Here is a 140,966-nt window from a genome sequence, read left to right as displayed (position 1 = left end):
ATATGGCAAAAAACTGGGAATGACCCCAAACCTCTCTCAGTGAGAGAATGATAGGGTCACACAACGAAATACTACATAGCAGTGAGACTGAATGAACTACATGTCAGTGAATCAGAGAAACATATAAATGAGGCCAGGCCAGGTGGTCATCCCTCTAATCCCAACATTTTGGAGGCCCAGGTAGGAGGATTGCTTGAGGCCAGGAGTTTGAGACCAGCCTGGGCAATATAGTGAAACCTCATCTCTCAAAAAAAAAAAAAAAAATAGCCACGCACGGTAGCATGTACCTGTACTGTAGTCTCAGCTACTTGGGAAGCTGAGGTGGGAGGATCAGTTGAGCCCAGGAATTTGAAGTTGCAGTGAACTATGATTGTGCCACTGTATTTCAGCCTGAGTGACAGAGTGAGACCCTGTTCCAAGAAAAAGCAAAAAAAAAAAAAAAAAAAAGGCAGCCAGGCACAGAGCCTCATGCCTGTAATCCCAGCACTTTGGGAGGCTAAGGCAGGAGGATGGCTTGAGGCCAAGAGTTGAAGACCAGCCTGGGCAATATATTGAGAACTTGTCTCTAGTAAAAACTAAAAAATTAGCCGGGCATGGTGGTGTGCACCTCCCAGTTACTCAGGAGGCTAAGGTGGGAGGATCGCTTGAGCCCAGGAGTTTGAGGTTGCAAAAAGCTATGATTGTGCCACTGCACTCCAGCCTGGGCAACAGACTGAGACCCTGTATCACACACACACACACACACACACACACACACACACACACACACACAAAGGAAGTTCAAGAAAAGCACCAGCTGGGCGTGGTGGCTCGCACCTGTCATCCCAGCACTTTGGGAGGCCGAGGCGGGTGGATCACCTGAGGTCAGGAGTTCAAGACCAGCCTAACTAATATGGTGAAAATACAAACAAACAACAAAAAATTAGCCGTGCATGGTGGTGTGTGCCTGTAGTCCCAACTACTCGGGAGGCTGAGACAGGAGAATTGCTTGAACCCGGGAGGCTGAGAATGCAGTGAGCCAAGATCGTGCCATTGCACTCCAGCCTGGGTGATAGAGCGAGATTCTGTCTTAAAAAAAAAAAAAAAAAGAAAAGAAAAGAAAAGAGAAAAGCACATCACAGTAGAAGACTGTATTCAAACCATTTATATGAAGCTCAAAAATGAAGCAAAGTTAGGAAAAATGTAGGGATCCATGGGTAGTGAAAGTTAGGTTGGTGGGCTTTCCTGGGTATTTTATGCATCATAAATTAACTTTTATGTATGTAGCTTTTACATACATTACATATATTAATTTGCATGTATTCAATATTATGTAATACATTAAAAACAATGTTTGCAATGCTAAAAATATATTGTTGAAGATTCTATGTGAAAGCTATACTGTAGTTGTGGCTTTTTATAACCCTTTCAAGCCCTCTGGGCAGTAGCAGTCCACCCCTTATTGCCCTCAGTGGACTTCACCTTCTAGGGACTCAGAATTTTTTTTTTTTTTTTTGAGACGGCGTTTCGCTCTTTTTGCCCAGGCTGGAGTGCAGTGGTGTGATCTCAGCTCACTGCAAGCTCTGCCTCCCAGGTTCAAGCGATTCTCCTGCCTCAGCCTCCCAAGTAGCTGGGATTACAGGAGCCTGCCACCACGCCCAGCTAAATTTTTGTATTTTTAGTAGAGACAGGGTTTCACCATGTTGGCCAGGATGGTCTCGATCTCTTGACTTGTGATCCGCCTCGCCTCGGTCTCCCAAAGTGCTGGGATTACATGTGTGAGGCCCAGCTGGGACTCAGATTTTGCTGAGGACCAGGAGAGTACTGTGTGCTGTGTCCTGGCCTTGCAGCAGTGAATGTGTCTCCTGTCTCTCAAGGGCAGGTCTCTGGGATGCCTGATTGTGTCTTCCTCGCCGGTGCCTGACTGCTGCAGCCTCCTCGAATGTTTATCAAACACAGGACTTGCCCACCGTGGGAGCAAGTAAGGCCACAGGTGTCTCAGGAAGCTGCCCAAACTCGCCTGGCTGCACGGTGACAATTCAACCAGCTTTCTTACCCAAGGTCCAGGGCTCTGTTGGTGACCAGAGAAAACCTTAGATGACCGGCTGCCATGATGGCCTTATATCTGTCCCTTTTCTGCCAGCCTCGAGATAGAGGGTGCCAGGGAGGAGGACTCTGGCTGCAGGTGTTAAAGTGAGAGGGAAGTGTGAAGGGTATCGGTATAGCTAGACAGGGCCCAATGCCAGGCAAAGCTCTCTCTGCCCCTTTGATGTCTATGTCTCTGTCCCTGGACTGTGGCCAGCAGCCAGTGTGGACTCCAACCTCACCAGCTTTAGGGGTGTTATCTGCCTGGGAGTCACTGATCCTTACTCCCTCCTCTGACAGCCACCTTGGATGGGGTGAAAGGAAGGACAGCCTGCCAAGTATGAGATAAAAACGCCTCATAAACAAGAAGGGATTTGCAGGCCAGGCAGAGAGAGCCTTGTGCTGCTTCTGAGTCCCAGGAGCATGGGCGAGGAGGTGAGGTCAGGCACTCAGCAGCTGCTGGTCCTTTCTGAAATCTTTGGCCAGATTTATTGCTACTGCTTGCTAATAAATGGTTATGCATTTGGTTCGAAGGACCAAGTGTGCTTACATGAAAACTGGCTGTGTTCCCTGACCTCTGTTTCCTTAGCTGGTTGGACTAATTTGATTGATTGGTTAATAAATGAGTCCAAGGTGGTTGGGCTAATTTTTATCTTAGATTCTATGACTCTATAACTGCTACTCAAAAAAAGTGCACTGTTCCTTTAATCTTTAATCTCATTTTTCTTGAGTAGTAGAATACACCCAATTTTTTTCGAGGGGTAGAGAATGCATTTTTTTTTTTTAGCCTTCCAGTTTGGTCCCTAGAGTAAACACAGCATTGCTGTAGTGGAAGTAGGGTACCGGAGGGAGCATGGAACAGGGAACCAGAAGCCCTGGTTCCTACCCCAGCTGTGCATCTGGGCCAGTCTCCTGATTCCTCTGTGCCTCAGTTACCAACTGTACAACGGACATTCTGCCATGAATAATACCCTGCGATTTGGAAACCAAACCCTGCGATTTGGAAACGTGTGCACTTGGGTGCCTCGCATTCATTCCTTACGGCATCCATTCATTCACACATTCATCCAGTACTCAGCAGACTCCTGCCATGGGCCAGGCAACGTCCCGGGCACTGGAATGTAACAGAGAACAAAGCAGGGTGCCTATTCCTGTGGTGCTTGGAGTCTCGAGGGGAAGAGAGACACAGAATTGGTAATTACATGGCAGCGTGTGGGTGACGTAGTGCAGAATGAGGGCCTAGTGCAGCTGAGCGACCGGAAACGATGTTTAGGCCGAGACCTGGAATAGGAGGAGTTGTCGTGGGGATGATGTAGGAAGAACGAGTGTGAGGAGGAGAGCGAGGGGAGCTGAGGGGAGGGCTCCACACCTTCTAAGGAGTGGGGAGAGATGAGGCCTCCGAGGACAGAAGGGCCCTGCAGGCCATGCTGAGGAGCTCGGACTTCATCCTGTGGATGGTGGCAGGCCCTTGAAGGGTTTTCTAATCCAGGGAGTGGGGCGGTTGGATCGTGGCTTCAGAAGGCTCTCCCAGGCAGCTGGATGGTGAGGACCAGGTTGGGGAGGCCACCAGGAGACTGCTGCCCTAATCCAGGCAGAGGTGACGGTAGCCTGGGCCACTTCATGATTATCACTGCGGCCTCTCGTGGCTTCCTCAGACTAGAACGAAGCCCCCTTCTTCAGTGGCTATGGGCTCACCGAGTGTCTTCTCCCTTCTCCAGAGGTGGTGAGAGGTGTGCTGACCAGTCTTCCAGGAGACAGTGTGACTCTGACCTGCCCAGGAGTAGAGCCGGAAGACAATGCCACTGTTCACTGGGTGCTCAGGAAGCCGGCTGCAGGCTCCCACCCCAGCAGATGGGCTGGCATGGGAAGGAGGCTGCTGCTGAGGTCGGTGCAGCTCCATGACTCTGGAAACTATTCATGCTACCGGGCCGGCCGCCCAGCTGGGACTGTGCACTTGCTGGTGGATGGTGAGTTGTGCCTCAGAGCTCCCGGAGATAGTTCCCGTAAGAAATGAGGCTCTGTGCATTCCAGACAGTCCCTGTCTGAGCCTTCAAACTCCCCCCATTTCCTTGGCGCAAGAATTTTGGGGAAGGCCCACCAACGTCTGCCATCCAGATGCCAGCAAAGACTGCTGCTGGGTGGGAGTGGGAGTGTCTGACTGGTGGGGAACATTGGCTTTGGGAGTTAGGACTTCTGGTGAACTGGTGAATAGCCTGGGGCCTGGAGTCAGGCAGCCTGGGTTTGAATCGTGCTCCTTCACATACAGCTTAACTTCTCCGCCCTTCAGTTTCATCTTTGGCAAAATAAGGTTAATTTTATTACCTTACCTTAGAGTTGTTGCAAAGGGGGTGTATGTGAATTTGCGTATGTGTGTGTGTATGTGTGTATATCACACACGTATGCTGCTAAAAAGTCTGCATAGCACATCCTAAGCTCTCAAATTAGCTATTCTTATTTTTTTAGAATTAGCAAGTTCTTAGCTCCCTCATACCTAGATAGACTTCCTGGAACCAGTGCCCTATGTGCCGAGCCCTATGCCAAGGCACTTTCTTCTTTGTATCTCTTGTACTCCTTCAGCAGCCTTGTCAGGGAAAGCAGGCTTATCATCATTTCCATCATCATTACATTATCATCAGTTTATTTTATACATGAGGAAACTGAAGAGCGGCTAGGACTTGCCCAAGGCCGCACAGCCAGGTCTGTGTGACTCCAAAGCCCTTTTTTTCGATCATCCTCTCTCCTCTTCAGACAAGTTGGCCCTGAGGTTCTTCCCTTCCCCTCTCCCGGATCCGTGTCCCAGACTGACAGGAGGACTTTGGTGTCCTTTAATTTCCCAGCTGCTATTCCATTCATGTGTGGCTGAATGTGGCCAGGGTCCTGACTGGCTCCAGGGCTAGGGCTGAGGGGCCTAGCCACGTGCTCCCCTCAAGGGAGGCTGCCCTGCCTGCGAGGTCAGGTGCGCCCCAGGATCCCCGCCCGCCCGCTCACACCTGCAATGCTTTCCTTTCAGTTCCCCCTGAGGAGCCCCAGCTCTCCTGCTTCCGGAAGAGCCCCCTCAGCAATGTTGTTTGTGAGTGGGGTCCTCGGAGCACCCCATCCCTGACGACCAAGGCTGTGCTGTTGGTGAGGAAGTTGTAAGTATCTTGGGCTGAGCTGTGTGCATGTTGGCTCCCTCCTTCCTGAGGCCCCCCAGAGAGGGGCTTGTTCCCGTGATTTCAAAACGTTATCATTAGGAATTAATTCCTTCAGGCTGAGGAAGAGGAGATGAGAGGGAACTGAGATTTACATTTGACTGCCCCCCTGAGCTAGGCACTGTGCTTGTGCTTGGAACCTTGTCCTATTCACTTGAGCTTGGTTATCACAACAGCTATGGGAAGTGGGCGTTATTTTCCTCACTTAACAGATGGAGAGACTGAGGCCCAGAGACTGATTAACAGGTTTGGGTCACTTAGCTAGTAAGTGGCTCTGCTGGGAATTCAATCCCAGGCTGTCTGATTTCATTCAAAGTCCGAAGATTATGGGCGTTGCTCTGAAAAACATGCAAATGTCCCTGGGAGGGGGTAGCACAGTCAGACCATTATCAGTGTCTGGGCCCTTGTGGGCATATCAGGCTATTTCCATGATAAAGGCACGAGAGAGAAAGCGGTGATGGGCGGGGGAGAGGGAGCTTGGGGCCGTGGGGCGAGAAGTCACGCCTGCCTGGGGGCCCTGCATCATCACCGGAAGACGGCTTAATGTGGGAAGGCCTGGGATGGGTTCAGGCATGGATGTAGAGGAGATGGAAGATGCTGAAAACAAATCTGCCTCTGCAGTTTTGCCGGTCTCCATCCCAGAGCCACAGTCTCCCCAGTCCAGAGGTTTACAGTTGAGCTGTCAGTCATCAGAATACAGGGCAAGGAGGACACATTCCAAGACCCCTAGTGGATGCCTGAAATCGCAAATGATGCTGAACCCTATATATACTATGTTTTTCTATAGATATGTACTTATGATAGTTTAATTTATAAATCAGGTGCAGTAAGAGGTTAACAATAACTAAAAATAGCATAGAACAATGATAACAATATACTGTAATAACAGTTATGTGAATGTGGTCTCTCTGTTTCTCAAAATGTCTTATTACTGTACTCACCCTTCTTATGATGATGTGAGGTTGTGAAATGCCTGCATGATGGGATGAAGTGAGGTGAATGATGTAGGCATTGTGACTCAGTGTTAGGCTACTAGGACTTTCTGACCATGTGTTAGAAGGAGGATCACCTGTTTTGGGTGACTCTGGGTCACCGAGCCATGATGATGGCGTTGGATGTCAGGACGAGTGATGGGCAGCATTTACAGCGCAGGAGTGCTGAACAAAGTGATGATTCACGTCCTGGGTGGGACGGCGTGAAATCTCATCACACTTCTCAGAACAGTGGGCAGTTTAAAATTTCTGAAGTGCTTTTTTCTGGAATTTTCCATTTAATATTTTTGGACCACAGTTGACCACAGGTAGCCGAAATCTTGGAAAGCAAAACCTCGGATAAGGCAGGACTACTGTATCAGAAAGCCAGAGCAGTGACTTCAACAGGGTGGTTCAGCTCCCACTTGGGTCTGTTTCCATAGAGTTACTGGGCCGCCTGGCAGTCATATTTTTGTTCTGTCCTCTATGATGAAAAGTGCAGATTACCCATCTGTGAATGATGCAGCTGCCATTAGCACTGTCAGCTCATGCCCCAAGCCTGGATAGCTTCACAGCCCAGCGAAGGATACGCCTTGTTTGTACCTCAAAGGCTTGTACCATAGATAGGATTAGGCAGGATAGAGACGGTGGCTGGCAGCTTCCCAGGCCAGCCTGTGGAAAGGTCTGTCATTTCTGACACCTCAACTGAAATACTTTTTTTTTTTTTTTGAGATGGAGTTTCGCTCTGTCGCCCAGGCTGCAGTGCAGTGGCAGGATCTCGGCCCACTGCAATCTCCGCCTCCTGGGCTCAAGTGATTCTCCTGCCTCAGCCTCCCGAGTAGCTGGGATTACAGGCTCACGCCACCACGCCCGGCTAATCTTTGTATTTTTAGTAGAGATGAGGTTTCACCATGTTAGCCGGGCTGGTCTCGAACTCCTGACCTAGGGTGATCCACCTGTCTCGGCCTCCCAAAGTGCTGGGATTACAGGCGTGAGCCACCGTGCCCGGCTTGACTGGAATACTTTCCATGTTGACAGCGGGAGTGGGAGAGAGTACAGTGCTCGTCCTTCTCCTCAGCAGCCTCGTGCCTTTGCTTCCAGCTGCTTTGAAGAGTCAGCATGGCCACTGGGCACCTTTGAAGTGAGGAAAGAGCAGGGGAAGTGGCTTCGAGAGCCTCAGGGGCCCCAGCCCCCCACTGAGGCCCCACCCAGACCTCAGGCCACTGCAGGGCCTGGGAGAGACAGGTCCCTGGAAAGGGATTACTGGGAGCTCTGCTTTTTCTCTTGTGTGTCTACTTTCACACCCCTGCCCAACTGCAGCACTGCTCCCTCCTTCTTCCACAGGCATGGGTGAGCTCAGCCTCTGCCTTGGACCAGGCGCGATGCTGGGGCAGTGGGAGGAAGCAGGCCAACAAGACTGAGCCCCAGCCCTCTGACCCCACCTAGGCACACACGTGAAGCAGTCGGTGACCCTGCCTTCCTGGCTGGGTGGAAGCCTGGGTGGTGTTGGGGGAAGGAGGAAAGGGGCTTTAACTCAGCCTGGAAAGGTTGGGTTTGTCTCATGTGCTGGACTCAGCAGGAGCCCAGGGTTCGAACCCAAGTCAGAGGTGGCAGACTCGTCACCCCAGCCGAAGGGTGAGTGGTTGACGTGGCCTCACATGCCCACATGTGTGTCATAAGAGGGTGAAGCCCCAGGTTTCCAGGCCAGGTGGGATGGTGGCTGACTCACCTGGAATGTCTTCAGTCACCCAGAATTCTTTTCTGGACTCACCTGCCAGAACCCCTCTAGCACTTTTTGTGTCTCTGGAGTGGCATTTCTGCTGGGTGTCTAGTCATCTGAGGACAGATCTTTTTTGTTAGTGCCTCGAAGGCAGGGTGGGGTCTCTCTTGATTCATTTCTACATCCCCTACAGTGCCAAGAACACAGGCCCAGTGGGAGACCAGAGCTGGCCAGCCGACCAATGCCTGAGTGACTAGCTGAGCCCTCCAGCCTAGCTCCCCTCACCCCTCGTGCCAGGCGCTAGGCTACATGTTTTTATATATTTATAAATCCAGCTAGTTTCCTCATCTCTAGATTTTACATTTATTGCTCACTTTTTTTTTTTTTTTTTTTTGAGATGGAGTCTCTGTCGCCCAGGCTGGAGTGCAGTGGCACAATCTCTGCTCACTTCAACCTCTGCCTCCTGGGTTCAAGTGATTCTTCTGCTTCAGCCTCCTGAGTAACTGGGACTACAGGCATGCGCCACCACGCCAGGCTAATTTTTTTTTTTTTTTTAATATTTTTAGTAGAGACGGTTTCACCATATTGGCTAAGCTGGTCTCGAACTCCTGACCTCATGATCTGCCCGCGTTGCCCTCCCAAAGTGCTGGAATTACAGGCGTGAGCCACTGCGCCCGGCCTTATTTCTCAGTCTTTTTTTTTTTTTTTTTTTTGAGACAGAGTCTTGCTCTGTCGCCCAGACTGGAGTGCAGTGGCACGATCTTGGCTCACTGCAAGCTCTGCCTCCTGGGTTCATGCCATTCTCCTGCCTCAGCCTCCGGAGTAGCTGGGACTACAGGCGCCTGCCACCACGCCCGGCTAATTTTTTTGTATTTTTAGTAGAGACGGGGTTTCACCATGTTAGCCAGGATGGTCTCGATCTCCTGACCTCATGATCCACCCGCCTTGGCCTCCCAAAGTGCTGGGATTACAGGCATGAGCCACCACGCCCGGCCTTTATTTCTGTCTTAACAGAACCAGCCAGGTGTGATGGCTCATGCCTGTAATCCCAGCACTTTGGGAGGCTGAGGCGGGCAGATCACCTGAGGTCAGCAGTTCGAGACCAGCCTGGGCAACATGGTGAAACCCCCATCTCTATTAAAAATACAAAAATTTGCTGGGCACGCTCGGGAGGCTGAGGCAGGAGAATCTCTTGAACCTGGGAGGGAGGCGGAGGTTGCAGTTAGCCGAGATTGCGCCATTGCACTCCAGCCTGGACGACACAGTGAGACTCTATCACAAAACAAAACAAAACAAAACAAAAACTTAACCCCTACTAGGTAAGTAGTATTAATATTCCTATTTTCAAATGAGAAAAGGAGACTTAGAGGTACAGGGCTCATAAGTCTGGAGCTGGGATTCAAACCCCGGGATTCCACTTCCCCCTTCTCTCCCCTCTTGAGTCTGTGCGAAACTGACAGGCGAGCCCTGCCCTTGTTTTGTGTCTAACAGTCAGAACAGTCCGGCCGAAGACTTCCAGGAGCCGTGCCAGTATTCCCAGGAGTCCCAGAAGTTCTCCTGCCAGTTGGCAGTCCCGGAGGGAGACAGCTCTTTCTACATAGTGTCCATGTGCGTCGCCAGTAGTGTCGGGAGCAAGTTCAGCAAAACTCAAACTTTTCAGGGTTGTGGAATCTGTACGTAAGCTCTTCCCCCTCCCCAGCAGTTTCCTTCTCTTTTGATTTAATACTCCTTATCGACTTCTCAGAGTGGCAGGGAAGGGGTGGTTGAGGGGTTTGGTGAGTTGGTGCCTTTTGGGCGTTGCTTGCTGGGAGGTGTGGCAATGATAAAGCAGGCCCTTGTGGAGCTGTGCATGGGGAGTGAACAGGGCTGGGTGGGGCCCTGCCTGCTGGGATCTCAGCCTAGATGGGCTTCTCTACACTATATTTGCTGCTGCATAGGAGCCATGCTCCCTTTTCCCACAGTGCAGCCTGATCCGCCTGCCAACATCACAGTCACTGCCGTGGTCAGAAACCCCCGCTGGCTCAGTGTCACCTGGCAAGACCCCCACTCCTGGAACTCATCTTTCTACAGACTACGGTTTGAGCTCAGATATCGGGCTGAACGGTCAAAGACATTCACAACATGGATGGTAAATTTATGTTTTACTTCTGGTCAGAGAGGTGCCCCTAGATGCTTAGGCGTAGTAGAAAGGGTACTAGAAGCCAGGCGTGGTGGCTCACGCCTGTAATCCCAGCCCTTTGGGAGGCCAAGGTGGGCGGATCACTTGAGGTCAGGAGTTCGAGACCATCTTGGCCAACATGGTGAAATACCGTCTCTACTAAAATTACAAAAAATTAGCTGGGTGTGGTGGCGCACGCCTGTATCCCCTTGAACCCGGGAGGTGGAGGTTGTGGTGAGCAGATATCACACCACTGCACTCCAGCCTGGGCGACAGAATTAGACTCCATGTCAAAAAAAAAAAAAAACATCGAAAGGGTACTAAAAAGAAAACCATAGGCTCTAGTTCCTGCTTCACAATTGGCTACCTTCGTTGCTTTGGATAAATGTTTTAAGCTTTCTGAGCCTTGGTGGTATATCATTTATTAAATGAAAAGGATAATGCCAGGCCAGTCTCCTCTTCCCAGGCTTGTCTGTGAGGAGAGCAATGTGGGAAGAGATCTGGGCTGTGGACATGCCAAGGGTTGTGGCTTGCAGGATTCTATAGTGCATGGGTGGGGCAGGGACTTTCTGCTTCAGCTTCCGTGGGCCCTGAGGGCAACCCCCTCTCTAGCAGAGCCTCTGGGGTGGTGGGAGCCTCTAGAGGCCTCTCCCAGCTGAAGCACAGGGATGGCCAAGGCACCAACCCACTGGGGTGCTGCCTGCCGAGCACCATCCTGGACCCCTCCCCAGAGTCACTGTGCCCCCGCCCTCAGGTCAAGGACCTCCAGCATCACTGTGTCATCTACGACGCCTGGAGCGGCCTGAGGCACGTAGTGCAGCTTCGTGCCCAGGAGGAGTTCGGGCAAGGCGAGTGGAGCGAGTGGAGCCCGGAGGCCATGGGCACGCCTTGGACAGGTACTGCGGTGGGCACTGAGGAAGGAAGGGATGTTTCGACTGTCACTGCATCAGGTATCCATTGCTATGTGACAAGTCACCTCAAAACTAGTGGCTTAGGCCAGGTGTGGTAGCTCACACCTGTAATCCCAGCACTTTGGGAGGCCGAGGCGGGTGGATTGCCTGAGGTAAGCCTGGCCAACATGGTGAAACCCCGTCTCTACGAAAAATACAAAAAATTAGCTGAACATGGTGGCAGGTGCCTGTAATTCCAGCTACTCAGGAGGCTGAGGCAGGAGAATCTCTTGAACCCAGGAGGCAGAGGTTGCAGTGAGCCGAAATTGTGCCATTGCACTCCAGCCTGGGCGACAAGAACGAAACTCCATCTCAAAACAAACGACTAGTGGCTTAAGAATGACAATCATTTATCTGCTTGAAATTTCAAAAATACAGTCAGTTAGGCAGCTCTTCTGCTGGTCTTGCCTTAATCAGGAATGCAGCTGCCATCAGATTGGGATGGTCTGAGGTGGCCTCGGTCACATGCCTGACGATGGTGCTGGCTGGTGGCCGAGGCCCTGGGTTCTCCCTGTGGCTTCTCATCCTCAGCTGCCAGCCCAGACTCAGGGCAGGCGGGTAGGGATCCCACCACAGCTGGAGGGATGCACTGCAGAGAAGTTAGCCGTATTTAGTCTAGGGCTTTTTATTTTTTTCAAATGTTAAAGGTAGTAATAATTGCCATTTGGGGATTGTTGAAATTAGAGCATGAAAAATTCCAGAAAAATATGAAGAATAATTGTCACCAGTATTTTTACTCCCTAGAGAAAACCAGTGAGAACATGTTGGTATGCTGCTTTCCTTTTTCTAGGTATATATATGTGTGTGTGTATATATATAAATGTAATATTCCCCATGTTGTCAATTACTTTTGGAAACTTATTATTTAGTAACTGCCTGATTAATATATATATTTTAAAACTCCATGGAAATTTGTTGTTGTTTTCTTTGTTTGTTTTGAGACGGAGTCTCGCTCTGTCGCCCAGGCTGGGGTGCAGTGGCATGATCTCGGCTCACTGCAAGCTCCGCCTTCCAGGTTCATGCCATTCTCCTGCCTCAGCCTGTCGAGCAGCCGGGACTACAGACACCCGCCACCACGCCCAGCTAATTTTTTCTATTTTTTAGTAGAGACGGGGTTTCACTGTGTTAGCCAGGATGGTCTCAATCTCCTGACCTTGTGATCCGCCCGCATCAGCCTCCCAAAGTGCTGGGATTATAGGCATGAACCACTGTGCCCGGTCGGAAATTTTTTTAAACTTAAATTTTTTTTTTTTGGAGACAGGGTTTCTCCTCGTTACCCAGGATGGAGTACAGCAGTGCAATCACAGCTCACTGCAACTTCTGCCTCCTGGGTTCAAGCAATCCTCCCGCCTCAGCCTCCTAAGTAGCTGGGACCACAGGCATGTGCCACAATGCTAATTTTTAAAAAATGTTTTGTAGAGACAGGGTTTCACCATGTTGCCCAGGCTGGTCTTGAACTCCTGGCCTCAAGCGATCCACCAGCCTCAGACTCCCAAAGTGCTGGGATTACTGGTGTGAGCCACTGCACCTGACTAAACTTTAAATTTCTTTTTTTTTTTTTTAGATGGAGTCTCACTCTGTCGCCCAGGCTGGAGTGCAGTGGCACGATCTTGGCTCACTGCAAGCTCTGCCTCTTGGGTTCATGCCATTCTCCTGCCTCAGCCTCCTGAGTAGCTGGGACTACAGGTGCACACCACCAAGCCCGGTTAATTTTTTTTTTTTTTAGTAGAGACGGGGTTTCACTGTGTTGGCCAGGCTGGTCTTGAACTCCCGACCTTGTGATCCACCCGCCTCGCCCTCCCAAAATCCTGGGATTACAGGCGTGAGCCACCATGCCTGGCCTAAACTTTTAAAATTTTAATCAAATTAATACATGCACGAGGCAAAGAAGTAATAAACAGCTTATAACACTGAGCAGTGGTCCCTTGTCCCATGCCTTCCATTTCTAGTCCTGCTTTCTAAGGAAGCTGCTTGACTCTTTCTGTTTCTAGTTCCTCTGTTCATGCCCTCCTTACCTCTAAACAACAAGCTTATATGGCTTTTTTTTTCCTGATAAAACCACTTGAGACATTATCTATCAACACCCTGCTATGAGAGGTTAGAATTTAGCAGACCTAGAATGCAGGAATCTCCCTGACGGCAACCCAGAGAGTGGTCAGCCAGCCTCTGCTTAAATGCTTCCAGAGACAGAGAGCTTACTACCCCTTGTAGCAATCTGTTTTATTGTTCCCAGCGTTTTTGTTGTAGAATGGCTTCATGGCCCACTTTGGGGTCAAATGTTTCTAGCCCTGTGGCGTAGCTGAACCAAATTAATCATTCTTAAATACTTGGCAGTTAGGAAAAAAAAAAAAAGAATAAGATACCCATTTATTTGAGTAAGTATGGATAAAAAGGAAAAGGTAGAATTGACATCAGTCCCATCCCTACCCCTGCCACTTTCTCCCAGCCCTGGCCCCAGGGAGAGAAGGCTTTTATCTATGGGCTGCACTTTCTTCCCCTAGATTGGATGGTGTGGGGTGATGACTCTTCCTCCTGGCTGGCTTTGTACTGTGGGGTCCTTGTTCCTTGTCTTTCCTGTCCTGGGGAGAGCCGGAGGAGTATTCTGGGGCTTAGAGTGTAATCCTAGTTGGATGCAATAATATCAAGTGCAGGCTTCCGTCTTTGTTGGCACTTTCCCCGTTCATCAAGGACAGGAGGCAGCTTTCTATTGGGCCCTCTCTTCAAAAGGTTTTTTCCTGCTCAGACCTGGACAAGGAGTGGGGTCTAACTACTATATCTTACTTAGGGAGACCATTTTAATAAATCAGTGCATCCTTCACGGTAGATTGTATTGACCTGTCCATGGTTTTCTTTGATTAGTGTATACTTTGAGCCAAACACACTCATTTATCTGAATGCTGAGCATCACTATGGCTTTGGGGGCCTTTTTAAGGGGGGAAAAATCAGCTCTAACATCGTGCAGAGGAATAGGAATTCCAAATATAGGCTGACCACTATTTTACCTTTTATTCCAACCACTTAGTTCAGATAGTCACAAGCAGCTTAAAGCTTGTGACAAGCAGCTTAAAAGCGATCTTGTTTTTTTATAAAGTTTCTTCTTCTAAAAATTTTCAAATTGTAAAATGTACATAAGATTTACCATTTATATTATTATTATTATTATTTTTTGAGACGGAGTCTCGCTCTGTCGCCCAGGCTACAGTGCAGTGGCGTGATGTCAGCCCAATGCAACCTCTGCCTCCTGGGTTCAAGCAATTCTCCTATCTCAGCCTCCCGAGTAGCTGGGACTACAGGTGCCCGCCCCTATGCCTGGCTAATTTTTGTATTTTTAGTGGAGATGGGGTTTTACCATATTGGTCAGGCTGGTCTTGAACCCCTGACCTCAGGTGATTCACCCACCTCAGCCTCCCAAAGTGCTGGGATTACAGGCGTGAGCCACTGTGCCCTGCCCATTTATATTATTTTTAAGTGCACAGCTCTGTGGCATTAAGTATTGTTGTGCAACCATCACCACTTTACTTCTCCAGGACTTTTTTCATCTTGTAAAACTGAAACTCAGAATCTGTTAAACAGTAACTCTCCTTTCACCCACTCCTTTCCCCAGCTCGTGGCAACCACCAGTCTACTTGCTTTTTCTATGAGTTTGACTACTCTAGTACTGCATTTGCTTGCTTGCTTGCGTGCCTGCCTACCTGCCTACCTGCCTGCCTTCCTTTGTCTCTTTCTTTCTCTCTCTCTTTTTTTTTTTTTGAGACGGAGTCTTACTCTGTCACCCACCCAGGGCTGGAGTGCACTGTCATGACCTTGGCTCACTGCAACCTCTGCCTCCCGGGTTCAAGCAGTTCTCCTGCCTCAGCCTCCTGAGTAGCTGGGATTACAGGCGCCTGCCACCACACCTGGCTAATTTTTGTATTTTTAGTAGAGACGGGGTTTCACCATGTTGGCCAGGCCAGTCTTGAGCTCCTGACCTCAGGTGATCTGTCCACCTTGGTCTCCCAAAATGCTGCGATTACAGGCATGAGCCACTGCGCCTGGCCCTCTGTCCTTCTTTCTTTCTTTCTTTTCTTTTCTTTTTCTTTTTTTTTTTGTTTTTGTTTTTGTTTTTTTACGGAGTCTGTCACCCAGGCTGGGGTGCAGTGGCGCATGATCATGCTCACTGCAGCCTTGACCTCCTGGGCTCAAGCAGTCCTCCCACCTCAGTCTCCCAAGTAGCTGGGACTACAGGTGTGCACCACCATGCCTGGCTAATTTTTGTATTTTTTGTAGAGACAAGGTTTCACCATGTTGCCCAGGCTGCACTCTAGGTACTTCAAATAAGTGGAATCAGAGAGTATTTGTCCTTTGGTGACTGACTTATTTCACTTAGCATAATGTCCTCAAGGTTTATTCATGTGGTATAACATGTCCTTTTTAAGGCTGAATAATATTCCATTGTGTAGAAATACCACATTTTGTTGATTCATTCATTTGTCAGGGGACACTGCGTTTGCTTCCCCATTTTGGTTGTTGTACATAATGCTGCTATGAACACGGGTGTAAAATATCTGTTTAGATTCCTGCTTTCAGTTCTTTTGTGTATATACTCAGAATTATAATTGTGGCATCATATGGTAATTCTATTTTTAAATTTTCATGGAAATGCTGTGCCGTTTTCCACAGTGGCTGCACCATTTTACACTTACACCAGAGTGTGTAAGGGTTCCAGTTTCTCCACATCCTTGCCAACACTTGTTATTTTTCATTTTGCTGCAATAGTCCTCCTTATGGATGTGAAGTATTATCTCACTGTGGTTTTGATTTGCATTTCCCGAATGATTAATGTCTTTTTTTTTTTTTTTGTGACAGAGTCTCACCCTGTCACCCAGTCTGGAGTGCAGTGGGGCGATCTTGGCTCACTGCAACCTCCACCTCCTGGGGTTCAAGTGATTCTCGTGCCTCAGCCTCCCGAGTAGTTGAGATTGGCATGCACCACCACACCCAGCTAATTTTTGTATTTTTAGCAGAGATGTTGGCGAGGCTGCTCTCAAACTCCTGACCTCAAGTGATCTGCCCATGTATGCCTCCCAAAGTACTGGGTTTACAGGCGTGAGCCACCACACCCAGGCTGAGCATCTTTTCATGTGCTTCTTGGCCATTCATTTATCTTTTGAGAAATATCTATTCAAATAGAAAATTCTTTCTTATGTGAACCTAACTCTGGCCTCACTGGCCCTTGCTCTGTTCTCAGGGATAACCGATGACAAATTTCCTAGTCTGCTCTCTCTGAATTCTTTTGGAGTTCCAAGACCTGCATCTGCTTGGGCTCCTCTTCCCAGGCTGTTACATGAGATGGTCTGTGAATTCTTCACCTTTCTGGCCCCCTTCCCCTGAATCTGGTGTCATTTGTGGATGTCCCTCTTTAAGTTGCTGACACTCTCCTTCTATTGGAAGATGGTGTGGTGGGGGCTGTCTGGCCAGCACTGGGTACGGTCTCCACTTTCCAGCCTCAGGTGGGTGTGCTTCTTTGGCATAGACACAGCTTCTGTGGAAGCTCAGACAGAACAGTTGGTTTCTTCTCACATAAGGAGCGGAAGACTTTGAGCCCTCCACCCTATACATGTGTGGTTTGAGGCAGGGGAAGTCTTCAAAACCCAGTGGTGAATATATCCAAGAAAGAAACCTGCTGTTTCCCTCTCTGCTGAGGGCAGAGCAAGAGGAACTTGGATGATTCTGACGCAAGAGGGGGATTCAGGTTGGAAATTGGCGGGCAGTTCTGAAAAATAAGAGGAAGGTTAGAACACTAGGTGAGGTGTGTGTTATGGACCACGGTTGTTTGGCTGTTAGGGACGCATCAGTGTACTAAACACTGTATCACCGTGTGGGGTGAGCTTACCCACCCCAAGGACCTTCAGCTCTCAAGGCCCAGACAGACAGGATGCACCTGTCTCCCAGCCTAGGTGTGGGAGTGCTGGCCTTTGGGAGACGCAGAGGTCCTGGCAAGCACCTGGGAGTCAGGTTGTATGACATTGGTAAAGTTAGTTCAGCTCTCAGAGCCTCAGTCTTGTCATCTGTAAAGTAGGGATGATGGCACCAATCTTGTTCCTTTCAGAGAGTTTTTGTGAGTCTGATGAAAAAACATTCTTTAGAAATGCTAAAGCATACTGCATTTGTAAGGGGATCAGCAATTACAGGGCAATGCTGGTTCTTGGGAGGAGAGTGGGACCAGGGGCATCCCAGAATCACTATCCTGGATGCCATCGTGAACTCACTGCATTGGAATCTGGAGGAGGAAGTAGAGTGGGTGGTTTGAGAAAGCTTTCCTGGTGGTTTTAGTATGTGCTTGAGGGGGTTGGAGGAGGGCACGTGCCCCACCGTAATATATCTAATATGTAATAGATGGTGTTCACAGTGTGATAAGGCCGTGTTCTGTTGGGGCAGTTCAGAGATAAGCAGGAAAAGCTTCATGGAGGAGGTGACAATTGAATTGTGTCTTGAAGGATGTGCAGGAGGGTCCCAGACAGAAAGTGGGGATTGTAGGCAGAGTACAAAGGCATGGAGCTGCGAGCAAGGGGAGTGTGGCAGGGAGCTGCTTGGTGAGGCTGACACGTGTATGTGGGTGGTGGTCTGAGTGGGACAGGTGGAGGCCAGCCTTGGTGGGCCCCTGTAGGAGTGGAAGTGGAATGCCATAGAGGGGGCTTTGGAGCCTGGACTTTAGCAGGTGCTGCCCACTTGAGGCTGGGGCCTGGCCCCCACACAGACTGTAGCCCAGGACAGCCTTTTGTATGAAGTTGGGGGTCTCAGGGTCACTCTGTCTTAGCCCTGCTTTGGCCAGCAAGGCCAGGTCACGTCTGTCAGCACCTGCAGCACCGGCTCATGGAAATTGTGCAGAGCAGGAAAAACAGGCTGGTACCTGTGGACAGGGTGCGTGGTCGGCGGCTTTCTCTCAAGCGGGAGTTCTGAATTTATCCTCTCCTGATGGGAGTTCTCCCTGTCACATCAACATTGAGTCTGGGGGAATCACGAAATCATTTTCTTCTTTTTTTTTTTTTTTTTTTCAGAGACGGGATCTCATTCTGTTGCCCAAGCGGGAGTGCAGTGGCATAATCATAGCTCACTCCAGCCTTGAACTCCTGCCTTAGCCTCTGAGTAGCTAGGACTATAGGCATGCATCACGATGCCCGGCTAATTTTTTAAAAAATATTTTACAGAGATGAGGTCACCCTATGTTGCACAGGCCTTGAGTGATCCTCCTGCCTCAGCCTCCCAAAGCTCTGGGATTTATAGCCATGAGCCACTGTGCCAGGCTGGAGCCCCTTTTCAAAGAGGGCGTGGGGCAAAATGCCTGGGAAAAGCCCATTAGGTATAAGGGGGTTATTCCTTGCTCCTCACAAATAATCCCTTTAACTCCCTCTCCTATTCCCCAAGAATGGGAATCACACCTGTTGGACGAGGTGATACCAAAGGTTTGCATTTGCACATGAGGGCGTGCCCTGAAGCCAGGACTGGGCGGTCAGTGCCTCTGGCTACATATTACCTTCTCAAACTCTTTGGCCGTCCAGGCTGGGCGCGGTGGCTCACGCTTGTAATCCCAGCACTTTGGGAGGCCGAGGCGGGCGGATCACGAGGTCAGGAGATCGAGACCACGGTGAAACCCCGTCTCTACTAAAAATACAAAAAATTAGCCGGGCGTGGTGGCGGGTGCCTGTAGTCCCAGCTACTCGGAGAGGCTGAGGCAGGAGAATGGCGTGAACCCGGGAGGCAGAGCTTGCAGTGAGCCGAGATTGCGCCACTGCACTCCAGCCTGGGCGACAGAGCAAGACTCCGTCTCAAAAACAAAACAAAACTCGTTGGCCGTCCATTCTGGAGGAGTTTGTTTTGTTCCTCTCTGCAGCACTCCCAAGTGGGACATTCTGGGGTTAAAGAGCCTTGGTTACACATTTCTGGAGAGATTTTGCCCTGTTCACTTATCCATGTGGCATCCCCGAATTCCCTCTCTGCCCTGTTTTCTGCAGCTTTCTGGAACATTCCACTGGGGGAACCGCCCACTTCCACTGCATCACCTGCCACTTTGTGCAGAGCACTGGCTCTGGAGTCAGGCAGCATTGGGTCTAGTTGCTGCCCTTGCCCTTGACTAGCACGACCCTGGAGAAGTACCTCACTGAGACTCAGTTTGCTTATTTGTCAAGTGGGAATAATAATGCCTGCCTCAAAAAACCCAAACCCCAGCCTTGCTGGGTTGTGAGGCTTCAGCGAGGTGAGAAGCAATTAGCACAGAGCCTGGCACATGACAAGGGTGCAATAAATGCCAGCATGACTGCCTTTCACCCGTGTCTCCTGCCAAGCCTGTCTCTTGAGCTTTGGATTCATGTCTTCAACTTGGCCCAGACTTCTGGCCAGATCCTCCCTCCTGTGCCAGGTGCTCAGCATGACCCAAACCAAACATATCACACCCCTCACAGATCTCCCTGCCCTGCTTGTCCAGGGGACACCCCACCCACCCAGCTACCCAGCCAGGAGCTTGCACATCACGCCAAATGTCTCTGCCTTGGTTTGGGTTCTTGCCACATCTCAGTAGCATCTAGCAGTCAGCCATTCTGTTGCACTCCATTCTTTGTGCCCCTCTCCACGACCCTCCTCCTGCACCCTCCCCTTGCCTACCTGCCTGACATCCCTGTGCACAACTGGGCAATTCCTAAACGTTGGGATTTCACGGGTCTGTAAAATTTCAAAAACAATTCTGGGGACCAATTAAAGTTGCTAGCTTTTTTTTTTTTTGAAACGGAGTTTCGCTCTTGTTGCCTAGGCTGGAGCGCAATGGCATGATCTCTGGGTTCAAGCGCGATTCCCTTGCATCAGCCTCCCAAGTAGCTGGGATTACAGGCATGCGCCATCATGCCCGGCTAATTTTGTATTTTTAGTAGAGACGGGGTTTCTCCATGTTGGTCAGGCTGGTCTTAACTCTTGACCTCAGGTGATCCACCCACCTCGGCCTCCCAAAGTGCTGGGATTACAGGCATGAGCCACCGTGCCCGGCTATTTGCCAGCTTTTAATTTTGCTAGGTAAGGACATAAAATGTAACAAGTAAGTGATAAATAGCTATTAGCATTTACCATCACCATAATTTCATAAAAGAAAGGATGCTTGGTCAGGTATGGTGGCTCAGACCTATAATCCCAGCACTTTACGAAGTTGACGGGGGAGGATTGCCTGAGCCCAGGACATAGAGACCAGCCTAAGGAGACCCTGTCTTTACAAAAAAAAAGTTAAAAAAAAATTAGTCGGGCATAGCAGTGCATACCTGTAGTCCTAGCTAAGTGGGAGGCTGAGGTGGAAGGATCACCTGAGCCCAGCAGTTGGAGGCTGCAATGAGCTATGATTGCACTACTGCACTCCATCCTGGGCAACAGATCGAGACCCTGTCTTAACAACAAAAAGACTGCCTTAACTGCCCCCCACACCCGCCCCCCCGAAATGAGGAAGGGTGAAACCTCAAAATGAGGGGCGCTTTTGGCACCCAGACACTGTGGAGATGTACACACAGCCTTTTCTCTACTTGTCTCCACTAGGCTTCTCTCCACAGACCATCCCGGCTGGCATTTGGGACCCAGCTGGAGGTGAGTCATTTCTCCTCAGGAGGCTCCTCAGTGAGGTTTATTTATTTGTTTCTACATGAATAGAGGAGCAGTGATGAGCTGTCTGTTGGGTGGTTTAAAGGCTGCGAGGAAAGGTGTGAAGTAGGGTCCCTTTGCTCAGCATGGAGGAGCTGCCTGGCACTGCTGAGCCTGTGGGTCCCACGGTCTCTCCTCCCCTCTTCCTGTGGCTTTTGTGGTTCATTCCCAATTTAACCCCAGAAACCTGAGCCGCCAGAGGTTACTGGGCATTCTCTGGGCCATAGGCTGTGTTGGGGGTCAGGACTGAGGGTAGAAACTTTCTTCCTGAAGCATCTGTCTTGAGTATAGTATGGGGAGCCTTTAAAAAACCCTAATGACAGCTGGGCGCGGAGGCTCACACCTGTAATCCCAGCACTTTGGGAGGCTGAGGCGGGCGGATCACCAGGTCAGGAGATCGAGACCATCCTGGCTAACACGGTGAAACCCCATCTCTACTAAAAATACAAAAAATTAGCCGGGTTCGGTGGCGGGCGCCTGTAGTCCCAGCTACTCGGGAGGCTGAGGCAGGAGAATGGCTCGAACCCAGGAGGCGGAGCTTGCAGTGAGCTGAGATCGCGCCACTGCACTCCAGCCCGTGCGACAGAGCGAGACTTGGTCTCAAAAAAAAAAAAGCCCTAATGACTGAGTCCCATTTCCATGGTTCTGAGGCAACAAGCAAGGTGGAGCCTTCAAGGCTCCAGACAAAGCTGACTCTGGCTGGGTTTGGAAAACTGCTGAACTGCATGAGCATCCATGGGCAGCCATATTTTCTATTTAGGGCTGCCCCATCTTCTTCTTGTTTTCTTCTTCTTCTTTTTTTTAGAGACGAGGTCTCACTATGTTACCCAGGCTGGTCTCAAACTCCTGGCCTCATGGGATTCTCCAGCCTCAGTCTCCCAAAGTGCTGGGATTACAGGTGTGAGTCCAGCCTGCCCCCGTCTTCTTTGTCTTCTGATTTTAGCTTTCATTCTAGCGCCTCCATGCCCTCAGGTCATCCTTTAGATACCCTGGGCTATGAGTGTGTAACTGTTCTCTGCTGGGCTGGGAAGAACACAAAGGAATAAGAAACTGGGTCCCTCCCATGAATTCTAGGTTCAATTCAGGTCGCACTTGCTGTGCGGCCTTGAACAAGTCGCTTTCCCTCTCTGGGCCTCTGTTTCCCCTCTGTACAATGGGAAGAGTGGATGCATTCTTATACCTCCTCTATTGCTGCTGGTGTGTGGTTTCCCCCTTACTGGTGACGGCATACTCCAGGAATTCTGGAAACCCTCCCCGACGCAGAAGCAGGGTCACCCTCTCCCCACCTCCTTGCTAGTCCTTCTTACTCCTGGCCCAGCGAGGCTTGTGATTTTTGTGTAAACCATTCTGTGGAATTTTAGAATTCTTGATGGAAAAATGATGAGCTGACAAGAAAATATTTTGAAATCCAGAGCATTCCACTCACTGCCTGTTACGGTTAAGGCCCAGGCTTTCGCTTGGATACTTAGCCTCCTCTTGCCTTGGGGTTTCCGCAGAAACACTGTTCCCGTGGAGGGGGAGGGAGCCGTGAGGGTGCCTGGTCCACATCCCTGCTGCTGCAATGTGTACTAAACCCATACAGGCAGATGAATGTTTGTTTGTTATATATTTTTTATTGCAAAAAGGTGTATAGAAGGAAATTGAAATAGTGCTTATCTCTGGTGATGTGTATCTTTCCATTTTCTTCTTTCTGTGTGCAAATATATAGTATTATGATATATACTGTATTACATGATAAATAATCATAAAAATATATTTCTATAGAAAGTTTGAATCAAAATACATAGAATTTTTCTTGTCTTGCATTCTTCATACAGCATTATGTCATGTCTTCAATGTTTTTCTAAAATATTTTTGGCCAGACATGGTGGCACACGCCCGTAGTCCCAGATACTTGGGAAGCTGAGATGGGAGGATCACTGAAGCCCAGAAGTTAAAGCTACAGTGAGCCATCGTCATGCCACTGCACTCTAGCCTGGTGACGGAGCGAGACCCTGTCTAAAAAAATATATAATAATTGGCCAGGCACTGTAGCTCATGCCTGTAATCCTAGCACTTTGGGAGGCCAAAGCAGATAGATCACCTGAGGTCAGGAATTCGAGACCAGCCTGGCCAATATGGTGAAACCCTGTCTCTACTAAAAATACAAAAATTAGCTGGGTGTGGTGGCGGGCACCTATAATCCCAACTACTTGGGAGGCTGAGGCAGAAGAATCGCTTGAACCCAGTGGGTGGAGGTTGCAGTGAGCCGAGATTGTGCCACTTCACTCCAGCCTGGGCAAAAGAGTGAAACTCCATCTCGAAAAAAAAAAAAAATATATATATATATATATAAAAATAAATTTTAAAAGTTTCTGCATTATGTAGTTATGTCATAATTTCTATAGCTAGTCCCTTATGGTTGGATATTTGGTTATTTCCAGCAAGCTGTTTTTGTTTTTGTTTTTTTTGAGATGGAGTTTCACTCTTGTTGCCCATGCTGGAGTGCAATGGCATGATCTCGGCTCACTGCAACCTCTGCCTCCCGGGTTCAAATGATTCTCCTGCCTCAGCCTCCTGAGTAGCTGGGATTACAGGCATGCGCCAGCACACCCGGCTAATTTTGTATTTTTAGTAGAGACGGGGTTTCTCCATGTTGGTCAGGCTGGTCTCGAACTCCCAACCTCAGGTGATCTGCCCAGCCTCCCAAAGTGCTGGGATGACAGGTGTGAGCCACCGCACCCAGCCCATGCTGTTCTTTTAAATAACATTGAGATGAACTTTTTTTTTCTGATGCTGAAGCCCCTGAGACAGGACTCCAGGGCCCATGAATCACTAATAACGAGCCTTTCTTCTGTCTGCAGAATCCAGGAGTCCTCCAGCTGAGAACGAGGTGTCCGCCCCCACGCAGGTGAGCTCCTGTTCTTGTAAAAGGGTCAGGGCTGCAGCACCTCGTGGTTAGGAGTGTGGGCTGATGCCAGACCGAATTTGGCTTAAATCCCAGCTCTGTCACTTAGTAGAAATGTGGTTGTGGTGAGTTACCTGCGCTTTTCAAGCCTCTGTGAAAGGGAATCATAGAAATTATCTTGTCCCAGGACTGTAAGGAGTGGAGCAGCGCTGGCCTGGCATGCAGAACTGCTCTGCGTCTAGCGGCTGCTATTTCATCTCTGAGCTTTTTGGACACCGCTAACGGCTTAGCTTGAGATTGGATTCTGTTTATCTGTGTCCTTCCCCTGTGGACTCCTGGTGTCATAATTTGCTGGGAAGAGGATTACCTCTGAAGCTGCTTAACAAATTCCTTGAGTAATCCAATTTCCTATCCAACTGTATCTCCTCCTGTGGCCCTTAATTCCCTAAATGCTAAGCTGGGAGGCATAGCCACTTCTGGAGCTGTGCAGCACAGGGAAGGAGCCTGGGGCTCTTGACCCTTATCTGTGTTCCATGTAGGAACAGCTGCAGGTGAAGCCCATACCCATGGGGCTAGAGTGCTCCCAACACGGGTTCTGGGGAAACTGACACCGACTGAGGACTGGCCACATCCTGCTAAACTGTGAGCCTTGCATTTGCTGTTTCATTGGCTCCTTATGTTAACATTACAAGGGAGTGCTTGTAAGGGCTTCTTAACACGGGTTAAGAAGTCTGAGGCCAGGGCTCACACCTGTAATCCCAGCACTTTGGGAGGCCAAGGCAGGCAGATCACCTGAGGTTGGGAGTTCAAGACCAGCCTGACCAACATGGAGAAACCCTGTCTCTACTGAAAATACAAAATTAGCCGGGTGTGGTGGTGCATGCCTGTAATCCCAGCTATTTGATAGGCTGAGGCAGGAAAATCGCTTGAACCTGGGAGGCGGAGGTTGCAGTGAGCTGAGATCATGCCATTGCACTCCAGCTTGGGTGACAAGAGTGAAACTCCATTTCACAAAAAAAACAAAAAAATAAAAAGTCTGTCCAAGGTGACATAGCTCGTAAGTGGTGGAACCAGGATTCCAGTCACGGTAGTACCTGCATCCTTGCATCGGACCTGTAAGGACAACAGCTGCTTCAGTGTATCCACTGAGCATCTTCTCTGTGCAGGGTGCCGTGCCCTTAAGCTTTTGGTGGAGAGGCAGGTGGAAAGAAAGCCCCACCTTTAGCAGGCATGGTGTGGATAGAAAAAATGCAAATAATAGTATTATTGATTTTTCCACTGTTATGAATGAAATGGAGAAAGGAATGCTTTGGGTGAATCAGGGAGGGCTCTGAGGAGGAGGTAACTCCTGAACTGGTTCTGAATGATGGTGCAATCTGCAGAAACAGGCTGATGGTGAGGAATGTCTCTTTTAGGCACTTACTACTAATAAAGATGACGATAATATTCTCTTCAGAGATTCTGCAAATGCGACAAGCCTCCCAGGTAAGGACTGGGTATTTTCATATTCCCAGGGTCTGAGGAACAGAAGATTTGTCTCTGCAGAAAGTTCTTTCTTATTTGGACATGTCGTCGGAGGATCAATCACAGATCAATCGCAGAAATGTTTTTTTGTTTTTTTTTGTTGTTGTTGGAGACAGAGTCTTGCTCGGTTGCCCAGGCTGGAGTGCCGTGGCACAATCTCGGCTCACCACAACCTCCGTCTCCCAAGTTCAAGCGATTCTCCTGCCTCAGCCTCCCAGGTAGTTGGGATTACAGGCGCATGCCACCATGCCCAGCTAATTTTTGTATTTTTAGTAGAGACAGGGTTTCACTCTGTTGGCCAGTCTGGTCTTGAATTCCTGACGTTGTGATCCACCCACCTCAGCCTCCCAAAGTGCTGAGATTACAGGCATGAGCCACTGTGCCTGGCCAGAAATGTTCTTTTATTACTTTATGTGTTGAACTTTGATATTGTTAGCTAAGATATAATGAGGAGATCGTAAAAAAAGTGGGACAAATCAGTGAGATATTTCACAATTGGCCCACAATACAAATGAATGTGCTGCAAACAAGATTATTGGAGTCTGAAATGGAATACCTGTTGAGGGAAATCTTTATTTTGGGAGCCCTTGATTTCAATGCTTTTAATTCCCTATCCCTGCAAGACCAGGAAAGCTTACCAGTATTCGAATCAAGAAAGATCACAAGTCCTGTGTTTGACTAGGTATGTGGGACTTACGGAATCCAGACTCCAGAGGTTCAGTAGTTGAGCGGCTCCAGCTGATGACTCTTGGGCTTTGTGAGGCAGTCCTTGCCCTCATTCCCCATCCCTAGGTGGATTCCTGCCTGCACCTGATGCTGGCTGCCTCTGCTACAACAGCCCAGGTGCAAAGCCCTACCATGGTGCAGTGCACCTGTGGAGGACCTGCTAAATACCTGGGGCTGAGCTCTGCACGGTTGGGGACTCCGAGAGGATTAGAGCCATCCCTGTTCTCAAGGAGGCTACAGTCCAGGCTCTGACAAAGAGTAAACTGGTAGCTGTGACAAAGACCAGAATGTGAGATGGGCCAAAAGGGAGGCACAGATAAAGCAAAGTGGAATTTAGAGATTGAGAGAGTGTATCAAGCTGAGCAGTCACAGAAAGCTCATGGAGGCGGTGCCATTTGAAATGGGCTTTGAATGGTATGGGTGGGATGCAAGAGGCTGGGTGTTCAAAGGTTGCTGTGGGCCTGGCGCAGTGGCTTACGCTACTGTAATCCCAGCACTTTGGGAGGCCGAGGCAGGAGAATCACCTGAGGTCAGGAGTTCAAGACTAGCCTGGCCAACATGATGAAACCCCATCTCTACTAAAAATGCAAAAATTAGCCGGGCGTGATGGCAGGTGCCTATAATCCCAGCTACTTGGGAGGCTGAGGCAAGAGAATCGCTTGAACCCGGGAGGCGGAGGTTGCAGTGAGCTGAGATCCAGCCACTGCACTCTAGCCTGGGCCACAGAGTGAGACTCCATGTAAAAAAAACAAAACAACAACAACAACAAAAACAAAAGCTGCTATGGAGGAGGAGACCCTCCAGTCCTCTTCGTCCACCCTCACTGATGATTTTTTTTTTTTTTTGAGACAGAGTCTCGTCAAGCGATTCTCCTGCCTCAGTCTCCCGAGTAGCTGAGATTACAGGCATGCGCCACCACGCCTGGCTAATTTTGTATTTTTAGTAGAAATGGGGTTTCTCCATGTTAGTCAGGCTGGACTCGAACTCCCGACCTCAGGTGATCTGCCTGCCTCGGTCTCCCAAAGTGCTGGGATTACAGGTGTGAGCCACCGTGCCCGCCAGCATTCTCAAATTTAACATGTCTAAAAGAGAACACCTGACGCCTCCCCACCTCTTCAACCCAGATCTGTTCTTCTCCATCTTCCCTATCTCAGTAACTGGTACCGCATTTGCTCAGGTGCGGGGGATCGGGCACGTTTCCTCCCTACTCCTCATCCTGTGTCCAGTCCCTCAGCAAGCGTTGTGCTTGCGCTTTGAGACATATCTAGGAGTTGACCACTCCTCACCATCTCCAGTGCCAACACCCAGTCCAGCCCCTGCCACCTCTCATCCAGCAGGGCTTCCTGGGCTGCCAACTGGTCTACCAACTTCTAGTCTTAACCCCTAACCAACTCTTTTCCAAGCAGCACTTAGAGTATCCCTTAAAACACAAATCCAAGCTCTCTCTGGCTCAGTACCATCTCCACCAGAGTAAAAGTCAAAGTCTTGACAAAGTCCCCAGTTTCTACGGGGAGTCCCCGTGAAGCCATGTGGTCCCCTATCTTTAGACGTTGCCTCCCCATTCTCCCTTTCCTCGCTCTGCCCCAGCCACACTGCCCTCCTTGCTCCTCCACACTGCTCTACCTCAGGGCCTTTGCACTTGCTGTGTGCTCTGCCTGGACAGGCTTCCTCTGACATCCACTTGGCCAGCTCCTTCCTATCACTCAAGTCTCTGCTCACATGCACCCTTCTCCGGGAGGCTTTTCCAGATAATTTTTTAAAAAAACATTTGTTTGGCCGGGCGCGGTGGCTCACGCCTGTAATCCCAGCACTTTGGGAGCTGAGGCGGGCGGATCACGAGGTCAGGAGATTGAGACCATCCTGGCTAACACGGTGAAACCCCATCTTTACTAAAACTACAAAAAATTAGCCGAGTGTGGTGGCGGATGCCTGTAGTCCCAGCTCCTCAGGAGGCTGAGGTAGGAGAATAATGTGAACCTGAGAGGTGGAGGTTGCGGTGAGCGCCATTGAGCGACTCCGTCTCAAAAAAAAAAATTCATTTGTCTGTCTCCCTTGATTGGATGTAAGATCCATTTAGACACATGATAGGCACTCAAAGAATATTTGTTGGATGAAAGAAGGAACAAATATATGGCCGGGTGCCGTGGCTCATGCCTGTAATCCCAGCACTTTGGGAGGCCGAGGTGGGCGGATCACCTAAGGTAAGGAGTTGGAGACCAGCTTGGGCAACATGGCAAAACCTCATCTCTACAAAAAATACAAAAATTAGCCGGGCGTGGTGGCGTGTGCCTGTTGTCCCAGGTACTTGGGAGGCTGAGGTAGGAGAATTGCTTGAACCCGGGAGGCGGAGGCTGCAGTGAGCGGAGATCACACCACTGTACTCCAGCCTGGGTGACAAGAGCGAGACTCCATTTCAAAAAAAAGAAGGAACAAATATAAAAGATGATGAAATATTAATAAATGAGCAAGCCAAGCATACTGCTTTCATTACACAGTTGCATCTCTCAAGAGACATGGGACATGCTCAGAGAAACTTGTCTTTGCAGCCAGTGCCCACTCACCAGTCTGGGCTCGCTGCACTGCCTGACTCCAGTAGGCATCTGAAGTGATGGCTGGCAGGCAGCCTCTTCATCAGCAGTGGATTGCATTTTGGGTAGAAGAGCCTGAATGCTGGGTCCATACAATTATGACTGCATTCCCAGCAGAAGGAGATGGTTTTGTTTAGATGTGCCCTCTGTCCAGTCCAGGGACTCTGGCAGTGGTAGGAAGATCCTTTCTGTGGGAAGACGTGGCTGCTTGCAAAGCTAGATTGTTCTTTCCTTCATTCAAAGAAATATTTTGGGGATCCTACTTTGTATTCGGCACTGTGTAAGCAGCTGGCAGTGTTACAGTGAAAAAAACACATGTGGTCCCTGCCTTCAGGGAACTCAGTCTAGAGGTGGAAATGGAGAAATACTGGGAGGGGCACTTGGTCAGCTTGGAGTGGGGTCAATTCTCAAAGAAGTGACATCACCTCATCTGAGATCCAAAGGCCAAGTAAGGACTAGACAGCAAAAGGGTGCAGCAAAGGTAGAGAAAGCAGACAGGAGAGAAGAGGGAACGTGTGTGGAGAGCCCTGGAGGAAAAAGATCATGGCTTGTTGGAGAACTGAATGAAGTTCATATGGCTGGGGCTTGAGTACCAAATGCAGGGCCAGGCAAGAGATGACACCCCCATGGAGAAAACTGCTTCCAAATACTTGATTTAAAGCATCCAGTCCTCTCTGACATTGTCCTCAAAGGAACTGCCATCAAGGAGGTCCCCAAAGCCTTCCGTTTATTGTATCCTATTTGTGCCTTGTGGGGGCAGGTGGAATGCCACCAGAAAAGCCACTCTGAAAGTGAGTAGGAGTCCGTGGCTAGCCACAGGCGCTCAGAAACCCTGAGCCTGAGGTGTCTCTCTTGCCAAGTGGTGGAATCCTGGAATCTAGAGTGGGCTTTGTTAAGAAACAAACAAACAAGGCGGGGCGCGGTGGCTCACGCTTGTAATCCCAGCACTCTGGGAGGCTGAGGCGGGCGGATCACAAGGTCAGGAGATCGAGACCATGGTGAAACCCCGTCTCTACTAAAAATACAAAAAAAAATTAGCCGGGCGTGGTGGCGGGCGCCCGTAGTCCCAGCTACTCGGAGAGGCTGAGGCAGGAGAATGGCATGAACCCGGGAGGCGGAGCTTGCAGTGAGCTGAGATTGCGCCACTGCACTCCAGCCTGGGCGACAGAGCGAGACTCCGTCTCAAAAAAAAAAAAAAAAAAGAAACAAACAAAAAAAACAGTTAAGCTTGTCAAATGGCCTGTTGGTTGGCAGAGCTGTTTCATTTCTGGGAGGGGGGTTGGAGGGGAAGGTTCCTTTGAGGCTTTTGACAGCACCAGCTACGTGGTTTTCTTCTCCTCCTCCTGTTCCTTTTTCTCCATATTCTCCTCTTTCTCTTCTATCTTCATTTTTTTTTTTAACCTAGTGCAAGATTCTTCTTCGGTACCACTGCCCACATTCCTGGTTGCTGGAGGGAGCCTGGCCTTTGGAACGCTCCTCTGCATTGCCATTGTTCTGAGGTGAGATGGGTCCTGGGGGATGGCCCTGTGGTGTTCTCATATTTCTTATCTAGCTTTCCTTGCCCATTCTGAAATTTACAGTGCATTTATTCATTCATTTATCCATTCATCAAATGAATGCACACACCACAACACACACAGCAGCTACTATTATGCCAAGCCCTGTTTTAGGTGCTGCAGGAGACAATGCTGGGCAGGACAGATACAGTCTCAGGAAGAAGCCAGACACGAAGAGGTAATCACTGCTGTGGTAAGAGCTACAAAAGGCATGCCATGGTGTGGAGAACTGACCTGGCATTAAGGAGGAAGAGGAATTGGTCTGAGAAAGAAGAGCGTTCTTCTTTTGAGTCAGCATCTCACTCTGTCACCCAGGCTGGAGTGCTGTGGTGCAATCTCGCCTCACAGGACAACCTCTGCCTCCTAGGTTCAAGTGATCCTCCCACCTCAGCCTCTGGAATAGCTGGGACTGCAGGTGCACACCACCCTGCCTAGCTAATTTTTCTATTTTTTGTAGAGATGAGGTTTCATGTTGCCCAGGCTGGTCTCAAACTCCCAGGCTCAAGTGATCCACCTACCTTGGCCTCCCAACGTGTTGGGATTACAGGTGTGAGCTACCACGCCCAGCCCAAAGAGGGTTCTTAGGAGAGAAGCCCAGGATGTAATATGGTTGACAGTGTGTTCATGCACATGTCTGTGGCAGGGGGGCAGCACGGTTGGGGCAATATGAGGTGGGAAGAGTGGAGAGGTAGGCTGGCACCAGGTCATAAAAGGCCTTGAAAGAGGTGGGAGGATTTTAGGCCTTCTCTTAAGGCTAATGAGTATCTGTTGGAGTTTTTTTTCATTTTCTTTTTCTTTCTTTTTTTTTTTTTTTTTTTTGAGATGGAGTCTTGCTCTGTCGCCTAGGCTGGAGTGCAGTGGCGTGATCTCAGCTCACTGCAACCTCCACCTCCTGGGTTCACAACATTCTCCTGCCTCAGCTTCCCGAGTAGCTGGGACCGCAGGCGCCCGCCACCACGCCTGGCTAATATTTTGTATTTTTAGTAGAGACAGGGTTTCACCGTGTCAGCCAGGATGGTCTCGATCTCCTGACCTTGTGATCCGCCCGCCTTGGCCTCCCAAAGTGCTAGGATTACAGGCGTGAGCCACCGTGCCCAGCCTGTTGGAGTTTTAAGAAGAACCTGGGCCAGGCGCTGTGGCTCACGCCTGTAATTCCATCACTTTGGGAGGCCGAGGCAGGTGGATCACCTGAGGTCAGGAGTTCGAGACCAGCCTGGCCAAAATGATAAACCCCTGTCTCTACTAAAAATATAAAAATTTGCTGGGCATGGTAGTGCGTGCCTGTAATCCCAGCTACTCGGGAGACTGAGGCAGGAGAATCACTTGAACCCGGGAAGCGGAGGTTGCAGTGAGCCGAGACTGCGCCACTGCAATCCAGCCTGGGTGACAGAATGAGACTCATCTCAAACAAAGAAAACCAAAAAGTCACTCTCAATGCAGTTTGGAGACTGGATGGGGTGAGTGAAAATGGTTGCAGTAGCCCAGGGTCTGGGCAAGAGGTAATAATAAACTGTTTTAGGATGGTGGCAATGGGTTGGAGAGCCATGAATAGATTTTTTTTTTTTTTTGAGATGGAGTTTTGCTTTTGTTGCCCAGACTGGAGTGCAGTGGTGCAATCTCAGCTCACTGCAACCTCAGCCTCCTGGGTTCAAGCAATTCTTGTGCCTCAGCCTCCTGAGTAGCTGGGCTTGCAGGTGAATGTCACTATGCCTGGCTAATTTTTTGTATTTTCAGCAGAAATGGGATTTCGTCATGTTGGCGAGGCTGGTCTTGATCTCCTGACCTCAGGTGATCCACCTGCCTCCACCTCCCAAAGTGCTGGGATTACAGGCGTGAGCCACTGCACCTGGCCTCAAGATATATTTTAGAGGTAGAATTGACAAGGCTTGACAACAGATTAGATGAGAAGGATGAAGGAGAGGGAGGAGTCCAGGATGATCCTCCCGTGTGTGGCTTCAGCAGTTCGGCAGATGGTACTGTCATTCACTAAGACTGGAAACACCTGAGGATAGACAAGTCTCAGTGAAAAGTGGTGATTCCGCTTTGGGACCCACTGAGTTTGAGATGCCCCAAGAACCTCAAGTGGACATGCTTGGCAGACAACACAGATCGTCACCAGCATGTAGATGGCAATAAGAGTCATTGGGTGGGGGTTGGGGATAGGGCTGAACCCTGTGGGGATCCAAGGTGAAAAGTTCTGTAGAGAAGGAAGTGCTGGGAAAGAGGCTGAGAGGAACCATGAGATTCTGGTGTTGTAAGAACCAGAGGGAGGGAGTGTGCATTAGACACTGAAGAAACACAGTAGGTGCTGGAATTACAATATGAATATGACCTTTCCGCCCTTCCGAGAACCACATACTCAAATGATGAAAATACCATGTGAAGGTATTCATGGTACCTCACGCCTGTAATCCCAACACTTTGGGAGGCCAAGGCGTGTGGATCACCTCATGTCAGGAGTTCAAGACCAGCCTGACCAATATGGTGAAACTCCGTCTCTACTAAAAACACAAAAATTAGCTGGGCATAGTGGCACATGCCTGTAATCTCAGTTACTCAGGAAGCTGAGGCAGGAGAATCACTTGAACCCAGAAGGCAGAGGTTGCGGTGAGCCAAGATTGTGCCAGTGCACTCCAGCCTGGGCTACAGAGCAAGACTCCGTCTCAAAAAAAAAAAAAAAAAAAAAAAAAAAAAATGAAAAGAAAAAAGAAAGTAACATTTGAGAAGCACCACGCAGTTAAATCCAAGGCGCCCACGCAGGACCTCCTTAGGAATATTCCATGTATCAATCCAGGAACTTAAAGGTCACCTTTAAATGCTCTGCCCTAGTGTTCTTTTCCAGCCATGGTTAGGAAATACTCATTCAGGCTGAATTGCACCCTGGCTGCTGTCTCATCATGCCCATTTCATCCCAATCATCTTCGTTCCATTTGGTCATTGGTTTTGTCATTCATTTCCAAGTTTGCAGAAAAGTCAGCCAACAGTGCCTTCAATGAACAAGCAATAATGAAATTTTTCGGTATTCACAATTTTACTGCAGGAACTGGCTGCTTTTCATAAGCTGAAACCCTAAAAGAAGTCAGGCTGGGTCTTCTGGGCAGCAGTTAATCGTGCTGATCTACAAGTGGAGGAGACATTGCACTCTGTCCTTCTTTCTACTTGTAGAGAGCTTTCTACACATTAGCTCATCAGACCCTGCCAGTAGCCCTGATCTAGCTTGACTATCGAGTGTGGTGTGGGTTGAAAGATTAGCAAGATGACTACTCAAATTGGGTTCAGGGTTGTTTTCACTTTTCTTTTTCTTTTTTTCTTTTTTTTTTTTTTTTTGAGACGGAGTCTTGTTTTGTCGCCCAGGCTGGAGTGCAGTGGCGCAATCTCGGCTCACTGCAACCTCTGCCTCCCGGGTTCACGCCATTCTCCTGCCTCAGCCTCCCGAGTAGGTGGGACTACAGGCACCCGCCACCACGCCTGGCTAATTTTTTGTATTTTTTTTGGTAGAGACAGGGTTTCACTGTGTTAGCCAGGATGGGCTCGATCTCCTGGCCTCGTGATCCACGTGCCTTGGCCTCCCAAAGTGCTGGGATTACAGGCGTGAGCCACCGTGCCCGGCCTTCACTTTGCTTTTTCAATGAAGTAGAGAACAAGCCGTCTAAAGGGTGTGTGGAAGATGAGATTCTTAATGAGTGGAGGTAGCTCCTTGGAGGACACAAAGCCTGTTATATTTTTTGGCCAGTGAGGGGCCATGTCAGCATCCACGGGTCTACCTCCTGCCTACCAAAGGATTCCTTGCCTCACCCTAGGTATATCCTGCTGTGTTCTGGCTCTGTGTCTACATTAGGGCTTCAACAGACTTTTCTCATAACCCACCACAGGCCCTATAGAGTAGAGTAGATATGATGTCCATTTGACAGGGGAGGAAACTGAAGCTAAAAGAGATGGTGTGATAACAGCTAGTAAGAATAGGCCGGGCGCGGTGGCTCACGCCTGTAATCCCAGCACTTTGGGAGGCCAAGGCGAGTGGATCACCTGAGGTCAGGCTTTCGAGACCAGCCTGGCCAATGTAGAGAAACCCTGTCTCTACTAAAAATAGAAAAATTAGCTGGGCATGGTGCTGTGCACCTGTAATCCCAGCTACTTGGGAGGCTGAGGTAGGAGAATCGCTTGAACCCAGGAGGCACAGGTTGCAGTGAGCCGAGATCGCGCCACTGGCACTCCAGCCTGGGCAACAGAAGGAGACTCCATCTCAAAAAAAAAAAAAAGATGAAGAAGAAAAAGAAGGCCAAGAATCAAACCAAAAACTCCTGCTATTTCTATAGGGCCTTAGGGGTCATCTAGTCAAACTCTTTCATTTTATAAATGAGGAAACAGCCCCCAAAGGTAAAATGACTTGCCCAAGGACAAGCAAGAGCCAGGAGTGGAACACACGCCCTGAGAGTCCCTGCCTATGGTCCCTGCCTGCTATTGGCTAAGAGCTGGGCCCAGCTGGTCCCATCGGCCCACCACTGGCCCTTAACATGCAGCACCATCTTGGTGTGTTGTAACGGCTAATACAGGAGTATTAGGTTGGTAACAGACCTGGTTTGCTATTCTGCTGATGATGCTTGGACACTGGCTGGTTGCTCAACAACCAGAGTCCCTGCAGGCACAGACAGGGCCAGTGCCCTGTGCTGAGAACATGCCAGGAATTTATTTCCTAGCCTAGTGAGTTTCCATTTTCTTCTGTATAAGGCAAATTTGTTTGGAAAGAGGCCAATTATTTCAAGTGATGAAGAAGCCTTCTTTTCCCCAAATCCCCTCTGTCTAGCAAAGAGTATAAACTTAGAAATACCGTGGGGCTCTCGGCTGCCAAAATGGCTGAACTATGGTTACCGTGGGATGGCCACATTTACAGTAGGTGAAGGTTGACTTCATCCTGCCAGTCTGTATTATATTTTTTTGTATGGCCCTAAATATTTTTCCAGCAATATCAGTGAATTTTTTCTTTGTTTTTTATTACTCATTCTTTTTTTCTGAATCATAGATGATTTTTTAAAATTTAAATATGCTATCGAAAAGGCTTGCCATCTTACAGGGGCCAATTCCTCCCACCCTATTCCCTGTCCCCCACTGATTCTCTGTATTTTAGGTTATCAGGCACTGGGAAAATAGAATTCTCCTAGTAGAGAATTATTTTTCTGCATATTTATCTAGAATGAACTTACATCATTAAGTGAGGACTTCCTATGTGTATGCCTATGACTTAAACATCATTTTGTTTTGAATGTAGTGTATCATTCCGGTATTTTAAAATCAGAGCTTCTGCTACCTCCACAGCTGGGGGACGGGCAGAGGGCCTTTCATGGTGTTCTGGGCCATGGAGGTGGCTGGGTGCAGTGGGCACTGTCTGTGGCCTTTGGGGTAAAAGGGGTGGCACCTTGGTTTCTACATATCTTTCTAAAAAAGAGTGAGAGTTTTGAGCATTTTAAAAAACTTCTTTTAGCTACAGAATCTTTTCTTTAAACAAAACCTTTTGAAGCCCAAATATGTAAAATAGATAAAAGGTGGAGGTCAAGGTGCAAAAGGAGGCAGCAGAGAGCTCATCTGCTTCTTCTTTCTGCTCGCCCCGTGTCCTCTCCAGCCCCCAGGCCCTGCTCACACCCATCCAGGCCAGCTCTGGACACCCTCAGGTTGGCTGGTTTCAAAGTCCTCTTTGAGTTCAGTGATTTTCAGAAAAGAATTCATACTCTCCTTAGAATATTTCAAAAGGAAAGCTCACCTTTCTTTGCTACCCATTCAGTTACTTTGAAAAAAAACTGAGGACACAGATTGCTTCCATATTAGGTCAATAGGGACTTAAAAAATACATACATACACACATACATATGTATGTGATATGTGATTATTACCGGAGATTTGCTAAACAATGACAAATGGAAAAAAATATATGTCATCCAAAGAGAACCACTGTTAATTTTCAAAATGTAAATGTAACTGAAGTCTAACAAACATACAGAAAAGTTCCCACATCATGTGTACAGCGCCATGAAGTGTACACACCCATGTCATTATAATTATAATCAGATGCACGTGGCAAGTCAAGATGCCAAGACACCAGGTTGCAGCAGAGAAAGAGGTTTAATCAGAGGGTCATCTAAGGAGGAGATGGGAGGAAACCTCTGTAGGGTCTAGCCGTACGGAGCTTAGCAAGTGTTCTCCCTGTGTGCGGAGATGAGAGATTGTAATAAATAAAGACATAAGACAAAGAGATGAAGAGAAAGCACCTGGGCCTGGGGGACCACTACTATCAAGATGCGGAGACCGGTAGTGGCCTCGAATGTCTGGGCTCGCTGATATTTACTGCATACAAGACAAGGGGGCAGGGTAAGGAGGGTAAATCTTCTAAGTGATTGACAAGGTGAAGCAAGTCATGTGATTACAGGATAGGCGGCCCTTCCCTTTTAGGTAGCTGAAGCAGAGAGAAGGCAGCATATGTCAGCGTTTTCTTCTCTGCACTTATAAGAAAGATCAAAGACTTTTCAGACTTTCACTATTTCTTCTACCGCTATCTACTATGCACTTCAAAGAGGAAGCAGGAGTGCGGGAGGAGCATGAAAGTGGACAAGGAACGTGACCATTGAAGCACAGCACCGCAGGGAGGGGTTTAGGCTTCCGGATGACTGCAGGCAGGCCTAGATAACATCCAGCCTCCCACAAGAAGCTGGTGGAGGACAGTGTTCCCTGACTCCTCCAAGGAAAGGAGACTCCCTTTCGTGGTCTGCTAAGTAACAGGTGCCTTCCCAGACACTGGCGTTGCCGCTTGACCAAGGAGCCCTCAAGCGGCCCTTATGCGGGCGTGACAGAGGGCTCACCTCTTGCCTTCTAGGTCACTTCTCACAATGTCCCTTCAGCACCTGACCCTATACCCGCCGGTTATTCCTAGGTTATATTAGTAATGCAACAAAGAGTAATATTAAAAGCTAATGATTAATAATGTTTAGAATAATGATTGATAATTGTTCATGATCATCTCTATATCTAATTTGTATTATGACTATTCTTATTCTAACTATTTTATGTATTATACTGAAACAGTTTGTGCCTTCAGTCTTGCCTTGGCACCTAGGTAATCCTCCGCCCACACCTCAAATCCATCTCCCCAAGGAATTTGGGGCTAGGGTTGTAAAAATGTTGGACTGGGCCAAAGTGTGGGGATGGTTGACTGGTTGCAGGGTGTAGGGTGAGGTCCTGGGACAAGGAGATGAAGAAGCTGTCTTCTCATGCCAATCCCATTCCTCTGTGAGGGTCTTCAAACTGGTTGCTGGAATTCGGGGTCTGTAAAACATCTTAAGTGATCCTTAAACAAAAGTCTTAGGATGCTAGTGTCAGAAGTCATATCTACAGAAACAACAGGGATGCAGATGGTCAGTGTCTAGGGCTACGTGACTTTTTGCCATAAGGAAATGGGCCAAAGTGCAGCCTGATTACTGCTTCATTATAACTATTAATATATTTCTGTCCAGAACCCAGCATGCAATTTTTGTCAACCCTGTGGAGATGGTTTCACAATCAACACCCAGATCAAGAACACTTAATATTTAGACAAATTTCCTGAGTCTTTTTCCTCTGCCTAGTTTCTTGTTTGTTTTTACACAGCCATGATTATTCTGTATCCTCAGCTCTGCATCCTGCCTTTCACACTTAGCACTATAACCTAGGCATTCTTTCCCATTAGTACAAATTCTTTGTAAATCTCACTTTTTTTTTTTTTTTTTGAGACGGAGTTTCACTCTTATTGCCCAGGCTGGAATGCAATGGTGCGATCCCAGCTCACTGCAGCCTCCGCCTCCTGGGTTCAAGCAGTTCTCCTGCCTCAGTCTCCTGAGTAGCTGGGATTACAGGCGCCTGCTACCATGCCCGGCTAATTTTTGTATTTTTTAATAGAGACAGGGTTTCACAATGTTGGTCAGGCTGGTCTCGAACTCCTGACCTCGTTATCTGCCCGCCTCGGCCTCCCAAAGTGCTGGGATTACAGGCGTGAGCCACCGTGCCTGGCCATAAATCTCACTTTCATTAGCTGTAGTATTAGGTGGATATACCAATTTCTCTTAATCAACCTCCTATTACTCCTAATTGGTGGCACCCAAACATTACCAATTATTTGGGTGTTATTTTGCTTTTATTTTATTTATTTATTTAGACATATCACTCTGTCGCCCAGGCTGGAGTGCAGTGGCACGATCTCAGCACACTGCAACCTCTGCTTCCTGGGTTCAAGCAATTCTCCAGCCTCAGCCTCCCAAGTAGCTGGGATTACAGGCATGCACCACGACACCTGGCTAATTCTTTTTTAGTAGAGATAGGGTTTTGCCACATTGGCCAGGCTGGTCTTGAACTCCTGACCTCAAGTGATCCACCCACCTCGGCCTCCCAAAGTGCTGGGATTACAGGCGTGAGCCACCACACCTGGCCTTATTTTGCTTTTATAAAAAACACTGTGTTGAACATCTTTGTGCATAAAGGTTTTTTTTTTTTATAGCTATGTTCTTTCTTTTCCCAGAAGTAGAATTCCTGGGTCAGAGAGTCTGAATTCTTTGAAATCCAAAGTGTAATGACTCTCTCCTCAGTCCTTTCCTACAGGAGAACTCCATTCAATGACTCAGCATAGCTCCAGTCAGCAGCCTGCTGGGCTCTCTTCCTGTGTGGTGTCCACATGGTGAAGCCCTAAATAACATTCTGCAGATTGTTTATTCCATTTGGATACTAAGCTAAAAGCCAGTGGCAGATTTGGAGCCAACTATTAATTATTTATCATAACAAGGACAGGAATAACCTGTCGATATAAAAAGAAACCCAAGGAAAATCCCCAAATCTTGTTTTTGACATTGGTTTCCCCTCCTCTTTCCCAGCCCTTCCTGGAGTAACTGATCTTCCATGGAACTGAGGGAGGCCACCTTGTTCCCACTTTGGGGTTAGTAGGCATGTCAGTCACAAAGTGGGAAGCAAGAGGGAGGGGCTGAGGCTTGGGGCACTGGCCACCCTGGCACAGTTGAAGGGCCCCTTCAGGAAGGGGACGTGACTGTGCTTTTGAAGATCCATGTCACCATTTCATCTTTCTTTGAGCTGTCAAGTGACTTTTCTCAGTTACTGAGCCCTGGCTTTGGGCCCAGAGTGGAGCACTGTGAACGAAGCTGTGATCAGAGAGATGTCTATCTCCTTCCTGTGTAGCATTGACTTTCCTGTCAGATGAGTCAAATTGTGGCCAGTGGTGCCCACAGTTGAGTCTGTGGGAACTCACCAGCATGGTGGGAGTGGACCCAGAGGCACAGGGAGAACTGGGGAGGTCGGCAACATTAGGAGCAAGAGGAACAGGAGGGCAGTTGAGGGAGCAGTGGGACCCTTTTCCTGCTATTACATGGCGGTTGCAAATTATCTGCCTCCTGCCAGCCTTACTTTGACTGAGAGGCCCATTTTCTTTCCCTACTAAAATAATACTTTCTTTTTCTTTTCTTTTCTTTTTTTTGAGACAGAGTTTCGCTCTTGTTGCCCAGGCTGAAGTGCAATGGCACGATCTCGGCTCACTGCAACCTCTGCCTCCCGGGCTCAAGCGATTCTCCTGCCTCAGCCTCCCAAGTAGCTGGGATTACAGGTGCCTGCCACTAAGCCTGGCTAATTTTTGTATTTTTAGTAGAGACGGGGTTTCACCACGTTGGCCAGGCTGGTCTTGAACTCCTGACCTCAGTTGATCTGCCCACCTCGGCCTCCCAATGTGTGGGGATTACAGGCGTGAGCCACCGCGCCCGGCCTATTTTTCTCTTTTTCAAGTAAATGGATTTGGGACTGATGGTGTGTACCTAATGAACAGCCTCTGGAATGGGACAATTAAGGGACTGTTAAGTGACTTTTTAGTGCCTCAGTTTCCTCACTTGTAAACTGGACCAATAATACACATCTATTTCCTTGGGAGTGTTTTGGAAACTCACCAACTCTTCAGAGTATGGTGAACTCCCTGGTGATAAAAACAGTCGGGTCGAGTGTGCCGGCTCATACCTGTAATCCTAGCACTTTGGGAGGCTGAGGCGGGTGGATCGCTTGAGCCCAGGAATTCAAGACCAGCCTGAGCAACATGGCAAAACCCTGTCTCTATGAGAAATACAAAAATCAGCCAGATGTAGTGGCACACACCTGTAGCCCCAGCTGCTCAGGAGGCTGAGGTGGGAGAATCACCTGAGCCCAAGGAGGTTGAGGCTGCCGTGGGCTGAGATTGCACCACTGCACTCCAGCCTGGGTAACAGGGCAAGACCCTGTCTCAAAACAAACAAATGAACAGAAAACGAAAAGACAGCTGATAGTTATTGCTCCTTTGAGCTGAAACCTGGGAGTGCCAGGCCACCAGGGCAGCCAGCTGTTGGTGTTTTCCACTGTGGGCTTGTCACAGGGGAAGCTAAACATCTGTGTGGTTTGTCTTTGTGTGTTTGTGTGAAGGTTCAAGAAGACGTGGAAGCTGCGGGCTCTGAAGGAAGGCAAGACAAGCATGCACCCGCCGTACTCTTTGGGGCAGCTGGTCCCAGAGAGGCCTCGACCCACCCCAGTGCTTGTTCCTCTCATCTCCCCACCGGTGTCCCCCAGCAGCCTGGGGTCTGACAATACCTCGAGCCACAACCGACCAGATGCCAGGGACCCACGGAGCCCTTATGACATCAGCAATACAGACTACTTCTTCCCCAGATAGCTGGCTGGGTGGCACCAGCAGCCTGGACGCTGTGGATGACAGAACACAAACGGGCTCAGCAAAAGATGCTACTCACTGCCATGCCAGCTTATCTCAGGGGTGTGCGGCCTTTGGCTTCACGGAAGAGCCTTGTAGAAGGTTCTACGCCAGGGGAAAATCAGCCTGCTCCAGCTGTTCAGCTGGTTGAGGTTTCAAACCTCCCTTTCCAAATGCCCAGCTTAAAGGGGTTAGAGTGAACTTGGGCCACTGTGAAGAGAACCGTATCAAGACTCTTTGGACACTCACACGGACACTCAAAAGCTGGGCAGGTTGGTGGGGGCCTCAGTGTGGAGAAGCTGCTGGCAGCCCATCCCGCAACACCTCTGCACAAGCTGCACCCTCAGGCAGGTGGGATGGATTTCCAGCCAAAGCCTCCTCCAGCCGCCATGCTCCTGGCCCACTGCATTGTTTCATCTTCCAGCTCAAACTCTTAAAACCCAAGTGCCTTTGCAAATTCTGTTTTTCTAAGGCTGGAGACGGCTTTTACTTAAACTGCCAAGGCTGGGGGAAGAAGCTCTCTCCTCCCTTTCTTCCCCACAGTTGAAAAACAGCTGAGGGTGAGTGGGTGAATAATACAGTATCTCAGGGCCTGGTCGTTTTCAACAGAATTATAATTAGTTCCTCATTAGCATTTTGCTAAATGTGAATGATGATCCTAGGCATTTGCTGAATACACAGGCAACTGCATTGGCTTTGGGTTGCAGGACCTCAGGTGAGAAGCACAGGAAGGAGAGGAGAGGGGCACAGGGTCTCTACCATCCCCTGTAGAGTGGGAGCTGAGCGGGGGATCACAGCCTCTGAAAACCAATGTTCTCTTTTCTCCACCTCCCACAAAGGAGAGCTAGCAGCAGGGAGGGCTTCTGCCATTGCTGAGATCAAAACTGTTTTACTGCAGCTTTGTTTGTTGTCAGCCGAACCTGGGTAACTAGGGATGATAATATTAAGGAAGACAATGTGAAAAGAAAAATGAGCCTGGCAAGAATGCATTTAAACTTGGTTTTTAAAAAACTGCTGACTGTTTTCTCTCAAGAGGGTGGAATATCCAATATTCGCTGTGTCAGCATAGAAGTAACTTACTTAGGTGTGGGGGAAGCACCATAACTTTGTTTAGCCCAAAACCAAGTCAAGTGAAAAAGGAGGAAGAGAAAAAATATTTTTCCTGCCAGGCATGGTGGCTCACGCCTGTAACCCCAGCACTTCGGGAGGTCGAGGCGGGAGGATCACTTGAGTCCAGGAGTTTGAGATCAGCCTGGGCAATGTGGTAAAACCCCATCTCTACAAAAAGCATAAACATTAGCCAAGTGTGGTAGAGTGCGCCTGAAGTCCCAGATACTTGGGGGGCTGAGGTGGGAGGATCTCTTGAGCCTGGGAGGTCAAGGCTGCAGTGAGCCGAGATTGCACCACTGCACTCCAGCCTGGTTGACAGAGCAAGTGAGACCCTGTCTCAAAAAAAAAAAAAAGAAAAGAAAAGAAAAAATGTTTTCCCTATTAGAGAAGAGATTGTGGTTTCATTCATTCTGTATTTTGTTTTTGTCTTAAAAAGTGGAAAAATAGCCTGCCTCTTCTCTACTCGAGGGAAAAACCAGCATGTGACTACTCCCCCAGGCGGTTATGGAGAGGGTGTCCGGTCCTTGTCCCAGTGCTGAGAAGGAAGCCTCCCACGACTACCCGGCAGGGTCCTAGAAATTCCCCACCCTGAAAGCCCTGAGCTTTCTGTTATCAAAGAGGAGGTTTTAAAAAAATCCCATTTAAAAAAAATCCCTTACCTCAGTGCCTTCCTCTTTTTATTTAGTTCCTTGAGTTGATTAAGCTCTGCAAGAATTGAAGCAGGACTAAATGTCTACTTGTAACACCGTGATTAACCACTTCAGCTGACTTTTCTGTCTGAGCTTTGAAAATTCAGTGGTGTTAGTGGTTACCCAGTTAGCTCTCAAGTTATCAGGGTATTCCAGAGTGGGGATATGATTTAAATCAGCCGTGTAACCATGGACCCAAAATTTACCAGACCACAAAACTTTTCTAATAGTCTACCCTCTTAGAAAAACCACCACCATCACCAGACAGGTGCGAAAGGATGAAAGTGACCATGTTTTGTTTATGGTGTTCCAGGTTTAAGCTGTTAATGTCTTCAGTAAGCCGTGACTTTCATTGCTGGGCTTGTCTGTAGATTTTAGACCCTATTGCTGCTTGAGGCAACTCATCTTAGGTTGGCAAAAAGGCAGGATGGCCAGGCACGGTGGCTCACGCCTGTAATCCTAGCACTTTGGGAGGCCGAGGTGGGAGGATTGGTTGAGCTCAGGAGTTTGAGACCAACCTGGGTAACATAGTGAGACACCATCTCTATTATAAACAATAACATTTAAGAAAAAAAAAGGCAGGCAGGCGGTTATGGTGGTTCCCTCCCATCCCGCCACATAAAGTTTCTGAGACTTGAGAACAGCAAAAATGCTGTTAAAGGGAAATAATTAAGAATGAGAATCTGCAGCAAGGGTGATTCTGTGCCCACAGTTCTTCAATTCTTTATACCGTTTTACCCACATGTGGTGTTACCAAAGCCGGGCAGAACCATGCTAGCGGAAGATGTGAAATCCAGATAGCTCATTATTGCCAAGAGCTAGGCAGCTTTGATCTCCAAATTGTTACTGCTTTCATTTTTATTGTAATGGAACTGCTTTTTTTGTTTTGTTTTTTTGTTTCTGTATTGAAGAGGGTTATTTTCCCTTTATTTTTCATAAGCTAATGTAAATGAAGAAAAAATGTCTTCTCTGGGCTGTAGGCCTGGCTCAGTGTACACAGGTATACATCCTAAGCTCTCTCTGTTCGCTAATCTGTGTGACTGAACATGTGTCTCAATCCACGGGGCATCTCTACCTGTGTTTCTGCAGCATCCCCACTGCCTTGAGTCCCCAGCAGTGCTGTTATTTGCCTAACACCTGTAGCCATCTGCCACGCAGCCAGACATGAAACGCTGGGACAGAGACCATTTAGGTTAAATACGACAGCTTATCCTGCTGGGTGGGGAAAGTAAAAAATATGCTTGTTCAAGGCCTAAAGTAAAATGATGAATAATGTTTGTAGCATTAATGAAATATTTTCAAGAAATGTGTCCGGGGGTAGCACTGGCTATGTTGACGAGGCCTTTGGTAACTCAGAGAGCTCTTGGCCCTGATGGAGACTTGCCCTTGCACTTTCTTTATCAGGCTCTGAACTCACACGGAGCCTCTGGCATTTCCCTGCTGTCTTGGGAGAAAGGAAACTGGCTGCCGCGGCAGGTTGTGGAATCTGCTGCTGGAACCAGGCTGGAAGCCCACCTGGTAGTGAACAGGGCCCAGCGGGGCAGGCTGGGAGTGTTGTGGTCTATGGGTTTGTTTCCTGGAGAATGTTCAGGAATGTCTTCCCGGCTGCTTTGGTGCTGAGCTCTATTATCTCACAGCACGTCCTGAAGGCTAACCCAGGTGGGGAGGATGCTGACACAAGCTCCAGGTGGAGTTGGTGGTCTTAATTTGGAGATGCAGGGGCAACCCGTGACCGTTTGAGGCAAGAGCCCTGCACCCGGCTGTCCCGTGCAGCCGTGGGCAGGGGCTGCACATGGAGGGGCAGGCAGGTCAGTTCAGGGTCTGTGCCAGGCCCTCCTCAGTGCCCTGTGAAGGCCTCCTGTCCTCCGTGCGGCTGGGCACCAGCACCAGGGAGTTTCTATGGCAACCTTAGTGCTTATTAAGGAACATTGTCAGTTTTATGAACATATGCTCAAATGAAATTCTACTTTAGGAGGAAAGGATTGGAACAGCATGTCGCAAGGCTGTTAATTAACAGAGAGACCTTATTGGATGGAGATCACATCTGTTAAATAGAATACCTCAACTCTACGTTGTTTTCTTGGAGATAAATAATAGTTTCAAGTTTTCGTTTGTTTGTTTTACCTAATTACCTGAAAGCAAATACCAAAGGCTGATGTCTGTATATGGGGCAAAGGGTCAGTACATTTTTCAGTGTTTTTTTTCTTTTTACCAGCTATTTTGCATTTAAAGTGAACATTGTAAATGTTTGGAATAAATACTTTAAAAAAATACCCTTGAAATGTAATTATTGCTTTGGGCACCTGGGTCATCTAAAAAAAAAAGGCTTGCATGATTCATGAGGAGAAAGGAGTGAGGAAGGGTGGGCAATTAAGTAGAACCATTTTTGGGGGGTATCCCCTTAATGCAGGATTAAAGGACCGCTCAAAAGTAGGTAAGTTCAAGGAAGAGGCAGCAATTTCTCAGAAGGCTTTAATTATGAAAGTATTTCCCACACGAGTCCTGGGATTTCTGGAAGGGGTGTGCGGGATTTTGCCACGCTTACATCACATTACCAGGTGGTGGACAGGTGGGGAAGGAAAAGGAAGGGCCATTATTTGTCAGAAGACTGTTTATTGGACCTGGGAGGGGGTGTAACACTATCACAAAGGCCACCCTGAACTCTTGATCATCAGATAGACCGAATCCATCCCCTACTGAAAAGGATCTTAGGTAGGAAAAACTTGGGACACAGCCATCCACATCTTCCAAACAGAGGAAAAGCCATCATGCGGACTCTGTGGGTGAGAGCTGCTGTGTAAACAGCTCAGGGATGTGGAGGAGAGAACTGCAGGGAAGCCTGGAAATTATGTAACTCCACTCAAAGCCGGAGTGAGAGGCGCCGCCTCTGGGCCCCCACCTGGGCAGTCAGAGGAAAGCCCCAGGACAGGTGATGGCGGCCGCCATCTCCTTCAGGACACCATGCTCTCCTCTTTGAGGCTAGTCCTTGTCTGCAGAAAGTGACACAGGGACCAGATGTCACCCAGGAGGCCAGGCTGCATGGGCCGTGGAGGGGGCACAGGAGTGGGCACTGGAGCCAGGACGTGGAGGGAGCTGCCTCCCTTTCTTCATAGCATCTCCCAGAAGAACTTGGGAGAGCAGCTGGTGATTTCTGTAGAGGACGGCAAGGAACATGCAGTTATTGGAACAGCCTCCTAAGAAAGCATTTTTCTTATTTGCTGAGGCACAGGGCAACCAAACCTTTCTGCATATCTGTGAGAATTACAGGGCAGGGGCAGGAAACAGTGTTTGCCATCCTCCAGTAGCAGAGGTGTGCTGGCGAGATGAAATGCCTTCAAGGCCAGGTGCGGTGGCTCACTCCTGTAATCCTAGCACTTTGGGAGGCCAAGGTGAGTGGATCACTTGAGGTCAGGAGTTCGAGACCAGCCTGGCCAACATGGCGAAACCCCGTCTCTACTAAAAATACAAAAAGTAGCTGGACGTGGTGGCAGGCACCTGTAATCCCAGCTATTCTGGAGGCTGAGGCAGAAAGAAGAATTGCTTGAACCTGGGAGACAGAGATTGCAGTGAGATGAGATCGTGCCATTGCACTCCAGCCTGGCAACAGAGCCGGACTCTGTCTCAAAAAAAAAAAAAAAACTTGCCCAGCATGGTGGCAGGCACCTGTAATTCCAGCTACTAGGGAGGCTGAGGCAGGAGGATTGCTTGAACCTAGGAGGCGGAGGTTTCAGTGAGCTGAGATCACACCACTGCACTCCAGCCTGGGTGACAGAGTGAGTGAGACTCCGTCTCAAAAAAAAGAAAGCAAAAAAATAAAAGAAAGGTTCAAATGCAGCACTGCTGTGTACAAGGACTGGGGCGAGAGCTCAGAGCAACTCCTTAGGCAGAGTGGTGAGCCCGCAGGCCACAGAGTGAGGGGCCTGTTGCATCACCTTTCAAACACTACCCAATCTCTAATGTCTTTATGGAAGTTCCCATCTTCTGCAGGTGTGTGTCACTTAAAAAACAAAACAGGCCAGGCGCAGTGGCTCATTCCTGTAATCCCAGCACTTTGAGATGCCGAGGTGGGAGGATTGCTCAAGGCCATAAGTTCAAGACCAGTCTGGTGCACATAGCATGACTCTATCTCTAAATAAGAAAAAATAAAAATGAGAAAAGAGGAAATACATTTCCCTATACCTACAAAAAAGAAAAAAAAAAAAAGCCAGGTGTGGTGGCACCTGCCTGTAGTCCCAGCTACTCAAGAGGCTGAGGCGGGAGGATTGCTTGAGCCCAGAGTTCAAGGTTATAGTGAGCCATAATTGTGCTACTGTGCTCCACCCTGGGTGACCTTGTCTCAAAAAAAGAAAGAAACAAGCAAACAAAACAACACCAGTTCAGCCATGTCTTATTTCATACCCAGTTTTTGATGACAATCCACAACTTGAATAAAGTTTTTCAGTACTCTGTGTGTGTGTGTGTGTGTGTGTAAGCATTCACACTATAGGTGTATGCATTATTCAATTAAGGGTGTTCTTTATTCTAACTTCAAATTGCTTAATAAAGCTGCCCAATGTCCTGAAAAAAAAAATAGCTCACTGCATCATGGGAAGCTGCATTTTGATATGTTAGTATGATTTTTTAAAGAATGAAATGTATCACGAAGCCAGGTACAGTGGCTCACTCCTGTAATCCCAGCACTTTGGGAGGCCAAGGTGGGTGGATCACTTGAGGTCAGGAGTTCAAGACCAGCCTGGCCAACATGGTGAAACCCCATCTCTACTCAAAATACAAAAATTAGCTGGGCGTGGTGGCAGGCGCCTGTAGTCCCAGCTACTCAGGAGGCTGCCTGTAGTCCCAGCTACTCAGGAGGCTGAGGCATGAGAATCGCTTGAACCTGGGAGGTAGAGGTTGCAGTGAGCGCTCTGTCTCAAAAAAAAAAATTATCAGAAGGGCAACTTTATTCTATTTTGGTTTTTAAATTTGTATGCTGCTCTATAAGAGTTTTTAAATGATGGAGACAGGTACGGTGTGGTAGGGTCTGTTACCAGAGATAGATGAAGAGAGAAGTAAAAAGCAGAGGAAGCCAGCACCTGCATGCACCACTCACGCAGGCAGCACGTTTTCCTGCAGAACATAAATGCACCTCGGCGTGCAATGCGGCCAGCTTGTTAGAACCCCATTCCTGGCTTCACCCTCAGGGATTCCAGTTCAATAGTTCTGAGCTGGGCCCCCAGAAAGTTATATAAGCTGCCCAGATGGTTCTGATGAAGGTGGTGATCCATCCTGAGAGTGGCTGGACCGTGAATTCCACAATGAGGTGGATGCTGGGGGTTCCTCATACTTCTGGACCTGGTGGGCTTCAGTGGATCCCTTCTGTGGGTGGGCCTGTGCATCAGAAGGAGGCCAGGTGCCAACCTTCGACCCGGGCAATCACAGTAGCATGAGTATAAGTTCCACAGGTGATGCTGCTGTACAGCCAGCTTTGAAGATCTCTGTGCTGGGGACCGCAGGGCTAGAGGTAAGATTCACAGCAACATGTTTCAGTGGGTATTAATTAGGAAACAAAAATCTATGGCAGCAAAGCAGTACACCACTGGCCTTGATGGTTACCTAGAAGTTCACAGGCCCTTTGTGGTTAGAGATATCTACTAAAATTACCTAATAATAATGGCTACTGGCTGGGCACAGTGGCTCAAACCTGTAATTCCAGCATTTTGGGAGGCCAAGGCAGGGGGATGGCTTGAGGCCAGGAGTTCAAGACCAGCCTGGGCAACATAGTGAGACCCATCTCTACAAAATAATTTTTTTTTTTTTTTGAGATGGAGTTTTGCTGTTGTTGCCAAGGCTGGAGTGCAATGGCACAATCTCGGCTCACCGCAACCTCTGCCTCCCGGGTTCAAGCGATTCTCCTGCCTCAGCCTCCCGAGTAGCTGGGATTACAGGCATGTACCACCACGCTCGGCTAATTTTTTGTATTTTTGGTAGAGACGGGGTTTCTCCATGTTGGTCAGGCTGGTCTCAAACTCCCGACCTTAGGTGATCCGCCCGTCTCAGCCTCCCAAAGTGCTGGGATTACAGGTGTGAGCCACTGTGCCCGGCTCTACAAAATAATTTTTAAAAAACCAATTAACCGAGCATGGTGGTGCATGCCTGTAGTCCCAGCTACTTGGGAGGTTGAAGCAGGAGAATCCCTTTAGCCCAGGAGTTGGAGGCTGCAGTGAGCTGTAATAGTACCACTGTACTCCAGCCTGGGCAACAGGTTGAGACACTGTGTGTCGGGGGGGCAGGGGTGGAAGGGGAAGAGAGAAAAAAAATAATGGCAGCTGGGCGCTGTGGCTCATGCTTGTAATCCCAGCACTTTGGGAGGCTGAAGTGGATGGATTGCTTGAGCCCAGGAGTTTGAGACCAGCCTGGCCAACATGGCAAAACCCTGTCTCTACTAAAAATACAAAAAAACTAGCTGGGCATGCTGGCATGTGCCTGTAGTTGTAGCTCCTCAGGAGGCTGAGGTGGGAAGATCACCTGAGTGTGAGGCTGCAGTGGGCTGTGATCACACCACTGCCCTCCAGCCTGGGTGATGAGTGAGACCCTGCCTCAAAAAATAAAAAAGTAAATAATGGCTACCATTTACTGCCTCTCTACTGCGTGCTTTATAAACAGGATATTCTTCCTTAATGTGGCTGCAATGTAAGTATTCTCACCTGTTTACAGATGAGGCAACTGAAGCTTATATTGAAGATGGTGGTCCAAGATGCCCACGCTAGTTAAGAGGCTGAACTAGACTCCAAACCTGTGCCTGCTGGACTGGAAGGCTGGTGCTCTTTGCTTTGGGGGCTCCGGCCCCCAACCACTGGTGACCACCTCATGGGCTTCTCTTACCAAGCCCTTTCTCAGGCCAGGTGCCCTCACCCTGTGTGGGGTGGGTCCTGACCCACTCGCCCCGGGAGGAGATGGACCTGGTATCCTCATGTGGTTTGTCACATTTATCAGTGTGAGCTGGGGCTGGAGGCTGATCCATGGGAGTCTGAGCACACATACAAAGGCATGGCTTGGGGGCTCCCATAGGTGACCCTAAGGCAGCGGCAGCCAGAGATGGGTCTCAAAGGAGAGGGGCAAAACTAGTTCCTGACATAGTTAACTCTCTCTGATCAGGGACCAAATCAAGCCACTTCCCCTCCATCTATACCTAGCCACACCTCTGCACTGCGTGGTTTGGTTTTCTCTTGTTGGTTCCTTGGTATAAACTTTGATTTGGTATAAACTTGGTATAAACTTCCTGAAAATCCTCAAATTGTGCTTTATTTATTTATTTATTATTATTTTTTAGACAGAGTCTCGCTCTGTTGCCCAGGCTGGAGTGCAGTGGTCCGATCTTGGCTCACCGCAACTGCCTCCCAGGTTCAAGCGATTCTCCTGCCTCAGCCTCCTGAGTAGCTGGGATTACAGGCACACACCACCATGCCTGGATAATTTTTGTATTTTTAGTAGAGATGGGGTTTTGCTATGTTGGCCAGGCTGGTTTTGAACTCCTGACCTCAAGTGATCTGCCCACTTCAGCCTCCCAAAGTGCTACTACAGGCGTGAGCCACCACGCCCAGCCAAATTGTGCTTTATTGATAGTGTGGAAGCCTTATTACATCCACTCCCTCTGAAAGGATGAATGGTCACCACTCTGTGAGTGGAGCTGCTCTCTGGGTGCAAGAATTCATTCAAGGAATGTTTACTAGGCCACTGTGCTGGGTGTGGGGTACAAGAGGAACCGATGTCCTCCTCCAGGAGTTGGCAGTATGCCTGGTCAGCCACACAATTAACAAGCAAACGCTGTGTCTGTGAGCAAATGACTAATCTGGTCTAGGGAGTGAGGGAGCAGAGTAGGAGGGTCTGGGGAGGGGGAGGCCTGCCCGGGGGTGCAGGGAAGGGCTGAGGACAGGGGCCAGGTGGGAGGGAGGCCGCCTTGGATGTCTACTATGTTGAGCACCTCTGCAATGTTCTTTTTTCTTTTTCTTTTTTTGACAAAGTTTCACTCTTTTTGCCCAGGCTGGAGTGCAATGGCACGATCTTGGCTCACCGCAACCTCTGCCTCCCAGATTCAAGTGATTCTCCTGCCTCAGCCTCCTGAGAAGCTGGGATTACAGGCGTGCGCCACCATGCCTGGTTAATTTTGTATTTTTTAGTAGAGACAGGGTTTCTCCATGTTGGCCAGGCTGGTCCTGAACTCCTGACCTCAGGTGATCCACTCGCCTCGGCCTCCCAAAAGTGCTGGGATTACAGGTGTGAGCCACCGTGTCCGGCCAAACCTCTGCAATGTTCTAAGTGCATTTAGGAAGTCACTGAAGACCAGATTTGCTCTTTTTTCTTGTGTACATATTTAATTTTTTTAAATGAGCATTGTTTTTAGAATTAAAGATAGCTTTATTAAACAATTATAACCCCTCTATTTTGGAATAGTCCAATCATATTATACTGCCTACAAAAAATTGTTTATTAACGTGTACAAGAAGTAGGTGGGGATCATAGACAATAAAATTGGCTGTAAGACAATAATTGTTGAAGCTGGGTGATGGGACAGGGTGGTTCATTGTATTCATTTCATTTTTTTGAGACAGAGTCTCACTCTGTTGCCCAGGCTGGAGTGTAGTGGCACAATCTCAGCGAACTGCAACCTCCACCTCCCGGTTGGAGGTGGATCACTCCTGACCTCAAGTGATCTGCCTGCCTTGGCCTCTCAAAGTGCTGGGATTACAGGCATGAGCCACTGTGCCCGGTCCATCGTATTAGTTTCTAAAAAAGCTTGAGATTCTCCATTTTAAAATGTGCAAGGGTTTTTGAAAGAATATTTCACTTGCAAGTACACCATCTGAAGCAGTCCAGGACGGTGCAGTGGCTCATACCTATAATCCCTGTACTTTGGAAGGCTGAGTCAGGATGATTGCTTCAGCCCAGGAGTTCGAGATCAGCCTAAGAAATATAGTGAGACCTTGTTGCTACAAAAATTCAAAAAATTAGCCAGGTATGGTGGTGCACACCTGTGGTCCCAGCCACTTGGGAAGTTGAGGTGGGAGAACTGCTTGAGCCCAGGAGGTCAAGGTTGTGGTGAGCCATGGTAACACCATTGCACTCCTGCCTGGAAAACAGAGAAGACCCTGTCTCAAAAATAAAGTAAAATAAGGCCGAGCGCAGTGGTTCATGCCTGTAATCCCAGCACTTTGGGAGGTCAGGCAGGCAGATCACAAGGTCAGGAGTTCGAGATCAGACTGGCCAACATAGTGAAACCCCGTCTCTACTAAAAATACAAAAATTAGCCAGGTGTGGTGGTGGGCACCTATAATCCCAGCTACTCAGGAAGCTGAGGCTTAGACCTGGGAAGCAGAGGTTGCAGTGAGCCAAGATTGCATCACTGCACTCCAGCCTAGGCGACAGAGTGAGACTCTGTCTCAAAAAAAAAGTAAAGCAATCCAAAATAATCCACACCATCTCAAAAAAAAAAAAAAGTAAAATAAAATAAAGCAATCTGAAATAATCCACACCTTTTTTATCTTTTAAGTAAAATATGTTTCTTGCCAACAACATGCTGGTTGATAGCTTGGTCAACAAATTGGCTTTTATGTGCTCATCAAGTAATAATTTATCTTTCCCTCAATCCAAATTAGTAAACCTGTTTATTTATGCACATAAATTAGAAGGCAATCATTTAAAAATGTCATGTAGGAAGTATTTTAAGTTTGAATCAAGATATTACAGTGATTCATACTACATGATTCACAACGGGGAAGTAATTCTGGTGCTACCTGTGGATTCTGGAAATGATAACCTCATGCCTCACACTGAATCTCCTCAAGGTATGTTTATCAGAGCTTAAATGACCTTCAGGACTTCACACTACCCAGTTCTACAGGCAGAGCCTCTCCCAAGCAGGGGAAAGGCTGCCTAGGCCCATGGGCACAACTTGCCAGACCCAGCAGAGGATTGTCCTGGAGGTGGAGGTGGATACCGAAAACCCAATTCCTATCTCCCTTGCTCTGAGTCCATGTGGCCCCTCTATGGGTAGAGAGCACATTGATCACACAGGTGACCTGAATGTCCAGTCTGCTAGATGCATTTCCATTTTAAGATAATAGACTGGCATTTTTGTGTGTGTGGCAAGAAATGCATTAACATAAAATTTACCATCTTAACCACCGATTTTAATTTTTTTATAAGAGATGGGGTTTCACCGTGTTGCCCGGGCTGGTCTTGAACTCCTTTGCTCAAGTGATCCGCCTACTTTGGCCTCCCAAAGCCCTGGGATTACAGGCATGAACCACTACGCTTGGCCTATGTTAACCATTTCTAAGTGTGCAGTTCAGCAGTGTTAACTACATTCATATTGTTGTGCAACCAATCTCCAGGACTTTTCATTATCTCATGCAGAAACTCTGGGCTGGGCATGGTGGGTCATGCCTATAATCTCAGCACTTTGGGAGACCAAGGCTGGTGGATCACATGAGGTCAGGAGTTTGAGACCAGCCTGGCCAACATGGTGAAACCCCGTTTCTACTAACAATACAAAAATTAGCTGGGCATTGTGGCGCATGCCTATAGTCCCAGCTACTTGGGAGGCTGAGGCAGGAGAATTGCTTGAACCTGGGAGGTGGAGGTTGCAGTGAGTTGAGATTGCGCCACTGCACTCCAGCCTGGGCGACAGAGCAAGACACTGTCTCAAAAAAAAAAAGAAAAAAAAAAAAAGAAAAGAAACTCTGCACTTATTAAACAACAACTCCCCATTTCCTCTTTCCCCAGCCCCTGGCAACTACCATTCTACCTTCTATGAATTTGACTACTCTGGGTACCTCATGTAAGTGGAATCATACAGTATTTGTCTTTTTGTGACTGACGGGTTTCACTCAGCGTAATGGTCTCATGGTTCATCCATGCTGTAGCCTGTGTCAGGATTCCCTTCCTTGTTGAGGCTGAATGATACTCCCCTGTATTGCCAGCATCAGTTATGGGAGTAGCAAGATAATGAAGCACACCCTACCCAGTGGCTTCCAGAAGTTCCTGGTCTACAAGGTCAAGGAGCTGGAAGTGAAGTGCTGCTGACGTGCAACAAAACTGAGCTGAGATTGCTCACAATGTTTCCTCCAGAACCACAAGGCCATTGTGGAGTGAGCAGCCCCGTGGGCCATCAGTCACCACTCCCAAGGCCAGGCTGTGCAGCGAAGAAAATGAACACACAGCTCAGTCTATGCTTTTTTTTTTGAGACAGAGTCTCGCTGTCGCCCAGGCTGGAGTGCAGTGGCACGCGATCTCGGCTCACTGCAGGCTCCGCCCCCTGGGGTTCACGCCATTCTCCTGCCTCAGCCTCCCGAGCAGCTGGGACTACAGGCGCCCGCCACCTCACCCGGCTAATTTTTTGTATTTTTAGTAGAGACGGGGTTTCACTGTGTTAGCCAGGATGGTCTCCATCACCTGACCTCGTGATCCTCCCGCCTCGGCCTCCCAAAGTGCTGGGATTACAGGCGTGAGCCACCGCGCCCGGCCAGTCTATGTTTTGTTTTTAAATGAAATCATAAAAAGTGCAAAAGAAAAAAAAAAGCCACTCTAGAGTGATAACCTGGGCCGCAATCTGGGCTCTACCACTTACTATGACTGACCCAGGACAAGTTATTTCATCATTCTAAGCACCTGTGTCTTCATCTGAAAAACGAAGTTCCAACCTGGCTGAGTTGTGGCAGATTAAAATGAGACGCTGTATGATGAAAAGCATTTGTTCACCAGCACACCTGGTGCGGAGAAAGTGTCTATTCTCACTACTTACATCTTGGCCTTTCACAGGGTCAGAATCCAACATTCAACACCCAAACCCCGGGTGCTTGTAAACATGTGTTCTAATTGCTCGGGTGGTGGGTGGTGGGAGCATTTCTTAATGCAAACTTCCTCTTCTCTTAAACACAGATGGGGAAAAACAATAGGCACTTGTTCCACCTGGTGGCAATTTATATAAATGTTTAATGGAAGTTAAAAACTTGAGACAATGCTAAGCAGGAATTTTCGAGGGGAAAACTTTTTGATAGCAGACTCAACAGTATGCCCTTCTAGGACCTCACGTGAATTTATTTGTGCATTTCCAAATAGGAGCTTCCAACAGGGCTTCTCCACCATCGGCTGTGTATCCAAATCACCTGGTACAATTTTTTTTAAATAGGTTTTTGAACTTTGCAACAGACTTAGGGCATCCCACAGATGGCATGGGACATTTGTATTAATAACAAACTGATAAAAACAGAAGCAGAGCCCAAATCTTCTATCTAGTGAGGGATGAGAACCAGTGCACTAACTTTCAACTCAGGAAGACATGGGCCAGGAAATGGGAGTAAAACGTCACTGTATTACTATTTTACTTGGGAAGAAAAACGTAATAGAAGGACTCTAAATGTGTGAACAGAGGAAATAAAAGATAGAATCTGCTGGTTATGTTCCATCATGGTGTTTCTATATTTCATTAATGGTGACTGCAAATGAAACTCTGCTGTAGCTATTACCATGGGCAGTATTTTTCTGAAGGAAGATGATTCTCAGAGCTAACTGAATTAAGCAAAACCACTGTAGTTTTCTTGGAATAATGTTTATTTAACGTTACATTTCAGAGGAAATCATCTTCAGGAGGGCATGAAGCCTATATTGGGTACTGCAAAACAACCAGAAATTTTATAAAATATTTCTGATATAAATTACTAAGGCACTATAGATAGGCATCTATATTACAATCTTCAAATATTTTTAAAAGTTGAAACAATGTATTAGTTGATATCTAAAATATTAAAGCCCCTAACAAACTGAATGGCTAAGAACTTGACAAAATGAGATGCCTGTCTCAATGATTCTGTTGCCAGCATATTAATTAATATACAATTTGAGATTCTACATTACACGATCCAGCCTTAGTCCAGGGACCTTGTGATGATAGTTGTATTAGGCTTCAAAGCACCCTTTCCGCAGGAAAGGGCATTTTTCAAGATGGCAACTGCTGTGTCATCATTTTCCCTTTTCTGGACTGTATCAGAAACGCTTCAGAAAACCCTACCTTAAATGCACAGCTGTTTTTCCCAACTGCAGTTTTCTCTTTTTCCATTAGATGGCAGTAACGCACCATCTTTCTTCACACAGGGTCAGCGGTGGAGGTTAAGTTGAACAGAAGGCCCACTGCACAGCAGGCCAAGTTTCTCTAAGTCCAAGTTAGTGGGGTACAAAAATTGGAAATGAGAATACAGAAGAGTGATTCTAACCAGGTCATAAGGCCAAACTAGTGCTGGTTATGGAAAAATAGGAGACAACTAATGAACAAGAGATCTGAGAAGGGTTTCAGTGCAATCCTGCTGAGTGTCCAGGGTGTGCAGGGAAGGGAAATGAAATCGACATCACTGCACTCCCGAGACCCTGGAAGGAGGGAGCAACAAAGGGCTAACCTTTGACTGAAAAAGGGCATCTGATAGAACAGCAACTAATCCCACTTAACCAGCAACTGAAGAATGCCTCACAGTTATTCTTCTGAATTAAATATCAAGATGCATCCAATAACAACAGCGAACAACAGACTAGTAACAGAGTTACATAATCCAATTAACAAATTAGGACAATTTCCCACCACCTGCCTCAAAAACTCCTGGCTGCCCCTATCAACTACCTGCCCACCTCCCCATCCTGTGGCAGAGGCTAGTACACAAATACCAATTCTGCAAAGTACGGAGACTTCCAACAGCAAAGAATAAAGGCTTTCTAAAATGCTTAAGAAAGTGCTTTGAATAACTTAAAATGACACTTCTGCCCCCAACAGAGAGTAAGTATATCAATATTTACCTTTTTGTATACATATTAACATTTCTCCATTATTTTATTCCTAGCTTAAATACACACTAGGCCAGTGGTTTGCAGGCCATCCTAAGAGATACAACTATGGTATCAAAGTAAATAGAAAGGTCCTTTACTCTCTATTCTTATAGGCCTGAAACTAACCAACTGAATTTGTCCAGTCATCCCAAGCAGAGTATTTTTTTAAAGAAGGTGTGATTAAGAAGAACACTGACACAGCTCTATGGATGCTAAATTCAAGGCAAATTCACTAAAAGATATTCTTCTCCCAGAGAATATCCTGGGAGATGGAATAACTCAAAGGAATGAGGACTACAGGAAAATACTTGTCTCAAGACAAAATGACAAAAAGCCAGAGCATTCAGAGATCAGAGACCATGTCACAGAGCTTCAGATCAGCTGGCCAGGGAGGCTTAACAAGGAAGCCATTAGGGACACCCTGCTGGGCCTAATTTTTTTTAGAACATATGGAACTTTGTGCCACCACACAGCTGTGAACTCCCTGGCTTTTGTCAGCTTGTGTCACAACCTCAAGAAGAAAACAGTAGCTCACTAACCCCCCAACCTCCGACTTCCCACTAATTTACTATGTTTCTTCTTATAACCTCCAGTACAACTGTAAAGCAACTGGACAATATATAAACTCTGCCTCTGCTCTACTTTTAATTCTATGAAGAATATAGTATGACTTGTCACAGAGAAACAGTATAGAAGCAGCACAATACTGGGCATATGACAGAAGCTCAATAAATACTTAATGTATCTGGCCTGTTTTCAAAATGTTATTTCATTATACATTCATCACAGTTGCTGGGTATGGGCCAAAAATCATTTAGTGCACAAAGAAAAATTGTATAAAGCTTTTAGCATTTATTAAAATTAAAATAACTGCTGTATTCCCTTTGTAGAATAAGGTTAAGTAAAAAGGTTTCATTTCTAGAATGTTAAACTAAAAATAAGTTTAACACAATGAATAATTTGTATAAAGATAATAAATATTTGTTGAATGGATGCTGAAAAAACCTTTTAAAATCTTACACTAAAGATATAGTAAATGAACCAATACACACTGAAAACATTCTATCAGTATCTGAAAAAATTCCTTTTGGTTTTTTGTTTGCTTGTTGAGACAGGGTCTCATTCTGTGACTCGGGCTGGAGTGCAGTGCTGTGATCACGGCTCGCTGCAGCCTTGACCTTCTGAGCTCAGGTGATCCACCTACCTCAGCCTCCCGAATAGCTGGAACCACAGGCATCCAACCACCAGGCCAGGCTTTTTTTTTTTTTTGAGATGGAGTTTCAGTCTTGTCACCCAGGCTAGAGTGCAGTGGCGTGATCTTGGCTCACTGCAACCTCCACCTCCTGGGCTCAAGTGATTCTCGTGCCTTAGCCTCCCAAGTAGCTGGAACTACAGGTGCCCGCCACCGTGCCCAGCTGATTTTTGTATTTTTAGTAGAGACGGGGTTTCACCATGTTGGCCAGGCTGGTCTCAAACTCCTGACCTCATGTGATCTGCCCACCTGGGCCTCCCAAAGTGCTGGGATTACAGGCGTGAGCCACCGTGCCTGGCCTAATTTTTGTACTTTCTGTAGAGTTGGGGTTTCGCCATGTTGGCCAGACTGGCGTCAGAACTCCTGACCTCAGGTGATCTGCCTGCCTCAGCCTCCCAAACTGTTGGGATTACGTGCATGAGTCACCGCACCCAGCCTACATTATTTATTAATAAAATCATTGTGTTCCAGTGAGGAAAAGTTCCTCTTAAATTTTTAAACTCAAAGATCACACAACCTTTTAGCTGAGATATTATCTGAATAAAGAAGCAAAAATTTACTAACCTCTAAATCTTATAGTCAAATATAACTAGTAACTAGAAAGGTATACTTTCCTAAAAAATTAACCAAATCAACATTTTGTGTGTATTTATAAGCTACAAAGGTTAACTTTTCATTGATGACAGTCAGTACATTTGCATCTGGGGCAGTTTTGAGACCCAAATGACCAACTCCAGAATACAGACACATCTGCTGAATTTTAATTCTGGAGCCACTCACCATAGTACTCTTCTCACAATATGCCATTCCCATGGTTTCTTTCACAGTAAATAAACTGGTGATAAAATCTCATGATAAATCATAAAGATCCTAATACTATGAATCTTAAGTAATGGTATTTAAGAGAAAACCTCTAGGTCTTTTCAAACACTTTTGTATAGTACAAGGCAGTCTGCTTGGTACAGAACGAGAGAATCTTTGTGGGCTTTAGAGACCCAGTTCATACAATCAGATCTCAGGGTTGCATTTTTTAAAAATTTACTACAAACACAAAGCAAATCTAATTTTAGAGACAAAATTTAAAAATTATTCCACAGCAACTAAAATGCCCAACGATGATGAAACAAAAGACACTGAAGTTCTATGTAATTAATTCAGCAAAAAAATAGTTGTGGAGTTTTGCAAATTTCCAGAATTTTAAAATTCAGAAATGAAATCTTTGTTGTACCTTTTATTCTATAATTCAGAATTCTAACAATGATGCCAATGCCTAATGATATTGGTGATTCTTAAACCTGTGGTATCGGCCGGGCACGGTGGCTCATGCTTGTAATCCCAGCACTTTGGGAGGCCGAGGTGGGCGGATCACGAGGTCAGGAGATCGAGACCACGGTGAAACCCCGTCTCTACTAAAAATACAAAAAATTAGCCGGGCGTGGTGGCGGGCGCCTGTAGTCCCAGCTTCTCGGAGAGGCTGAGGCAGGAGAATGGCGTGAACCCGGGAGGCGGAGCTTGCAGTGAGCTGAGATTGCGCCACTGCACTCCAGCCTGGGTGAAAAAGCGAGACTCCGTCTCAAAAAATAAAATAAAATAAAATAAACCTGGGGTATCTTCCTTCCTATTTATGCTTATCTCACTGATTTGCTAAAAAATGAGAAAATCCACAGAGATTGAGAGAACACACACTTTTCTTGGAAAGGCTGACCAACAAAATAATCCTTAGGTCACGCTCTGAAGTTGTGGATTTCCATGAACTCCAGAGCTGAATTAGGACTTCTGAGGGAGAAAGACAACCTTCTTGCCCTTCATTCACATTGTCTCCCGCTCATTCATTTCCCCAATAATGAGTCCAATATAACATCCTCTTCCAGTCTGCACCATCATGTGGAAAAGCCACGTGGGTTTTTTGTTGGTTTGTTTAGAGACCAGGTATTCCAGGTAACAAGTAGGCACATTTCTGGAGAACTCTGATGCTCCTGAACTCCTGACTTAACTTTCCTGAGGGTCACACCATAAAAAGAGCACCCTACCCCAGAGCTGGAGGCAACAGCTAAATCATGATTTCTTATTGTAGAACTACTTAGCAAGGAAACAAGGGACAGGTCACAAACAAAGTGTCATGGAATCACTTTAAGACCAAAGACTCGGCTGGGTGCGGTGGCTCATGCCTGTAATCCAGGCACTCTGGGAGACTGAGGTGGGTGGATCATTTGAGGTCAGGAGTTCGAGACCAGCCTGACCAACATGGCGAAACCCCGTCTCTACTAAAAATACAAAAGAAAAAAATTAGCCAGGAGTGGTGGTGCGCGCCTATAGTCCCAGCTACTTGAGAGGCTGAAGGAGGAGAATTGCTTGAACCCAGGAGTCAGATGTTGCAGTGAGCCAAGATCGCGCCACTGCACTCCAGCCTGGGCAACACAGCGAGACTTCGTCTCAAACAAAACGAAACAAAACAAAACAACTCTCTGACTTTTCAAGGAAGACTCCCATTTGCTAGCAGTTGCTAGTCCAGCCAGGTCCTCTGAGATGCTGGTTGTGTGCTGATGATGCCCTTGCAGGTGCCAGAGGCCCAGGGCTTGCAGTGGCTGAATCTTAGTGAAGCTTGCTGTGCACTGGGTAGAGTAAAGTCATGTGTTCTGCCCCTTTGAAAGGCAACTTTTCATTGGAATAATAGTGTACCACTTCAGGGATGCTGTCAAACACAGCGCTTGTCTGATTCAGTGTGTATTTGTTGTCTTTGGTCTGAGCCACTATGATGTGGACACATCCTTGACTAGTCCTGCAATGAAAATCAAGGAGGAGACATGAATGAGTGGGCAGAGGATCCCTCCCCACTGAAAACAACTGCAGCCAGATTCATACTAGGTTGATAGGTTCTCATCCATCTCATAATGGTTCTACACACACAGAAATGCATTCCACACTCTAGTGGTGCTCTCAGAAATTTCACAGTCTAAATGCATGTAATCCTTGAGTGGTTTATCCTTATTACATATGAGTCATCAGGTACTGGAACAAAGAAAACAATTAAAAAGAATGCCAAGTCCCTTCTAGCCCTCAAATTGCAAAACCAGTGCTTACGCCCAAGCACGAGGCTACTAAGGTGAGGTAGAAACTCATCCTCGGCTGGGCACGGTGGCTCACGCCTGTAATCCCAGCACTGTGGGAGGCCGAAGTGGGCGGATCACTTGAGGACAGGAGTTCAAGACCAGCCTGGCCAACATGGTAAAACCCCATCTCTACTAAAAAATACAAAAAAATTAGCCAAGCATGGTGGCAGGCACCTGTAATCCCAGCTACTTGGGAGGCTGAGGCAAGATAATCACTTGAACCCGGGAGGCGAAGGTTGTAGTGAGCTGAGATTATGCCACTGTACTCTAGTCTAGGCGACAGAGTGAGATTCCATCTCAAAAAAAAAAAAAAAAAAAAAAACCCCCAAAAAACTCATCCTCCTCACCACAGCTAAAAGGACATAAGTAAGGGTTCTTCTTCCCTTTTTTTCCAAAAAGAACACAAAAATAATAATAAAAATCATTTCCTCCCCTCGCATCTGGAAAGATCATTCCTGGTTGTATAAAATGAAAGCTGGCACCGAAAGCTCAAAGATTTAATCCACGAGCACCAATTTCAGGAACACAGTTGAGCTATTCCTGGTATTGTATATCTGGTGGCCTATCCCATTTTCTGAGCCATATTGCTCAACTCCCCCGCCCCACTCTGTTCTCCTCCAGCCTGATTGTTTCAGCTGCAGGGGCTCAGCTTCCTCAGGAAGGAAATGCTGTTAGGGCTCTTGACAATGATCCTCCAATATAGGGCCACTGAACTCACAGAGCAGTGAGAATTTCCATGATACACGCTCCACCAGGCCTACCAGGCAAAAGTGTACGATCAGACAGAGGGAGCAACAGGCAAGTCAGCATTTCCTTCTTCACCAGAAGAAACTGGTGTCAAAATTGCAGTTGGCATTTTGACAACCAGGGGGATCTTGATTTATTAAAGTCCCCAATACTAGGGAATAAAAGAATGACTGTATCACCCTGTTAGAAATAATTCTTTTCATCAGGAATTATTTATCTACTGAGAGGGCCTGCTCCAGATTAGGTAATGTAAGGTAGAAATTGACTAATGCACAAAGATAATGCAATAAGACCTTCATTATCATAATAGATAATGGAGGCATTTACCCAATACCAATTTTGCATTCTCATCCAAGTGTCTCATGTTCCATTGTCCAAACAAATGCCTGTTATTTTCTGCAGTGCACACCCCTGTGAACCACCTTCACAGTATGTTTTTTTTGACTAGAAGACTGTCACACAGTGTTCCTTCCCCTTGGAGATGAGGAAAGCCATGGGGCTTACTTACTTTAGGGCAATGGAGTACCTGCTGTTCCCTGACTCACTATTTCGAACCAGGTAACCGGCTTCTTTGCAGGGCTGTAGTCGACTCTCAGCCTCAGCACGGCTGATGGCACCATGATACCAGCTGAAAAATGGGGGTGGAAGAGGGGAAGGCACCGTGAGTGTCAAAATACAAATCCAGACTGGGCATCGTTCCACAAAGCGTTGATTGAAATGAACTTCTGGCAGAGACGCAACAGCCTGAACTAGATCCTGCTTCACATTCAGAACAGACAAAATGCAGATCTGGGTGATCCCGGATCACAAAGCCTATCAATCATACAAGAGTGAGTTAACGGTGCTAGTGTCATTTGAACAGTTTTCACTCTCTACAGAAGAATAAGACTTACAATGAACTTGTTGAGATGCAGTGCACTTTCCATTTTGCACAATGCACTGGGCTTTGAAGACGGGTTTTCATTAAAAGCCCCATCCAGGCAAGTATTCATTAACAAAAATAATCATGTGAAATGGGCCAATGTGCTCCCTGATACAAAGCTGTCAGTAAGCTCCCAGCTGTTGTCTGTTACAAGGATCTGAGGGGGAGACTCACGGCTGCTTCTCCAGGGGCAGGCCCGGGTCCACTTTCTCTCCCTCACTGTGGTCCGAGAGGGCTGGCTTCAGGATCTTCTGGGTCCAGCTCTTTTGCCGGTGGTGCTGCCTCACTGTCTCCTCCCTGACGGAAGGTCGCTCAGCTCCTTCAAACTGGACTGGAAGGAAGACTCCATTTAACATCACATGCCACTGGGGTGATCCATGTAAACTTCAAAGGGAAAAAACCTCCTTGCCTGCCTTGGCTCAGGAAAGAAGCATTTTCCCCCTTTAACATTAACTATAATATATTGCAAAATACCCTGGCTAGCTGAGCTCCTGCTGTCTTTGATAATCTGATCACACTGCTAGCATCCCACAGACACCTTTTCTGTAAAATATTCATCAGTATAAAACAGTTTTAGATTATGAGAGGAAACTACTTTAATATATTTCAACACGGACTTTTAAAAAACTTGTGGTTTCGTGGCCGGGCACGGTGGCTCATGCCTGTAATCCCAGCACTTTGGGAGGCCAAGGCAGGCAGATCACAAGGTCAAGAGATCAAGACCATCCTGGCTAACCTGGTGAAACCCCATCTCTACTAAAAATACGAAAAGTAGCTGGGCGTGGTGGCGCGTGCTTGTAGTCCCAGCTACTTCGGAGGCTAAGGCAGGAGAATCACTTGAACCTGGGAAGCAGAGGTTGCAATGAGCCAAGATTGCGCCACTACACTCCAGCCTGGCGACAGGGCGAGACTCCGTTCTGCTATTTTTAGGATAAAAGATTAAACATAGTTACAGGCAATGAATCCTTGCAAGAATGTGTATCATTCTATAAAATCAAACCAACAGTTTTTAATATGAAATAATAAAACAGAAAAGACAACTCAGAAACACAAAGACTACCAAATAATACATCTGAGATGCCATGACACCTAGGCTGGACAGAAGGAGATGAAATGGCAGCACCTGGCACGGGACTGAGAGATGAGCAGGTACCAGAGATGACAAATCAAATGAAACTGACTCCAGGCTGGGCATGGTAGCTGTTGCCTGTAATCCCAGCACTTTGGGAGGCTGAGGTGAGAGGATCACTTGAGCTCAGGAGTTCAAGACCCACCTGGGCAGCACAGGGAGACCCCCATCTCTAAAAAATTAAAGAATAATCCGGGAGTGGTGGTGCACGCCTGTAGTCCCAGCTCTTCGGGGGGCTGAGCTGAGAGGATTGCCTGAGCTCAGGAGGCTGAGGATGCAGTGAGCCATGATCGCACCAACGCACTCCAGCCTGGGTGACATAGTGAGACCTTGTCTCAAAAAACAAAAAAAAAAAAAAGGAAAAAACTGACTCAAATGCTTGCCATCAAATATATTACCTTCTCCCTTCACCCTTTACATTGGTTATACTTTTTTTTTTTTTTGAGACAGAGTCTCGCTCTGTCACCCAGGCTGGAGTTCAGTGGGGAGATCTCGGCTCACCGCAACCTCTGCCTCCTGGGTTCAAGAAATTATCGTCTTAGCCTCTCGAGCTGTAGCTGGGACTACAGGTGCGTGCCACGACACTGAGGTATTTTTTGTATTTTTAGTAGAGACGGTGTTTCACCATGTTGGCCAGGATGGTCTCCATCTCTTGACCTCGTGATCTGCCTGCCTCGGCCTCCCAAAGTGCTAGGATTACAGGCATGAGCCACCACACCCGGTGTGGTTATACTTTTCTTTTATTATTATTATTATTATTACTATTGAGCCAGAGTCTTGCTCCGTCGCCCAGGCTGGAGTGCAGTGGCATGATCTCGGCTCACTGCAGCCTCCACGTCCCAGGTTCAAGCTATTCTTCTGCCTCAGCCTCTTCAGTAGCTGGGACTACAGGCGTATGCCACCATGTCCAGCTAATTTTTGTATTTTTAGTAGAGACAGGGTTTCACCATGTTGGCCAGGCCGGTCTTGAACTCCTGACCTCAAGTGATCCGCCTGCCTTGGCCTCCCAAAGTGCAGGGATTACAGGTGTGAACCACTGTGCCCGGTTTGGTTATATTTTAATTTATTTATGTATTTAGTTACTTATTATTTCTTGAGACACAGTCTCGCTCTGTCGCCCAGGCTGAAGTGCAGTGGCACAATCTCGACTCACTGCAACCTCCACCTCTTGGGTTCAAGCGATTCTCCTGTCTCAGGCTGCCCAGTAGCTGGGATTACAGGCGCCCACCGCCAGGCCCAGCTCATTTTTGTATTTTTAGTAGAGATGGAGTTTCGCCATGTTGACCAGGCTGGTCTTGAACTCCCGGGGTCAAGTGATCCGCCTGCCTTGCCCTCCCAAAGTGACTTGGATTACAGGCGCAAGCCACCGTGCCCAGCCAGGTGTGTTCTTTCAATGGTCATTTCAGGCATTTCCAAAACAGTTGCACACTAAGAGAAAGGAATATAAAGGTACCCACAAGGGAAAAAACAAATGTGGGGCCGATGCGGTGGCCAGAAGACTGAAGTCACACTGGGGCGGGCCTGGCCTGGCGCCCTCACCTGACAGAGCCCGCACGATCTGCTCCTTCTTCCACTCCCATGGCTGCTCGTACTCTGCCGCGGGCCGCTCGTCATTCTCGGGCAGCCGGCTGTCTGGGGACCGCGCCTTCCCCTCTGCCCTGGGCCCCCCTTCTGCAGGCTCGTAGGGAGTGTCGTACAGCTGTGGCGGCTTCCCCAAGAGGTCCTTGGAACTCCGTCTTTTGGCCAAGGTCTCTGACTTCAGGCCACCGTCTGCGGGTTCACAGGGACTGTCAAGCAGCTGGAGAGCCTTCACCAGGGGATCTTTGGAACCCCGTCGTCTAATTTCTGAAAAACACACACCATACACAATGTCTTGAAAGTAAAGATGCCATAAAAGCCTGGTCATTAACCCAATTACCTCAGTACCTCTGTCTCTCTGGCTGAAGGTGGCAGATAACTCCAAGATTGCTCCCTGATAGGTTGATTACTTCTCAGCTGTGTTACAAAAGCAAAATGAAGGTGCCTACAACTTCTTCCCTCCAGTTGCCTGAGTCAGATAATGGGATCCACATTTAAGATGGGAGATTACATCTGAAGACAAGCACACCTCCGGGGTGCCACTTGCAGTTTTTAAGTAGTGGCCTCAGGGTAACCTGCTTCATTTCCAGGTTCTGGTGTCTGCTCTGAGTATAGCTCACCTTCAAAGTTTTTACATCTTGTCAGGAAGCCCAGATAAAAGAACTGTAATAAAATCCACTGCAAGTCAAAAATGCATTTAATACATCTAACCTACTCAGTATCATGGTTTAGCCTAGCCCACCTTAAACGAACACATTAGCCCACAGCTGGACACGATCATCTGACACAAAGCCCATTTTGTAATAAAGTTTTGAACATCTCATGTAATCTACTGAATGCTGAAAGTAAAAACCAGAATGGTTGTATGTGACTCGAAGTACAATTTCTACTGAATGCATATCACTTTTGCACCACTGTAAAAGTTGAAAATCGTAAGCCAAACCACAGTAAGTCAGGGACTGTCTGGATATTCAAAGCATTGCTGCATATATACTGAGGGAAAGCATTTATGTGCATTAGTCAGAGTTCTTGACTCCTATGCAGTTTCAATAAACTGGGGGAAGCCAGACACATTCACAAATAATATGTATTGGGCTAATAACTCCAGGATAAATCAAAGTAAAAGAAGTGTTATAGGGAAAACCAATAATAACAACTCAGCAGCTAACATTTATCGATGGCTTACCATGTGTGAAGCACTATTCTAAGTGTCTAGTAACTTTCACAATCACTCTAAGATTATGGGATATCATTATTTCCCCATTATTACAGAAGAGAAAACTGAAGCACAAAGAGTTTAAGGAAATTGTCTAAACCAGTAAGTGCCAAAGCCTGGATTCACAAGCAGGAAGTTGGACTCTAGAAGCTATACTCTTAGCCACTACACTTGGATTGACTCCAAGTGGAAGAGAAATGGAAGATGAGTTGACTTTGATAGAGAAGGTCATTTCCAGTGGAGGAAGCTGCATGAGTGAAGATATGGAGGTGGGAACGATAGAGGGCTTGTTCCATAATGGGGAGCTGAGAGATGAGTCTAAAGGCCAGAAGGCCACAAAGGAGAGAGGCAATGGGTAATGGGAGAAGCAGCTGGAAGCATAGGCAAGCCAGGTGCCAAGGTGTAGACGTTTTAAAAGTAACAACACAAAGTTTAGATGGTTGTGCATGTAAAACAAAACCATTATAAGGTTATTTATTTATTTATTTATTTTAGTAGGGAATAACAATTATATTTGTGTTTCACCGGAAGATAACTCTAACCATGGTGTACAGGATAGAGTAAATCAGAAAGGTATAGTCTGAAATGGGGCATAAAAATAGATGGAAAAAACCATATGCAAACCAACCAACCACTAGCTAGCTAACCAGCCAACCAGCCACAGTGAAAGAAACTAGCAGTACAGGGTGGTGAGCAGCCTGGGGTCAAGGAGCCTTGCCAGGTAGAGTTAGAGATGGCTGGAGTCTGGACAACCAGAGCTGGTGATATAGAGTCTATATTATAGACCAACAGAAACGTCATTTTGTGGCTCTTCTAAATGCCCATCAGGAAGCCTTCAAGCCATCCTCTACTTGGTCATAGTCAAAGAGGAACTTTCTATGTGCAGATATCTCATCTCTTAACACCTCATAAGCTCCCGACTGTCTGCTTAAGAAGTGAAGAACACTCAGAACGGCATGGGAGGCTTACACGAGAAGGTCACTGTCTTTGTCCCCAATTTCTCAACACTACCCTGCCTCATCTCCCCATAATCCAACTGTTTGCTCTGACCAAGTGGACCTTCTGCAGTTCCCTGCATACTATACTGTCTTGAGCCCACCGGTATCCTGGCGATCTTGCAATCCTTTACAATCTAACTCAGCATCTTCTCCTCTCCGGAGAAGCCTTTCCTGCCCACCTTCTTCTCTGATGCCCCACAGAGTTAATCAGGTGCCACGGCTGGACCAACCCACTCTCACCCTGCTCTTCTCCCATTGCATCCATTTATATGTTGATGCGTCTGTATTTTCAATTTGATGGAGTCTGCCAGGGCAGAGACCACCATATCTTGTTTATTACTGTAGGACATATCGTTGTGCTAAATAATGATTGGATGGATGGATGGGAGGAGAGAGGGAGGGGAGGGAACGCTAGAACGTCTCCAGGGAAGTGACAGTGTGGATCTGGAGGAATATGTCAAGGGGTTAACAAATGGATCGTTGTGAATACTGTGAGAATGAAAGCAATCACAAGAGAAAAGGACGGCAGATTGAAAACAAGAGAGGATCAAAGGCAGAATCTGGGACTCCTTCAGTTAAGGGTGGCTGGAAGGAGGTGCCAGCAAAGAAGGCTGAGAGGTCAGGTGAAGAGGAAGAGGCTCAGGAGACTGCAGGGCCACAGACACAATGGGTGGAAAAACTTTCTATCTGTAACTTCAAAACAGGTGTGGGGATGGTCCGTGGAGAAATGCCACTGACTCATTAAGACCTCTATAACAAAAAGAGGGCAACAAATAAGGGAAACGTTATTAAAATCAGGACACCAAATTCAAAAGTGCAAAACTTAGGTATAGGCTGAGGTTATAGTTCTCTGCTGACTAGGGGCTGTCAGCAGCTGTCTCAAATTCTGTGCAGGGACAGCTCACTGAAATCACCCGCGGGCTTTAACACACACTGCTTTAACCACCAGAGATTTGGATTGGATTAGTCTGGGGTGCAGTGTGGGAGTCAGAGTGTAAAAATCCCCCAGGTGATTCTAAAGAGCAGCTAATGATTCTAAAGAGCAGCTAAACCTGAGAACCACTTCCACACCTCCCAGGTGCCCACAGTCTCCATCTTGGTTCCTTGTGCTCCAGAGCCTATCTGTCATTGCTAGCCCCATCCTGAGGAGAAAGGTACTGCCTGTGTCTACAACTTCCACATCAGAACGTAGAGTCGGAAGAACTGTCCTTGGCCCCCACCCCCAGGCCAGGCCAGGTATCTGGGGTTGTCTGAGGTCAGAGCTGCATCTCCTGAGTCCCTGGACTCTCAATCCTACAGCTTTTCTTCTTCATTGCTTACTCTAAACAGAGCTATGTAAACAAAAACATACTCTGTTCTTGGTTCAATTAAGACAAGGCTGTAATTTTTTTAAAAGGAACTTTTCCAAAGAACTAAGAAAAGGGAAGCAGAAAACACAAAGGAGTTCAAAGGATGAATATAGAATAGAATTTTTAGGTTTCTAATCATCGTTTACACTCAGTTGAGACCATCTGGCACAGGCTGGGGAAACCCTTTCCCAAGGTCCTCGCTGCAATTCTGCCCCAGCTAAACTAAAAGGAAAAAGAGGTGATTCCAACCTTAAGACAGAAGGAGCCCTGCTCACAAGGACATTTCAATACATTTGGATTAAAATGATGTACAGGGTGGACGGGCAGTGTTCCCACCGGGCCTTCCAGCTCACCTCCCCTAAAATAAAATAAAATAAAATAAAATGATGTATAGTGATTAGAATCTTGAGTTCTTATTACACATGCGTTTGAGTTTTTACTTTTGCAATGAGGTCCTTCTATTGAGACAGTCTCCCCACACTTAGAGTTCTGGGAGATACACAAAGCATAGAGTTGAGAATGCTTTCTTGCAGGGTCCTGGGATTAGGCAAAATCTGCAAACTGCCATCATCTTTTGAAACAATGTTTAATTAGGGGAAGAAAGGGCTTGAGCACAGGCCTCCCCTCCCCACCACCACCACCCCTTCAAGGGGAGTAACCTTCCAGTCCATTCCAACACCTGGCTGCCCCCAAACCTGAGGCGCCATAGAAACAGAAACAATCGTGGGGCTGCAAGCCGACCCTTCCTGCAGGGAGAATAGCCCCTGACGTGCAGAGCTGGCTCCAAGAGGAAACGAGCCTGAGAAGGAGGAAATGGCAAGAGGAAGCTACACCCTGGCTGCCGATAGAGGCCATTTACCACAGGAGACAACAGAATGCAGGGGACCGGCAGCAGATAAACACTCATTTGCAGCCTGGGGCTGAAGCTCACGGCTGACCTGCACCTACTAAAAACACTCAGTTGGTTGGTGTGAAACATTATAGGGGCCAAAAATTTTCCCTTCTCAATCCCCAACTCGCTGCAGGTAATTATGCCATTCACATGAAAACACAAAAACAAGAAAGTCTTAGCAGAAGACTAAGATTTTCTTTTACTAAATTAATTGTAGTTAGCAATAAGTATTGCCCTATATGGTCCAGAATGCTCTCTGGAAATAGAATTGTCTCTGGAGTGTCTAACTCATGGCTGTATTGACTAGGTATACACCTGCTAGGTGTATTATGCCCAGAATCTCACTGATGTCTCACTAAGGCAGTGACAGATGTGTTACCCCATTTTCACAGGTGAATACACGGAAGCCACAGTCATGCAGTAGTTATGGTGAGGCCAATTATTACCAACTCCAGAGTCCATGCTTTATGCTCAAATGATTTCATGTAAAATGTTAATTCCAATTTCCAAATAATGTGCTTTTTCCCCTAATCCATTTTAACCCACTTCATGTTTCCAAAACATTAAACTTGGAGCCTCTTAAGACTCTATTTTCCTCCTGGAATCAGAAACAGGGCTGTTCGGCAATTTTTTACTCACATCTTTGATCAGTGCTCAAGCTTTTAAAATTACTTTAATGTTTTCTTATTGAATAAATCTAAACATCTGAACAAAAGCAGGTACAATTCAGAAACCCTGAAATTTAGCAAGGAGAATAAAGACAAATTAAATCAAAACCAGTCTTCATTTGCACTTTTTTTCATAATAGGTTTTTTCTGTTTAAATCATACGCAAAGATGGACATAATAGTTTGTTTTTTTTTTTAGAGATGGGGTCTCACTATGTTGGCAAGGTTGGCCTTGAACTCCTGGCCTCAACGGATCCTCCCACCTTGGCCTCCCAGAGTGCTAGGATTACAGGCATGAGCCACTGGGCCTGGCCAGATGGAGACAATAGTTTTTTTTTTTTTTTTTAAATGGAGACGCGAACAGTGAGGTTCTCTTTTAGATCTGACTATTTAAACAAACCAACAAAATCATTTGGAAGTAAAAATAAAATTTTAAAAATAATCTTTGACTGGAGCTCAAAAGCTAAAACCACAGCTTGCTGAATGACACGGTATTTTCAGTTGTGTAATTTGGACAAATTATTTAATCTTTCTGAACCTAGGTTTCCTCAGCTGTATAAAGAAATCCACTTGCATGGTGGCTCACTTTGTGGCTGGCAATCCCAGCATTTTGGGAGGCCGAGGTAGGAGGATCACTTGAGGCCAGGAGTTCGAGACCAGTCTGACCAACATGGTGAAACCCTGTCTCTACTAAAAATACAAAAATTAGCCAGGTGTGGTGGCAGGTGCCTGTAATCCCAGCTACTTGGGAGGCTGAGGCAGGAGAATCACTTGAATCCGGGAGGTAGAGATTGCAGTGAGCTGAGATTGCACGACTGCACTCCAGCCTGGGTGACACAGCGAGACTCCGTCTCAAAAAAAAAAAAACAAACAAAACACTTTACAGGGTTGTTGCAAGATTTAGTGAGGTAATTTGGCCAGGCTGGTACCTAGTAAGCTCTCAGTTTACAGCTGTATGACGTCAACTGCAGAAAGAATCCTCATGCTAACTAGCCAATGGGAACTTTTAAAGACCTGTCCGATGCTAACGTTCCAAAGCAGTGGCTAAAACTCCTAATGCTAGATTATGTAGAATATTTCTGCCAAATATTTAGCTAAATATTTTAGCTAGAATATTTAGTTAAAACATTCCTGTGAATTTAGCAGAAAAACAACAGAGGTTTATATTAACATTGCCTTGTATTCAGTAATATCTTTTTATGAACAATCCTTTGGATAAATCTCAGTGATAATTTACTCATAAATTCATAAATTCTTAACTTTTAAAAGTTAAGAGCAAAGTTTTGGGGGGACCCAGGAAGCCTGGGTCCTATAGCGATTTGGCCACAGGAAAGCCATGGGCTTCTCTCAGCTTCCTTTGCCCCTGAGGTAGATGCTGGCTCCTATTCTCAACTTCATGGCACTTATCATGCTTTTCAATGACTTATCTTCTTTGCTGGTGTTAGGTCTGTTTCCCCCTTAGGCTGTGAGGTCCAAGGGCAGAAATCATGTGGGTCTTGTTTCCTGTATGCCCAGAGCTCAGGACAGGGCCTAGTACATAATAAATAAACCCCCAAGAAATATTTGTTGGGTATTCTAAAACAACATATGGGCAGTATTCTACACGCCCAAGATATTGTTAAAACCAGGCCTGTAATTCCCATTTCACCGGTAGAAAAAAGGCAATGCAGAGAATGGCAACACAGATTTAACCACTCCACAGTTCAGTTGTGTTCATTAAAATCCTTTCCATCTTCAGAAATGCTGAAACAAGTAAAAAAAACTCTTATCATTTCTCAAGAAAGACGGGAAATTTCCGAACTTGGATTTGACAATCAGGTACACAAGGATCAAACTGAATAAAAAAGTAAAAGGTTTAAAAAACAAAAAACAAAAGCCCAGCAGCAAATCTTTTATTTCTAGCTTCCGATAAACTCACTTCCTGTTATTCTGTCCAGCTTGTAACCTATCGGTAGAATAACAGGTAGAGTCTCTACACTGATTGAGAAGGTGCTTTGTGATATATATTCTAAATGAAGAAACTTTAAAATCCACGAATACAACTTTTTTAAAGTTAAGAGCAAAGTATACTTAGATCACTAGATTGTAAAGTTAGTAATTTGAATTTTTAATAAATTTGAATTTATTTGCCAACTGAATATATTAATTTTGTATTCCTAAATGAATTTATTTTCAGAAGTTGTTTAAAACAGAGCATGGAACTTAAAACACACTCAAATATTAAATGCTAGTGATTATTATTACATTTATTCCATGTTGGACAATTTTGACTTTTGAAGATAATATTCTTGGTTGAGTGGAAAGGTGAAGTTTACTTACGGGTGAAGTTTACAGTGGTTTTGCATACAGCATTTCAAGTGTGTCCTGAACGCCATGTGGTGTCAGGGGCAGACCACTCAATGTGGAGTGGGAGATCCGGGTGCTAATTCCTGCTCTGTCTCTTAAAACGTCTCCTTAACACAGGCAAGCCCAAATCCCTTTGATCTTGTTTTTTGTCACCCTGTCACAAGGGGGACAGCACTGTAGTCCCCTAGCTTACAGAGCTCTTGTGGGAATTACGTGAAAAAAACAAACAAAAAAAACCCCAAAATTATATTCATTTTTATAAAATCACAGCACATTCCCTCTTATCAGTGCAGCTCTCTAAATAAACAGATGTACAGTATAAACACTACCTACTTTGGTTAAAGAGAAATATAAGAATAAAAACCCAAGGACAAAGAAAGGTGAATCACAATTAAGCATAAAACTTTTTTTTTTTTTTTAAGAAAATCCTTTTCCTCAATTTTATGTAAAAGTAAATCTTTTTCCCTATTCCTTTCAAGGCTCTGATGTTTTTTAAAACTCTGACAGTTCATTTTCACTTCCTTTCATTCACAGATTTCATTAGGGGTCACAGTCCAGTGACCTTCAGGGTCACAGCCTGGCCAGGGTACACCCTCCCCACACGGAGGGCCTTATCTCTGTAAGCAGAGAAGCAGGAAGCGGAGCCAGGCTTTCCTGTTCCAGCTCGTTTTCATTCTGAAGACTGTCTTGGCCCTTCCAGTGTGCTGCCGCTACTCTCTGCTCAACTCTTCTGAGACTATACTTACAGAACCTGAGCTTGACAGCTCTTCAATCTGTTCTAAACAGAAGAGACAAAGTCTTTCATGAGGGACCAGTTACTCCTCCCAGGCATGAAACCCACAAGATTCAAATAAGGCTCCCTTGAGTCAGCACTCAGCAATTACATTTCTCATTATGGATGGAAGACTGTTTAAGGAAAACTAGGTGAATACATAAAGTTCACAAATAAATCTATATTATTTTTATTTAAGTATCATTTACATCAACTTAAGAGAATTATGACTAAAAGGGAAAAGTTTGACACTAAGAATGACAAAGTGACTGCTTAGCTCACAAACTGGAATTGTTCTGACTTGAAAAGTCACAAGATTAGTCTTTGGTTTTAGGTGGTTTGCCTTGAATGGCTTGGTTTATGGCAATGATTTTTTTCTTCTTTTTTTTTTTTTATTTTTTCGAGACAGAGTTTCCCTCTTGTTGGCCAGGCTGGAGTGCAATGGCATGATCTTGGCTCACCGCAACCTCTGCCTCCCGAGTTCAAGCGATTCCCCTGCCTCAGCCTCCCGAGCAGCTGGAATTACAGGCATGCACCACCATGCCCGGCTAATTTTTTATATTTTTAGTAGAGACGGGGTTTCTCCATGTTGGTCAGGCTGATCTTGAACTCCCGACCTCAGGTGATCTGCCCACCTAGGCCTCTCAAAGTGTTGGGATTACAGGTGTGAGCCACTGTACCCGGCCAGCAGTAATTGATAATTACTGCTTAGTAATTAAATTTTTGGCTCCAATATTGTAGAACTTGTTGAGAAAGTCTTCTACTACAAAATACAGAATCACATCATGTTTGCAGTTTTTGTTTGTTTTTTGTTTGAGATGGAGTTTCACTCTTGTTGCCCAGGCTGCAGTGCAATGGCACAATCTTGGCTCACTGCAACCTCCGCCTCTGAGGTTCAAGCAATTCTCCTTCCTACCTCAGCCTCCTGAGTAGCTAGGATTACAGGCGTGCGTCCCATGCCTGGCTAATTTGTTTTTTTTTTTTTTTTTTTAGTAAAGACAGGGTTTCTCTATGTTGGTCAGGCTGGTCTTGAACTCCCGACCTCAGGTGATCCGCCCACCTCGACCTCTCAAAGTGCTGGGATTATAGGTGTGAGCCACCGCGCCTGGCCTTTTTTTTTTTTCTTTTTGAGACAGGGTCTTGCTTTGTTGCCCAGGCTGGAGTGCAGAGGTGCAATCTTGGCTTGTTGCAACCTCCTCCTTCCTAGTTCAAGTGATTCTCGTGCCTCAGCTTCCCAAATAGCTGGGATTACAGGTGTGCACCACCACACCTGGCTAATTTTTGTATTTTTAGTAGAGATGGAGTTTCACTATGTTGGCCAGGCTGGTCTCAAACTCCTGGCCTCATGTGATCTGCCCGCCTCTCTCCCAAAGTGCTGGGATTATAGGCATGAGCCACTGCGCCTCGCAATGCTTATATTTTTTAATAGATTAAAATTCCTTAAGTATATATTTGCTTCTTGGTAAGATGTATGACTCCCATTATGAATGTTAAAGCATCTGAAAGTGGCCCCAAAATGTATATAATCATGTTAAAATTGAACATCATATTCTGAGCAGATCTGCACTCATAAATGTCATCTTGCATAGAACTAGAAAAACTTTGAAGACTCCTGTAAATTCTAAAACTCTGAAGGATACTAAATCATACAGGAAATTACCTAGATAGTCCAACATTAGTTTGGGGTCTAATTTCTGTTTCTTCAAGTCAGCAGGATCTGGTTAAATTGCTTTATCCCTCTTCCCCAACAGACACCGGTTACTATATCACAACACTCACTGAGTGTGAGATTTCAGTCTCTATTCTGCAGAGCCTGCTTACAAACCTGTTATCATTTGCTGTGCATCATATGGTTCCATGTAACCGTCGTTCTCTCCGACTCTCTCTGCATCCCTTTGACCCTTTGTCCGTTTGGCATCATAAGGGTCAGCATAGTCTTCTAAAATGATGACCTGTAAAAGAACAAGAGAGGACAGTTGCTAAGGGCCACAATATACCAAAATGGCAATGGTATCAAAATGGCTACTGACATCTCCTGCACATCCAAAGAGGTCAAAATCTCTATAAACAGTTCCAGATAGCTTTTGCACTTGATCATGTGTCCCAGTTAGACAAACACCTGTGTTTTTTTGGTTGTATAGTTGATTTGCAACAACTCATCTAAACTCTTTCACTTATCCCCAAGGCTCTTTATACTTCCCTTTATTTCTCCAAGCAATAAAACATTTTCTGGGTTAGAAGGTGGCAGGGGTGGATGTGGGGAGTGAAGGGTACCTGTGGCTTTACAGCATAAAGGGTATGTGGCTTTACCACATACCCTTTATGAATTGAGTTTTTTAAACTCCAATCAGCTGAGCAGTACAGTCATAATGAGTCAGTCAGTCATCTACCAGTACTGGCTAGGCACTGTGAGAGAGTCAAAATAAACCCAAGACATGCTTCCTGTCCTCAAGGAGTGGATCACAGCTCCAAAGACACAGGCTTCATAGATGAGAAGTAGGTCAGTACTAAACAGTATTGTAGGTGTTCTACGTTCAGTAATTCACAGGCGAACTGACTGTCACAGGCTACAGACCAGATAGGGTTTTGATCCCTATCTGGGATCCCCTATTTTGTGTCAGAAAGCATCTGTCTTTCCAAAAATAGAAGGCACCTGAGGAGGTGGTATGTGACAATATGGGTGACAACACCAGAGGTTAGGGGACCCTTCTCAGGGAGGAAGCTCCAGGCCTTGCTCCACAACCTCCGTTACATTATCCAAAGACTTTAGAAGTAACACTGGAGTTGGTGAGAATTCAGATACATGAGGAGAACAGAAGAGGAGGAAACAGCCTGGAAATAGCCTCAGAAACCTCAGACATCCAGAAGTGACAACCACAAAAATAACCAGACAACCACTGCAAGGGACTGTGACTGCGACTGCCATTCACTTAATCCATTTTTGACTACCCACCATGTGTACCACAGTTGCAAGATACAGTGAGCCCTTGGCTTCAAGGTGCTTGTGATCTAGTCACACAGTCAGGTGGACCACTGAATAACATATGAGCTGGGTCCCAGTCCATCTTTACACAGCTCTCCACTCAGTGCCTGGCTCAGGGTGGGCATGCCGTATTTACAGCATGAAAAAATGAATGGAAGAATGAACAGAAGTGCCCAATGCAGACAACACATAGCATGTATTATGGGCTCTTGACTTCAACCAGGGAGGTAGCATGTTTGAAGCCTGGACAAGAGAAAATTAAAGCTCCCATGTTAGGAAGTGATTGCCTGGACCAGAGTCTGAAATCTCGATTTGAGCTCTTCTCTCTCCCCCTTTCACATCGGAGAGAAGATAATAACAACCAGATCAGACCAACTCATCTCAGCAAGAATGGAGGGAGTCCCTTCCTATGTTCACACACCTTTTCTTAACTTTTCCACATTGGACAGCACCCATAAAACCTCCAGTGTGTCCGTCGCAGGAAACACCCTCTCTTCTCATCTGTAATTTCCTTGAGAGCATTTCCTTGTCATATTCTGTATCCTCCACAGCCCTTAATGCCCTGTGCCCCTTTTCTCATATGGCTGCTGCACAACAAATGCCCATGGAATGAATGAAAGGGCAGCAGTCTTGGAGATTTGCTGAAGCTCCGAGGAGCCCTTTACTCGGTGGAACTGCAGAAAATGATGGAACTTCCAAATCAGTGGAGAAGACTGTTGATCAACTCATTTCCTGAAGCTTTGAAATGCATACCTATACACTTGAGAGGTTATCATTCTTTATGCTCAAGAGGCATAAAAGTCATACACAAGTCTAGCTTTGCAATTCCCCTGAATATCAAAATTAAAATGAGCCACATCTATAAACGGGTCAAATGTAACCAAACAGGAATATCTCATTCAACGACTCTTCTAAACTGCTAACAAAATTTAATGGCTAGTACATTTCTGCAAAGCTCCCCACCTCTAGAATAAGAATTTTTCAAGAATTAAAAAACAGTCTAAGAATTTTAAATGGTCACTTAGGAGTTCCCAAATGGTGGCGGGAGAAAGGACCTTAGGAAACCTATCCTCACTGCCTCTTAGGTCTAGAGAAGCCTAGGGCTTAGCAGGTGCCCAGGGCTCCCCTCCGACTGAGAGGTGGTCCAAGGGAGGCTGTATTCTCACCGTGTCTTGCTGCTTAATAATCTTGCCCTTGTCCAGCTCGGGCCCCAGGGAGGAAGGGGAAGAGGACGCGGAGGAAGAGGAGCTGGAGCTGGAGCTACTGCTGCTGGGGTAGTTGCTCTTCCCGTTCTTCTCCTGAGTGTCCACCTTGATGAGCCTGTTGATGTAGGTGCTGCAGCCCGAGCTCTTGGTCGCACCCCGGTGGGGCTCCTCCTCCATGGCCCGGGAGTTTTTGCGGCCCTTGCCCGCGGCGGCCTGAATCAGACCTTGCAGGCTGTCGCGGGACAGCCGGCTGTCCTTGGGGCCGACGCCGGCCCTGCCGCTCCCCAGCTCGGCCGCCGAGTTCTTGCGGCCCTTGCCAGGACCCGGCCCAGCGCCGCCCGCCTCCGAGTTCTTGCGCAGTTTGCCGCCGCCGCCCCCGGGCTTGGCCCGCTCCGACACGGTCTTCAGGTTCAGGGGGAACTCCTTGAACCACTTGGCCGCCATGAGGGGGCTCCGGCAGGCTCGGCCCACGAGCGTCGCGGCCGTGGAGCAGGCGAGCGAGGAGGCCCAGCCTAGACACGCAGAGGCGCCAGGGGTCGGGGGCCACTGCATTCCCCGTGACTGGGGCGCTGGAGGCCGCGGCGAGGCCCCGCGACGGCTGCTCCGCTCGCCCCCGGCCGGCCGTCGCCCACGCCCGGCAGGGTGGGGTTCTTACGGCTCGGGGCGCCGAGCGGGCGGGCGCTAGCCTCTGCTCCGGACACGGCAGGCGACAGGCACGACGCGCGGGGGGCCCCGCCCGGGCTCGTCTTCAACGCCTGCCCGGCCCGAGGACACCGTGGCTCTCTCGGAGGAGGCGGGCGCTGGGGGCTTCCCCCTGCTCTTTCCTCCCGCGGTGGGAGAGGCCAGGCCCACGGAAGCCCCCTGCGGCCCAGCCCACGCTCCCAGGGACCAGAGAGGACCGAGCGGAGGCGGCGGGAGTGTCCCCGGCGCCGCGACAGACGGTGGACGGACGGCGGGCGGCCCATCAACGCCGCGCGCCCCTCCCCTCCGCGGCTGGCGCCTCCCAGCTCCGCCACCTCCTGCCCAGAGCTGGGGGCGGCGGGGTGAGCGCCATGGCAGAGGCGGGTCCCGGGCTGCGAGCTCGGGAGAAAGGGGCGGCGGCCGCACGTGCGGATCGGCCGCGCCCCACTGAGCAGAGAGCCCCCTACTGCCGCCGACAGCCCGCGTCTGAACGGAGCGGGTCTCGGCCGGGCGCTGCCTTCACACGCGCCCAGGAGTGTCACGTGCGCCCCTCACCCCCAGGAAGGAAGCCCCTTGTCCCGCACAGCGCCAGGCGCCCCTCGCCCACCCACTCCGCTCCACTCTTTCTGCAAACGTTATTTTTGGCGGTAGGGCAGAGGTTGCGGGCCGAGGTCCGGGTGCAGGGACAACGGTCGCCAGCTTCTGCGCTAGTTCCGTTACTCTTCGATGGCACACGGTCCTGGGCTCCGCGAGGCTCTTCCCGCCGTGGCCGCCGGGGATTGGCTGCTGGCAAGCCCCGCCCCGTGCCCCCAGGGTCTGAGGGGGCGGAGCGCGGAGGGAGAAGGCGCGAAGGCTGGGCGTCGCGATCGCAGGTGGACGCGCGTGGCCCGCGAGACGAGGTATGGCTTGTCGGCCCCAGGTCCCGGGCTGCCAGGCGAGGGTTGGGAGGGAGGGAGAGGCGTCGGCAGGCAGCCATGGAAAACGCCCTCGTCCCGATGGAAGGGGGAAAGGGGTCGCTGTTCCCGCGGGGCCGTCGCTAGCTCGCGCCGGGTGAGAGCGGCCCTCCTAGTCCGGATTTGTGCAGGCGGGGAGCGCCGTATGCAGAACTGTGGCCACTTTATGGGAAAAGACGCCTCTGCCATTCCTCCCTCTCTTCAAAGCCCTTTAAAAACTTCTGAGGCCGGGCGCGGTGGCTCACGACTGTAATCCCAGCACTTTGAGAGGCCGAGGCGGGCAGATCACCTGAGGTCAAGAGTTCGAGACCAGCCTGGCCAACATGGTGAAACCTGGTCTCTACTAAAAATACAAAAATTAGCCGGGCGTGGTGGTGCGCGCCTATAGTTTCAGCTACTCAAGAGGCTGAGGCAGGAGAATCGCTTGAACCCGGGAGGCGCAGGTTGCAGTGAGCTGAGATCAAGTCATTGCACTCCAGCCTGGGCAACAGAGCGAGACTCCTTCTCAAAAAGAAAAAACACCTTTCTGGTTTAAAAAAAGAAATTTAGACTTAGTTTACTGAACGGAAATCTTTTAGTTCAGCAAACTAAATGTGCTGCAGGGGCTGACCAACACTGAGTCCTCATATACAATGGAAACAGAATGATCGCAACTGTGGACGGCCTCATTTGTGTGGGCGGTGGTTTGTGAGGTGGGAAAGCTAAAATAAAGAAATGCGTGCTCATACTGACGTTCTTGAAAATGCGTATTGACATTTTTTTAAAGCTTTATTGAGATATAATTCACATACCATAAAATTCACCTGTTTTAAGTGTGTACCTCAAGTGTTTTCAGTATATTTGGTGTGTTTACAGTACAACCATCGCAACAATCTAATTTTAGAACATCTCCATCACCCCCAAATCTCTCGTCAATTAGCAGTCACTCCTCATTTCCCTCTCCGCCTCCCCAATCCTAGACAGCCACTAATCTATTTTTTGTCTATGTAGATTTGTCTGTTCAGGACTTTTCAGAGAAGTGGAATCATGCAGTATGTGGCCTTCTTTCCCTTACCATCATTTTTCAGATTCATCCAGGTTGTATAGCATGTATTACTACTTCATTCGTTTTATATTGCCAAATAATATTCTATTGTATTGCTATACTGCACTTTATTCATTCATCAGTTGATGGATATTTGGATTGTTTTAACTTTCTGGCTATTATAAGCAACACTACTATGAATATTTGTGGAAAAGTCTTTGTGTGGACACATATTTGAATTTCTCTCGAATAGTTACCCAGGAGTGGACTTGCTGGGTCATATGGTAATTCCCTGTCTAATTTTTTGAGAGCCTGCCAAACTTTTCCAAAGTAGCTGCACCATTTTACATTCCTACCAGCAATATGAGGGCTCCTGTTTCTTCATGTCCTCAATACTTGTTAGAGATAGAGGATGTTATCTGTATCTCTTGCTTTTAGCCACCCTGATTGATATGAAATGTTATCATTGTGGTTTTGATTTGCATTTTCCTAATGGCCAAAGATGCAGAGCATCTTTTCATGTGCTTATTGGCCGTTTGTATATCTCCAGAGAAATGTCTAGCAGATCCTTTGCTCACTTTTTAATCGGTTTATTTGTTGTCTTTGTTGGTGAGTTGTAAGAGCTCCTTATGTATTCTTTAGGTCTTTTTAAAAACACAAAGCCTGGCTAACATGGTGAAACCCCATCTCTACTAAAACCACAAAAATTAGCCGTCGTGGTAGCGCGTGCCTGTAGTCCCAGCTATCTGGGAGGCTGAGGTGGGAGAATTGCTTGAATGTGGGAGGCAGAGGTTGCAGTGAGCCGAGATCGCACCATTGCACTCCAGCCTGGACGACAGAGTGAGACCCTGTCTCAAAAACAAAAAAAAACCCAAAAAACAACAACAAAAAAAACCTACACAAATAGGTTACTTCTCCAGACTAAACAATAGATTGGAAGGAAACTCAGGACTTTGGAATCATATGGTCATATGGTTTGGATTAACAAAAACAGGCTTCTCCCATTTGTGAGCATGGATACTAAGTGATCTTGGCCAAATACTAGGTTATCATCTCTGCATCTCCGGGACTTCATCTGTAAAATGGGTTAACAATGTCTCCCTCTTAGAGTTTGAGTGAGGATTAAATGAGAATGTGTATTAGCTGCTTAGCATAGTACCCAGCAGGCCTTAAAGGCATCTTGGACAGATTTATGCCGGGCCTTGGCTTGGGAGGTCTCAGTGCCTGTTCTGTTTGAGAATCCCATAGGCTTTTCCAGAGATTACCAGGAACTGGGACTAACATCCTGTATCTCTGATTTTGCCCATAAACCTCCCTCTCCATTTTTATCCATCCATACCTGTCTTTTAATTATCTGAACTACTTTTAGTTCTATTTAGAATTGGTTGCAGCTAAAATGGTTGTTCCCTCCCACAGCTGGGAATAATTTAGAGAAGAGTTACTGTTTTATTTTAAAATTTAATGTTTTAATTTATGTTTTCCCTAAAGTATAGGAAAAAAAAATCCCTTTGAAATGACTTTGACAGCCTTGTTATCTGTAGAAAGAGAACCAATGCTTTGGAATCACAGGACTGAGTTACCTCAGTGTCTTTTATAATTTTATAAAATCCCCTGATATCCTTGAGCTTTGGTTTTCTCATCTGTAAAATGGGAAGATGATACTCACGGAATTGTAGGAAAGTGCCCATAAAAACCATAAAAATAAACACAATAGCTACCATTTATTGAGTTCTTGACACATGGCAAATACTTTAAGTGCAGTATCTCACTTCACTGCCATGATCTATGACATGGGTGTTTTGATTCTGATTTGACAGATGAAATTTGCCCAAGGTCTCTGGGCTGGACTCACAGATGCATCTAACTCCAAAAGTTCTGTTCTTTCCACAGGCCAGCCACTGTGCAGAGCGGTGTGTGGTTTTAAAGTTGCCCATGCTATCTGTATTAGCTTTCGATTTGCTTTCATAACAAAATACTGCAACCTTAGTGGGTTGAACAACACAAATATTATCCCATAGCTCTGTAAGTCACAAGTCTGACACATATCTCAGTGGGCTAAAATCAAGGTTTCAACAAGGCTGTGTTCCTTCTGGAGGCTTTAGTTGGAGAATCCATTTCCCTGCCTTTTCCAGCTTCTAGAGTCTGCCAGCATTCCTTGGCTTGGGGCCCTTTCTTCCATCTTCAAAGCCAACAACAGTAGTAGAGTCCTTCTCATATCACATCACTTTAACTTTGTTTCTGTTGTCACATCTCTCTCTGTCTCTCTCTTTTTTTTTTGAGACGTTGTCTCACTGTCGCCCAGGCTGGAGTGCAGTGGCCCAATCTCAGCTCACTGCAACCTCTGCCTCCTGAGTTCAAGCAATTCTCCTGCCTCAGCCTCCTGAGTAGCTGGGATTACAGGTGCCTGTCACCACACCCAGCTAATTTTTGTATTTTTGGTAGAGACAGGGTTTCGCCATGTTGGCCAGGCTGGTCTCGAACTCCTGACCTCAGGTGATCCACCTGCCTCGGCCTCCCAAAGTGTTGGGGTTACAGGCGTGAGCCACCGTGCCAGCCCCGTTTTAGTCAGTTGATGAGCAACCTTAACTCCATCTGCAACCTTGCCGTGAAATCAAATATAGGTTCTAGGGATTAGGATGTGGACCACTTTTAGTTGGGGGGCATTATTCTGCTTACCACAGTACCTATTCAGTGGTTATATGATGGTGTACTATCCTGGCATTCCTCTAACTGGCCGGTTGGCTTTGCAGGAGATCCCGTTGGAAAGCAACTGCAGCATGTAAGTCCCTTCCTTTTGCTGATGAGCAGGTCTCGCTCCATCCCCCAGCCTTCTCTTTCTCCCATTCCTGTCTCACCATGCCCCGGTCTTAAGAGTCACCCCTGGCATCTCTTGCCAGTCGATCCTAACCCTGAGTATACTTTAACTGTTAGTGATTTAAAAGGTCCAGTGGAGGGCTTCCTGGCTTGGAAACTGATTCTGGGAGGAGGAAGGGAAACCCTTGGTCAGGAAGGGGAATAGAGGTTTATGCAAGGCCCATCTGCTTATGCCTGGCACATGTTTCCTTTTGTCTGAGTCTGAGCTTGGGAGGTTCGATGCTGATGCCTGTGTTTGACAGGTCCTGGAACAGTAGTCACACCCAACTCTCTGCTAAACTGTTTGGGAGGAATGGAGTGTTGGAGGAGCAGAAATCTCCAGGTAAGTTAGGCTGGGGGATTCACTGGTGCTGGGACTCTCATCCTACAACTTGGATTCCAGTTAATGGTTCCCAGTCTGCCCAGTTTCTGTTCAATGTGAAACTTGGGATCTGCCTAGATTCTGCTCTTCCTCCAGTCAGCCACCATGTTTCCTGTCTCATAGTGGATGTGGCGCCTGCCACTGCTGCGATGCAGACCCTTACTCCCTGGTGCACCTGCTGCTCTTAACCCCGTGCTTCTGTTTCATTTGTGCCCTTTTCCAGTTTTCCCTCTGCCATCTCCAAAGTGATCTTTCTGAAACCCAGGTCTATTGACACCCCCCAACTGGTTACAGCCCTCACCCATATCACCCAGCCAGTGGAATAAACTGTGACTGCTGTGGTACAGCCTTTCATTATTTCATAGTTTGGCCTCACCTGCCTTTCTAGCCTCCTCTCTCACCGCTCACTGCATGCAGTGTGCAATCCACCTGGCACCTAGTCCTGGCTATGAGCAATTTCCCAAATGTGCTGAGCTTTTTCGTATCTCCATGTCCTGGCATGGGCTGTTCCCTCTGCCTGGATTCCCTTCAGCCTCCCTCCTGCATTTCCCTGGGCCCCTGCATGCTCTCCACACTCAGCTTAGTGTTAACTGGGGAAGCACAACCCCATGGGTCCTGAAATACTTCATAATACCTCTCTCGTTGAAAGTGCTGGATTCCTGGTGTGCCCATGGCTCTAGGTCCCTGCAGAGTGATCCCCTGCTGGGAAGGCAGGGATATGCACGGCCAGCACTTATCATGGACCACTCCTTAATATTGATAAGTATTGCTGAATGATTGGGTACAGTATAGCCATTCAGTGTTCACGGGGGTGGGGGGATGATTGTAGGGGTGTATGTGCGTGGGAATATTTTAACATTGAAGAAAAAGTGAAGCCAGGTACAGTGGCTCACGCCTGTAATCCCAGGACTTTGGGAGACTGAGGTAGGAGGATTGCTTGAGCCCAGGAATTTGAGACCAGCCTGGGCAACAGAGAGAGACCCTGTCTCTACCAAAAAAAAAAAAAAAAATTAGCCAGTTATGGTGGCATGTGCCTGTAGTCCCAGCCACTTGTGAGGCTGAGGTGGGAAAATTGCGTGGACCTGGGAGGTCAAGTGGGTGAGCCATGATCATACCACTGCACTCCAGCCTGGGTGACAGAGTAAGACTCTGTCTCAAGAAAAAGAAAAAAAAGGAAGAAATACAAAAAGTGACTTATGTGTTCTGACTCCTCTGAATCCTCTAACCATATGTATGCCTGCCATTTAATGCTGTTTTTCTTCTTAGGATTCAAGAAAAGAGAGACAGAGGTGTATGTTGGCAATCTTCCACTGGATATTTCTAAGGTATTTATTCTTCACAATAGGCTGCTTATCTTTCTTGGCCTTCCTGTATGACTTAGTAACCTGCTAGTAACTTAATTTCCCCAGTTTTAAAAGACGTTTGAGAGCTATGATAGTGCAGACAGTCACTTGTTGGTGGCTAGGGTAACCAATGCATCACAGTTTGCCTTGGACTTTCCCAGTTTTAGCACTGAAATTCTAATCTGGCATCCCGGACAGTTAGTCCCACTCTTTATCCCTGACCTGGATGGCTGGTCAGCCTTCTTGTCATTTTGGGTTGAGGTAGCTTCTTTTTAGGAAGGGACCTTGTTAGGGCTCAGCTGCTGTGGTAATGGGGAGCAGTTGATTTCAGCCAAAAAAAATGACACCTATTTGACTTTGGAATGAGCTGGTTCTGTCAGTGCTGTGTTAGTGGGACTTAGAGAGTAGAATGTAAGCAATCGTATTTTTGACTCCAGGCACCTTACTATTTGAAGAGGCCAGACCAACAAACCTGAAATAATTATAAAACAATATAAGTGCTTAAATTTTGTAGTAAGTGTATTTGAAATACAGATGAAAGGAAAATGAAAGTGTGATCTACTGAATTGAAGCGCCCCCTGACTTTTTTTTTTTTGGCATCTACTACATGCAAAATATTGTGCCTGCAGTTTGGGATGCTTGAAGATAAACAACCTAGTCCTTGCCCTCAAGGAGCTCAGTCCTAGAAGAAGGATGAGAGAAACTAACCTTTGTGGAACCCCTGCAGCATGCCAGACATTTTTCAAAATTTTCTTGGTCTCCATTTTCCCTTGCTAACCAGTTCCACTCAATCATCTCTGCCCAGTTGTACCTTATTCCTTTACGCTATTTACTGTATTTTAACTGTCAGGCATGCTCTAGGAAATAAGCTAAATGCTTTATTCATGTGGTTTTATTAAATTATTATTGTAACTCTGGGTGGTGGTAATGCCCCCATCTTGGAGATGAGGCAGCCAAGGCTCTGAGAAGTCACGTCCCTCAGCTAAGTACACAGACCTAGTGAGTGGTCAGCCAGAGTGGAATCCATGCTCAGTTGCTCCCAAGTCCCATGTTCTTTGCTTTGTGCCAAATCATGTAACCGATAAGATGTGGAAATAACTCACCAAATAAAAGATGGACCATTATGTTTTGTGTGACAGAGAGAAGAAAATGGTATTGGAGCATAGTAAGTCATTGTGATCCAATAAAAGAAATCATATTCAATCAAAGGGGCAGGTTGGGGGATTCCTGGCACCTGATAGACGAACCTGCTGGGGCTAGTTCTCCTCCCCCATTTTGGCAGGCTGGTCCAACCTGTTACTTGACAGTGAAGTGGGCAGAGGAGCCCTACATGTGGTTCCTGCAGTGGTCTGGGGAGGTAAGATGCTGAGCAGTTCTGCCACCTCTCTCTTCCCCACTCCCCAGTAGACCCCATTCCAGAGCCCGGCACCTGGGGCTTGCTTGGCCATACTGTCCCACACCATGGTAAGGGAACATTTCATCCTTGTCCCCTTCACAGAAAGCAGCAGCCCTCCCCATAGTGCCTTCTTTCGACTCAAACTCGGACCAGCCTTATAAGAAAGATTTGAGCTGTGCTTTAGAGAAGGAGTTAGGGTTTTCAAAAGAAATTTCTAGACCAGGCATGGTAGTTTACAACTATAATCCCAGTACTTCGGGAGGCTGAGGCAGAAGGATCACTTAAGCCCAAAGAGTTCAAGACCAGCCTAGGCAACATTGCGAGACCACATCTCTTAAAAAAAAAGAAAAGAAAAGAGAAAAAGAAATTTCGGATGGTAACATTAATGCCCTGTCAAGAACTGTGAAATGGGCTGGGTGCGGTGGTTCACGCCTGTAATCCCAGCACTTTGGGAGGCCGAGGCGGGCAAATCACAAGGTCAGGAGATCGAGACCATCCTGGCTAACACAGTGAAACCCCGTCTCTACTAAAAATACAAAAAATTAGCTGGGCATGGTGGTGGGCACTTGTAGTCCCAGCTACTCGGGAGGCTGAGGCAGGAGAATGGCGTGAACCTGGGAGGTGGAGCTTGCAGTGAGCCAAGATCGTGCTACTGCACTCCAGCCTGGGTGACAGAGCGAGACTCCGTCTCAAAAAAACAAAAACAAAAACAAAAAAACTGAAACGTCTGAGATTTTACCCTGATTACAAACTAACAAATTGGCCTGCAGCAGTTTCCAGGTTTCTGGTAGAAGACACAAGAATCTTGGGTCAGAGTTGAAAGATCATCTACTACAGTAGCCAGTATTTTTAAAAAACTTTTCAGGCCGGGCGCGGTAGCTCATGCCTGTAATCCCAGCGCTTTGGGAGGCTGAGGCTGGTGGATGTTGAGGTCAGGAGATCGAGATCATCCTGGCTAACATGGTGAAACCCCGTCTCTACTAAAAATACAAAAAAAATTAGCTGGGTGTGGTGGTGGGCACCTGTAGTCCCAGCTACTTGGGAGGCTGAGGCAGGAGAATGGCGTGAACCTGGGAGGCGGAGCTTGCAGTGAGCCGAGATTGCACCACTGCACTCCAGCTTGGGAGACAGAGTGAGACCCTGTTTCCAAAAAAAAAAAAAATTTTAAATATATATAATATTTACATATCTTAAAATTTACCATTAACTTTTTTGTTTGTTTGTTTGTTTGAGACAGGATCTCATTTTGTCACCCAGGCTGGAATGCAGTGATGCCATCTCAGCTCACTGCAGCCTCTGCCCTCAAGGCTCAAGCAATCCTCCCACCTCAGCCTCCTGTGTAGCTGGGACCACAGTTGTGCACCACCACGCCTGGCTATTTTTTTGTGTTTTTAGTAGAGATGGGGTCTCACCATGTTGCCCAGTCTGGAAAATTTATTATTTAAAAATGTACAATTCAGGCCGGGCGTGGTGGCTCATGCCTGTAATCCCAGCACTTTGGGAGGCCGAGATGGGCGGATCACAGGAGTTTGAGACCAGCCTGGTCAACATGGTGAAACTAATAATATTAATACAAATATTAACTAATAATACAAATTATTACTAATACTAAACAATACTAAAAATTACTAATAATACAAATAATACTAATAATACAAAAATTAGCCAGGTGTAGTGGCTCACACCTGTAATCCCAGCACTTTGGGAGGCCGAGGTGGGCAGATCACAAGGTCAGGAGTTCGAGACCAGCCTGGCCAACGTGGTGAAACCCCATCTCTACTAAAATACAAAAAGTTAGCTGGGCGTGGTGGCACGCGCCTGTAGTCCCAGCTACTCGAGAGGCTGAGGCAGGGAAATCACTTCAGCCTGGGAGGTGGAGGTTGCAATGAGCCGAGATTGCGCCATTGGACTCCAGCCTGGCAACAGAGCAAGACTCCATCTCAAACAACAACAGCAATGACAACAAAAAACAAAAAATAAAAATTAGCCAGGCGTGGTGGCACACACCTGCAATCCCAGCTACTCAGGAGGCTGAGGCACAAGAATCGCTTGAACCCAGGAGACAGAGGATGCAAGTGAGACGAGATCATGCCACTGCACTCCAGCCTGGGTGACAGAGTGAAACTGTGTCTCAAAAAAAAAAAAAGTACAATTCAATTATTAATATATTCACAAGATTGTGCGGCTATCAATCCTAATTCCTGAATATTTTCATCACCCCCAAAATAAACCTCATACTCATTAGCAGTCCTTTGCCTTCCCCCTCCCTCCCAGCCCCTGGTAACGACAAATCTACTTTCTGTCGCTTAAGGATTTCCTATTCTGGACATTTTATATCAATAGAATCATACAATGTGGAATTTTGTGTTTTCTTTCACTAAGCATGTTTTCAGGGTTCATTTGTGTTAGAGTGTGTCTTAGTACTTTGTTCCTTTTTTGTTGTCATTGTTGTTGTTTGTTTTTGTTTTTAAGACGGAGCTTCGCTCTTGTTGCCCAGGCTGGAGTGCAATGGCTCGATCTCGGCTCACTGCAACCTCTGTCTCCCAGGTTCAAGAAATTCTCCTGCTTCAGTCTCCTGAGTAGCTGGGATTACAGGCATGCGCCACCACGCCTGGCTAAATTTGTATTTTTAGTAGAGGCTAAATTTGTATTTTTAGTAGAGACAGGGTTTCTCCATGATGGTCAGGCTGGTCTCAAACCCCTGACCTCAGGTGTTACGCCCGCCTCAGCCTCCCAAAGTGCTGGGATTACAGGTGTGAGGTACTGCACCTGGCGACTTTTTCCTCTTTTAAGGTGCATATCTTCTAGCTATGTCTACTGAGAGACATTGGAGCTCTGATTACCCGGTAGCAGTAACACTCCTGGCCCATAGATTGTGTTCTTTCCTGCTAAAGAGAACCAGTCCTTCTTAGAGAAATGGCTGATTCCAGATCTGGAGCTGTTATGTCAGAAAGCTATCAAAGACTATTGAAGTTTGAATGAAAAGACAGAGGAGGTTTTATTCAGAGGTGGTTTATTTAGAGGTGGTGTTCTTGATTCTTGGAGTTTGTGCTGAAGTGTTCGCATGTGAAGCAATGTGGTGTTTGAGATTTGTTTCAGAATAGCCTAGTGGCCGGGAGAGATGTTATGATGAAATGGGAATGGCCATGAATTGAGAATTTCTGAGGCTGCTGAGTGATAGGCGTATAGGGATTTGTAATACTATTTTATCTATTTTTATTCCAATTCGAAAGTTTCCAAATAAAAAGACACAAGAGCAAGCAAAGAGGGTGTCCCATGCGCCAAGGACGGAGCAATTTGAGCATCAAGTACTACATTTGATTAAAATTCACCAATGATTTTAAAAAGCATTAATTTGTAGTGGTATCTAAAGAAAGAAATAACACTGGACACAACTGAAAATGGAAAGATAATGGTTCATTAACATAAAACTTGATAATTAAAGAGAAGAAGTATTTATTGTGCTTTTCCAACACCAGTGTAATAGCATTTTCAGAGCAAACAACCCTAGTGAATGAGAGAAAGTTCTTTACAGAAGAACTCATAAATGCAGAAGAAATGATAGAATTAGAAAATAACCATTGTGCAAACCCCAGTAAGATACCTGTTTCAGACAATGGTTATCTGAGCTTGCTTAATTCATTAGGTAAATATTGATGGGCAGTTTTACAATGGATGGATTAGGATGTAACCATTTGAACTTGCTGACTAATTTTAGCCTCACTAAAAATGAGATAACCAGATATGAGCCCCCTAAAAAGTGATGCAAGATAAAGGCGACCACAGCATTTTAAAGTATTCTGCCCAAAAAACACGTATACTAGTCAAGCTCTATAGCAGATTTGTAGTCAAAAGGAAATACAGGGAATAGAAGACCAAAATAATGCTGCCATAAAGCAGCAGCACTCCTGTCTATAGAACAGCTGACCTGATTTCTAGAACAAGTCAGTCATGGAAAAATTAAAGTAGATCTGATAGAGATTTAAGGAGATTTGGAAGAGACTTAGGAGCTGGGTTTGGTGGCTCACACCCATAATCCCAGCAGTTTGGGAGGCCAAGGCGGGTGGATCACCTGAGGTCAGGAGTTTGAGACCACCCTGGCCAATGTGGTGAAACCTCGTCTCTACTAAAAATACAAAAATTAGCCAGACATGGTGGCAGGTGCCTGTAATCCCAGCTACTGAGGAGGCTGAGACAGGAGAATTGTTTGAACCGGGGAGGCAGAGGTTGCAGCGAGCCGAGGTCACGCCACTACATTCCAGCCTGGGTGACAGAGCAAGACTGTCTCAAAAATAAAATAGAAGAGACTTAGAAATGATAATGAAATACATTGGTAGCCTTTGTCTTGATCCCGTTTTGGACAAAACAACCACAAAAAGACATTTCTGAGACAATTGGTGAGGTTTACCTGTTGATAGTAAGACATTATTGTTTTTCTTAGTTTGATAATGATGTGTCCAGTGAGAAAATGCCTCTTTGAGGAGTAGGCTAAAGTATTTAAGGGTGAGATGACAGAATGCCCAGGATTCTCTAAGACACTGGTGAACAAGGGGTGGAGAGACAGGGGAAACCCACGGAATGGGGGTGCTGGTTGAAGCATGGTGATGGGCTTGTGGGAGTTCATTGTACTCTCTACTTCTGTGTATGTTTGGAATTATTTTATAACAAAAAGTTACCTACATCCAGAATCTGGCACCTATTGTCACGCCACTGCTCGCACCCCGGCCAACCCACTGCTGTCCCACCTGTATTACTGCCAGGGATCTTAGTTCATTTGTTTTTTTTTTGTTTGTTTGTTTGTTTTTTGAGACAGGGTCTTGCTCTGTCACCCAGGCTGGAGTGCAGTGGTGCAGTTATGGCTCACTGCAGCCTCGACCTCCCGGGCCCAAACAAAAGCCCCCTATGTTGGCCTCCCATGTAGCTGGGACCACAGGAACACATCACCATACCCAGCTTATTTATTTATTTATTTTTATTTTTTTTGACATGGAGCCTTACTCTGTTGTCCAGGCTAGAGTGCAGTGGCGTGATCTCGGCACACTGCAGCTTCCACCTCTTGGGTTCAAGCGATTCTCCTGCCTCAGCCTCCTGTGTAGCTGAGGTTACAGGCGTGCACTACCACACCTGGCTAATTGTTGTATTTTTAGTAGAGACGGGGCTTCACCATATTGGCCATGCTGGTCTCGAACACCTGACCTCAAATGATCCACCCACCTCGGCTTCCCAGAGTGCTGGTGTGTCCGGAATTGGTGGGTTCTTGGTCTCACTGACTTCAAGAATGAAGCCGCGGACCCTCGCGGTGAGTGTTACAGATCTTAAGGTGGCACGTCTGGAGTTTGATCGTTCCTCCCGGTGGGCTCGTGGTCTCGCTGGCTCTAGGAGTGAAGCTGCAGACCTTCGTGGTGAGTGTTATAGCTCTTAAGGCAGTGCGTCTGGGGTTGTTCGTTCCTCCCGGTGGGCTCGTGGGCTCGCTGGCTTCAGGAGTGAAGCTGCAGACCTTCGCGGTGAGTGTTGCAGCTCATAAAGGCAGTGTGGACCCAAAGAGTGAGCAGTAGCAAGATTTATTGCAAAGAGCGAAAGAACAAAGCTTCCACAGTGTGGAAGGGGACCCAAGCGGGTTGCCACTGCTGGCTTGGGCAGCCTGCTTTTATTCTCTTATCTGGCCCCACCCACGTCCTGCTGATTGGTAGAGCCGAGTGGTCTGTTTTGACAGGGCGCTGATTAGTGCGTTTACAATCCCTGAGCTAGACATAAAGGTTCTCCACCTCCCCATCGCATCAGTTAGATACAGAGTATTGACACAAAGGTTCTCCAAGGCCCCACCAGAGCAGCTAGATACAGTGTCAATTGGTGCACTCACAAACCCTGAGCTAGACACAGGGTGCTGATTGGTCTAGATACAGAGTGCCGATTGGTGTATTTACAATCCCTGAGCTAGACTTAAAGGTTCTCCAAGGCCCCACCAGACTCAGGAGCCCAGCTGGCTTCACCCAGTGGATCCTGCACCGGGGCTGCAGGAGGAGCTGCCTGCCAGTCCCGTGGAGCAGGGGGCGGCACTCGTTGGGGAGGCTCGGGCTGCACAGGAGCCCACGGAGGCGGGGGAAGGCTCAGGCATGGCGGGCTGCAGTCCCGAGGCCTGCCCTGTGGGAAGGCAGCTAAGGCCCGGCGAGAAATCGAGTGCAGCGCCGGTGGGCTGGCACTGCTGGGGGACCCATTACACTCTCCGCAGCTGCTGGCCCAGGTGCTAAGTCCCTCATTGCCCGGGGCCGGCAGGGCCGGCCAGTTGCTCCGAGTGTGGGCCCGCCAAGCCCACGCCCACCCGGAACTCCAGCTGGCCCGCAGGCGCAGCACGCAGCCCCGGTTCCCGTGCGCGCCTCTCCTGCCACACCTCCCTGCAAGCTGAGGGAGTGGGCTCCGGCCTTGGCCAGCCCAGAAAGGGGCTCCCACAGTGCAGCGGTGGGCTGAAGGGCTCCTCAAGTGCCGCCAAAGTGGGAGCCCAGGCACAGGAGGCACCAAGAGCGATCGAGGGCTGTGAGGACTGCCAGCACGCTGTCACCTCTCACTGGGATTATAGGAGTGAGCCACCACGTTCAGCCTCTGGCTAATTTTTATGATGGGATTTTGTCATGTTGCCCAGGCTGGTCTCAAACTCCTGGGCTCAAGTGATCTGCCTGCCTCAGCCTCCCAAAGTGCTGGGATTACAGCTATGAGCCACCACGCCCAGCCAGCTCTTCTCGCTTCTGCCCTGCTCCCCTGCAGTCTAATCTTAACACAGCAGCCAGAGTGACCCCATAAAGTGGCAAGCAGGTCTTGGCCCCCCTCCACTCAGAAGCCTCCAGTGGCTTCCCTTCTTATTTAGGAAGAGCAGAGTCCCTTGCGGCCCTGCATGAACCACTCCCTGTGCTTGCCTCACTCCTGCCTTCTTCCTTGTTTGCTCCACGGCAGGCTCTCGGGCCTCCTTGCTCAGCCCAGAACCTGCCATAGGGCCTTGCACCTGCAGTTTTCTCTGCTCACTGCTCTGCTTTGGAGGTGGCCTTCTCAGAGGCCCTCCCCGGCTCTTCTCCCTCAGTTGTAGCCCCCATTCTTCCTGTCCTTTCTGCTCTGTGTCTCCTTAATACTTTCCACCATCGAACTCACCACACCTGCTGCTTACTCCTCTTTTTTATTTTTTGAGATGGAATTTCGTTCTTGTCACCCTGGCTGGAGTGCAATGGCATGATCTTGGCTCACTGCCACCTCTGCCTCCTGGGTTCAAGTGATTCTCCTGCCTCAGCCTCCTGAGCAGCTGGGATTACAGGCACCCGTCACCACACCCAGTTAATTTTTGTCTTTTTTTAGTAGAGGCGGGGTTTCACCATGTTGGCCAGGCTGATCTCAAACTCCTGACCTCAGGTGATCTGCCTGCCTCAGCCTCCACAAGTGCTGGGATTACAGGCGTGAGCCACCATGCCTGGCCACCTGCTACTTACTCCCCTTAGTGATGATCTCTTCCCCATAAAAGATGAGCCCAGGAGGGCTCTGCTTTCTACACCTAACACATTTCTAGCACAGAGTGGGCACCTAATAAGTATCTATTGAATGAAAGAGTGAGAGGAAGTGAAGATAGCGTAGATGACTTTTTCAAGGATTTCAGTCAAAAAGAAGAGTAGGAAGATGGAGTCGTAGCAGAAGGGGTGTATGGGGTCTGAGGCGTTATGTGTAATAAGTATTAACATGGCCAATTTGTATGCCCATCCAGTGGAGAGGGAAACTGATGCTGGAAAGAGAGGAGCTGATTTAGCGGCAGAGGCCTCGAGAAGGTGGGAAGGAAGGGATCGGGGCAGGGACAGATCTTCCACTTAGAGGGATGAGTACAGATACAGGGGTGGTGGGAGAATGGAAGTTCCCCTTTGGTTGCTTCTCTTTTCTCAGCGAAGTAAAAATCAGGGTTCTCTGCTGAATAGAAAGGATGTGCAAAGTGTGTGGTAGTTTTTTCTGGGAGAGTGAGGGGCTGATGATGAGGAATAGGTAGTAGGAATGCCATGAAGTACTGGACACTAGGTAGTGATTGCAGTGATAGACCCTGGCACCAAAGCTGGTTAACGAGCACAGCAGGGGCCAGGAGCATTGCATGGTAGCTCACGCCTGTCATCCCAGCCCTTTGGGAGGCCCAGGTGGGTGGATTGCCTGAGCTCAGGAGTTTCAGATTAGCCTGGGCAGCATGACAAAATCCCATCTCTACGAAAAATACAGAAGTGAGCCAGGCATGATGGCGCATGCCTGTAATCCCAGCTACTTAGGAGGCTGAGGTGGGAGGTTGGCTTGAGCCTGGGAGGCAGAGGCTGTAGTGAGCCAAGATCATGCCACTGCACTCCAGCCTGAGCAACAGAGCCAGACCCTGACTCAAAAAAAAAACAAAAACAAAAAAACACAGCAAGGACATTGTAGGTTTGAGTGGGGCAGGATGGTTAGGAGAAAAGGGTCAGAATCAGGAGTTTGCAGGAGGGTGGAAAGCGGTGGAGTCTGAAGGGTCACAGTCCTGGGGAGTGTAGTTGGAGAACCAGAGGTGTGAGTAGGAAAGATAGGAGGGGGTCAGAGAGTGCAGGGTTCAAAGCTGTCATTTGGGGGTAGGCATTGGGAATGACCATGTCTGGGGTGTACCCTGAAAAGCAGGGAGCTGAGGTGCTGGGCAGGTGGTTGTTGATCCCTCACCTTCTGTCTGCGTATTTGTCTGTGGCTTGCTTTGATCATGTCCGTGTTGGCATGTGCAGCTCTAGGCAGTAATTTCGGCTGTTACAATATTCTTTTGTATGAACCTACCACAGTGTGTTTACCTGCAAATAGACATTCCAGTTCTTAGGTTGTACCATATGAAATAGCTGGTATTGGACCTTTTTTTTTTTTTTTTTTTTGAGATGGAGTCTCGTTCTTGTTGCCCAGGCTGGAGTGCAATGGTGCGATCTCAGCTCACTGCAACCTCTGCCCCCCAGGGTTTAAGGGATTCTCCTGCCTCAGCCTGCCAAGTAGCTGGGATTACAGGCATCTGCCACCACGCCTGGCTAATTTTGTATTTTTAGTAGAGACAAGGTTTCACCATGTTGGTCAGGCTAGTCTCAAACTCCTGATCTCAGGTGATCTGCCCACCTCAGCCTCCCAAAGTGCTGGGATTACAAGCGTGAGCCACCGCGCCTGACTTGGACCATTTTTTTAATCTGCAAAATCATCAATTTCACATGGCTCACACTAATATTTTCCTAGTTTTTGCTTCCTCAAGCAGAGCTTCAGTGAACTGGCTTGTACGCATATCAGTGTGCGAGGTGCGAGTGCCTCTGGGACCTGTACCTAGGTGTGGGGCATCAGGGCCACATGGTCCTCACAGCTGGACCAGGAAGGGGACTGACTTGCACTCCCACCAGCAGCACAGGGTTCCTCTATCATGAATGTTTGGTGTTGTCCAACTGTTAAATTGCTGCTAGTTGGATGGGCATGAAATTACTTAGCACATAGGTGAGTGCAGTAACCTCCTGCCTGTCTGGCACAAAGTCAGTGGTCCATAAATGCTGCTGCCTTAACTAATAGCAGGCTATTGATCTCTTAAACCATGTGGTTGGCGGTGATTGATTGGAAGGGATGTGTCTTTAAGTGAAATAGGTTACAAAGCAGAAGGTGCAGTATGATTTCATGATATTTATAGTAGATGTGCAGTGTTCATATTTTGGTGGCAGAATTATGGACAATACTTCTAGTTTGCTTATCTGAGTTTTTAAAAATATTCTACAATAAACATTCAATGTCTTTGTAATTAAAAAAATCCTAATGTTACTTTTATGATTTAAAATGAGATGTGCATGAGGCAATTTTAGCTTAATGTACCAAGCCTCCTTTCAAATTTATAATTGATCAAAACTTTTTTTTTTTTTTTTTTGAGACGGAGTCTTGCTCTGTCGCCCAGGCTGGAGTGCAGTGGTGCGATCTCGGTTCACTGCAAGCTCCACCTCCCGGGTTCACGCCATTCTCCTGCCTCAGCCTTCTGAGTAGCTAGGACTACAGGTGCCCGCCACCACGCCCGGCTAATTTTTTTTGTATTTTTAGTAGAGATGGGGTTTCACCATGTTAGCCAGGATGGTCTCGATTTCCTGACCTCGTGATCTGCCTGCCTCAGCCTCCCAAAGTGCTGGGATTACAAGCATGTGAGCCACTGTGCCCAGCGACATAGTAAATACTGTATGCGTTGAAGGCCATTGTAGCCTGAAGGCAGCTGTAGACAATGAGTGAATGGATGTGCATGGCTGTGTTCCAGTAAAACTTTATTTACAAAAAAAGGTGGTGGACTGGATTTGGCCCAAGGTTATGGTTTCCTGATAACTGCCAAAATACTAGTTTTCTATTTTATTTTAGTAATGGTAAAATCTGAGAAGAAAACTATGGTTTTGCACAATATAATGGAAAAAAAAATGTAGGATTTGAAGTTAAGAGTCTGGAGTTCAAGTCCTAGCCATAGAGACGTCATTTAACCTCTTTGATCCTTATTTTATGCCTCTGTGCAATGAGTATAGTAATAATGTGTACTTTATAGGGTGGTTGTGAAAACCAAATGGAATAAAGGATATGAAAGTGCTTGGTAAACTGAAAATGCTAAGCACACATTGCTCGTTCTCACAAATTGCTTGTTACTCAGCATCTTTTACATTCATGTGTAATAAACATTAAATATTTAAGAGTAAAGCAATTAGAAAATTTGAATGTAAATGTAATATAAACATGAAGACTGAGAAAAAATGAGTTATACATAATGCATTTCTATTTTCCTGACTTTGGAAGATGGTATAAATATAAATTTTTTCCAAAATAGAGTTTTCCAGAGAAAAATTGGTTTTCATCATGGTTGTGAAATTTTATAATCATTAACACTCTTGTGGGGAAGCCAAGGAAGGAGGAAGTATTGAGGGGTGCAGGCAGGAGGTGAAAGAGCTGAACCTGAAGCAAATCCATCACAGTGGGCAGCGAGCGCATGTCTGTGACCTGAAAGAAAGCATTTCAGTAGTGCTGGAACCAGCCTGGCGCAGGCAGTCAGGAGGGAGTGGGCAGGGAGGAAACGGAGGCATTAGGTGGCCACAGCTCTTTCTACAGGTTTGGCAGAAAAGAGAAAAAATAGGGTGTAGTTCAAAAAGGCCTCCGGGTGGCATAGACGTTATCATAAAGCAGGGGAGGTTGGTGCCTTTGGGGAGACAGCAACCCAAGTCCCTGGAGCAGGATGGGGAGGAGGGGATGGGGTGAGGAAGACGGCCTGAGGGCAGACTAGGAGAGGAGATAAGAAGGGTGTAGGGAAATGTCCGGGGAAGAGGAAGGGAACCATATCGCTGGGCAGAGGCCAGGCAGGGTTGAGAAGCAGTGAGGAGGAGGTACTTGCAAAGCTGCGGAAGTCACTTCTTCCTGGGAGCATACCCTGACCACCTCCTTTCCCTCCAAATCTGGATTAAACGACAGGCCGTATGTGCAGTGATGAAACGGTGTGTTTACTTAATTGTCTTGTCTGCATCCCTGCTTGACTGGTGAGCTTCTACTGAAGACAGGGCTGTGGCCTTTCTTGTCTATCCTACAAAACCTGGCACATACAGCACATAATAGATCCTCATTAAGTATGAGTTAAGTTGGGTCCAGACTAGCTGGCTGGGGATCTGAAACCTTGAGAAGTGGTTGTAAGTTATGTCTCTGGGTCTCTCTCTTTTAAACCCTGCTGTTGTAGGAGGAAATTCTGTACCTTCTAAAGGACTTCAACCCTCTTGATGTCCACAAAATCCAGAATGGCTGCAAATGGTAATGACTGTTCGTTCTTTGTTTTCTTTGGGAAGCAGCTCCTTTCCTCCCTGTCCATTTTGCTGATGCACTCATGTTGCAGACTAGCCCAGCAACTGCCACATCCACACCCACTGTGACTTGGCAAAGGAACATTTGGGAAACCCCCTTTCCATATTTAACCCTCTGACCCAGCAGCGAATACTGTCTTATCAACACAACCCTGGCTTAGAAGTCCAGAGACCTGAGTATATTTTTGGTCATGTCCTTGCTGTGTTTTCTGACTTGAGATAAGTTACTATACCACCTTAAGCCTTAGTTGTTCCTGAAAACCAGACCTACTTATATTTTCCCTTTCTTATTTTCAAGGCAGTAAAAAGTGCTTTGAACGTTTGTTTGTTTGAGACAGGGTCTCGCTCTGTCGCTCAGGCTGGAGTGCTGTGGTGCAGTCTCGGCTCACTGCAACTTCCGCCTCCCAGGCTCAAGCAATCCTCCCACCTCAGCCTCCGAAGTAGCTGGGACTACAGGTGTACACCATCACATCCGGCTAATTTTTGTATTTTTTTGTAGAGATGGGGCTTTGCTATGTTGCCCAGACCGGTCTGGAACTCCTGGGCCTAAGCGATCCACCTGTCTTGGCCTCCCAAAGTGCTGGGATTGCAGATATGAGCCACCACACTTGGCTTATTTTGAACTTTTGGGGCAGTAGTATTAAAGAAACTCAAAGTCATAGACATACGATGCATAGTGAAAGTCCGCTCATTTCTTTTGCTCCTTAGAGGCCCATGACAGTATCTCACACTGGCCCAGCCCCAAGTCTGGACATACTCGTAGCTTGCTTGTGAACAGTTCATCTGTCACTGCAGAGAGAGAGGACACTGCCCTTCCAGCTCGGGCTTGGTGCCTCCCTGAAGCTCTGGGCTTCTCTGGAGATGTGCTCAAAGCCGCCCTCTCTCTCTTCCCTTTTCAGCTTTGCATTTGTAGATCTGGGCTCCATGCAGAAAGTGAGACTTGCAATCCAGGAGCTGAATGGCAAACTCTTCCACAAGCGAAAACTGTTCGTGAATACAAGCAAAAGGCCCCCCAAGAGGACCTCTGATGTGATCCAGCAGCCCTGGGCGCCGCTGGTATGTCTTCTGGCCTTTCTGCTCTGGGGCGTTCCATTTTCACCCTGTAGAGCGTGGCTGACTTTGCTTTCAGTGCTTTCATCCTCCTCCAGTCCAGTCTGACTGTGGAGAAGAAGGCAGGGTCTCGGGTGAAATCAGGGAACTTTTATGACCTTTTAACAGTCAGAGGTAAGGTCAGATGCAGAAAACTTGGAATTTGTAAATTAAGGAGACTATATTTTTGGCAAGGATAAAAAGGGTCATTAGGCAGTTCAGTCAAGGCTTTTTCAACCTGGAATATTGAAACTTAGATTTTCCTTGTTAATGTAGCAGACATTGAGTGTCTACTGTTTGTACAGCCTTGTTCTGGCTGCTGGTGTGAAGTGTAAGACAAAAGTCAATAAAATCTAGCTCTTCCTGGCAGGAAGATAAATATTGCCAAATATGAGGTATGGGGGGCAGTTAATGGTGGAGGCTGCCTCTGCAGGCAGAGAAGATAAGGTCCATAACTAACCCCTGGGAGCTTCCCTCAAAAGGAGGAGGGCCCATTCTCTGTACGCAGAGGTGAACCAGGAGAAAAAGATCCCATTCCAGAGCCTGAAGTGTTAGTGCTAGCAGCCGACTTGGCCGCACATACGAGGAAATCGGAACAATAGTAGCTTAAACAAGTTAGCGATTTGTTTTTCTTTCCTATAGAAGTCAGGAGTTAGGGAGTCCAGGGTTGCTACGGGGCCTCCATGGTTGTATCAGGGTTCTAGGCAGGAAGAAGGGGAGAAACAGAGGGCAAAAGGGGCCTGTGTCCTCTTAAAAGGTGCATTTCCCAGAAGCCCTGACTGTTAGGCAACAGGGGTACCTTAATGGCGCCGGTTCCAGGTTCTTCTCCCCTCCTTGACCGAGCACTGTCTGAACCCGCCAAAGGAGGGCCAATCAGAAAGAAGCATCTCCCGCCTTCCCTTGGGCCCACCCCACGTAGGCCCAAGGGATATAAAACCCAGCACACCAGCAGCTCCCCTCCCCTCCCCTCCCCTCCCCTCTCGTCCTTCTCCGCTTGATACCTCCAATAAAGATCTCTTGACCGCGACTGGTATAGTCTGATCCTTGCCCGGCCTCTTTCACTGACCACAGTTCTTGTGTTTAACTGGATGTCCTCGTAACTCATGGCCTTAAGTGCACAGATGCTGAGAGATGTAGTTTTAAAAGATAGACACATTGTTGCTAAACTTGGGGTTCTGTCAGCAAGGAAGCAGAGCATGTGTATGGCTGGCAGTTAAGGTCAGCCACAAAGCTGGAGAGGTTGGAGGTGGAAGCTGAGAGATGAGTTGGAATTATTGACTACAGTCAGATTTTCAGAGGTGGGCCAGGCGCAGTGGCTCACACCTATAATCCCAATGCTTTGGGAGACCGAGGCAGGAGGATGGCTTAAAGCTAGGACTTTGAGACCAGCCTAGCCAACATAGCAAGACCCATCTCTATAAACAGGAAAAAAAAAAAAAAAAGATCGTCAGAGGTGACTCCCTTTGCTAATTTCAAACTCTTTCTCTTCCTTTCTCTCTTAAGCCCTCTTTGAAAGGGCAGACTGTCAGACTATACTGCTTAGGAACCTTCCTGGCAGCAGTTGTCTGCTTTTCTCTGTGTTATGCCCTTCACTGAAAACTTCAGCTTCTGGCTCATTATCTTTCTGTCTTATTATCAGCATCCATGTGGATGATTCGTCTGAGAGTCCAGTCACTTACTTCCTGGACCATTGTATCTTTTTTTTTTTTTGAGACAGGGTCTCATTCTGTTGCCCAGGCTGGAGTGCAGTGGAGTGATCTCAGCTCACTGCAGCCTCTGCCTCCTGGGTTCAAGGGATTCTCTCACCTCAGCTGGGACTACAAGTGTGAACCACCATGCCTGGCTAATTTTTATATTTTTTTGATAGAGACAGGGTTTCACCACATTGACCAGGCTGATCTCGAACTCCTGACCTCAAATGATCCATCCACTTCAGCCTCCCAAAGTGCTGGGATTACAGGCATGAGCCACTGCACCCCACCTGGATTGTTGTGTCTTTAATGATCTTTTCTTCCACTTGGTCACAGTTTCTCATTCCCCTAGCCGTATTTCAGACCTTGTCATTGCTGTAACCATTTCAAGCATCCCACTCTGTGCTGTCCCCCGGTCTTTGCAGCTCTCTTACTCTGGAAGAGTGGTTCTCAAGCTTTAACAAGATCAGAATCAACAAAAGGGTTTGTGAACACAGCTTTCTGAGCCCTAGCCCCAGCGATTCTGACTCAGTACATGTAGGGTAGGGCCTGGGAATTTGCACAAGCTTCAGGTGGTGCTGATGTTCCTGGCCCTGGGACCACATTTTAGTAGCAAGGCTCTACAGCCTCAGTCTAACAGTTGATGCATTGGCACACATAGGCACCCAAAGTCTGCTGACCCCATCATTTGTTCATTTTTCAATATTCTCTTTGTTCTCTCATTTCCCTCTTAGCCTAGATTCTATAGTCAATAACCACCTTAGTTCAAACATCTTTAACTCCATTGCCCTTTTCTCACTAGGTTATAGCTTGCAGAACACTAATCCTAGTTGAACCCAGCCCTCTGCCTGTTCTGAACCCACCCTCTGAGCCCCTGAAGACATTCACACAACCTTGCTAACTGGTCTCAGTATATGTGTATGGTCACAGGCTTTCCCACTCTTCCAAACTGACCTGTTTTGGAATTCTCTGATCTTTTCTCCTCCTATGTCCAATCTGCTCTTAAGCCCATCTAATGAATTTTCTATTTTAGATATTTTTCAACTTCCATTTTATTCTTTTTTCCCATTTCTCTGCTGGACTTTTTCATCTTTTCACCTATTTTGTCTCTTTTTTTAAGATTAACATTTTTCTAATAGTTATTATAAAATCATTTTCTGCTAATTCCAATATTTGAGTCATTTATGGATCTGCTTCTGTTGACATTTATCCCTTGATTATGGGTAAAATTGTCAGGCCCCTTTACAAATAGTTTTCTGTTTTTTCCTGAGACAGGGTGTTGCTTTGTTACCCAGGCTGGAGTGCAGTGGCTCAGTCATAGCTCACTGCAACCTCCACCTCTTGGGCTCAAGCCATCCTCCCACCTTAGCCTCCCTAGTAGCTGGGACTACAGGCATGCACCACTATGCCTGGCTAATTTTTGTATTTTTTGTAGAAATGGGGTTTCGCCATGTTGCCCAGGCTGGTCTCGAACTCCTGGGCTTAAGTGATCTGCCCACCTTGGCCTCTCAAAGTGCTGGGATTATAGCCATGAGCTGAGCCACTGCACCCAGCCTATAGTAATTTTTTATTGTATGTTGGATATTATGGATGCTATATCGTGGAGGCTTCTGTTATTGTCCTCTAAATGGTGTTGAAATTTTTCTAGCAAAGATTAAATTACTAGCAGATCTTTTATCCTATTAAGCGTTTTTGTGTGTGTGTCATAGTTAGGATTGAAATGTTTCATTTTGAGCCTTTTTCTTGGGTAACATCATTTTTCCTAAGGCTTGGCTTTTGTAGGGTCTCAGGTGAGTGCTCCGGGTGCTTGCCAAGGTCTGTCCCCCTTGCCAGGTTGGAACTCCATTGTCTCCAGCACTGTGAGACCTCCAGCATCTGTGTCTTCTCTCAGAGCCCTCTCCCCTACCTTCATAGCAACTGTTCTCTTTAAGGCCTCCCGGTACTTGTCCCGCACCACGGACAGCTTAGGCCTCAACCAAGGACCTGAGGCAGACACCTAGATTCCTTGGACTTATGTGTGGCTCCTTCCTCTCTGGTCCTCTGTCCCCAAATTCCTGTCACTTAAACTCTGTTGCTGCCCAGTGAGACTGCCGCTTTCTGCTTGGGCTCTGTTTCCCTTTGCTGTGGTTTGGGAATATGCCCCCAGGCAGGAGGTCAGGGTGAATGTGGCACTCACGTGCTTTCCTTTGCTCAGGAAACAGCCCTCTGCCATTCACTCTCATTAGTCCTGTGCTGGAAATGGTGAGTTCCTGTATTTTGTCCAGTTTTAGAGTTGTTTGGGGTGAGAATTAAGTTGTGTCATGCCAGAACCAGATACTAGGAAAGAGAATCATGGCTCTCCCCTTTTTTTCTCTTGGGATAAAGATGATTTCCCAGTATTCCCACTGCTTTTAAATTAGAAGTAAGTACACAAAAGCTGAACACAAAATCCCCATAAATGTGGACATTTAAAAGCATTCCTATGTAAACAACACATGGGTCAAAGAAGAATTTATAAAGAAACTTAAAAACACTTAGAACTGAATAATGAGGAAAATACTGCCCCTGAAAAGTTTTGGGATATAGTGAAGGCAATATTTAGAGGTTCATCCAATCTTAGATGAGCAAAGAAGAAAGGTTGAATATTACTGAGCTAAGAGTTGATTGAAGAAGTAGGTAAAAACATTTTAACATCCGAATAGGAAGTAGACATTAATGGCCGGGCAGGGTGGCTAACACCTGTAATCCCAGCTCTTTGGGAGGCCAAGATGGGCAGATAATCTGAGGTCAGGAGTTCAAGACCAGCCTGGCCAACATGGGGAAACCCCATCTCTACTAAAAAATACAAAAATTAGCCGGGCATGGTGGCAGGTGCCTGTAATCCCAGCTGCTTGGGAGGCTGAGGCAGGGAGAATTGCTTGAACCCCGGAGGCGGAGGTTACAGTGAGCCAAGATTGCGCCACTGCACTCCAGCCTGGGCAACAGAGCAAGATTCCATCTCAAAAAAAAAAAAAAAAAGGGTGGGCGCGGTGGCTCACACCTGTAATCCTAGCACTTTGGGAGGCTGAGGCAGGTGGATCACAAGGTCAGGAGTTCGAGACCACCCTGGCCAATATGGTGAAACCCCGTCTCTAATAAAAAAAAATACAAAAATTAGGCAGGTGTGGTGGCGTGTGCCTGTAGTCCCAGCTACTCGGGAGGCTGAGGCAGGAAAATTGCTTGAACCTGGGAAGTAGAAGTTGCAGTGAGCCAAGATTGCGCCACTGCACTCCAGCCTGGTGACAGAGTGAGACTCCATCTCAAAAAAAAAAAAAAAAAAAAAATCTAGCCAGGCCTACAGGCACTTTGGCAGGCTGAGATGGTAGGATCACTTGAGCCTGGGAGGTGTAGTGAGTTATGATAATGCCACTTCACTCCAGCCTGGGCAACAGAGTGAGACCCTTTTTCTAAAAAACAAACAAACAAAAAAAAAACCAAAACAACTTTCACAAATTTTCTTTTCTTTTTTTTTTGAGACAAAGTCTTGCTCTGTCACTTGGCTGGAGTGCAGTGGCGCGATCTCAGCTTACTGCAACCTCTGCCTCCTGGGTTCAAGCGATTCTCCTGCCTCAGTCTCTCAAGCAGCTGGGATTACAGCCACACGCCACCACGCCCGGCTAATTTTTGTATTTTTGTAGAGATGGGGTTTCACCATGTTGGCCAGGCTGATCTCAAACTCCTGACCTTGTGATCCGCCCTTCTTGGTCTCCCAAAGTGCTGGGATTACAGGCATGAGCCACTGTGCCCAGCCTAATTTTTGTATTTTTTGGTACAGATGGGGTTTCACCATGTTGGCCAGGCTGGTCTCCAACTCCTGACCTCAAGTAATCGCCCGCCTCGGCCTCCCAAAGTGCTGGGATTACAGGTGTGAGCCACTGCACCTGGCCTGAATTTTTTTTTTTTTTTTTAAGACAGAGTCTTGCTCTTGTCACCCAGGCTGGAGTGCAGTGGCACAGTCTTGGCTCACTTCAACCTCCGCCTTCTGGGTTCAAGCAATTCTTCCTGCCTCAGCCTCCCGAGTAGCTGGGATTACAGGTGCCCGCCACCACACCTGCCTAGTTTTTGTATTTTTTTGGTATGGATGGGGTTTCACCATGTTGGCCAGGCTGGTTTTGAACTCCTGACCTCAAGTGATCTGCCTGCCTCAGCCTCCCAAAGTGCTAGGATTACAGGTGTGAGCCACCACGCCTGGTCTAAAATTTCCATTTTTAAATACTGTTTTTTGCTGAGACTTGGTTTCTTTGCCAAGAGTTTCTATTTTTTCATTTGTTTTAAGGGTGCTTGTCATTGCTCCTTGAAGCATTTTGTTGTGGCTGCTTTAAGATGTTTGTCAGGTAGTGCCAGCACCAGTGTCGTCTCAGCATTGGCAGGTATTAATTGTCTTTTTGTGCCCGGAATTGGTGGGTTCTTGGTCTCACTGACTTCAAGAATGAAGCCGCGGACCCTCGCGGTAAGTGTTACAGTTCTTAAAGGCGGCGTGTCCGGAGTTTGTTCCTTCTGATGTTTGGATGCGTTCGGAGTTTCTTCCTTCTGGTGGCTTCGTGGTCTCGCTGGCTCAGGAGTGAAGCTGCAGACCTTCGCGGTGAGTGTTACAGCTCTTAAGGCAGCACGTCTGGAGTTGTTCGTTCCTCCCGGTGGGTTCGTGGTCTCACTGGCTTCAGGAGTGAAGCTGCAGACCTTCGCGGTGAGTGTTACAGCTCATAAAGGCAGTGTGGACCTAAAGAGTGAGCAGCAGCAAGATTTATTGCAAAGAGCGAAAGAACAAAGCTTCCACAGTGTGGAAGGGGACCAAAGCAGGTTGCTACTGCTGGCTTGCGCAGCCTGCTTTTATTCCTTTATCTGCCCCCACCCACATCCTGCTGATTGGTCCATTTTACAGAGAGCTGATTGGTCTGTTTTGACAGGGTGCTGATTGGTGCATTTACAATCCCTGAGCTAGATTCGAAAGTTCTCCACCTCACCACTAGATTAGCTAGATACAGAGTGTCGATTGGTGTATTTACAAACCTTGAGCTAGACAGAGCGCTGATTGGTGTATTTACAATCCCTTAGCTCATCATAAAGGTTCTCCAAGTCCCCACTAGACTCAGGAACCCAGCTGGCTTCATCCAGTGGATCTCGCACCGGGGACACAGGTGGAGCTGCCTGCCAGTCCCATGCTGTGCGCCCGCACTCCTCAGCCCTTGGGTGGTTGATAGGACCAGGCGCTGTGGAGCAGGGGGCGTTGCTCATCAGGGAGGCTCAGGCCGCTCAGGAGCCCACGCGGGGTGGTGGGGAGACTCAGGCATGGCGGGCTGCAGGTCCCGAGCCCTGCCCTGCGGGGAGGCAGCTAAGGCCTGGTGAGAAATCAAGCGCAGCACCGGTGGGCCAGCACTGCTGGGGGACCTGATGCACCCTCCGCACCTGCTGGCCAGAGTGCTAAGCCCTTCACTGCCCGGGGCCGGCAGGGCCAGCCAGCCGCTCCGAGTGTGGGGCCCACCAAGCCCATGCCCACCCGGAACTCTAGCTGGCCTGCAAGCACCGCGTGCAGCCCTGGTTCCCGCCCGTGCGTCTCCCTCCACACCTCCCTGTGAGCCAGGGGAGCCGGCTCTGGCCTCGGCCAGCCCAGAGAAGGGCTCCCATGGTGCAGTGGCGGGCTGAAGCACTCCTCAAGTGCGGCCAAAATGGGTGCTGAGGCCGAGGAGGCACCGAGAGCGATCGAGGGCTGCGAGGGCTGCCAGCACGCTGTCACCTCTCATTTTTTTCATTCCATGTGAAATTTTCCTGGTTCTTGATATGATGAGTGAGTTTCACTGGAAACTTGGACATTTTCTTGTTACGTTGCTAGACTAGATTTTGTGTACACCTTGTGTTTTAACTGGCTTCCTCTGACGCTGCTCCCACGGGGGAACATGGTACTGCCTTGCTGCTGCCAGGTGAGGGTGGAAGTCAGGCTCCCTATTCAGCCTCTAAGGCAGCAGTGAGTCCCTTGTTATTGCCAGTTCTGGTTTGTGGTCTCCACTGACATCTTGGCGTGGATGGCTTCATTACCGCCGGGGAAAGTCTTGACTCTCCACTACACCTCTTCTGACACCACCCCAATAGGGAGAGAGAGGGGGCTTTCTCTCTGTGAGGTGGGTATGGAAGTCCGGGATTCCCAAGTGGTTTCTATTGACACCCAGGCAGGGTGGCAGTAGGGAGAGACCGGTTTCATTATTGGGTGGGGGATGAAATTCCTGGCTGCCTGCTTGGCCCTTTGTGACACCATCAGGATGGGGGTATTGGGCGACTCATCCCAGCTCCATGAGGGCAGAAGTCTGGGCCCTGCATGCTGTCTTTGCTGGCGTGTGTGGAGGTGGGCTCGCCTTGTTGGTGGCGTTTAGCTGGAGTAGAGGAGTTATTATCTACAAGCTTTCTGTCTTCCTAGCCTGTCTCTTTTCTGGTGCTTTGGCTAGAAAGAGCAGGCTTTTGTTGGGGCTTTTTTTTTTTCTGGGCCTATTGGTGTTTCTGGGTTGCTGGCCTCTTCAGTTCTAAGTTTGGAATATATAAAGCAAAAGGAAAACCCAGAGAAGTCATCACCATGCTGTACCCTGGGTTCCAAGGTCTCTGGTCAGCCTGTTCCCTTCTCTCCACCTTTCAGAGTCTTCTTATGTTTGTTTTACGTGTAGTGTCCTGGGCTCTTAGTTGTGTTTAACAGAACTAAGATGAAGTATGTATATTTCATCTTCTCAGAGTGGAGGGTCTAAGAATGGTTTTTTATTTATTTATATTTTTAGAGCAGGGTCTTGCTCTGTTGCCGAGACTGGAGTGCAGTGGCGTGATCTGAACTTACTGCAGCCTCGAACTCCTGGGCTCAAGCAATCCTGCCTCAGCCTCGTGAGTAGCTGGGACTACAGGCATGTACCACCATGCCCAGCTGATTTGGCCTCAAGCAATCCTCCTGCTTTAGCCTCCCAAAGTGCTGGAATTGCAGGGCAGCCACTGTGCCCAGCCATATATATATATATATATATATTAATTTTCTATTGTTTGTAGAGATGGGGTCCCACTATGTTGCCCAAGCTGGTCTTGAACTCCTGGCAAGCAATCCTCCTGTCTCTACTTCCCAAACTGCTGGGATTATAGGTGTGAGACTCCCAGCCGTATTTTTAAATGGGAAAAAAATTGAAGACTATTTCATGACACATGAAAATTGTATGAAATTCAGTTTGTGTCCATGAAGCATTCCTGGCATGCAGCCTCAGCCATTTGTTTACAGATTGCCTGTGTCTGCTTCCTCACTGCAGCAGCAGAGTGGACTCATGACAGACAGGCCCCCAAAATCTAAAATATTTACTATCCGGCCCGTTGCAGAAAAAGTTTGCCAGTTCCTGAGTTAAGATATAGGCTATTTTTAAAAAAACAAAAATAAAAAAAACAGGATGAAAATGCCTGGAAATCAATGCAAGAAAGAAACAACCTAATAGAAAAATGAGCAAGAGCTAGGAATAGGCACCTTTTGTAGGTGAAGAGGCATAAAAGCCAGGCTGCAACTTTCCCATTGCTTACCACGAGGTGGCAGTTTCTGACAACACCCAGGTACCTGGTGGTTTTCCATAGCCTGCTCCGATCAAGTCAGCCACCTTCGATGCTCCTGGTTTCCATGGCTTTGCCCGTCCTGGTAGAACTATCCGCCGAAGGAGCGGGGAGAGGGGAAGCCCCAGATACTCACTGTTTTTGTACAAGGGTCAGTCGTTGTTGTTACTGTTTTCTTTTTAATAAATGTTTTCAATTTCTTGTATGCTTCAGTCAATTTCCAGAGTCCTGAAGTGTTGTTTTTGACAATTTGTCAAGATTTGTTATTGCTTTTTGGGGAGAGGATTTGTTGATTGAAATATTTTGTAGTAAAATTGTTTTAAAGAAAAGAAAAAGTAAAATTAGAAGATCAGCTTACATGGCACAACACACATCCAGGCAGAGTTCAGGTCAGCGTGGGGGAGAGATTATCAAATGATATAAGATAATTTCCCTTGGGGGAAGGATGTGAGTTTTCAGATACAAGGCAGTCAATGAGTGCCCAGGATAATGAGTGAGAAAATAAAAAACTACATGAAGGCACTTTACAGAAGTATTTTAGAATACTAGGGATAAAGCTTTAGGAAGAGAATCCACATTGAAGGATATGGAATCAGGTGGTGTGATTGAATTCTTCAGGAAAATAATATCCAAGCCCAAACAAGTCAGTAAAGAATAAGGGCAGCACTTTGGGAGGCCGAGATGGGTGGATCACTTGAAGTCAGGAGTTTGAGACCAGCCTGGCTAACATGGTGAAACCCCATCTCTATTAAAAATACGAAAATTAGCCAAGTGTGGTGGTGCACACCTGTAATTCCAGCTACTCGGGAGGCTGAGTCAGGAGAATCCCTTGAACCCGGGAGGCAGAGGTGCAGTGAGCTGAGATCATGCCACTGCACTCCAGCCTGGGCATCAGAGCGAGACTCCATCTCAAGAAAAAAAGGAAGAGAATATAAGGGTAAGCCATCTGCAGTGGCGTGCACCTGTAATCTCAGTGCTTTGGGATTTGGGATTTGGGAAGCTGAGGCAGGAGGATTGCTTCAGGCCAGGAGTTTGAGAACATCCTGGGCAACCCTATCGACAAAAAATGTGCCGGGTGTGGTGGCACACACATGTAGTCCCAACTACTGGTGAGGCTGAGATGGGAGGATCACTTGAGCTGAAGGAGTTTGAGGTTGCACTGAGCTATGATTGTGCCAGCACTCCAGCCTGGGTAACAAAATAAGACACTGTCACTTTGAAAAAAAGGTAGAAAAAGACTTGCTCAGAAAGATAGGGTCTCAAAAAATGTGTGCCCCATGTACCTGTTCTCAGAAAGCTACGAAAGAGTGTGTTCCAACAAAAATGAATCAGTAAGCCAAAACAAGACAGGATCTGGTATCCAACCCAGATCCAAGAGGAGAGAGATGAGAGGCTTCCCAGATTGGCCAAAGGCAGTCCTGGAACAGTCGCTGTGCAGCAGGCAGTCCAGAGCAGAGCAGGACAGGGTGAGACTCCAGGGGTGACGTTGGCAGGAAGAAAAATGTAAAATTGAGAGGAGCGGTATTATGAAGAGCCACTGGAGGTTATAGGAAAACTTAGCCAAAGATTCAAGGAAATCCAAGTAAATGGACTGGGGAAAAAGCAGCAGCTAATGCCTAAGAAAAGGTTGCAGGCCAGGTGCGGTGGCTCACGCCTGTAATCCCAGCACTTTGGGAGGCCGAGGCGGGTGGATCACGAGGTCAGGTGTTCAAGACCAGCCGGGCCAACATGGTGAAACCCCGTCTTTACTAAAAATACAAAAATTAGCTGGGCGTGGTGGCACATGCCTGTAATCCTAGCTACTCAGAAGGGTGAGGCAGGAGAATTGCTTGAACTTGGGAGGCAGAGGTTGCGGTGAGCTGAGATTGTGCTGTTGCACTCCAGCCAGGACAACAAGAGCGAAACTCCATCTTAAAAGAAAAAAGTTGCTTAAGAATAAAAATAACACATAACTTGATTCAATAGGATTTGCAGTCACATAATAATGAGAACACTGGAGGCTTTGAGCACGGGGTGACATAGCCAGATAGAACCCATATCACAAAGTTGATAGAAAATCAACTTTGTTGAAGTATTCAATATACTTACTGAAGTATAATTTACTTAAAGTGAACCCATTTAAGTGTACAGCTTGATGAATTTTGACCAGTGCGTGCAGCATGTAACCACTGTCACAATCAAGATAGAGAACATTTCAGTCGCCCAAAAGATTCCCCCTTCAGGGCCCCCAGCAGCCCTCAGCTGTTGTCCATCCCTTCGATGAGATGGAGCTTTTCCAGCGTGTCCTGTAAATGGCATCAGGCTGTGCGTGCTTCTTTGTGTCTGGCTTCTTTCATTCAGTGGAATGTTATTGAGATGCATCCATGTGGTTGCATCATCAGCAGTTCTTTTTTTATTGCTGAGTGATATTCTGTTGTATCATGTGCCACCATTTATTCGTCCTTGCACCTAGATTTAACTTTTAAAGGGACCCTCTAGAACCCACTGGAGGAGGCCAGAATGGAGGCAGGAAGACCTGTTTCTGGCAGTCCAGGGAAGAGATGAAAATATCTTGTCACACCAGCCCTGGGGCCACCCCCCAAACAAGCCAAGTGCATCCCCACCTTAGGGCCTCTGGACCTACTGTTGTCAGCCCAGAAGGCTCTTCTCCCACGTGTCTATAGGGTTTGCTGTCTTCCTTCATTCCGGGCTCCGCTCAGCAGTCACCACCTCAGGAGGACTTTCCATGAGACAGCACCCCAGCCCTGGCGCCCTTCATCCCCTCTCTCTGACTTGTGTCTCTTCATCCCTCTTACTGCCAGCCAAAGACATTATTCCTCTTTGTATACTTATTTAGTGTCTTCTGCCCCCACCAGAACGTGAGCTTTGTGGTGGCGTTTTATATTTGTGGGTGACTAAAGGGGGGCTCCCTGAGGAGCCCACGCAAAGGTCTTTGTCTTTCATCTTTGCCTTTTTGTGTGTGGCACATAGAAGTGCAAGTGATTAAAGAATGAGAGGGAAGCAGTTGAGGTTAAAGCTGCACATGCGAAATTTCCACCAGGATGGGTCTCTCAGGTGTTCCCAGGTGCAATTCCCCAGGTTGGTGGAGGTGAGGGTGGGAGTAGACAGCGCTTAAAGAGTGATGGCCCAGGGTTGTGGCAGCGAGCAGACTTGGAGGCTGCAGGTTGGGAAGCTGCCTGTGTTCTGGGTGTCATGAGGCTGTACCCTGCTGAGTGTACACAAGAACTTCTCCCTGGTGTGTGGAGGGGACTGGAAGGATGGTCCCACCTCCAAGCCTTCTGGCCACCAACCTTTGTATTTTTGTTTCTCCTCTCCCACTGCACGGACTCCCCAGCATCACTCTGGAGCAGGCACACCTCTTAGAACACTTGACCACCTGGTAGAAATGTCCCAGAACAAAGTAAAGGGATAATTAACAGCTGTTGATTGATCTGGGCATGAGGGTGACCATGCTTATAGCAACAATGGAACTTAATTAAAATTAGCTGCTCTTGCAGCTATTGAGGTGCTGCCTTGATCTCTGTGGCTTCCATGTGGCCACCTTTGTATTACAGACACATCGGAAATTGGAGGTCTGTGTTTAGGTGACGTGCCTGCTGTGGCTGTTGGATGATAATTATGTAGATTTTCCTCTGGAACTTAATTTTACAAACTGTCAGAACGGGTTTGTTATATTTATCACTTAAATCATTAGGGAATAATAATTAGACCAAAAATGATGTGAAGTGCTTCTGTATTAATAATCATTTTTAGCTTGAAATCGCTAGTGATAATTGGTTTGTGGGGTTGGTATTTAGAACTGCCTTAGGAGAGGCCAGGCACGGTGGCTCACGCCTGTAATCCCAGCACTTTGGGAGGCCAAGGTGGGCAGATCACCTGAGGTCAGGAGTTCGAGACCAGCCTGACCACCAAGGAGAAACCCCCGTCTCTACTAAATACACAAAAAATTAGCTGGGTATGGTGGCGCATGCCTGTAATCCCAGCTACTCAGGAGGCTGAGATAGGAGAATTGCTTGAACCTGGGAGGTAGAGGTTGCGGTGAGCTGAGATCGTGCCATTGCACTCCAGCCTGGGCAACAAGAGCGAAACTCTATCTCAAAAAAAAAAAAAAGGCCAGGCACGGTGGCTCACGCCTGTAATCCTAGCACTTTGGGAGGCCAAGGCGGGCGGATCACGAGAACAGGAGATCGAGACCATCCTAGCTAACATGGTGAAACCCCATCTCTACTAAAAATACAAAAAATTAGCCGGGTATGGTGGTGGGCACCTGTAGTCCCAGCTACTCGGGAGGCTGAGGCAGGAGAATGGTATGAACCTGGGAGGCGGAGCTTGCAGTGAGCCGAGATCACGCCACTGCACTCCAGCCTGGGCAACAGAGCGAGTCTCCATCTCAAAAAAAAAACAACAAAAAAAACTGCCTTAGGAGATTCTGAATAAAAAGGCACCTTATGTGTTTGCCTACAGGGGACCAATTTTTAGCACCGTGGCTTGGCTTTGTTATGGGTAAAGAAGAGAGGCAGAACGTGGTTGGTTTAGTGAGGAAAGGATCAATTTGGGTCTCATTGATTGACAGCAGTAGTTAACTTGCACTGAGGACTCACTCTGTAATTGTTTTACTGTATGAACTCATTTAATTACAGCAGTAGGTGCTGTTAACTATCCCGTTCCGCAGATGTGAACACCAAGTAACTCACCCAGACTTAAGCAGCCAATCTCCCCACCAGGATTGGGGTCCAGACAGCCTGACTCTTGAATCCGCACTTGTAACTGCTGTGTTGTGCTGCTTCTGTTTCTTAGTACCAACTGCATGTCATTGTCCTGAGCCCAACTAAATCCTCACATCAAGACAGGTGGGATTCCTGGTGTGGAAGAGGAAACCAAGATTTAGAGAGTGAAGAATTTGCCCTAGGTCGTTTCTTTCTTTCTTGTCTCTCTTTTCTTTTTTCTTTTTTTTAAACAGAGTCTTATTTTGTCACCCAGGCTGGAGTGCAATGGCACAATCTCGGCTCGCTGCAACCTCCGCCTCCTGGGTTCAAGCAATTCTCCTGTCTCAGCCTCCCGGGTAGCTGGGATTACAGGCACCCGCCACCACGGCCAGCTAATTTTTTGTATTTTTAGTAGAGACAGTTTTGCTATGTTAGCCAGGCTGGTCAGGCTGGTCTCGAACTTCTGGCCTCATGTGATCTGCCCACCTAGGCCTCCCAAAGTGCTGGGATTACAGGCGTGAGCTGCAGTACCCAGCCCGTAGGTCATTTCTTATTTGATTCTTTCATTCAGCACGTATTTACTGAGAGCTTAATATGCACCAGGCATTTCTTAGGCCCTGGTGTTACCTCCATGGTCAAGGTAATTGTTGGAAGACACTTGTCATTCTTGTTCTTGTGATGTTTACATTCCAGTGGTAAAAGAGACAAGAAAATACCAGATAATGAGTAGCAGCCGGAGAACTAAAATATGATGATGTGATGAAGAGTGAGAGGTCACTTCTTTAGATGGTTCTTGGGGGGCCCCTTTTGTGGGGTAGTGACATCTCTACTGAGATCTGAATGCCAGCTCAGAGCCAGCCACTTGGAAGACCAGACTAAGAACCTTCCAGGCAGAGGGAGGCCTGCAAGTGGCCCAAGGTATGAGCCTGGTGGGTGAAGGGGAGGGGAGTAGGCGGAGAGGTCACTGGGAAGGGGCATCCATTGGTACAGCCTTGAGAGCCAAGGTCAAGACTTCAGGATTTTTTTTTTTTTTTTTTTGAGACGGAGTCTTGCTCTGTCACCCAGGCTGGAGTGCAGTGGCACGATCTCAGCTCACTACAAGCTCCGCCTCCCGGGTTCACGCCATTCTCCTGCCTCAGCCTCTCCGAGTAGCTGGGACTACAGGCGCCCGCCACCACGCCCGGCTAATTTTTTGTATTTTTAGTAGAGACGGGGTTTCACCGTGGTCTCGATCTCCTGACCTCGTGATCCGCCCGCCTCAGCCTCCCAAAGTGCTGGGATTACAAGCGTGAGCCACCGCGCCCGGCCTAGACTTCGGGTTTTATTTGTAAGCATGACGGGGAGATGTTGGAAGATTTTAACCAGTGATGTCATGTGATCTACTTTTTGTTTGAAAAGGATCACAGTCCTCAGGTGATTGGACTGTGGGGGCAGGTGCCGCAGCAGAGCTCCCTGTTTGCTGTCGCTGTTATTGTGGTAAGAGATGGCGAGTACTGCGGTGGTGGGTATGGACACAGAGAAAAATGCTCATGGCCTCGGGTGTGTCTTGGAGGAGGCGGTAGCTTGGCTTGCTGATGAATTTGACGGAGGGAACTTGGGAGAGAGAACTTGGGTGAACTGCTCTGTAGATAGTGATGCGGTAGGCTGAGCACAGTGGCTCATGCCTGGAATCCCAGCACTCTGGAAGGCTGAGGCAGGCGGATCGCTTGAGCCCAGGAGTTCAAGACCAGCCTGGGCAACATGGTGAAACCCCATCTCTCCAAAAAAAAAAAGAAAAAAAGATGCCGTTCACTCAAACGGAGAAAGCTAGGCTGGGGAGGGTCTGCTTTATTTGTTCGTGATTGCAGGCTCCTTGGGCGGTTCTGTTGCAGACATGCTAAGTCTGTGTACCTCTTCACTGTCCTGTCAAGTGGACATCACATGTGAGTGGAATTCCAGAGAATGATGAGGGCTGGGGCTGCAGCTTTGAGAGTCCGTGGTACATTGTTCATACCTAAAACCGTTGCACTGGAGATGGCCTTGGAGAGAAGGTGGATGGGGAGAGGACAAGTCCTGGGATGTGCCAGTGTTGAGCAGTTGAACTGGGAAGGCCAGCCAGGGAAAGAGAAGGAGAACCAGATACATGTGATGCCAAGAGATGCGTTTCTGCAAAGAGGGAGCAGAGAGAATACTGCAGGTGGATTCAGAACAGGGAAGTGACCGTTGGATTTGGCAGCCTGACAGTTCGTGCTGACTTTGTGCAGGGCCATTTCAGGGAAGCCTGAGAGGAGACGTGAGTGTGGAGGTAAACTGTTGCACAGAGACTGTGAAACTGTGGAGTTGCAGTGAGAGGAGCACAGAAGCAGGAATTGGAGGAGCTGTGAGGTCAGTCAGGGTCTTTCCAAATGGGTGTCAGAGCCTGCTTGTTTCCTGTGGAAAAGGCTCACACAGGAGGGAGACAGTGCTGGAGGAGCAGCAGGGTGGGTCTGCAGGGTGAGGGCTTGAGCCAGAGCGGGAGGGAGCAGGTCCATGCAGGGGAGGGATGGTGGGGAGGGCAGGAGCGCGAGAGGGGTTGGTGGTGGGGGTGGGGAGAAGAGGGCGTCCTGTCTCATTGCTTTCTGTTTGCCCTCTGATGAAGAGGCAAGTTAATGGGCGGGGTTTGTGGGCGTTTTGAAGAAAGGAGAGGACGTGAGGTCCTTTGGAGAGAAGGAAAGTCAAGGCGCGTGGGTGGCGGTGGTAGTAGGATGGAAAGGCCTGGATGCAGGGCAGTGGGCAGGGGGATAGATACTTGGGTTTCCCCAGGGTTGGGGGTTTTTCAGGTGAGAACAGTGGAGAGAGGGAGACCAGCGTGGGTTGGGGGCTGCAAGGCTGTGGGGAGTGGCAGGGCACCCAGGCCTTTCTGTCGCCACCCAGCCCTGCATCAGTGTGACTGCTACCTCTTCTTTTCCTCCCTGCAGGCAGTGCCAGCAGGGCACCAGGCTAAGCGTCCTGGTGGTGCTTTCTGCTGCTGTCTGGGGAAGGCTGCTGGGCAGCTCGTTCTGTGACTGTAACTCCGGATGAGTGCTGCCTGGCAGCAGCCCTGCTCCCTGCCTTCCCTGCTTCTGATTGTCTTTTCTTTGGGTTGGCTCAGGATGCCGTGAGGATGGAGAAGGTGGATGGATGTCTCAGAAGTCAGCTCTAAAGTTGGAGTCAGAACAGGGGCTGCCAATGCTCTGTCTCCCGGTCTACCTGGAGTGATTCAACATAGAAATCAATAAAACAAATGCCACCATGGCTGAGTGAGACCTTTCATTTTTCTTCCCAGGTGTTGGAGAAGGCTTCTGGTGAAGGATTTGGCAAAACCGCCGGTGAGATTCTGCACTGCCATCCGTTCCCAGGATGTGGCTTTGCAGCTCCTAATGGACCTCTTCCAGCCCCTTCTGCAGCCTCCCTTCCAGCTCAGTCCCCTGATGACCCTTAGTGTATAAATTTCCCTTTTCCCTTTCTTCCTCTAGGATGCTTGCTTGCTTGCATTTTTTCTTTGAGACAAGATCTCCCTCTGTCACCCAGGTTATAGTGCAGTGGCATGGTCATAGCTCACTGCAGCCTCAAACTCCTGGGCTCAAGCCATCCTCCCTCCTCAGCCTCCACAGTAGCTAGGACTATAGGTGTGCATCACCATGCCTGGCTAATTGTTAAAATTTTTTGTGAGATGGAGTCTTGCTATGTTGCCTAGGCTGGTCTTAAACTCCTTGCCTTAAGTGATCCTTCCACCTCAGCCTCCCAAAGTGCTGGGATTACAGGTGCAAGCCACCATACCCAGCCCTAGGATGCTTTCTTAATTAAAGAATATTATCCGACTGACCCTTCCCACCCAGATGAGAATCTAGAGACTGAGAAGTTGGGGGGGGGGGTGCAGCTTCTTGGTCCATTTTATGCTTCCTTGGAGGGCAGGGCCAAGGTCTCTTTTGGGTTAGGGGAGCAATTCCTCTCTGGGTAGTTCTGGTGCCTCCGGGACTTAGTCTTCTGCTTTCTAGCTATTATACAGCTCGCTCCTAAAGCTCCTGTTGACCTGTGTGAGACAGAGAAACTGAGGGCAGCCGTCTTTGCAGTCCCCTTGGAAATGAGGTGAGCAACGTATAGAAAGACCACCAGGGCAAATGGCAATTACAGACATCCTCTGTCCCCCAGAGAGTGGGGACAAAGATAGTACTGGGGTGGGGGATAGTTTTTGGGAACTCCTGTGTCACACCCAGGCTGTAAGGCTGTGACCCACACTGACTTAGAAAATCAGCTTCCCAGCCGGGCGCAGTGGCTCATGCCTGTAATCCCAGCGCTTTGGAAGGCCAAAGTGGGTGGATCATTTGAGGTCAGGAGTTCAAGACCAGCCTGGCCAACATGGCGAAACCCCATCTCTACTAAAAATACAAGAATTAGCCGGGCATGGTGGTGGGCATCTGTAGTCCCAGCTACTCGAGAGGCTGAGGCAGGAGAATCGCTTGAACCCAGGAGGTAGAGGTTGCAGTGAGCCGAGATTGTGCCACTGCAGTCCAGCCTGAGCGACAGAGTGAGACTCTATCTCAAAATAAATAAATAAATAAATAAAACAAAATAATAAAATCAGCTTCCACTTATGTACAGCAAAGGCCTGTAACCGTCCCCTGCCCTGGATGCCATGAGATCATTATGCCCACCATGTCCCCTGCTTTGCTTTAACAGCGGATACTGTTGTTAATGTCAGGAGTGCCAGAATACTCAGTTTGACTTGAAATGCTGTAGGGTCTGTGGCTTTGTTTTTGTCACTAGCCACGTGTGGTTTAGGCAGGTGATTGAGTTTGTGGAGCAGCAGGGTGACATTTGGAATGTGCGTAGACGCAGGGGAGGAGCAGCTTTGGGATGGAAGGCATATCCTGCTTGGTGGACAGTCCACACCTGCATCATTTAGAGGCTCGTGAATCACTTAGGAGGCCCCAAATCTACCCATTGAGGACTTTTGTCCACCTCTCTCGGAGTTTCTCAATGTGTTTTTGTTTCCCTCTGCTGCTTCCTTTTCCTGAACTCTTCAGCCCCTACGCCCCCAGAATGGCCCTTCCTTTCCTCTGCCGTGGACTGGGATTACTTGGGAACTGGCTTTAGCTCCCAACCTAGAGGGGGTGGGCACAGCCCTTCTGCTTAGGGGACTCATCCCCCAGGCAGTTCAGCCTCCTGCAGGACAGGCGTTGGTCCAGTCGTTCCTTTCCTTGCTCCCCTTGCTCTTCCCGCAGAGGGTCCTTCCTGGTGCTGCTCCTGAGGGAATGCTTCCGAGACCTGAGCTGGCTGGCACTCATTCACAGCGTCCGTGGGGAGGCAGGGCTGCTGGTGACCAGTATCGTCCCGAAGACCCCGTTTTTCTGGGCCATGCACATCACTGAGGTATGGACTGGTTGTTGGCCCCCTCAGGCTCCTGTGCCTTCCTGCGTGGCCTCCCTAGGGTGGGCATGGTGACGGGGCCAGTCAGTGGTGGAGATGCAGGGTAACTACAGTCTGATCCCCGGGTTCAGTCTCATTCTCTCTCCCACCTCGTACCTGATGGCCTTGGGACAGATTAGTGGTTCTAATGTAACAGGTGACATCTACAGAGGCAGATTTGTAATGCAGTGCAGGCAGTGGGGCCGTTGCATTTTGCACCCCACAGGCTCTGCACCAGAACATGCAGGCGCTGTTTAGCACCCTGGCTCAGGCGGAGGAGCAGCAGCCTTACCTGGAGGGCTCCGCCGTTAAGCGCGGGACTCGCTGTCTGGCAGAGTACCACCTGGGGGATTATGGACACGCTTGGAACAGGTGTGTGCCTGGGCAGGGGTAGAGGCTATGAGAGAGACGTGCAGGGAAAATGCTCCCTTCTTGCATTCTCTTTGTTTGGGCTCTGTTTTTTTTCCCTGTGGCTTCTTCTCTCAAAATCATCTTTATCATTATTTCCTCACTCAAGGATTGCGGAGAAACAGAGCAAACTCGCTCTTCCTCCCTCCTACCTCCACTTTCACATCCGCTTTGTTGAGGACTGCTGTGCAGGTACTAGGCAGAATGATTTTCCTCTGTCTTTCTTCTTTCCTCTGCCAGGTGTTGGGTGCTGGACAGGGTGGACACCTGGGCTGTGGTCATGTTCATTGATTTTGGACAGTTGGCCACCATCCCTGTGCAGTCTCTGCGCAGCCTAGACAGTGACGACTTCTGGACCATCCCACCCCTGACTCAGCCATTCATGCTGGAGAAAGGTGAGACATCTACCTTCCTCCTGAGGGTTTCAGGGACAGGAGAAGCCATGGTTGCTTCTGGGACTTGAGCGGGAAACAGCATAGTGGGCGGCCAAGGTGCTTCAGTCTCTCTTTCCACCCAACCCCAGTTTTCAGCATCTGACCCTGGCAAAGCTGCCTCTCAAGTGTTGGTTTTCATGCCTGGGATCTGGAGCCCAAGATCCCAAGAGGGACCTCAGATGCTGCCCAAAGGCTGAGTTCTCTGGAAGGGGAGAGAAGAGGGCAGATTTCCCACCCCTGCTTCCACCAGAGCTGCTCAGCTTTCATCTGTTTTACATACTTTGTGTGTTGCTTCAGATTTCACTGGAAAAGGATTCTGCTGTAGAAGAAAACTAGCACTTGAATGCCAATGCTAGAGGCCAGAGCACAGCACTTAGTACTGCACTCTCCTAATGTGGTTCATTTAGCCTCAGACCGCTGTGGGTTTCTCCATAGGTGGAAATGAAGAGGCCCCTTCTCAAGATCGAAGTTAGGTGAAATGTAAAAGGATGAAAGAATGTTTTAGGGGGCAGTCAGGAGAAGTGGAGGTGAAGAAGCATACACACACATACACAGGAAGTAAGATGGAAAAGTTTTATTAAAAAAAATTTTTTTTCAAAGGCAGGTTCTCACTCTGTTGCCCATGCTGGAGTGCAGTGGCATAATCATAACTCATTGCAGCCTCAAACTCCTGAGCTCAAGCGATCCTTCCACCTTGGCCTCTCAAAGTGCTGGGATGACAGGCATAAGCTGCTGCACTTAGCTGAGATGGAAACATTTTACAGACAAACTAAGTCTTTTTTTTTTTTTGAGATGGAGTCTCGTTCTGTCACCCAGGCTGGAGTGCAGAGGCGCAATCTCGGCTCACTGCAACCTCCGCCTCCCAGGTTCACACAATTCTTCCGCCTCAGCCTCCCAATTACAGGCACATACCACCACACCTGGCTAATTTTTTTTTTTTTTTTTTTTTTTTTTTAGTAGAGATAGGGTTTCACTATGTTGGCCAGACTGGTCTCGAACTCCTGACCTCGTGATCCGCCCCCCCTTGGCCTCCCAAAGTGCTGGGATTACAGGTGTGAGCCACTGCCCGGCCCTCAGACAAACTTAAGTCTTGGGATGGAGTCTCGCTCTGTCGCCCAGGCTGGAGTGCAGTGGCGCGATCTCAGCTCACTGCAACCTCCGCCTCCCGGGATCAAGCGATTCTCCTGCCTCGGCCTCCTGAGTAGCTGGGATTACAGGCATGCACCACCACGCCTGGCTAATTTTTCTATTTTTAATAGCGATGGAGTTTCACTGTGTTGGTCAGGCTGGTCTTGAACTCCTGACCTCGTGATCTGCCCGCCTTGGCCTCCCAAAGTCTTGGGATTACAGGTGCGAGCCACTGCACCAGGCCAAAATATATATATATAATATATATATATAATATATCATATATATTATACAATATATATCATTTAATATATATCATATATTATACAATATATCATATCATATAATATATATCATATATTATACGATATATCATATAATATATATCATATATTATACGATATATCATATAATATATATCATATTATATGATATATTATATATATATTTAAAGATGGAAAGGCATCTCCCAATTGTGCAGGGCCAAGGCTTCCTGGGAGGCTGGTGGGGCTTGTGCCCAGTGGGCAGGGAGCACCACCCAGAGGTTGTCTTGGGTCATTGCATGAAGAGGGTCCCTGCTGCCCAGGCTGGGAATAGCCAGGCATCAGGAGCTTCTTCAAGTGACCCAGGGAAGAGGAGCTTCCTGTTTCAAAGTGCAGCTCCCAGCCTGTCAGAAGGGCCAGAGTCCCCAACCCAGAGATAAGTCAGACAAGCGTCAGTTTTCCTCGCTTTATGGATGAGGAAAATACGGCTCTGAAAAGTGAATGAACTCATACTTAATAGCAAGAAAATGGCATAGCTGGGGAGGAAACCTAGGTCTGACTCTTAGTGATTCAGTGTCATACATACAAACAGTCCCAGAGTTTGGGGACTCTGGTGGGATGGTGGGAGTTGCGTGAGGGACGACATCCTGGGGAAAGGGGGGTTTTTGATGAGCCCCCTGCCTGGTTCCAGCATGTAAGAGTGCTTGCGTCTCATGGTGAAACCCTCTCTGGTTTCAACCTTCTTCTATCCAGCCGGAACTCTCAGAGCAGAGTTCAGTGAACATGATTTTCTGTCCCCAGTAGAATTTCTCATTAAAAATCTCAGATCCCTGTAATTATTTTAACAAGTGCCTCCTCCCTTTATCTGCTGTTATTTTGCCCTCCCCCTATGCTACCTTTTCAGCATTTATCATCTCATTTGATCCTGGCAGCAGGGATTTAGCAGGAACTAGCAGAGACTTGCTGGTTGGAGCTGGTTGGCAGCCAGAGCACTTTCCCTGCAGCCCCCGCCTTTTGCTTCCCTCCTTTGCTCCTCCTGCCCAACCCCATGCCACTGAGGTTTTGTTGTTGTGTCTTGTTTTGCAGACATTTTGAGTTCGTATGAGGTTGTCCATCGAATCCTCAAAGGGAAAATCACTGGTGCTTTGAACTCGGAGGTAACTGCCCCTGCATCTAACTTGGCTGTTGTCCCTCCACTCCTGCCCTTAGGGTCTCTGCAGCAGGCTGCTGCCTAGGCCTGGACACAATATTTACCTGGCATTCTTTTAGATCAAACGAACTGGTTATCTGAGGGGCTGGGTGAACTGGCTGCAGTGGGCCTTCCTTCCCACCAAGGCTTTGTCTCTCTCTTTCAGTCGCACATCCTAAAGTTTGAAGAGTCTAAATAATGGGGCTTCCCTCAGCATGTTCCCTCTCCTGTTTGCCACGGATCCAGAGGCCACCTGCCCTGTCTTCTCGTACCCCTTTCACTCTTGAGGCCTGGGAGGTGAAAAAGGCCAGACTGTGCCCAGGATTTATTTCCATTTTGCTTTTACTCCCAGCTTCCCTCTCAAAAGAGAGTGAAGTCTCATTTGTCATGTGTCTTCAGTTCCCCAACTTGGCATGAACATTTGAACCAAACATAGGAAACTACCATTAGGCTGAAAGCCTGAGGCAGCTGGGATGGTCTTTCTTGTGTCTTTTCTTTGCACCCCAGAGCATGATATAAGTGGTCCTAACAGATTCTGGATAATGGAGAAGCCCTCTGCTAGTTTTCCTGGCATTCCATGTAGAATAGGTAGAGAATATTTAACCAATGAGCAAATAAATGTTGGCATGTTTCATGAGTTTGGAGTGATTGATACTTCTTTCCAGCCACCCTTCCACTGCCCTGCCGTGCCCTCTAAAAAAACTGCTGCAGTGAGCTTAGAGCCTGCCAGTGTGGGCTCTGGGCCATGCAAACCCTGCCTGGGATATAGATACATGTTTGTTTGAAGTGTAGGGGAACGACCTAAGAGTTAGTTTCATTTCTCCTTGCCTTCTAAGTGGAGAGAAGAAAATTGTTTCATGATGATATGGCCTTGATTCTTTTTTATACTTTGTACTTTATTAGAACCCTAAACTTACTTAAGGTCATAAAAGGGAGTGCTGGGTTTGGCAAGAAAAATGGAGGATTCTCTTAGAGTTGGTGTTATGCAACTCAGAGGGGCAGGCATTTCCCTCTATGTCAAGTGAACATGAACCCCACTGTTTCTTCGAATAATTCTATTAGAGCCAAACTATTTAAATAATTTTATTTGTTTCATCCTTTGGTAGATGATGAGAAAAATACATTACAAAATACATTATACAGAAGACAGCTCACAGTACACATTACTAAAAACACAATCTACATTCCAGCCAGGGCTGGTGGTAAGTTCAGAAGAAAGCCACAGAGGCCTTGAAAACCAGATTTCAGCTCTATGGAATGAATTTTCCCCTTATGTCCCGTCTTTATCTCAACCTCAGCATATGTTTTATTAGCACCCCTAATTAGGTGGGTGTGGGTAGAATTAGAGCAGCATTGAGTGGGACTGGTGGACTCTCCATCCACCTAAAGCAGCAAACATTAAAAGTCCCTCAAAAGAAAAGGGGTGGGGGAGGGGAAAGAATGGCCAATGTGAAAATTGCTGTGTCTCAAAGCATTACAGAACTGCTTTAGCATCCTACAGTTCCCAGGCAGTTGTCCCTAGTCTGGGTTTTCTGAGACTTGGGTCTTCACTTGGCCATCCTTGGTCTCTGTCATTTCACTCTTAATGAAGAGCTGCTGGCATTGTAGGTCCTAAGAGGCTGTCTGAATCCCAGAGCAAGCTTACAGACAAAGAGATGCAGGCAGCACCCGCTAGATGCAAAGTCATGCCCAAACTTTTACAACAGCAAGTACATACAACACAGCACTGACAGTTCCATCTCAGTACAGACTCCCCACCTCATCTTCCCTCCCTGGCAGTTCCTGAACCTGGGGTAAGGACACAGATGTATAGAACAACCCCCCTTAAAATGCTAACTCTTTCTAGTAGGACCCACCTTGGGGGAGTGGCTTGAAAGAATCCATAATTTCCCAAGCCAAACAACTTCAGAGCTACGCCAGTTCTTTTTGATAAAGCCAAATGAAGCAAGAGAGGGAGGTGAGCAGAGCTTACCAATGATCACCATCCGGTGTTGGTTAGAAGCCACTTTCCAGGAGAGGAACCAATGAACAGCGAAGAGTTGCAGCCACACAGCTGAGATCAGAAAAGACCACATACACACTTGGAGACTGTATCCCCATCCCCACTCAATTCATTCAAAAGGAATTCTACGAAGCAGCCTCTTGAGCCTCATTTTCTTTTTCTTAGAAATTTGAAAACATCAGTGACTAGAAAAGTAGTCCTAAGAATTAACACCATCGTTTCAGCCTACCACATTGTAGTTTGGCAGGCCAGGCTCTGCATTCCAAGGGGGCAAGTGCTGGTTGCTCCAGAGGCCTTGAGGAGAAATCTAGGGACGGACCAGGTGTGTGCTTCAGCTCCATGTTTCTCTTGCTTTAGCAGCAAAACGCAGCCTCTCATCTCTACCAAAGCAACAGTGGACTCGTACCCCTCCCCACCTCCCAAGTAGTTCAGGGGATGGGGTGGGATGTGCGAATAAAAATAAAGATGAGTCAAGACCAGCATCTTCAAATTAACAAACTGTAATTGTTTTCCCAAAGATACATTTTTTCATACACATCCATCATACACTGTAACCAAAAAAAGCAGTGTACATGAAATAAGAGAAAATAAATTAAAAATCCATAGCATAGGTAAGGAGGCTCTAGTCTGGAGCACAGCTGAGTTTCCAGCAATATAAGGAGGCTCGAAAGTTTCTTTTATAAGAATGCCTGCTAGCAAGGGTTCCAGCAAGGTGGTTGGTTGGTCTGTAAGTCAGTCTTGAGTACTTGAAACAGTTCTGTGTTTGTTTTTTTCCTTAGCGTTTAGAATAGCCATCATTGTCCTGCAATAGGCAGAGCTATCACGTCCAGGAAAAATGAGGGAGGGAACCACAGAGGCAGCGTGAGATCCAAATACAGCATTCAAAGGTAATTGGTCCAGTGGTGCCTGGGGAGGGAGGAAGGGTGATACTCCAGGGTTAGCCGTCTTCCTTTGGGGGTGTGTACCAGCCTGCAAAGAAATGGAATGGTCAGTGAGGTGGAGGTTCAGGCCCACCCTCCCTGTCCTGCCCCAATCCCTGAAGATGTCTCCAGTGTCAGAGGTAAGAGGGTATTGGGGAGGGCTATGCTATGTGGGGAGAGGTGTATGGGAAGCTGAGAGCCTGCATACCTGGAGATGAGAAAGAAAGGGGAATGATGTGCCCAACCTGAGATGATGGGAGAGTTAGATGAGCTTTTTCAAAAGGTGGTTGAGAAGGGGGTAGCACCAAGTTTATCGGTGATATGATCATTTTGGTGTGTTTCTGGAAGAGGTTCTGAATGTTGGCCACCGCCAGTCCCTCCTGGGAGAACTGGGGCAGGTGCTGTGCTAATAATGGGTGGTTGAGTATCAGAAACCAAAAGAAGGGGTTCTTGCTCTGTGGCTGGAAGTGAAAACCTGGATGTGGCAAGTGTCCGAATCTCCAGTCCTGGCTCCAGCCTCACCGTTTTTTTCGTGGATCTGCACCAAGGACTTGTAGGACTGCTGTGCTCTTGTCAGACTGTACTGAGACTGGGGAGAAGAAGCCACCAGATCAGGCCATTGCTAGCTGTGGCCTTACTGCCCCTCACCTTCTGCAGGCTGTCACCCAGAGACCCCGGAGTCCCAGCTCCCAGCACTGTGGTCTAGTAAAACACTAAGTACCCTCCACCTGCGAGGTCCCTTGGGGGCATAATCCCATAGTCTTCCTTTTCCAGACCCGCAACCTCCCAAAAGTCCTAGGGGTGCCCCTAGGGGCCAAGGCACAGTTGTTCCATTGTGGGCACCCTAGGCCCTCTCATCCAATGCCACCAGCCCAGGGGCCTTATGCTCATTCCTCTAAAGAAGGCAGCCTTGGCCTGCTAGTGGCCCCAAGTGTACTTGGCTCCACCCAGCCCCGCCGGCCCCAGGGCCAGGATCCTTACTTTGTTGGCTCCAAACTGCACTCGTGCTTTCCCCTTCACCAGTGTGGCACTGATCTGCATGATCACTGACTCTATGGAGTAGGCACTGCTCCAGCCCTGGGTGAAGGGAGGGACAAGGCAAGCAGGTCCGGATGGAGCTTCCAGAGAAGCCTCATGCTTGTCCTCTGGGCAATCAGCTGTGTCTATAGGAGGGCCCTTGCCCTTTGCCCCCAGCACTGCCACCACCTGTCTGTCTAGGTCAGTGGGTGCAGACCCAGCCCAGCAGAATGAAAGTGCCACATCATGTCTATCACCCAGCCCGCAGGGGTGTGTGCTGTAAAGCTCAGACAATCCCCGCCCAGGCCGGCCTGGCCAAGGAGGAGAGACAGGCTCACCTGTTTGGTGAGAAGTTCCATGCAGATGGCCCCTCCGCCCAGAACATACCTGCATGAGAAAGGTTAGTCAGCTGTGCCTGACAAAAGCTCCAAGTCTCTTCCCCGCCCTCTGCCAGAGGAGATGCCCTCTTCCGCATGCCAGCCACTCACCCTCCAGAGAGGACTGGAGACACAACCCTGACAAATGGTGGGTCAAAGGGAAAGTTATCCTGAGAGAGAGAGAGACGACAATCAGGGGAGGGAGGCCAGCATCCTCCACAGGACTGTCAGGCAGACTGGGCAGCCTAGGCCAGAGGAGAGACTGGAAAAGAAAAGCCTTACTTTAAAGGAAAAGTTAAGTAGAATGAAGTCGGCTCCTTCTTTCTCTTTGAGGATCTGGAGATCGTTGTGCAAAGCGCTGTCCTGGTCAACTCTAAGAAGCAACAAGCCTGGGTTCAGATGCCTGGTTCCACCTCAGGAGCTTCATAAGGGCTCCCCTGCCCTGGCTGGCAGCAGACCACCAAACCACTGCCCACACCCGCTCCGGGACCCTGAATGAAAATGCTGGATGGGGCTTCCCTGGAGATCCCACCACAGTAGCCCCACTCACACTCCTCCTCAACTTCCTCTCCAATCCCAGAGTCCCCACTCACTTGAGGAGTTTGACATTCCAATCATACAGACTGTCATTCACGAGTTCGACTGCATAGTTTCCTGGAAGGAGGGAAAAGATAGGTGTTAGCAGGATGGTCCAGGTGGTGAGTGGTCTCTGATGCAGACCCCTTTCCCAGACTGAGAGAAAAAGATCAACAGCTCTAGGTTCACCACAGATGGACATGCAACCAAGCCACTGGCTTGAGCTGCTCCATTCTTGGCCTGAAAAGTTCATAAGCACTCCTGGACCCCAGAACCTCTTGGGCCCCTTGCCACCATACCCTTCTTTATGGGTGACTCTTGTGCAGGCCCCTCTCTGGGGCAAACTCACCGCCTTTGAAACTCTGTGATCGGTATATATCCCTGAGCTCCTTCATCAGCCGGTCAGTGGCCTGCACCGAGCCAGACACTGCACCCTGTGAGGGATGGATGACAGGAACATTCCTTGGTCGTGTGGTTTGTAAACACACGTTAGACCTTAGGGACAGTCTGACAGCTTGCCCAGGATTTAAGGAAGAATTAGGCACAAAAAAGGAGTCTGCTCTCCATACTGAGATGCGACGGCCTACTACTTCCCAGCCATTTCCCACCAACCCCTTCACCAGCCTCTCTCTAGAAGGCACGTACATTTAAGTAATCTTGCCTCTGGTTCTTTTTAATTTTCTCTAGGATGGCCAAGTTTTCTTTTCCAATGCCATCATCTTCAGATTTCTTGCCCTCAGCCGGCTCTTCCTCTTTCATTTCATAGTGATCCAAGTCTTCTGTGTCCTGGGGGAGGTGTGGGGTGGGAGTGAAAGGAAAAGGACAAAAACCAACACAGGTTAGAGAATGACCATCACCTTCCCAGTTCCATTTGGCGAAGAGCCAAAAGTTAAAGTGAGGCAGTCCACCTAGCAGTCTTATAAACGCAATGTGCTTCCTGTTTTTAGAACAATTTCCAGCCCCATTCCCTCCAATCTAAAGGATGAGGCAAATGTCTTCTTCAGCTCTCAAGCTACAGCAAGGACTTAGGAAGCGAGCAGAGCTGCAGCTGAGACCGAGGCAGGGACTTAGCCCTCGTTTCCTGGACTGACCCTGCTCCAACTGTTCCTAAAACTCCCTTGGCAGCAGAAACTCTTCCCTAATTCCTAGCAGAAATGACTTGGGCCTGACCCTGTGACTCAAAGCTCATGTTTCACCAGGTGACTATTGCACCCGGGAGTTCTCAGGGCTCCAAGCCTGAAGGCGAAACCTGGATCATTAAATCTCCTCTCCTCACTACAAATGCAGGGCATGAATCAGGTATGCAGAGACACCCACTGCCAGATGGGAAAGAGAAAGGCACCCACTGCCAGAGAGATATATGGAAGAGGTCAAGAACAGAATTAGCCCCTTATTCATCCTGCTGTAAGTGAGCAAGCAGCTAGCTCACTGAGCATAGGGGAGGAGGAGACCCTATCTAGGGTTCAACCCCTCAGCCAGATGTTGGGGGTGTGGCCCAGAGGGCTGTCCACTGTCTGGGAGGAGTAAATTTCATGTCGTCAACCCTTTGCCAGTCTCAAGAACCTTACAGCGTTATAGAACCTGAGATATTAATCTAATGCTACGAAACAAAAGTAATCAGAGTGATCTCCCCATTTCTGGCAGGACATACCTAATTATCACACCAGCAGGTAATGTCTACTGAGTGTTTTATTACATGCCACATTCTGTCCTAGGTGTCGCACATACTAGCTCATTTCATTCTTACCACCACCACTCATTATTCTATCATTATCCATTTTACAGATGCGGAAGCTGAGTCTAGTGAGGTCAATTATCATGCCCAAAGTCACAGAGCCCTTAGCAGAGCTAAGATTCAGTCAAGTTCTGTCTAGCTCTAAAGCTCAAATTCCTAACCATGATTTTATATTCTGTACAAGTAAGTTTTTAGAGAATATATCAGGTAGATTGTTTAGCACTTACCATGTATCGTCTGAAGCATTTTATATATAACACCTCATTTAATCTCAAGACAACCATATGTAGTAGGTATTATAATCCTACTTTATAGATAAGAAAACTGTAGCTTAGAGAGATTACATAAAATTCCTCAATTAGGATAGCTAGGATGCAAACACAGGTTTGTTGGGCTCCAAAGCCATTTGAAATTAACTTACCCAGTATTTGGTTTGAACTGCGTTGCACCTGTCTTCAGTGGTTGGATATGGGTGCCCTGTCTCCTCTACTACACTGGCTATTCCTCCGGGTTAGTAAATCTGTCTTTATTCCTTTGATATTTTTTTCTCTCCAGTTCTAGACTGAAGTTCTGGATATGGGTGATCAATTCCTTTGACATTTTTCTCTCTCCAGTTCTAGACTGGAGTTCTGGATATGGGTGATCAATTCCTTTGACATTTTTCTCTCTCCAGTTCTAGACTGGAATTCTGGATATGGGTACCAATACTGCTGACTGCAAGAGCTTCCAGCCAATGCCACCTCAGGGGGCAAGCCTACCTCAGGCATCTCCTCATCTTCATCTTCTGAAGACACGTCTTCCTGTGTGCACTGCAGCGGGGAGGGGAAAGATGGAGATCAGAGCCCCAGTGGCTTGCTAGAATGCAGCCTCCAACCTACTCCCCTGAGCCCCCAGGTCTGGAAGCTGTGCGCCTGCTTGTAATGCTGCCAGTCTCTCCACCAGCCAGATCTGAGTGGAAGCAACAGCCCAGGGAATGGCTTTGCTACCAGCCCATTATTTTTCGCCTATCACTGCCAAAGAATAAAAGAAAAGCAAAATGGCTGTCTCTGTCACCCACCTCACAAATCCTAGTTTAATTTTCCTAAGAACCCCTCCTTTACTTGATCTTCTTTAGACTGATATTGCATTCTTGGTTCTCAACAAGGGGCCTGGGTCCCCAGTGGCCACCAACTGTTATTGCTAAGATAATGGTAAAAATTCCCCCGCTCCCATTCAACATTTGGGATGCTGCCCATGAAAGTGAGTTTTGATATCAGAGATGAAGCTACCAGTGCCCCACTTAGCAAGAGAAGATTCCCATCTGGAGAAGAACGAGGGTGAGAGTCATAAGACGTGTATGTTTTTGGGAACCGGTGGGGATGGAGAGAAACTACTGCAGATTTGTCTCAATTATTTACTGAGTACTCTGTGGGGCAACTCTGCACAACAGGGCCTGAGGCTCCTCAGCTGCTCACCTGCTCTGCTGGCAAGGGTTGATCCAGCATCTCCACATCTGGATGCTGAGGGAGGTTATAGAGTTTACACAGGTCGGAGATGATCCTCTTCAGATGCTGCAATAGCTACAGGTAGGAGAGCACAGAGACATCAAATAGTCCTTCCCCACTCCAATCTGGATAAGTGCATGGATGAGCTCTTAGTTCAGGCCCCACACCAATAACTAGTTCTCTAAGCGTTATGGGCCATGTGGCTGTGGGAATGAGTCTCCTGATGGACCAATCCCACGGCCGATGCGGGGTCTCCCTCTGGCTTCAGTAAGCAACTCCCCTGAGAGGTCGTCCCCTAAATGTTTAGCTGTATACCATCCACTTTTCAGGATAGAAGCTTAATTCAGGATGGTATACATCCCTTTCACAGGATGCCTTTGTGGCATGGGCCTCATAGGAACAAAATGTACCCCTACCCTGTGGCCCCCTCACCAGAGTATTCCCTTTCTTTATGTCCACCAGCCTCTCCAAGACAGCAGCCAAGTTAGGGTCATCAGACTCCACCGACCAGATGGGGGGCACAGCAGGGTATGACTCCTGAAGAGAAAAGAGCAACAAGAGCAATCAAAATGGGTGACTGGGAAAAGCCAGATTTTGCCTGTCCTCTTCCCCCCAAGACTTCTAGCCCCTTTGCTTCCCACCCCCACCCCTTACCCCCTACACACACATAAAAGCCCAACTCAGGTCAGCATCTAACCAAGCAGCTTCACAACAAATTCTAAACTGGAAGAAAAACAGTCCCTGGGAGGACCCTTTCCAAGAAGCAGACTGGAACCTTTTCTTTCTTTCCTCGTGAGTGCAAACCAGGAAACCTAGCACAGCCAAACTTGGCTAACAGCGAAGGGGGACTCCTCATCTCCTGCACTGCCTATACAAGTTCTAGACTTCAAGTTCTCCCTGGACCCAGAACAGTCCTCCAAGCTTGCTTTTCAAACTCCAGAATCGGCTGAGGAAGGGATCACCTCATCACAATGACACTGAAGTGAAAAAAGCAGAGTTCAGTAAGGAAGAAGTATAAAAACTAGACTGTATCTCCAGAACCCAAGAGTAAAAGGATACTGGCAAAAATCTACCCACACCACTCTCAGAAGAGCCCCTTAAAGACCAATTCTCCCTACCTCCCTTGGGAACCTGCCGCCTTTTCAGTCCAGGCGTGGGCTGTAGGGCTCCACATGGCAGGCTGGTAGAAAAGAAGCCTACGCTACTGACATTCCCAGCATTCCTGAGCCACGGTGCCAAATGCAGCCTGACCAGACTCCCTCTCTGCCCAAACCAAGGGGTCTAGTTTAGGACAATTCTCCTTTATAGCCACGGGGAGTCTAGCTGAGGACCCCCTAAATTTAACTTCCTGCCAGGGACAAAAGCAGTAAATGGCCTCTGGCAACAGAGCAGCTGGATGGGGGCAAACCTACACTTAAGGAATTAGAAGCTTAATTCAGGAACAAAATTAACTCTTGAGGTTCCCACACAAGCCAGGGAAACCTTACCCACCTCTACTGGGTATCTTAGCATTGCCATGACTCTAATCCTCAATGCTGGAGAAAAAATAATTATCAAAGATGCCCAAGTCTTCACTTAACTAAGCCACTCCTAGTCCTTCAATTTTAACTTTCTAGCAGGAAAAAAGAAAGGAAATGAAAGAGAAATGGGACAAATGAGTTTTGGTGGGGCACCAATCAATCCAAACTGAGGCTTTACCTCACCAAACCTTAACTTGGTTTGATTGAGAAAACGGACAAAAACCACCAGTAAGTTGAATTCAGACCCCCAAGTAGCAGAGAATTCACAACTCTGCCTTTCCCCAGGCTACTCCGATTAGGTCTGCTAGCATTTCAGCTACTGCTCCGGTAGAGAGAATACCATCACAGCAGGTAACATCAACCAATATAAGTGCTATAGCATGCAGTACCAGACATTCCCAAATTAGCAGAAGCCAATTCTCTGTTCAAGGGATGTCTGAGGGTAGACCAGGCAGGAGACTTGTAAGGTGTATGCCTAGGATGGAATGACGCTCACAGGGGAGAAATGCAACTGTTACTGCTTAGAATAAATGTGGGTAGCCCTCGCACATCACATCACTACCATTACCAGGAAAAGCAACAACCCAGGGCAAATGGACATATCCACAGGAAACAGGGAGGGGAGTGGCAGAACTGCTACCAGCTGAGGCAAAAAGAGGAGAGTTAGAGGTTATACCAGAAAAAGAATCCAAAGGAGAGAAGGAAGAGGAGTCAATGAATTGCAAACTATCACTTGGTGAAGTTGAGAGAGCAAGAGGGGCTGCATGAGGGATGCCTAGGCGGGGATCCCACAGGTGGCAACCTCCTAAGTCAGAGGTACTAATGAGAAGGGGGCATCACTGAAATGTGCAGAGAGTTTCAGGCCAGGTCTTTGCAGTTAGGGTCAGTGCCGAGGCCTAAAACCTTGAAATAAGAGTGAGGGGAAGAAAGACGCATTCCTAGGTGGCAAGGTAAAGTTGTGGAGGAGTAGCCAAAAAGAGCCAAAATCATGAACCTTAGGATGTGGGTGGGTTCGTGGAAACGGGTAGTCTAGGCGCCATATGTCGGGGTGTCCCTCGCTATAGGGGTCAATGGTAGAGATTCTGGGTGCACTGCATAACCTCAAGCAGCAGAAACAAATGTAACCTGGAGAGAAACAGCTGAGCCCTGAGAGGGGCTTCGGCCTCCCAGGTCCTTCGAGAGCAAAAAGCTGGATGGAGTGATCCTGGGTCCCTGACAAGGGGCCCCCACAGAGGCGCACGCGAGGGGGTCCTCACCGTGATGTTGCAGTGGATGCGGACGGGATCCCCAGGCACCGACCCTCGTGAGGGGAGATGCGGTCCGGGCGCGGCCCCCGCCCCGGCCCCTCCGGCCCCAGCCAGCAGGAACTCGCAGCTCAGCTCGTCCAGGCAGGCGCTGGCAATGCGGAAGCGCTCGTGGCCGCGGTGGAAGATGGACTCGAGCAGCTTCAGCTCTCGCCTCAGGCAGGGCCCCGGCCCCGGGCCCCCCCCTGGGCCTCCCCCGGCCCCCGGCGCCGCCCCCTGGCCCCCCAGCTGCTGCCCCGGCCCCGGCTGCTGCTGCCCCTGCGGCTGCGGCTGCTGCATCCTCCGCTCCGCTCCGCTCCGGGGCCGGCGGGCCGGGAGCCTCCGGCCTCCGCTCCGGGCTCCGCCGCCGCCGCCGCCGCCGCGGTCCGCACTTCCTGATCCCCCCTTCGCCAAGATGGCGCCGCCGCCACCTCCGGGACAGGCCCCCCCCTCCGCTCGCTGGCCCCCCCAGCCGCCGGAAGCCGCGCGCCCCTCCTCCTCCTCCTCCTGGGCGGCCCCGCCTCCGTCCCCCTCACGTGACTTCCCTCCTCTGGCCTCCTCCACGTGATCTCTCCGTCTTTCCCGCCCCCTGGTTCTCGCCTGCCACCCTCCACATGTGACCCGGGGCCTGGGGCTTGCCTCTGTGAGCGCCTCAGTGCGTGTTTGCGTACGTCGTGCGTGCTTGCGCGCGACGCCCCTTCGCCTGTTCTCCCCTCTCACGTGACTCGGCGCCGCGTGCTCTCAGGGGCTACCCGCGCAGGACGCTGTTTCCTGCCTCGGGCCCCGCTTCCCCCGCCCCCGAGCCGTGGCGAGCGTGCCCGGTACTCCATGGACAGAAAAGAAAGAAGTGCGGTCTTCCCCGTGCAGGCTTTATCCTGCGCCCACATGCTGGTCTTCAGCGCAGGATCCGGGAGCCTCTGCTCCCCGTGGGGGGGTGGGCATGCGGTGTCTTCACACTGGGGTGTGTGGTCGGGGTAGGAGCCGGGAACCCGGAATGCAAGAGGCGTGGATTCTCGTCCCAGCCCTGGCTTTTATGGCGTTTTGTGACCTTGGGTTAACCACTTTCCCGCCGAGTCTCTGTTTCCTCGTCTGTACAATGGCTCTCATGAGGATGATGCCTGTTTTTCCTATTCCCAGGGAGGGATTCGATGCGAGGACACCATAAAATGAGGAATGATAATAGATCACTGCTGTGTTATGTACAAGTGTTAGTCAATATCAGGCCTTTCGCGCTTTTCAGATCCCATGGGTCTGGACGAGCTTAGGGGAAGGACAGCATGGGCTTCCTCTACGGAGTCATGGAAGGAGTGCTGACTCGGGTGGACCCCATTCCCCTTCCTAGGCCTAAATGGCTAACACCTTGTCGCAGTGGTCCTGGCAGCTGCCAGGAGTAGATAGTGCCCCCGGACCCTCGCTAGGTGGCACTATCACAAAAGACAAAGCTGGCTGAAGCTACAGAAATCCCGAGCTGGCGTTCGTTTTGCCAAGGGCAGGTGTTATTAGCCTGTGGTAAGGCCTGGTCAATTCTGTTGGGCCAACTCAGCCCTTAAACCACTGGTCAGATTGCCCCCTTTCTCTCCCACTTATACTAAAATGAGCTAGCCTTTGCGGAAGACTATTCAATTGCCTCTGCGGAGGCCTCCTTTGGTCAAGTTGGGATATGGATATTTAAAGATGATCACAGTCTGTTCCTGGTCTTCCTGGGGCCATTTATCTGGTTTGGGTAGCCTGAACAGTTTGCTACATGTTGACTTTGTGTCTGTGTGTGCAAGCTGATAGCATAAAAGGCTGTGGTAGGAATTCCTGTTTATTATTTCCTGAGCGAAAGTGTTTTGCAAATATTTATTTATTTATTTATTTATTTATTTTAAGACAGGGTCTTGCTCTCTCGCCCAGGCTGGAGTGCAGGGGCACAATCTCAGCTCACTGCAGCCTCGGGAGGCCTCAAGCTATCCTCCCACCGCAGCCTCCCAAGTAGCTGGGATTACAGGTGCATGCTACCACAGCCGGCTAATTTTCGTATTTTTTTGTAGAGAGGGATCTTGGCATGTTGCCCAGGCTGGTCTCAAACTCCTGGGCTCAAGTGATTTGCCCATCTCGGCCTCCCAAAGTGCTGGGATTACAGGTGTGAGCCACTGTACCCAGGTGCAAATATTTTTAAATCTCCCAACAACGTTGCAAGGTAAGTATTTTTACCCCTGTTTACAACTGGGGAAAAGGAGTGACTCTGCAAGGATATACAGTCTGTAAACAGAGTTCCTAGGCCTGTCTCCAAAGTCCATGCCCTTGTACCCCACTTTGCCTTTTTTAGTGTGTTGAACCCCAGCTCTGCCAACTACTAATGATGTGACTGTGGGGAAATTACTTAGCTTGTTTGTGCCTCAGTTTTCACACCTGTAAAATGGAGATCATAATAGTACCTACTTGTTAGGAGGATTATGTAAGAACACACATAAAATGCATAAAATATTGGCCATGGTAAGAACTCAAACATTTTTTTAAAAGTCGGGGCTCAGCATGGCTTGTGTCTAGTGAAAGAGAAGGGCAGGAGATGAGTCCAGTGAAGAAAGCAGGGGCTAGATTATGGAGACCACAGTACATTGTTTGGGTTTTATTCAAAGCACAGTGGGAAGCCCCTGGAGGATTTTAAGCAGGGAGTGGCATGAGCTGATTTAAAAATTTAAAAGATCGGCCAGGTGCGGTGGCTCACGCTGGTAATCCTAGCACTTTGGGAGGCTGAGGCGGGCGGATCACAAGGTCAGGAGATCTAGACCATCCTTACTAACTAGGTGAAATTTCGTCTGTACTAAACAAAACACAAAAAATTAGCCGGGCATGGTGGCAGGCGCCTGGAGTCCCAGGTACTCAGGAGGCTGAGGCAGGAGAATGGCATGAACCCGGGAGGCGGAGCTTGCAGTGAGCCGAGATCGCACCACTGCACTCCAGCCTGGGTGACAGAGGGAGACTCCGTCTCAAAAATAAAAACAAATTTAAAAGATCACTCTGGCTCTTCTGTGGAAAACGGATTGTAGGGATTTTTTTCCTCCAAAAAATCATTCATTACAGGTGCCCATATTTGGAGTAGAATGAGCAATCTTCTCCTTTGGCTTGCTCCCTGAGCATAGAATTCTGTCATTGACTCAACAAATAATGTCCTAAGCACTTGGTCTTTGCAGGAATTGTAGAGGGCACTGGGGATGCAGAGATAAAGAAGATAATGGCCCCTTTGAGAACGTGATTTGTGGTACAGAAGAGAGGCTCCTTACAGGACAGTTCCTACTCATTACTTTTGTCGTATTCTTGCTTCAGCCCTTAGGAGCACACAGTGATGGATGAAGTGGAGCCAGATCTCACTGACAGTAATACAATATGATGAACACAATAATAGGGATCAAGAAGGGGAAGGGCCTTGAAGGGTGATATTATTAATAGGATTAACTCCCAAAAAAGAATGTGAAAGTAAGAGTTTCTTAGGTGGAATGGGAGAACATTCTGAAAGAACTGGGCCCTAAAGTAGAAGGAAGTTGGGAAGAAAGGTCTAAAACAAAGAAAGAATGACTTAAGAAGGGGGCTGGTGCGGTGGCTCACGCCTGTAATCCCAGCACTGTGGGAGGCGGCCAAGGCAGGCAGATAACATGAGGTCAGGAGTTTGAGACCAGCCTGGCCAACATGGTGAAACCCCGTCTCTACTAAAAATACAAAAAGTAGCCGGGCGTGGTGGTGGGCACCTATAGTCTCAGCTACTCGGGAGCCTGAAGCTCGAAAAACACTTGAACCCAGGAGGCGGAAGTTGCAGCGAGCCAAGATGGTGCCACTGCACTCCAGCCAGGGTGACAGTGAGAGTCTGACTCAAATAAAAGGAAGGGAAAGAGACAAGGAGGGAGCTCAGCATAGGCAAGAGTTGCAGAGGTGTTGGTCATTGGTGCTGTCGCCTGAGATCCCAGGGTAACCCTGATTGCCTGGTAGTATCAATGCTTCTGAAAGTCAGTTTAGCAATTAATATTCAAAACACGTTAAAACTTTAACCCAGCAATTACACTTGGAAAGAAAAGGTACGTGCACAAATTTGCCTAAAAGGGAAAACTATGTAGCTATGAAAAATAGTTATCAAAAATACTTATTGGTATGGAGAGTTGTTTGAGAAATAGTAAATTTAAAAAGGTTAGACTGAAGTGAGCTGAAGATTTAAAAAATTTAAAAAGAAAGGTGGTTACAAAGCTATATTACAGTGTTCCACAGGCAAAGTCGATCTATGCTATTAGAAGACAGGACAGTAGTTATTTATTTTACCTTCAGTCATTTTTTTAAAATTGTGGCACACATAACATAAAATCTGCTACTTTGACTATTTTAAAGTGTACGACTCAGTGGCATTCAGTGCATTCACAAGTTGTATAACCATTACTACTGTCTAGTTCCAGGTAAGTAGTCACCACCCCCCATTCCTCCCTCCTCCCAAGGTGTTACTTTTTTTTTTTTTTTTTTTTTCCCCGAGATGGAGTCTCGCTCTGTCGCCCAGGCTAGAGTGCGATGGTGCCATCTTGGCTCACTGCAAGCTCCGCCTCCCGGGTTCACGCCATTCTCCTGCCTCAGCCGCCCGAGTAGCTGGAACTATGGGCGCCCGCCACCACGCCCGGCTAATTTTTTTTGTATTTTTAGTAGAGACTGGGTTTCACTGTGTTAGGATGGTCTTGATCTCCTGACCTTGTGATCTGCCCGCCTCAGCCTCCCAAAGTGCTGGGATTACAGGTGTGAGCCACTGCGCCTGGCCCCAAGGTGTTACTTTTGAAGAAGAGAGAGTAACTACTGGAAGAGTCATCATGGGGACTTCTGGATGTTAGTTATGTGTGTTTCTTTTAAAAAAAAAAAAATCTAAATGGCAGCTATATGGCTGTGTTTATGTTGTGAAAATTTAGCTATACACTTGTATATACTTTGCTGTATGAGTGTTATATCTAAGTACATATAGATAAATTTGGAGGGGGGTGTGTGTGTGTGAAATATATTACTGCGAACACTGATTTTTTTCCTGGGAGGTAGGAGTATGAATCCATTTTGTACTTACTATGTTTTGCTGACTTGTTTTCCAATTGGTATTCATGAATACATGTATTACTTTTGTAATAAAATTTTTAAAATTTAAAACATCTTTTTTTTTTGAGGTGGCGTCTCATTCTGTTGCCCAGGCTGGGAGTGCAGTGGTGCAATCTCGGCTCACTGCAACCTCTGCCTCCTGGGTTCAAGCAATTCTTCCTGCCTCAGTCTCCCAAGTAGCTAATGCCACCACAGCAGGCTAATTTTTGTATTTTTCAGTAGAGACGGGGTTGCACCACATTAGCCAGGCTGGTCTTGAATTCCTGATCTCAGGTGATCCGCCTTGGCCTCCCTAAGTGCCAGGATTACAGGTGTGAGCCACCACACTCAGCCTAAAACACCTTAAATAAAGGACAATAACATTGATTTTAAGCCTTTTGCCTCCCCTGACTTTTTTTTTTGAGACAGGGTCTGGGTCTGTTGCCCAGGCTGGAGTTCAGTGACACAGTCTCAGCTCACTGCAACCACCTCCACCTCCAGGGCTCACGATATCCTCCCTCCTCAGCCGCCCAAGTAGCTGGGACTACAGGCACATGCCACCAGACCTGGCTAATATTTTTAAATTTTTTGTAGAAACAGGGTTTCACCATGTTGCCCAGGCTGATCTTGAACTCTTGAGCTCAGTCCATCCACGTGCCCCAGCCTCCCAAAGTGCTTGGATTACGGGCATGAGCCACTGCTTTCCACCAATTTTAAGCCTTTCAAGAGAAAACATTCCTTATCATCAGAGGCAATGGGAGTGTCTCACCAAAACTTTGCCCAATTACTCTTTAGCCTCAGGATTGATACTTCTGCATCTGTTCATCACCCTCTGTGGTTCTGGACCTGTCCACTCTTCCTGGCTGCCTTTCTTCTTGGTGGGTATGGAAGGAGTATGTGTGGGAGAGATGAGGAAGGAGGGTGTTCCAGCTCTGCTTGGACACTGGGTGGTTGTGCTCAGAAGACTCACTCCTTGCCAGACTGAAAGTAAACTTGAAGCAAAAGCTGGGGGATTTGAGAAGAGAAGGTAGACTGGCCTGGAAGTTGCATCAGGAGAAGCCAGAGGCTTTAAGCAAGCAAATGACCCCCTAGTTTCTCATTCCATAAACAAGCAACCATGACAGAAAGAGATTTTCATAAGAGAAGACTTTCACAGCCTTCCTCAATCATTATGCATCCACCAAAACTCCCTGTATCTCTTAGGAGTTTGGAATACCTTTAAGTCATCCTTGTCTTAATGACTTTCTCACCTTTCAAATCTCAATTTTCATCTTCATCCCTTCTAGGTTTTTAGACACTATTAACCTCTTCTTCCTCTGTGCTTCCATCCATAGCACTTCCTTTATATGTCTGTTAGAACAGCCACCACATTCTATAATAATTTGCTGCCAAACTGTGATCTCCTTAATAGCTGGGACTAAGTATTTTTGATCACTGCATCTTCAACACATATGGTCCACAATATACATGCAGTTTCCTGGGAAATCACATATACCTAACAAATGTTGATCTAAATTGTTGAAGGAAGATCTTCTTCCCACCCTCTATCTTTTCCTTAAGTAGAGGGACTACACACATTCCTTCCCTTTTCCTTAAGGCTTTTCTTCACTCCTTTTCTTTGTTCCAAGTTTTCTTTAATTCTTAAGAGATTATTGTGCGCTTACACACGCACATGCTCTGGAGCAAGTGGTGCAGATTTACGCCCATTTCCATGTGCATCATGGGGTCTGTAGTCCTCCTACATCTCCAGTCCTCTTCTAGAACTTTTCTGCTTCTTCCCTTAATTCCATGACCTGGGGACATGGTAAATAAGTTGCTTTTAGCTGAGCTTTTATTTATTTGTTTAGTTTTTGAAATGGGGTCTTGCTTCCTTGCCCAGGCTAGAGTGCAGTGGTGCCATCACGCCCTAACCTGCAGCCCCGACCTCCCTGGCTTAAGTGATTCTCCCACCTCAGCCTCTTGAGTAGCTGGGACTATAGGCACACACCATCATGCCCGACTAATTTTTAAACTTTTTGTACACACGTGATCTCATTATGTTGTCCAGGCTGGTTTCAAACGCCTGGGCTCAAGTGATCCTTCTGCCTCAGCCTTTGAAAATGCTGAGATTACGGGCTTGAGTTACCTCTCCTGGTCCCTAGCTGAGCTTTTAGAGAGGAATTTTCCCTACACATTAAAAAGTGTCAGTCCAGTAGTAGCCCTTTTCCTTACCTGTTGAGCCCTTAATAATAATATGCCAGGCACTGTGTTGATTCATAATCTAGAGAGGTAGCCACTGCCTCAGGTGGATTCATTTATTCATTGGACATGCCCTGGAAATATATAACAAGGTATCTGATCTAGTCCTTGGTCAGGCGAAGCTTCCCTAAGGAATTGACATTCCTGCCAAATGCTCAAAGTTAAGTAGAAGGCGATTAGGGGGAACATGGGTTGTAAAAGAGCCAAAGAGAACCATGCATTTAAGTCCCCGAAGTGTGGGGGATGATGGGACGGATAAGATGTTCAAGGATCCTGAAGACCTTGCCAATAGTTGGAATGTGGAGCTGGGGGTGGAGTGACCCAGATGAGGTTGAAGTAAGCAGGGACAAAACAGGACAGAGCCTTGCTGTATGCTAAGTCTGCTTTAGTCAGGAATCTTTTGGTTGAAAGTGACAACAAACCCACTGAAGGAAAAAGAGGGGCTAAGAGTTCAGGGTTCTCATCTTTGGTCTCCTTTGTGTTAGCTTCTTTCTTGATCAGGCCTCTGTGAGTGGTCTCTGATCTCCCTAGTCACACAGAAGCCAACAGCTGGAGTCAAGAGAAGGGGGTGAGGAAGGCCAATGAATAGGGGCTACTTGTCTTTCCAGTCTTACCCTCAAGGCTACCTTCTTTGCAGGCAAGTCTAGACCTCCTCAGGTAGACCCTCAGTGGGAGGGCAGGAAGCTTAGCCTTTTAGACTCCAAAGCCGTTTGCTTTCTTAAAAATAGCAAACCCACAGCCCCCTATCTCTTTAAGGGCCTAAACGCATTTTCTCTGCTGTATCCTCAGCCTACCTGGGGAGCAGGATCATTTGGGTTTGGTAAGAGAAAAAAGGAG

General features: G+C 47.8%; 4 protein-coding genes across 13 annotated transcripts in view; 2 read left to right on the top strand and 2 right to left on the bottom strand.

Annotated features, from left to right (window-relative positions):
* IL6R (interleukin 6 receptor) overlaps window positions 1-44,788 on the top strand; it is a 63,908-nt gene extending 19,120 nt beyond the window's left edge. Inside the window, exons 2-11 of one of the 3 annotated variants that reach the window (XM_058439240.1) lie at window positions 3,783-4,031; window positions 5,075-5,198; window positions 9,438-9,619; window positions 9,908-10,074; window positions 10,859-11,000; window positions 23,546-23,592; window positions 25,005-25,074; window positions 29,120-29,218; window positions 29,833-29,926; window positions 40,445-44,736. In XM_058439240.1, coding sequence (XP_058295223.1) covers window positions 3,783-4,031; window positions 5,075-5,198; window positions 9,438-9,619; window positions 9,908-10,074; window positions 10,859-11,000; window positions 23,546-23,592; window positions 25,005-25,074; window positions 29,120-29,218; window positions 29,833-29,926; window positions 40,445-40,691 — 1,421 coding nt within the window. In that variant the 3' untranslated portion in view covers window positions 40,692-44,736. Of the gene's footprint in view, window positions 1-3,782; window positions 4,032-5,074; window positions 5,199-9,437; window positions 9,620-9,907; window positions 10,075-10,858; window positions 11,001-12,311; window positions 12,969-23,545; window positions 23,593-25,004; window positions 25,075-29,119; window positions 29,219-29,832; window positions 29,927-40,444 lie in introns of those variants that run through there. The other 2 variants (XM_032154433.2, XM_032154434.2) reach the window with 2 other exon arrangements.
* Window positions 44,789-57,629: 12,841 nt separating this feature from the next.
* On the bottom strand, window positions 57,630-78,092 carry SHE (Src homology 2 domain containing E). Its single transcript, XM_032154432.2, has 6 exons — window positions 77,502-78,092; window positions 75,178-75,304; window positions 65,074-65,379; window positions 62,580-62,736; window positions 61,992-62,111; window positions 57,630-60,405 (listed from the first exon to the last, which is right to left on the bottom strand). Exons 1-6 carry the CDS (start codon window positions 78,090-78,092, stop codon window positions 60,219-60,221), a joined length of 1,488 nt encoding a protein of 495 aa, XP_032010323.1. The 3' UTR covers window positions 57,630-60,218.
* Window positions 78,093-78,565: 473 nt separating this feature from the next.
* TDRD10 (tudor domain containing 10) lies at window positions 78,566-122,541 on the top strand. Of its 8 annotated transcripts, XM_058439233.1 has the most exons (14): window positions 79,102-79,120; window positions 80,165-80,251; window positions 82,949-82,977; window positions 83,315-83,394; window positions 84,700-84,758; window positions 97,898-97,968; window positions 98,918-99,074; window positions 116,360-116,402; window positions 117,072-117,162; window positions 118,299-118,446; window positions 118,709-118,854; window positions 119,131-119,285; window positions 121,802-121,872; window positions 122,071-122,541. In XM_058439233.1, exons 2-14 carry the CDS (start codon window positions 80,201-80,203, stop codon window positions 122,101-122,103), a joined length of 1,134 nt encoding a protein of 377 aa, XP_058295216.1. In that variant the 5' UTR covers window positions 79,102-79,120; window positions 80,165-80,200; the 3' UTR covers window positions 122,104-122,541. The 8 variants fall into 8 exon arrangements, with proteins under 8 accessions (XP_058295220.1, XP_032010322.1, XP_058295218.1 ...); XM_058439232.1 differs by lacking the exon at window positions 122,071-122,541 and having other exon boundaries at window positions 121,802-121,950; XM_058439237.1 differs by lacking the exons at window positions 79,102-79,120; window positions 80,165-80,251; window positions 122,071-122,541 and adding an exon at window positions 78,566-78,583 and having other exon boundaries at window positions 121,802-121,950.
* A 1,849-nt stretch (window positions 122,542-124,390) lies between these two features.
* Window positions 124,391-133,245, bottom strand: UBE2Q1 (ubiquitin conjugating enzyme E2 Q1). Its single transcript, XM_032154430.2, has 13 exons — window positions 132,792-133,245; window positions 130,448-130,552; window positions 129,986-130,090; window positions 129,290-129,340; window positions 127,442-127,582; window positions 127,146-127,230; window positions 126,814-126,874; window positions 126,503-126,593; window positions 126,332-126,390; window positions 126,182-126,230; window positions 125,808-125,903; window positions 125,349-125,415; window positions 124,391-124,875 (listed from the first exon to the last, which is right to left on the bottom strand). Exons 1-13 carry the CDS (start codon window positions 133,116-133,118, stop codon window positions 124,844-124,846), a joined length of 1,269 nt encoding a protein of 422 aa, XP_032010321.1. The 5' UTR covers window positions 133,119-133,245; the 3' UTR covers window positions 124,391-124,843.
* Window positions 133,246-140,966: the final 7,721 nt, after the last annotated feature.

The sequence above is a fragment of the Hylobates moloch genome, unplaced genomic scaffold, assembly GCF_009828535.3.
Source record: "Hylobates moloch isolate HMO894 unplaced genomic scaffold, HMol_V3 SCAFFOLD_5, whole genome shotgun sequence".
Classification (NCBI taxonomy): Eukaryota; Metazoa; Chordata; class Mammalia; order Primates; family Hylobatidae; genus Hylobates; species Hylobates moloch.
The sequence above is the reverse complement of the archived record's forward strand: the minus strand, read 5'-3'. Positions and strand labels throughout refer to the sequence as shown.

Excerpts from the sequence above, each read along its gene's own strand:
- SHE (XM_032154432.2), bottom strand. The coding sequence starts at position 78,092 with ATGCAGTGGCCCCCGACCCCTGGCGCCTCTGCGTGTCTAGGCTGGGCC. Across the intron at positions 75,305-77,501 it reads TTATTAAGCAGCAAGACACG|GTCATCATTTTAGAAGACTA; the intron begins GTGAGAATACAG and ends GTTCTTTTACAG. Across the intron at positions 60,406-61,991 it reads AGGTACTCCATTGCCCTAAA|GACTAGTCAAGGATGTGTCC; the intron begins GTAAGTAAGCCC and ends TTTTCATTGCAG.
- TDRD10 (XM_058439232.1), top strand. The coding sequence starts at position 80,201 with ATGCAGTATGTGGCCTTCTTTCCCTTACCATCATTTTTCAGATTCATC. Across the intron at positions 97,969-98,917 it reads ATCCAGAATGGCTGCAAATG|CTTTGCATTTGTAGATCTGG; the intron begins GTAATGACTGTT and ends TTCCCTTTTCAG. Across the intron at positions 118,447-118,708 it reads GGGCCATGCACATCACTGAG|GCTCTGCACCAGAACATGCA; the intron begins GTATGGACTGGT and ends TGCACCCCACAG.
- UBE2Q1 (XM_032154430.2), bottom strand. The coding sequence starts at position 133,118 with ATGCAGCAGCCGCAGCCGCAGGGGCAGCAGCAGCCGGGGCCGGGGCAG. Across the intron at positions 129,341-129,985 it reads AACCCTTGCCAGCAGAGCAG|TGCACACAGGAAGACGTGTC; the intron begins GTGAGCAGCTGA and ends TCCCCGCTGCAG. Across the intron at positions 125,416-125,807 it reads TGCAGTTTGGAGCCAACAAA|TCTCAGTACAGTCTGACAAG; the intron begins GTAAGGATCCTG and ends TCTTCTCCCCAG.